Genomic DNA, 144,179 nt, shown 5'->3' on the forward strand with positions numbered 1-144,179 from the left:
CTCTAGTGATCCTTGTAAATACCTCCGTTAATTGTAAAGGTCAAAGGTCGTCCCCTTAGCGAGTCCATGTACAAGAACGTAGGCCACCATATACCCTTCTAAATAGTTATTTCGTATTCTATGTAGTTTAAGGCTCTGTTTCCCACTAGTTGACTCTGCATTGCACCAAATGACATAAGATAGATCCCTCCAACACCCCCATGGCCTCTTCAAAGTGCCAGTAACTTTGGGTGGGGTTATTGGCATCACCTTCACCCCAAGACTCCATTGAACACGAGGTCATCTTGGAGCAGAAGGTGGGACGAGTCAGCAAAGCGCCAGGAACAAGGCGTGGCTGTGCCAACGCCTCCTCAAGGGGCGGGATCGGTGAGCCCTCGCGACCAATCAAGGCCGAGGCGAGCTCACCGATGGGCGTTTCCAACAGGCCGGCGGCTTGATCGCGACGCGCCTCATAAAAGGGGGTGGGGAAGGACTGCGGAGTCAGATGCGTCAGATGCGTCAGATGCGGGAGATGCGGAAGATACGTCAGATGCGGGAGATGCGGGAGATGAACCACAGATAAGCGAGAGACCACCGCAGCTTTGACTACCGCAGCTTTGAGCCTTGACGGCAGTTTCGACCGTGGCCGCGAAGCAACGCCGCCGTGCGAACACGATCGAGGAGGGACGGCGGCTGCTCACCTCGAGCCGCGCCATCACACGAACCGGATCCGCATCCTTCCAGCTCTGTGGACCACCTGAACCTTCTTCCCCTTCCAGCCATTCATTCCTGCCTTCATTCCCCACTCATGTAAGTCTGATTGTCATCTGTTTGTCTTTGTTGTCCCTGGGAATAAGTAAGACTGTATAGGTAAGCTAGAAATTGCTCTGTGTCCTTCTGATCCTTCCATTTCCCTGTAAATTGCATTTCATTTCTTTTCTGCTTTGGTTGTGTGTAAATAATTAATAAATCCTGTTCTTCCTTACTCTGCCTTCTTTCCTTCACATCCGTTCGTCCTTGTCTTTTCCATCATTGAATACCTGTGGCACGATTTGGCCAACGTTTCAGGATCGGGTGTAGTATTGTTAATGGTTTGAGCCGTGGCTGCTAATCCGCTCGGCAAATAACATCTTGTCTGCGGTCTCGAACGAGGTTGCTCACCTGCCTCTCTGGAGGGAGCTGGGCAGCTTCAGGACTCACGTCAGTCAGTCGCAGACAAGGGGACTAATCCCCCCTTGGTAAGGGGAAAAGGGGCCGACGGTGAGATCCGCAACAATATATATATATATATATATATATATATATATATATAAAAATATATATATATATATATACATACTACTAGCTTGGCTCAGTTTGCTGCACTCGCCTCACCGAGCGTCGTTACTGAGGAACGGGCTTATTTTAGCTGAGGCTAATGACTACCTGAGTTGCTGTGTTGTCATGATTTACACCAATCATAATACAAACAATTATTTTGCACAAATGTATTTGTTGTGTTTGTGACTACATTTTTATAGGCAATTTAGGTTGAAGATTTAGGTTGAATGTTTTTTTTTCAAGAAAGAACCCCTCAGCACATACATAGGGGAGGGGTAGGTGCAGACTGGAAATTTGGGACGATTACACCTCACCACCAAGTAATTTAAAACACCTCACCACCAAGTAATTTAAAACACCTCACCACCAAGTAATTCAAAACACCTCACCCCCATGTAATTTAAAATACCTCACCCTAACATAATTTAAAACACCTCACGCCCACCTAATTTAAAACACCTCTCCACCAAGTAATTTAAAACACCTCACCACCAAGTAATTTAAAACACCTCACCACCAAGTAATTCAAAACACCTCACCACCAAGTAATTTAAAACACCTCACCACCAAGTAATTTAAAACACCTCACCCCCACCAAATTCAAAACACCTCACCACCACATATTCCAAAACACCTCATCCCCACGTAATTCAAAACACCTTACCATCATGTCATTCAAAACACCTCACCACCACGTAATTCAAAACACCTCACCACCACATAATTTAAAACACCTCACCACCACGTAATTCAAAACACCTCACCACCACGTAATTCAAAAGACCTCACCACCAACTAATTCAAAACACCTCACCACCAAGTAATTCAAAACACCTCACCACCACGTAATTCCAAACACCTCATCACGAACTAATTAAAAACACCTCACCACCACATAATTAAAAACACCTCACCACCACATAATTCAAAATACCTCACCACCACGTGATTCAAAACCACCACCACGTCATTAAAAACACTTCACAACCACGGAAACAAAAGTTTGAGGGAGTAGTTAAGTGACAACACAGACAATGCCCAGATGTGTAGATATATAGATAAATGACTGTACCCGAGCTGCCGTTTTGTCATGGTTTAAACCAATCATAATTCAAACAATTATTTTGCACAAATGTATTTGTAATATACGTGATATTACCTTTTATAAACAATTGAAGTTGGAAAAAAAAATATCCCAAAAAAATAAAAATAAAAAAATTGGAAAAATGGAATTTCTAAAACAAATACCCTTATGACATACCGACGGGAGAGATATGTGAATACCAGAAGTTTGGTACGATTTCACAGAAGTTTGAGGAAGTAGTTCAGTGACAAGACAAGACAAGACAACACAACACAACAAGACAACACACAACACCACACAGATATATATATATATATATGGATATATATGAATGATCGTTTGAAAGCCATTTTCCCCGCTAGAGCGGGGTACTTATTTTTTCCACATGCGAAATTTGCATTTATGTTTATTTAAATTATACAATGGATTACAAAATGTAAATGTTTCATGATATTTGTTATATTATATCACCTTTATCTATCAATATTGTTGAAATGAAGATCAAATAGCTGTGTGTTGAAATATGTTGAAAAAGTCAAAACTTTACATGGGGTTGAAGGAGCTGGGGCTCCCACGTCGATCGGAAGAATGGACGCGACAAAAAGCTAGAATTCATCCGAGTTGCTTTAATGAAATCAAACACTCAGGCACTCTGAAAACCCGTTTATCGGGCAGCAATATATATCGATTAACCCAGGGGTTTTGCCCAGGCCCGGCGCCAGGGGGCGTGGCCCAGCGTCCTGGCTGCGGCCTGGCAAGTTGAGCGCGGGCCTGCCCGGGCGTCCTGGACGAGCCCGGCATGGTGATCGCTCCGCGTCCTTGATAGGTGCAAGGCGATTGTGAAAACCCAGCGGCAGCCGCTACACACGTCCCCCCAGAATCGACTTGCACCGGCAGGGTCAATTTGAGGGGGGTCCTGATGACCCGGCCGAAGCGACCCCTGGCGGGTCGTGGGAGGGGGTCCGGTGAGGTGGTGGGCGGTCGAGTGGGGGGGCACCGTGGACGGGGGGCGGCCTCGCCGCGGCGGAAGGGCCACCCGTGGTGGGTGGTCGACGTCCACGTGCGCCGGCTTGAGGCGGTCCACTGCAATCCGGTCCGACCTGCCGCCGATGTCGATGACGAACGACTTGTCGTCCCGTCGCAGCACCCGGAAGGGCCCGTCGTACGGCGGCTGGAGTGGCCACCGATGTGCGTCGTGACGCACAAAAACATACTCCGCTGTGCGGAGTGCTGGGGGGACGTAGGACTGGGGGTCACCGTGGTGGGATGTTGGCATGGGGGCAAACCGTCGGGCGGCCTCCTGGAGGTCCGAGCGCTGGTGAGCTGCGGACCAGGGACTGGTAGCGTCGGGCACGAATTCGCCCGGGACGCGTAGCACCTGGCCATAGACAAGCTCGGCGGTGGATGCCTGGAGGTCCTCCTTGGGGGCCGTGCGAAGGCCCAAAAGGACCCACGGCAGCCGGTCGGCCCAACCGCCGTCTTGAAGGCCGGCCATGAGCGCGGCCTTCATGGAGCGGTGGAATCGCTCGCACAACCCGTTTGCTTGGGTGTGGTAGGCCGTAGTACGGTGGAGCTTGACCCCCAGGTTGCGGGCGACCGCGCCCCACAGCTCGGAGGTGAACTGTGGTCCGCGGTCTGACGAGATGTCCGCCGGTGCGCCGAAGCGGGCGACCCAGGTGGCGATGAAAGCCTGCGCCACGTCGGCGGTGGTGGTGGAGACGAGGGGAACGGCCTCCGGCCACCTGGTGGTCCTGTCCACCATGGTGAGCAGGTGTGTGAACCCCCGTGACGGGGGGAGGGGGCCCACCAGATCCACGTTGACGTGGTCGAAACGTCGTTCGGGCACGGTGAAAGGTGCCAGCGGGGCCTGGGTGTGTCGGTGGACCTTGGCCCGTTGGCAGGCCGTGCAGGTGCTGGTCCAATCGCGGACGTCCCGACGAAGGCCGTGCCAGACGAAACGCGCCGACACCAGCTTCTGGGAAGCTTTCCGGCCCGGGTGGGAAAGGCCGTGGAGGGAGGCGAAGATGCGGCGTTGCCAGGTGACGGGCACGATGGGGCGAGGCTGGCCTTGGGAGACGTCGCAGAGCAGGACAGTGTCTGCGCAGGGGATGTCGGCCAGGCGGAGGCCCGTGTCCGCCGCCCGGAGGGCTTGCACCGTGGTGTCGGTGGTTTGGTCCGCCGCCATAAGCGCAAAATCCACGCCCAGGTGGACCGCGTTCGCGCTGGCCCGGGAAAGACAGTCGGCCATGGCGTTGTTTTTGCCGGCGACGTGCCGGATGTCCGTGGTAAACTCCGACACGGCGGAGAGGTGGCGCTGTTGGCGGGCTGACCATGGCTCCGTGACCTTGGCCATGGCGTAAACCAACGGCTTGTGGTCGACGAACGCCGTGAAAGGTCGGCCCTCCAGGAGGTGGCGGAAATGGCGGACGGCCAGGTGTAGACCGAGGAGCTCCCGGTCAAACGTGCTGTATTTGAGCTCGTTCGGCCGGAGCTGCCGGCTGAAAAAAGCGAGTGGCTGCCAAACCCCGTTCACCCATTGCTCATGTACGGCGCCCACCGCGTAGTCGGAGGCATCCGTGGTGAGGGCGATGGGAGCGTTGAGCACCGGGTGAGCGAGCAGTGTTGCGTCGGCGAGGGCCCGCTTTGAGCGTTGGAAGGCCGCATCCATTGCTGCGGACCAGGCGATGTTGTGCTTGGCCGGCTTGCCCCGGAGGGCTTCGTAGAGGGGCCGCATGAGTTGAGCAGCGCGGGGCACGAAGCGGTGATAAAAATTCACCATTCCCAGGAATTCCTGCAGGGCCTTTATGGTGCGGGGACGCGGGAACGTGGTGATGGCCTCGACCTTGGTTGGCAGCGGCACGGCCCCGTTCTTGGTGATGTGGTGGCCCAAAAAATCAACGGCCGTCGTGCCGAAGTGGCATTTGGCCGGGTTGACGATGAGGCCGTGCTCGCTGAGGCGCCCGAACAGTGTTCGGAGGTGGAGGAGGTGCTCGGCCCGGGACGTGCTGGCGACGAGGATGTCGTCCAGGTAAACGAAAAGGAACGGCAGGTCACGCAGCACGCCGTCCATCAAGCGCTGGAACGCCTGAGCCGCGTTCTTGAGACCAAACGGCATCCGCAAGAATTCGAATAAGCCGAACGGCGTGATGACTGCCGTTTTAGGGACGTCGGCCGCCCTGACAGGTACCTGGTGATATCCCCGTATGAGATCAATTTTCGAAAAAATGACCCGTCCCGCCAGATGGGCGGAGAAGTCTTGGATATGCGGGATCGGGTACCTGTCGGGGGTGGTAGCGTCATTGAGACGGCGGTAGTCGCCACACGGGCGCCATCCAGCCCCCGGCTTTGGCACGATGTGCAGTGGCGAGGCCCACGCGCTATCGGAGCGCCGCACGATGCCGAGGTGCTCCAACGCGTCGAATTCGGCCTTCGCTACGGCGAGCTTGGCTGGGTCGAGGCGGCGGGCCCTGGCATAGACCGGCGGGCCCGTGGTTGGTATGTGGTGCTCGATCCCATGCCGTACTGCGACGGCCGAAAACGTCGGCCGCGTGAGGGCCGGGAACTCCGTGAGCAGGCGAGCAAACTCGTTCGCCGCCGGGACGGTGCATGCCAGCTCGGTCGGCGCGGAGCTGCTCAATGTGCATACCAGGGAGCTGAAGGTTTCAGCGTTGATTAAACGACGCCGTTGGACGTCCACCAGTAGTCCGTGTGCACAGAGGAAGTCGGCGCCTAGCAGAGCCATGGGCACGTTGGCGGTTACAAACGTCCAAGCAAAGCGTTGGCCGCCGAAGCAGAGGGTGACGTTGCGCGGGCCGAAGGTGCGGATAGTCGATCCGTTGGCCGCAACCAAGGAGGGGCCGCAAACCGCGGATTGCCTGTCCTGGTCAGAGGCGGGTATGACGCTCAGTTGGGCGCCGGTGTCGCACAGGAAGCGCCGTCCGGACGCTTTATCCGTGATGAACAGTAAGTTGCCCGTGTGGCCGGCGCTCATGGCTGGTAATGAACGCCGGCCCGGCCGTTTCCCGGCCTGCCGAAGGTGCACGGGGGTCGGCATGTCCGGGCCTTCTGTCCGAACCTGGCATGATAGTAACACCACGCTTGGTCAGGTGGAGGCCTCGGTCGTCGTGCTGGAGGTGGTCGGCTCGGTAGAGCGGCCGCCAATTGCGTCGGCAGTTCGGCCGTCGACCGTGCCGGGTGCTCGGGCGCCATGGGTGTTGCGTCGGACGGCGGTGGGTCCCATGTCGCCGCTGCGATGCGCTGTCCTGCGGCGGAGATCTTGTCGGCTTCTCTGGCAAGGGCCCGGGGATCTGTGATCGTCGTGCTTGCCAGGGCGAGGCGTACCGGGTTAGGCAGCTGACGGAGGAACAGCTCCCGGAACAGGAATGCCGGAGAGTGCTCGCCGAGCAGTGAAAGCATGTAATCCATTCGCTCGGAAGGGCGCGTGTCGCCGAGCTCAGGCAGTTCGAGCAGGCGCCGTGCGCGTTCCGCCGATGGGAGGGCGAAAGCATCGAGGAGCAGCTTCTTAATCGCGCCGTATTTGTCAGCGGCTGGCGGGCTTTCGAGGAGGCTCAGGGCGCGGGCCGCGGTAGCCGACCCGAGCGCAGCTACCACATGGTGGAAGCGGGTGTCGTCGGCCGTGACGCCTCGCAGGGCGAACAGGGACTCCGCCTGTGCGAACCAAACCGCCGCGTGAGCCTCCCAGAAGGTAGGCAGTTTAAGGGCGACTGCCGTGTCCATGTCGATAGGTCACCAATGAAGGAGCTGGGGCTCCCACGTCGATCGGAAGAATGGACGCGACAAAAAGCTAGAATTCATCCGAGTTGCTTTAATGAAATCAAACACTCAGGCACTCTGAAAACCCGTTTATCGGGCAGCAATATATATCGATTAACCCAGGGGGTTTGCCCAGGCCCGGCGCCAGGGGGCGTGGCCCAGCGTCCTGGCTGCGGCCTGGCAAGTTGAGGGCGAGCCTGCCCGGGCATGCCCGGGCGTCCCGACCGAGGCCTGGCAAGTTGAGCGCGGGCCTGCCCCGGGCGTCCTGGACGAGCCCGGCATGGTGATCGCTCCGCGTCCTTGATAGGTGCAAGGCGATTGTGAAAACCCAGCGGCAGCCGCTACAGGGTATACTTACTTTTTCACGTGACTGTATATATATATATATATATATATATATATATATATATATATATATATATATATATATATATATATATATATATATATTCTCGCGTGGTTTGACTCAGCTAACACCGAGCATCACCACCGATGAATCGAGCTTGACATTGCGTTTCCAATTTAATGGCGGATCGATACACGAGCCGGGGGATTGGGGGAAATGCCGCGGCTTACTTTTCCGGCCCCGACGATGTCTTCTCCCTGTGGAAATTAACTCAAAAGGGAACACGGGATTTTGAATAGAACAGAAAATAATAAAAGGGTTTCTTTAAAATAACTATCGGGACAGGGAAACGCGATGATAAAACTAAAAACTAGGTTGGGACGTCCCCGCACAGACTTCTGATACGAAACAATGGGAAAGGATGAATGAAATAAAATGTTGTGTTCGTTCGTGGGGACTTAGCTCTGTCTGTGGTGAGTCAGGACTCGTCGGCTTCGAGCGCCGTCGTCCGACGCGGCTCCGTGCTTGGCGGGAAGTAGTCCTCGATGCCCTTCACCCACTAGTCCAGCGCACGTTGCCCGGCAGGCCTCGCTCGCACGATCGTCGCTCGCTCCGCGAGGTCCCGTACACGGACAACAGGTCAGGATAATCGTCGGCGCTTCACCGACTCTCTGACGTCCTTCGTAATCGTCAACAATTTGTGGATCGAAGGGAAATGGTCCAAATGGGAGAGAAAGGCAAAGAGGTCTGCGCAGGAAGGAATCCAATATGAGAGAGAGAGAAAATGTCTGCCGCTCCAACTGTTTTGTCCGGCTGGCAAATTTGCGGTTCGCAAAGCCAAAAGGAAATGGTCCAAACGGGGCGAAAGGCAAGGGCCGAAGGAAGGTCTGGGAAAGGCAGAAACCAAAGCGAGACGAAAATCAAGACAGAGGTCCGGGCCGGTTGGATCCAGGAACGAGAAGGCCAAGGGAAGAGAGCTAAAGGGATGAGAGGAAAATGCCGGTGAGCGAGCGGTTTTGCTGGCGGTCTTCTGACGTCAGCTCGCTTCCCCTCTAACCAGTGTGTCGCTTCTAACCTTCCCGAATCTTCTGATCTCATCCGTCCCCTCCCATTGGCCGAGTACTTGGCGCCCTGCTCCCACGCCATGGGTCGGTGGCCAACCACAAGTCCTTCTTTACTCTCCAATCACGGGGAAGCTCTCTGCCCTTCCTTTGACCAATCGCACGTCCTCCCCTACTCTGCCAATCGGTGTGGTGTTTGTTGCTCGCCCCTCCACTGGCCAATCACTCGTTCTCCTGGGCGTGGCTCCCAGCCTGCCTGGTCAATGTGTGAAAGCCATGGTGTACCACTGCGTGCTTGTCTTTCCGGTCAGTACCTTATGGTCAGTCATTGTAAGGGGGTGGGGGGATTTAATTAATGTGGTGCATTAAGGCCCTATCTAAGTGTCTATAAGAGTGTGTTGCCATAAGGGACACCGAGATGTTCACAGAGGGAACGACACAATGGAGTTAGCATATTCCCTAATTCTAGTTACCAAGCCCGCCCCCTCGTGGCAGGGACACAGATATGGAGCTTACTCTGACATTCGGGCTACAGGTCCCTGTCTTACTGTACATCGAGATGGTTCTTCTGTCACGACAGCTGGACACCGACCTATGCAGATCTGCCTAAATGTAGATATTCCCCCTACCCCAAATTCATAACAATATATATATCTATCTATCTATCTATCTATCTATCTATCTATCTATATATATATATATATATATATATATATATATATATATATATATATATATATATATATATATACAGTGGAACCTTGACTTACGAGTTTAATTCGTTCTGTGACCGAGCTCGTAACTCAAATTGCTCGTTTCTCAAATCAAATTTCCCCATTAAAATGCATTGAAATGCTATTAATCCGTTCCAGCCCGCCAAAAACCACACCAATTTTTTTTTAAATATACAGTATATATAAAAATATCTCGCGCTTTATATTTCACCTGTATGCAGCATACAAGTTGGCAGGATGGCCTGGACTGGAGGTACGCACACTTGACTCTAAAGTCTAAACTGTCCAGCCTGGGTTTGAATCCAGACCCAGCTATAACCTGTCATGGGTGAATCACAGGCAGGGTGATTCATCAATGTGTGTACCGCTAAACTGGGCGCCCCGTTTGCGTCCCATTAGTTGTTGGATGTTAAGGATCTCACCGTGTTTTCCACAAAGAGAAGGCGAGCTATCGCCGGCACTCTGAACAAGTTGTGGCCTGGCATGCTCTTCTCCTCTGCCGTTATATACGTCCTCCTCGGCACCTCGCTCATGTTTTTCGACGATTGCGTGTTTTATATCCAAGCACAAGTTTTATATAAAACACGACGATTGCGTGTTTTATATCCACAAGTTGTGGCCTGGCATGCTCTTCTCCTCTGCCGTTATATACGTCCTCCTCGACACCTCGCTCATGTTTTTCGACGATTGCGTGTTTTATATCCAAGCACATCATCCTCTTCTTCTTCTCAGTACCGTGTTTTCCACAAAGAGAAGGCGAGCTATCGCCGGCACTCTGAACAAGTTGACGGCAGAGATACTGTACTTGCACGGCAAGATAACCACGTGACCAGAACCCACCTGGTGGCATAAACTCAAAATAACCAACATGCGAAAACAAAAATGCAGCGCTATACGGCAGAGATACTGTACTTGCACGGCAAGATAACCACGTGACCGGAACCCACCTGGTGGCGTAAACTCAAAATAACCAACATGCGAAAACAAAAATGCAGCGCTATACGGCAGAGATACTGTACTTGCACGGCAAGATAACCACGTGACCGGAACCCACCTGGTGGCGTAAACTCAAAATAACCAACATGCGAAAACAAAAATGCAGCGCTATACGACAGAGATACTGTACTTGCACGGCAAGATAACCACATGACCGGGTGGCTAAAGCTCGTAACTCAGATCTCGGCTCGCATCTCAAAGCAATAAACCGCCCGAGCGACGGCTCGTATCTCGAAAAACTCGTAAGTTGGGGCACTCGTAAGTCAAGGTTCCACTGTATATATATATATATATATATATATATATATATATATATATATATATATATATATATATATATATCTATCTATATATATATACGTGTATATATATATATATATATATATATATATATATATATCTATATATATCTATCTGTATATATATATATATATGACACAACCACACCGTGTGTAAATTAGCATTGTGGCATAAAAAAAAAAAATGCAAGGGCTGTCGCCGCGAGAGTGATGGAGGCCCTCGGTTCGAGTCCCGTGTTGAATCAGAGTTTTTTACACTTAGCCCCACGCAGGAATTTCATTCCTGTTCATAAAAAAATTGTGGATGAGTTAATCTCCAATGCACTTCTGCAAAAACTTGCATACACATACATATACTTATGCTCACATCTGGGGTCTGCCTAGCAGGCATGTAAGATATCGGCCATTATAAAGCCCGCAGTGTTAAGTGTGGAAAATTCTGAGGAGATTTCGGCTGGCTCAATAGCGCAGTGGGCTGTCGCCACGAACGTGATGGAGGCCCTTGGTTCGAGTCCCGTGTTGAGTCAGAGTTTATCACACTTAGCCCAATGCAGGAATTTAACTCCTGTTTATAAAAAAAGAAAAAAAAAAGAAAGTCATATAGATATATATATATGTATATGTGTATATATATATATGTATATATATATATATATATATATATATATATATATATATTTATATATATATATATATATATATATATATATATATATATATATATATATATATATATATATATGACACAACCACACTGTGTGTAAATTAGCATTGTGGCATGAAAGAAGAAAAAAAATGTTCAGTTCGAATCTGAAATGCTTTAAAAAAAATATATTCATTTGGAGAATTTTCTTGAATGACTTCCTCATTTCCTGCTGTGAGTTTTTCACAAATCTCAGATAAGACATTGAGACTGTGAATATTTGACAAAAATATCCAGACATTTCTTCAGTAGAAAACAAAAACTTCAGTAAAAAACGTCGGCTTGGGTAAGAGTCAACCTTCAAGTCGATCTCAAGCTGTATTCACAGCAGAAAATGTCGCTGGCCGAACTAACCCAGGGCTGTGTTTATTTGAGAAGATGAACTGGTCTGTATGTGCGGCAGTTGTTGTCAGCGATAATGACGCTGATTCACAAAGGAAGGAAGGACAGCATGGTTGGACAGAGGAATTTACGCAGGAGGTTTATCAAAACTCATTAATCGCAAAGTGAACTTCCACTTTAAGATTTCAACATGTGTGGAAAGACGTCTCAAGTGCTACTCTGTGCAGTGATTGCTTATTTGTGCAATGGTAACTTTTCTTTCTTCTTCGTCTGATTTCTAAGAAGTTCATCCTTGATGTATAATGTGAGGACATCGAGGATGTAATAAATGGTCCTAATTGAGTACATGTCTGCACTTAAGTCTTATTGTCATGTATTCTGATGTCAAGTTGAGTATACATTGAACATGACAATGGTCCTTTTCTCTTATAAAAATAATGACCCAGATGTTTCTTGTTTCCTAATCCACAGTATTTTGTTAAACAGGAAAAGGAAACAATTGAATAATTCCTGGGATATTTTATTTTTGTCTCTCTACCTCCTAAACAGCTCATGGAGACATCATTGAAGGCATCATTGGCAGAGCTGTTCTCTTGCCGTGCTACTCCACCGCTCCCTGCAACTGGACAAGAGCAGAAAAAGGGGAATTAATAGTTGGTATTCCTCATCGCAGGGCACAATGGGCCAGCAACAGCTCCAATGACAACTTCTCCATAGTCCTCCAAAGGATGAATTCAAACTTTTCTGCAGTGTATGTTTGCATCAATGAGATGGAGCAAGAGGTTTGCAAGATCTCCTTGAATGCCATAGAGCAACCAGGTAAGGGAGGATAGACTGGGGAAAGGGTTATTCTGTGGAGCGACAATTGCATTATTGAGTGATATAATATAATGTATTTTGCTCATATGTACATGGACTAGTCAAAATAATTGCAGATTCAACAGGAAATTGGTCGAGATGATGTTTGCTGCTTGAGAAGCAAGGAGAAACTGATGTTTTGAGCATTAAGTGCCGGCGATAGCATACCTCGATCAACGTCCTGTTGATTCCATCCATTGTTCTAAATTTTCACCAACACAGACCGACACTAGCCTTCAAGAAGCTAGTGTAATTTTCCATTCCACATTGTAAAATGTAGTTTTATTAAGGGCACGAATTAATTAATATTCATCTTTTTTTTGAAAAAAAAATCTAAATATTATTTCCAAATACAATACTACAGTGTCACTACAGTGAACAATTAATAGTAACTATTTGTACTTGTTTCTCTGTTCAGACCAGTCATATTTATGTTAGAGTCTGTACTTGATAGTTTGACATTACTTTCTGAATAACCCAAATGGAATTACATTGGAGTACAGGAGTGGAAAGTCAACCAAACTTTGGCGACATCATTACCCTGCGCTTGCGACGCGAGAAGTGGGGTTAAGCGATCATTGTGTGCGTGTATACGTACGTACATACGTACAGTGCATTCAGAAAGTATTCAGACCCCTTCGCTTTTTTCACATTTTGTTATGTTTCAGCCTTATGCTGAAATCGTTCAAATTCATTTTTTCCCTCATCAATCTACACTCAATACCCCATAATGACAAAGAGAAAACAGGATTTTAGATAGTTTTTGCAAATTTATTAAAAAGAAAAAACTGAAATATCACATTGACATAAGTATTCATACCCTTTGCGATGACACTTGAAATTTAGCTCAGGTGCCTCCCATTTATCTTGATCATCTTTGAGATGTTTCTACACCTTGATTGGAGTCCACCTGTGGTAAATTCAATTGATTGGACATGTTTTGGAAATGCACACACCTGTCTATATACAACAACAACAACAACAACATGCATTTTAAGGCCATTTTCCCTGCTAGAGCGGGGGTTAGCCTTGCGGTCCCCATGACAATCTTCTCCATTTTGCCCTATTTTGTGCATCTCTCCTTGTTAACCCCCTTGCCCGAATTTCTTCTTCCACCATCTTTGGCCAGGTCTTTCTCGGTCTTCCCCGTCCTCTACTTCCTTCAACATTCATTTCCATCACTCTTCTCAACCAGTCACTTTCATCCTTCCTCAACACATGACCAAACCATCTCAACCTGTTCCTCTTCACAACTTCAATCACAGGCTCCATTCCCATCATTTTTCGCAATTCATCATTTGTCTTCCTCTCTCTCAACGATACTCCACACATCCATCGAACCATTCGCATTTCCACCCTTTCCAACCTTCGTTGCTGCTCTATGTTCATTACCCATGTCTCGCTCCCATAAATCATAACACTTCTCACACATGCAGCATACACCTTTCCCTTCAGCTTCAACGACACTCCCCTCCTCATCAGCACGCCACTCAGTTCCCGAAGCTTCTTCCATGCACATCTTACTCTCGCAACTGTTGCCGAGTCTGATCCACCTTCTCCATTCAGCATGTCTCCGAGGTAGCAAAATGTTTTCACACCTTCCAGCTTCACGCCGTCTCCAAGATCCAACTCAACAACATAACATTTCCTCCATCTGCAGCTCCCTCTGTGCACACATTACATTTGAATGTAGCTGCCACACTGGTTAATGACCCTCTCAGACCACTACATTTTTGATGAACCCACTCAGCGCACATTGTACATTGAATGGAGTTCACTCCGACACCCTTTCTGCACACAGCGCAGGGCCACTTCCCAGTTCTTTCCACCTCACCTCATGCTTTACCACTTGCCATCACCTTCCTCTTTCCGATATTCACCTTCAGACCTTTTGTCTCCATATATTCCTTCCACTTGTTCATCTTTTCCTTCAGTCCATCCATACTTTCGGCAATCAACACCAGATCATCTGCATACAACAACTCCCACGGTAAACCCTCCTTTACGTTCTGAGCCAGCACCTCCATCACAGCTACAAATAGTAGTGGACTTAGTACCGACCACTGATGCACTCCCACCTTCACCTCAAACTCACCACTGTTCCCGTCCTTCGTCCTTACAGCTGTGCGTGCTCTTTTGTACATTGCCATCACTACTCTGATCAACCATTCCTCCACTCCTAACTTCCTCAATGCCCATGTCAATACTTTACGTGGAACCCTATCGAATGCTTTCTCCAGATCAACAAACCAAAGAAACAACTTCTTCCTCTTCTCCATGTACTTCTCCTGCAACTGCCTCACAATAAAAAGCGCGTCTGTCGTTCCTCTTCCTGGCATAAATCCAAACTGCATTTCGTCGATCTTCACTTTCTTCCTTATCCTCCTCTCCAACACCCTTTCCAATACCTTCATTCCATGCTCCAATAACTTTATCACTCGGTACGAGCCACACTCTAGAGGGTCACCTTTCCCCTTGTATAGAGGGACGAGGGTACTCAGTTCCCAATCCACTGGAATGCGGCCTTCTTTCTCCGCCAGATTACAGATCTCTGTCATTCTCTTCACACCCCAACTTCCTGCTGCCTTCAACATATCTCCCACAACTCCCGTCGGCCCTCCCGCTTTTCTACTCTTCATTGCTTTTATCGCTTCCTCAACTTCCTTCTCAGTTATCTTCTCTGCCGGTCCTAAAACTGGGTTACTCTCTATGTTGCCATCCCATTCATTCTCTGTATTCAACAGCATTTCCATATATCTTTTCCATCTTCCTTTAATTCCATCTGGGTCCACAACGATTTCTCCCACTTCATCCTTCAAGCAGCAACTCACCCCCATCACATCACACCTCTCTTTCGCTATCTGCTTTGCAATCCTGAATACTGCTCTCTGACCCTCTTCCGAATCCAACCGTTCTCCGAACATTTTCCTACATGCCTCCTGTGCCTTTGTTACCTCTTTCTTTGCAGCCTTCTTGGCTGCCTTATAACTTTCATGCTCTGCTGTTTCTGCTCCCGTACGCTTCGCCTTCTGCCACTCCTTGAACTTCTTCCCCTTCTCGTCAATCCTCTTTCCAACTTCATCATCCCACCACCATGTTTCCGAGTGCCTGGGTGGTCCTTTTGTCCATCCACATACCTCACCAACGGCTCCCAACAGACTAGCTTTCATTGACATCCAACCACTTTCAAGCTCAACCACATCATCCTCTACCCTACTCAGCCTCTCTTTTAATGCCTCCCTTACTGTCACCTCTTTCAACCTCCACACCTTCGTTCTCGGTTGGTACTTCACCCGCCAAGCTCTCCGCGCAACTTTCACCCTTATGTCGCAGACAACCAAGTGGTGCTGTGAAACAGCCTCCCTCCCCCGGGATCACCTTTGTGTCCCGGAGGTGCCCCCTATCTCGCCTACGCACCATCAGGTAGTCAACGGTTGTCGTCGACCCACCTGACGTGTATGTAACAAGCTTATTATCCTCTTTCTGGAACTGAGTATTACAAATCAACAAATCAGCTCCATCAGCAAACTCCAAAATCCTTTAACCTTCTCCATTTCTCACACCATATCCGTAACCCCCACGAACTCCCTCAAAACCATCCATACTCCTTCCCAAATGTCCATTTAGGTGTCCTCCTACCACAACAACTTCCTCATCTTTCACGTTTTCCATCAGCTTCTCTATCGCACACCAGAACTTGTCCTTCTCTTCATCGCTCCGACCAACCTGCGGAGCATGTCCGGAGATGACGTTCACCAAGAGCTTTCCAATCATTATTTTCACCATCATCAACCTATCACTCACTCTCGTCACACTCACCACACTGTCTACAAACTCCTCAGAAAACAGGACACCAACACCATTCACGCCCTCCAGGCAACCTTGCCACACAAACTTGTATTTCTGTCCCTGCCTCCCCTTCACCATTCTCACACCACTTCCCTTCCATCTCGTCTCTTGCACACAACATATGTCCACTCTTCTTCTGACCAATACTTCCACCACTTCTCCTGATCTCCCTGTCATTGTCCCTACATTCCATGTCCCAAACCTCAGAAACCGATCTCCACTTCGGGCTGTACCCTGCCCATATGTAGTTGTAATTGTCATGGTTCTCCTTTTGAGGCAATGTTTTTATGGCCGGATGCCCTTCCTGACGCCAACCCTCTTAGTCGTCTCTTACGACATGCAGGGATACGGCGTACCTATTCTAATCCAGGGTACACACTGGGAAACGTTTAAAACATGGAAATTCTGGGGGTGGGGGGGGGGGGGGCATCACGGCTGCGGGGGCCCCGTCAGCACCACACCACGTTTGCCCGGTCAGCACCACGGCGGCCCGGTCAGCACCACACCCTTGGAAAGGACTTCGATGCACGTCGGCCCGGTCGGCCCAGAGCCTGGCGCGAAGTCCAACAATATTCAATAGAAGCGATGGTTTTTATTATTTATGATGCAACTTTGATGATGGTCGCTTTGACAGGCAGCTGTACAGGCAAACGACACATCTTCAGGGGCTCCAGCAAGCCAATCACACCATCGTTATCCCGAAATGCACCCCAGATGTAAACCTTCCCAGAAGGCGTGAGTGCGGCAGTGTGGCTGTCCCCGGCTGACAGCAGCGCGATATTTTCCGAGATACCCACGATGCAGGGTCTCGCCTCCTCCTCCTCGTCGGTGGTAAGCCTGCCCAACGCACCCTCATCGTTGCAACCGAAAGTGTAAACCTTCACACTGACCCCCAGGCAGGCAGTGTGCATGCCTCCTGCTACGACCTGCACAGCCAACTCGGGCAAATTGACCAGGCCTGGTCTATGGCGCAGCAACACTGTGGACCCAAGGCCAAGCTGGCCCACATCTCCTTGACCCAAGGTCAGAACTGTGCCCGGCACATCGCCATGAAATGCATGTGAAGCTTTTATCCTTTTTGCCGTGGCATTCTTCAACGGCGTGTCATTCACCAAAAAACTTGTCCGCTTTGGTGGTCGTCCTCGCTTCCCTGGCATTTCTCTTATTCACTTTTCTCTGGTCCTGTCCTTATTTTTCTCTTTACCAAGTAAGAATTACTTTGGATTAGAACGGCAACTGCCAAGGTTTTGGACCACCAGTCTCACCCTTGCAGTGATAAAAACGTGGCTTCGCGTACGTTTCTGCCGGACTTCCCGCCACGACGTCCGAAGATCTGGCACATAACGCCTTCTATATAAGGTCTACATTTAAAAAAAAACATTTTCTTGGGAAGCGTTGGTCCGATTGACACGAAATTTTGCACCATAGTAGCGAGCGCTTCTTCCTGTTGTGCCACCACACCAGCATCTGTCGCTTAACCCACCAGTCATAGAATCAAGGCAAAATTATATGGCCGTCATCTTGATTTTCTGGTGGTCTTAAACATTAGTGGGCTTTGTTGTAAAGATGCAGACATGCAGAGAGCAACAAGCACCATCTTTATTCCAGGCAACAGCAACACAGGCCTCACTAGGCCCTGCCACAGCAGCCTCACTCGGCCGTACACGGCACTACACTCCTCCCCTCTCAAGTCACATAGTCTTTCAAATATGCTGGTTGCACAATGCATCCAGAAGAAACATGCGGGCATTGAGCCGTGGACACGACCAGCGACGGTGAGGCATTGGAAACAGATGACTGCTCCCCACCAGACACCAAACTAGGCTCCACCAAAACCGGAGGAACATCCACACTACTCTCACTGCCATGAATATCCGGCTCCACAGATGGATGATGGGCAGCTGGCCGAAACGTGGTCACTGGCACCTCAATGGATGAGGACACCTTGCCCGGCAGAACTGAATTGGTTGTATGTGAATGACCGGACCTGTGAGCCAACAACTCATTCACATGACGTTTCCAGATAAGCCCGGCGGAAGTATGAACAAGGTAGTTAGCCGAACTTAAAACTCGGACCACAACAGCCGGCACCCATTTCTGTCGGTGTGCATGGTCCTGTGCCAAAATTGGCTGGTCCACCGTGAATGATCGAATATTTGTCGCCGTAACGACTTCAGGTGCACCAGGCCGAAGCACAAATCCAGGCGTGACCGCAAATGTCGGCCATACATGCGGATTGCAGACGTTTCCTGTGTAGTAGAATGCACTGAATTACGATAGTCATGCAAAAACACATGAACCCTAGTCTGCACAGATCGAACTGCTTGGACTCCACGCAAGGCAGGTTTCAACGCTTTGACAAATGACTCAGCCTGGCCATTTGTAGCTGGGTGGTAAGGCACCGACCTCAGGTGTTTGATACAATTAGCACTCATGAACACAGCAAACACCTCAGATACAAACTGCGAACCATTATCCGAAACTAAAATCTTCGGAACCCCTTTGTTCACAAAAATACTCCAGAGATGCTCCACCATGTTCTCTGCCGAGGTGGACTACATTATAGCTACTTCTGGCCACTTTGAGTAAGCGTCGATCACCACCAGAAACATGCGGCCCATGACTGGTCCTGAAAAATCTACATGAATGCGCTGCCACGTTCTATCAGCGGCGGAGATAACAACACACGTGAGGGACTATCAGCACCAGTTTGACACTTATTACATGCTTTTACTGTCCGCTTGATGTCCGCATCAAGCCCGCACCACCACAACAAACTCCGGGCTAAACTCTTTGTTTTGGCCATACCCAAATGACCCTCATGCAACTCATTGAGACAGCGCTGACGTAAAGCAGCAGGAATGACCACACTCATGCCCCACATTACACAACCTTGAGCTAAAGACAGCTCAGATGCCCATGATACATACAGTGCATTCAGAAAGTATTCAGACCCCTTCACTTTTTTCACATTTTGTTATGTTGCAGCCTTATGCTGAAATCGTTTAAATTCATTTTTTCCCTCATCAATCTACACTCAATACCCCATAATGACAGAGAAAGCAGGATTTTAGAAAGTTTTGTAGATTTATTAAAAAGAAAAAACTGAAATATCACATTGACATAAGTATTCAGACCCTTAACGCAGTACTTAGTTGAAGCACCTTTGGCAGCGATTACAGCCTCGAGTCTTCTTGGGTATGACGCGCCAAGCTTTGCACACCTGGATTTGGGGATTTTCTGCCATTCTTCTCTGCAGATCCTCTCCAGCTCTGTCAGGTTGGATGGGAACCATCGGTGGACGGCCATTTTAAGGTCTCTCCAGAGATGTTCGACGGGGTTCAAGTCAGGGCTCTGGCTGGGCCACTCAAGGACCTTCACAGAGTTGTCCCAAAGCCACTCCTGCATTGTATTGGCTGTGTGCTTCAGGTCATTGTCCGGTTCGATGGTGAACCTTCGGCCCAGTCTGAGGTCCTGAGCGCTCTGTTTCAGGTTTTCGTTAAGGATATCTCTGTACTTTGCTCCGTTCATTGTTCCCTGACCAGTCCCCCCTTCCCTGCTGCTGAAAAACACCCCCACAGCATGATGCTGCCACCACCATGCTTCACCGTTGGGATGGTATTCGGCAGGTGATGAGCGGTGCCTGGTTTCCTCCAGACATGATGCTTAGAATTGAGGCCAAACAGTTCAATCCTGGTTTCATCAGACCACATAATCTTGTTTCTCACAGTCTGAGAGTCATTTAGGTGCTTTTTTGCAAACTCCAAGCAGGCTTTCATGTGTGTTTGCCTGAGGAGAGGCTTCTCTCTGGCCACTCTGCCATAAAGCCCAGATTGGTGGAGTGTTGCAGTGATGGTTGTCCTTCTGGAAGTTTCTCCCATCTCCACACAGGATCTCTGGAGCTCAGCCAGAGTGACCATCGGGTTCTTGGTCACCACTCTTACCAAGGCCCTTCTCCCTCGATTGCTCAGTTTGGCCGGGCGGCCAGCTCTAGGAAGAGTCCTGGTTGTTCCAAACTTCTTCCATTTATAAATGTTGGAGGCCAATCATGTGTGTTGACCATGTGTGAAGTTGGAGGCCACTCACAAGACCATGTGTGAAGGTCTTGGGAACCTTCAATGCAGCAGAAATTTTTTGTACGTTTTCCCAGATCTGTGCCTCGACACAATCCTGTCTCTGAGCTCGTTTTGGCTTGGTTTTGGCTCTGATATGCATTGTCGGCTGTGAGACCTTATACAGACTGGTGTGTGCCTTTCCAAATCATGTCCAATCAATTGAATTTACCACAGGTTGACTCCAATCAAGGTGTACAAACATCTCAAAGATGATCAAGAGAAATGGGAGGCACCTGAGCTAAATTTCAAGTGTCATAGCAAAGGGTCTGAATACGTATGTCAATGTGACATTTCAGTTTTTTCTTTTTAATAAATTTGCAAAACTTTCAAAACCCTGTTTTGTCTTTGTCATTATGGGGTATTGAGTGTAGATTGATGAGGGAAAAAATGAATTTCAACGATTTCAGCATAAGGCTGCAACATAACAAAATGTGAAGAAAGTGAAGGGGTCTGAATACTTTCTGAATGCACTGTATGGAGCATATTCTGACATTGAGGGCAACTCGCGCCAACAACCTGACAAAACAACGTGCACAACACAAGACAGCACAGGATCATGATGAATAGCAGCAGCCACTTCCTCAGCGATTACCAGACCAGATTCAATCTGTTCCAACATGAACACCTCGACCTCATCTGCAGGTTCGGCACCGGCCTTTGTAGACGGCAATCGAGACAGGCCATCACAGTTATCGTGACGTTCGGAAGCACGAAATTTGATTTCATAGTCGTACGCACTGAGGCCAAGACACCATCTCTGTAGTCGAGCAGCGGTAGTGACTGGAATGCGCTTCTGAGAATTAAACAAGAACTGAAGTGGCTGATGATCAGTTTGTCAGAGAAAAAGGCCGACCTATCAAGTACTGGCGAAATTTCAACATGCCCCATACCAAACTCAGTGCTTCACACTCAATCTGAGCGAAGTTCTGCTCTGCAGCTGTCGGAGAATGTGACGCAAAGCACACCGGATGCTCAGCTCCGTCACTCATTACCTGAGACAAGACGGCACCGATGCCGTACGACGAGCCGTCACACGCCAGAATGAGAGGACGTGAAGGTTCCTAATGTGCGAGTACCGTGTCTGCAGTAAGGCGAGCTTTGACTCGTTCAAATGCTACTTGTTCCACCAAACTCCACCTCCAACGAACATCTTGATGCAGCATGCGAGTCAGCGGAGCAAGATCAGTGCTTAGGTTGCTGACAAACCTCTGGTAATACTGAGCAAGCCCAATGAAGGGACGAAGCGGAACTTTGTCCCTCGGGCTGGGTATGTCGGCTCTTGCGTCGACTTTCTGAGGGGCTTTTGACAACCCCTCTGGGGTGATGACATGCCCCAGGTACTCCACTCACTGTGAATATATCTTGTCAATGGATGGCAGAGGATACTGCTTCACACAGTTTGGGGTTAACAGTCGCTTTAAAATCACCACACAGGTGAATACCTCCATCCGCTTAAGCACTGTGACCAAGGGTGTCTCCCACTCAGAGTGTTCCACCGGTTCAATGACCACAATCTTTTCCGAATCGATCGAGCTGAGTTTTGACCCGATTGCGAAGGGCATATGGCACCGGTCGAGGCTTACAGAGTCACGGACTGACACCCTCCTTCAGGTGCAGGTGACCTTGAGCACCTTTGAGCTTCCCAAGTTCAGGCCCGAATAGAACTTGGTGTTTTTCCAAGTTCCCCTCAAAGCGAGGAGATGGAAATGACGTATGGACACTGTAAATGTTTGCCCAATCCAGAGGAATGGTGTGCAACCAATCACGACCAGGTAGAGATGGTCCAGAACCATCAACCACATGCAGGGGCAACACCACTTGCTGGTCCCGATAACGAACCAACACATCCATCAAGCCTAATGGCTTTATCATCTCCTCTGTGCAAGTACGAAGGGTAGTGTGTATCGAGGCTAACACCGGACAACCCAACTGACACCAGATCCGTTTACTCCCGAGACTGACTGATGCCCCGGTATCCACTGCGAAGTTGACTGGCCTGCCATTCACACTGACAGCCACCATAAAGGGGTGATTCGCAACTGACGTCATCAGAAAAACGCCCTGTTGATCAAATTCACTGCCATCCCCAACAACATCAACCGACGACGGTGCCCGGCCCCGAAAGACCCTCCGCACATGGCCTGTCTTACCTCACCGGTAAACACCACATTCTGAAATGGACAGCTCCCATGAGAATGTGAACCACCACATTCCTGACAAGGTTGCTGTGGTAGTTGTTCCTGTAACGCGCTGCTTGCATGTACTCGGGAAGGAGAAGAAGAAGAAGAAGTTCCCCGATTCGCCGACCCAGTTGGAGAATTGCGAGCACGTGACCCTCCCGCAGAAGAATTGCAAACACGCGAACTTCCCGCAGAAGAATTGCAAACACGTGACCCTCCCGCAGCTATGGCATTAACCGCAGAGTCCTCCCCAACAATGGCGCGAACATCCTTTCTAGCTAATGTAATCTCTTCAAACGTTACCCGTAAAATTGACGTCACCATCTTCTCATCTAGCAACCCCACGATGAAACAATCCTTCAATCTTCGTGATCGTTCATCGTCACCAAAACGACAATCTCCCGCCGAGCCTGGCCACGAAATCAGGTACCGGTACCCTCTCATCGGGAAACCGAACCAGGTTGTCGAACTCGTATCGCGATAACTGTGGTGACTTGCCTGGTTTAATATGGTCGTGCAACGTCTTCACTCTGGACTCGAAGGTAACAGCATCATCCGACGTCCTCGCCGGCGAAATCAAGTCGCGCAGCAAACGGAAAACCTCCGCCGACAGGGCCGGAAGAAGATTCGCTTTCTGCTTCCCCACCTCGACGATGTCGTTAGCGATGAAATAAAAGCTCAGCTTCTGCGCAAAAAGTTCAAAGTTGTCTCCAGAATACTCCGGGACCTTTCCATACGACGAAGCCATGTTCCGAAAGAAAATCCTCGTCACCAATTGTAATGACTTTGTTATAAAGATGCGGACACGCAGAGAGGATCAAGCACCATCTTTATTCCAGGCAACGGCAACACAGGCCTCACTAGGCCGCACACGGCACAACAATTAGATCTGTAGGCCTCTGCTGATTATACACTGTCCAGCTTTGTTGCATCAGGTTTCCATTGCTTTGTTTGGATCAGTGTTAAATTATTAGTAAGGTTTAATCAATCCCGTACGCGCCTCCCTAAAAAAAACAGTGTTACATACTTTTTGAAAGGCCACAAATGCGCGACAACCGTGCGTTTCGCAACAGGCTCGTTACCAGATTTTAAAAACAAATTCACTCGTGCGAAATGGCAAAGTCAAGTACCTCGAATGAGCACGTACAGTTTTTGTTATGAACAAAAGGTTTATTACAACAGAAAGAGCAGGTGGCGAAAGAGACATACACACGACAAAACTGAGGAAACAGATATAAAATAAATTCCCTGTTCGGAATCACAATGACACTTATCTATCTAATGTTATTCATTCACATGGGAACATGGGACACACGTGGCTATAGCTAATCTTATTCATTCATATGAGAACATGGGAAACACATGGCTCTATCTAATGTTATGCATTCACATGGGAACATTGGACATACATGGCTCTATCTAATGCTATGCCTTCACATGGGAACATGGGAAACACATGGCTCTATCTAGTGTTATTCAGTCAAATGGGAGCATTGAACATACATGGCTCTATCTAATGTTATGCATTCACATGAGAACACGAGACACACACGGCTCTGTCTAATCTTATTCATTCAAATGGGAACACGAGACACACATGGCTCTATCTAGTGTTATTCAGTCAAATGGGAGCATTGAACATACATGGCTCTATCTAATGTTATGCATTCACATGAGAACATGGGACACACATGGCTCTATCTAATGTTATTCATTGAAATGGGAACATGGGACACACATGGCTCTATCTAGTGTTATTCAGTCAAATGGGAGCATTGAACATACATGGCTCTATCTAATGTTATTCATTGAAATGGGAACATGGGACACACATGGCTCTATCTAATCTTATTCATTCAAATGGGAACACGAGACACACATGGCTCTGTCTAATCTTATTCATTCACATGGGAACACGAGACACACATGGCTCAATCTAATCTTATTCATTCACATGGGAACACGAGACACACATGGCTCTATCTAATCTTATTCATTCACATGAGAACACGGGACACACATGGCTCTGTCTAATCTTATTCATTCAAATGGGAACACGAGACACACATGGCTCTATCTAATCTTATTCATTCACATGAGAACACGGGACACACATGGCTCTATCTAATCTTATTCATTCAAATGCGAACACGGGACACACATGGCTCTATCTAATCTTATTCATTCAAATGGGAACACGAGACACACATGGCTCAATCTAATCTTATTCATTCCCATGAGAACATGGGACACATATGGCTCTATCTAATGTTATTCAGTCAAATGGGAACATTGAACATACATAGCTCTATGTAATGTTATTCATTCACATGGCAACACGGGACAGATATGGCTCTGTCTAATCTTATTCATTCAAATGGGAACACGAGACACACATGGCTCTGTCTAATCTTATTCATTCAAATGGGAACACGAGACACACATGGCTCTGTCTAATCTTATTCATTCAAATGGGAACACGAGACACACATGGCTCTGTCTAACCTTATTCATTCAAATGGGAACACCAGACACACACGGCTCTGTCTAATCTTATTCATTCAAATGGGAACACGAGACACACATGGCTCTGTCTAATCTTATTCATTCAAATGGGAACACGAGACACACACGGCTCTGTCTAATCTTATTCATTCAAATGGGAACACGAGACACACATGGCTCTGTCTAATCTTATTCATTCAAATGGGAACACCAGACACACACGGCTCTGTCTAATCTTATTCATTCAAATGGGAACACGAGACACACACGGCTCTGTCTAATCTTATTCATTCAAATGGGAACACGAGACACACATGGCTCTGTCTAATCTTATTCATTCAAATGGGAACACGAGACACACATGGCTCTGTCTAATCTTATTCATTCAAATGGGAACACGAGACACACACGGCTCTGTCTAATCTTATTCATTCAAATGGGAACACGAGACACACATGGCTCGATCTAATCTTATTCATTCAAATGGGAACACGAGACACACATGGCTCTGTCTAATGTTATTCAGTCAAATGGGAACATTGAACATACATGGCTCTATGTAATGTTATTCATTCACATGGCAACACGAGACACACATGGCTCTGTCTAATCTTACTCATTCAAATGGGATCACGGGACACACACGACTCTATCTAATGTTATTCATTCAAATGGGAACACGAGACACACATGGCTCTGTCTAATCTTATTCATTCAAATGGGAACACGAGACACACACGGCTCTGTCTAATCTTACTCATTCAAATGGGATCACGGGACACACACGACTCTATCTAATGTTATTCATTCAAATGGGAACACGGGACACACACGGCTCTGTCTAATCTTATTCATTCAAATGGGAACACGAGACACACATGGCTCTGTCTAATCTTATTCATTCAAATGGGAACACGAGACACACATGGCTCTGTCTTATCTTATTCATTCAAATGGGAACACGAGACACATATGGCTCTGTCTAATCTTATTCATTCAAATGGGACCACGAGACACACATGGCTCTGTCGAATCTTATTCATTCAAATGGGAACACGAGACACACACGGCTCTGTCTAATCTTACTCATTCAAATGGGAACACGAGACACACACGGCTCTGTCTAATCTTATTTTATTTTTATTTATTATTATTATTATTATTTTTTTTTTTTTGTATACAAGATCGAGGCTCGTGAAAGAGCGAACATTAATCACACAGAAAGACAAACAGACACATAAAACAAATAACATCGGGAGCGGTAGACAAGATGGGGAGAGAGGGGGAAGGACACAAACACAACATTTGAGAGCAGGGACCGAGAGACATGGAGACATCGAGAGATCTGTGGGAGGGAGAGGGCTTTGGGGGGGAGGCATGTGAAGGGGGGGGGAGGCATGTGAAGGGGGGGAGGCATGTGAAGGGGGGGGGGGGGTGGGAGAGGTATAAACATATGGACACTGCCAGGATTTCCAGGAAATAAGTTGGAATTTCAAACAAGGTGGATCTGGGGTGAATTAGTGGGGGTAGAAAAGATCAAGGTTATGGATGGGGGAAGATAAGAGATGGTGGTGAACAGCTGTTTTAAAGACCTGGAGGGAGGAGAGGGATTGAAGGGAGTGTGGGAGTTTGTTCCACAGGCGGGAGAAAAGAGGAATGAAAGAGTGAAGGTGAGCAGAGAGCCGAGATTTCGGCAGTTTAACCATCAGAGGGTTGCTGGCAGATCTTGTGCGACCTGTAGGAATATTTGGGGGACAGAGCACAGAGAGAGCTGGGGGAGCAAGGCCGGAGAGGAGTCGGTAGAAGACAGAAAGACCACCTACCTGCCTGCGGTGAGTGAGTGAAAGGCCCTCAGAGATAGCTTCATCGCGGGAGATTCCAATGATTTTGAAAGCTTTGGATTCAACAGCGTGAAGCCGAGCCAGGTGTGAGGCAGGAGCACCAGCCCAAAGGGGAGAACAGTATTCCATTGAGCTGCGGATGAAAGCCTTGTAAGTGGTGAGGAGCTCAGGTGTGCCGAGGAAGGACTTCGCACGACGGAGGATGCCCAGTCGGCGACTGGCTTTGGAGGCCAGCTTGGAAATGTGGTTTTCCCAAGAAAGATCATGGCAGATAGTGAGACCCAACAGCTTGAGCGACAGAACTTCTTGGAGAGGATTGTTGAGAAAGTAGATGGGAGGGTTGTCCAGTCGATCTTTTCGGAGAGACATAGTAAGAGAGTGAGATTTGGCAGGATTGAAAGACATGTTCCACTTGTTTGACCAGTCTGTGATTTTGTCCAGGTCTTCAGAGAGTGAGGAGGCTGCAGACTGCCGATCTGAGGGATCAAATTTGAAATCAAATCTGAGGGATTATTCATTCAAATGGGAACACGAGACACACACGGCTCTGTCTAATCTTACTCATTCAAATGGGAACACGAGACACACATGGCTCTGTCTAATCTTATTCATTCAAATGGGAACACGGGACACACATGGCTCTGTCTAATCTTATTCATTCAAATGGGAACACGAGACACACATGGATCTATCTAATATTATTCAGTCAAATGGGAACATTGAACATACAAGGCTTTATCTAATGTTATGCATTCACATGGGAACATGGGAAACACATGGCTCTATCTAATCTTATTCATTCACATGGGAACACGAGACACACACGGCTAGGTTTAATCTTATTCATTCAAATGGGAATACGGGACACACACGGCTAGGTCTAATCTTACTCATTCAAATGGGAACACGAGACACACACGGCTCTGTCTAATGTTATTCATTCAAATGGGAACACGGGACACACATGGCTCTGTCTTATCTTACTCATTCAAATGGGAACACAAGACACACATGGCTCTGTCTAATCTTACTCATTCAAATGGGAACACGAGACACACATGGCTCTGTCTAATCTTATTTATTCAAATGGGAACACGGGACACACATGGCTCTGTCTAATCTTACTCATTCAAATGGGAACACGAGACACACACGGCTCTGTCTAATCTTACTCATTCAAATGGGAACACGAGACACACATGGCTCTGTCTAATCTTACTCATTCAAATGGGAACACGAGACACACATGGCTCTGTCTAATCTTATTCATTCAAATGGGAACACAGGACACACATGGCTCTGTCTAATCTTATTCATTCAAATGGGAACACGGGACACACACGACTCTGTCTAATCTTACTCATTCAAATGGAAACACGGGACACACACGGCTCTGTCTAATCTTATTCATTCAAATGGGAACACGAGACACACATGGCTCTGTCGAATCTTATTCATTCAAATGGGAACACGAGACACACATGGCTCTGTCTAATCTTACTCATTCAAATGGGAACACGGGACACACATGGCTCTGTCTAATCTTACTCATTCAAATGGGAACACGAGACACACATGGCTCTGTCTAATCTTATTCATTCAAATGGGAACACGAGACACACATGGCTCTGTCTAATCTTATTCATTCAAATGGGAACACGAGACACACACGGCTCTGTACAATCTTATTCATTCAAATGGGAACACGAGACACACATGGCTCTGTCTAATCTTATTCATTCAAATGGGAACACGAGACACACATGGCTCTGTCTAATCTTATTCATTCAAATGGGAACACGAGACACACATGGCTCTATCTAATCTTATTCATTCAAATGGGAACACGAGACACACATGACTCTATCTAATCTTATTCATTCACATGGGAACACGAGACACACACGGCTAGGTCTAATCTTATTCATTCAAATGGGAATACGGGACACACACGGCTAGGTCTAATCTTACTCATTCAAATGGGAACACGAGACACACACGGCTCTGTCTAATGTTATTCATTCAAATCGGAACACGGGACACACATGGCTCTGTCTAATGTTATTCATTCAAATGGGATCACGGGACACACACGGCTCTGTCTAATCTTACTCATTCAAATGGGAACACAGGACACACACGGCTCTGTCTAATCTTACTCATTCAAATGGGAACACGGGACACACACGGCTCTGTCTAATCTTATTCATTCAAATGGGAACACGGGACACACACGGCTCTGTCTAATCTTACTCATTCAAATGGGAACACGGGACACACATGGCTCTGTCTAATCTTATTCATTCAAATGGGAACACGAGACACACACGGCTCTGTCTAATCTTATTCATTCAAATGGGAACACGAGACACACATGGCTCTATCTAGTGTTATTCAGTCAAATGGGAGCATTGAACATACATGGCTCTATCTAATGTTATGCATTCACATGAGAACATGGGACACACATGGCTCTATCTAATGTTATTCATTGAAATGGGAACATGGGACACACATGGCTCTATCTAGTGTTATTCAGTCAAATGGGAGCATTGAACATACATGGCTCTATCTAATGTTATTCATTGAAATGGGAACATGGGACACACATGGCTCTATCTAATCTTATTCATTCAAATGGGAACACGAGACACACATGGCTCTGTCTAATCTTATTCATTCACATGGGAACACGAGACACACATGGCTCAATCTAATCTTATTCATTCACATGGGAACACGAGACACACATGGCTCTATCTAATCTTATTCATTCACATGAGAACACGGGACACACATGGCTCTGTCTAATCTTATTCATTCAAATGGGAACACGAGACACACATGGCTCTATCTAATCTTATTCATTCACATGAGAACACGGGACACACATGGCTCTATCTAATCTTATTCATTCAAATGCGAACACGGGACACACATGGCTCTATCTAATCTTATTCATTCAAATGGGAACACGAGACACACATGGCTCAATCTAATCTTATTCATTCCCATGAGAACATGGGACACATATGGCTCTATCTAATGTTATTCAGTCAAATGGGAACATTGAACATACATAGCTCTATGTAATGTTATTCATTCACATGGCAACACGGGACAGATATGGCTCTGTCTAATCTTATTCATTCAAATGGGAACACGAGACACACATGGCTCTGTCTAATCTTATTCATTCAAATGGGAACACGAGACACACATGGCTCTGTCTAATCTTATTCATTCAAATGGGAACACGAGACACACATGGCTCTGTCTAACCTTATTCATTCAAATGGGAACACCAGACACACACGGCTCTGTCTAATCTTATTCATTCAAATGGGAACACGAGACACACATGGCTCTGTCTAATCTTATTCATTCAAATGGGAACACGAGACACACACGGCTCTGTCTAATCTTATTCATTCAAATGGGAACACGAGACACACATGGCTCTGTCTAATCTTATTCATTCAAATGGGAACACCAGACACACACGGCTCTGTCTAATCTTATTCATTCAAATGGGAACACGAGACACACACGGCTCTGTCTAATCTTATTCATTCAAATGGGAACACGAGACACACATGGCTCTGTCTAATCTTATTCATTCAAATGGGAACACGAGACACACATGGCTCTGTCTAATCTTATTCATTCAAATGGGAACACGAGACACACACGGCTCTGTCTAATCTTATTCATTCAAATGGGAACACGAGACACACATGGCTCGATCTAATCTTATTCATTCAAATGGGAACACGAGACACACATGGCTCTGTCTAATGTTATTCAGTCAAATGGGAACATTGAACATACATGGCTCTATGTAATGTTATTCATTCACATGGCAACACGAGACACACATGGCTCTGTCTAATCTTACTCATTCAAATGGGATCACGGGACACACACGACTCTATCTAATGTTATTCATTCAAATGGGAACACGAGACACACATGGCTCTGTCTAATCTTATTCATTCAAATGGGAACACGAGACACACACGGCTCTGTCTAATCTTACTCATTCAAATGGGATCACGGGACACACACGACTCTATCTAATGTTATTCATTCAAATGGGAACACGGGACACACACGGCTCTGTCTAATCTTATTCATTCAAATGGGAACACGAGACACACATGGCTCTGTCTAATCTTATTCATTCAAATGGGAACACGAGACACACATGGCTCTGTCTTATCTTATTCATTCAAATGGGAACACGAGACACATATGGCTCTGTCTAATCTTATTCATTCAAATGGGACCACGAGACACACATGGCTCTGTCGAATCTTATTCATTCAAATGGGAACACGAGACACACACGGCTCTGTCTAATCTTACTCATTCAAATGGGAACACGAGACACACACGGCTCTGTCTAATCTTATTTTATTTTTATTTATTATTATTATTATTATTTTTTTTTTTTTGTATACAAGATCGAGGCTCGTGAAAGAGCGAACATTAATCACACAGAAAGACAAACAGACACATAAAACAAATAACATCGGGAGCGGTAGACAAGATGGGGAGAGAGGGGGAAGGACACAAACACAACATTTGAGAGCAGGGACCGAGAGACATGGAGACATCGAGAGATCTGTGGGAGGGAGAGGGCTTTGGGGGGGAGGCATGTGAAGGGGGGGGGAGGCATGTGAAGGGGGGGAGGCATGTGAAGGGGGGGGGGGGGTGGGAGAGGTATAAACATATGGACACTGCCAGGATTTCCAGGAAATAAGTTGGAATTTCAAACAAGGTGGATCTGGGGTGAATTAGTGGGGGTAGAAAAGATCAAGGTTATGGATGGGGGAAGATAAGAGATGGTGGTGAACAGCTGTTTTAAAGACCTGGAGGGAGGAGAGGGATTGAAGGGAGTGTGGGAGTTTGTTCCACAGGCGGGAGAAAAGAGGAATGAAAGAGTGAAGGTGAGCAGAGAGCCGAGATTTCGGCAGTTTAACCATCAGAGGGTTGCTGGCAGATCTTGTGCGACCTGTAGGAATATTTGGGGGACAGAGCACAGAGAGAGCTGGGGGAGCAAGGCCGGAGAGGAGTCGGTAGAAGACAGAAAGACCACCTACCTGCCTGCGGTGAGTGAGTGAAAGGCCCTCAGAGATAGCTTCATCGCGGGAGATTCCAATGATTTTGAAAGCTTTGGATTCAACAGCGTGAAGCCGAGCCAGGTGTGAGGCAGGAGCACCAGCCCAAAGGGGAGAACAGTATTCCATTGAGCTGCGGATGAAAGCCTTGTAAGTGGTGAGGAGCTCAGGTGTGCCGAGGAAGGACTTCGCACGACGGAGGATGCCCAGTCGGCGACTGGCTTTGGAGGCCAGCTTGGAAATGTGGTTTTCCCAAGAAAGATCATGGCAGATAGTGAGACCCAACAGCTTGAGCGACAGAACTTCTTGGAGAGGATTGTTGAGAAAGTAGATGGGAGGGTTGTCCAGTCGATCTTTTCGGAGAGACATAGTAAGAGAGTGAGATTTGGCAGGATTGAAAGACATGTTCCACTTGTTTGACCAGTCTGTGATTTTGTCCAGGTCTTCAGAGAGTGAGGAGGCTGCAGACTGCCGATCTGAGGGATCAAATTTGAAATCAAATCTGAGGGATTATTCATTCAAATGGGAACACGAGACACACACGGCTCTGTCTAATCTTACTCATTCAAATGGGAACACGAGACACACATGGCTCTGTCTAATCTTATTCATTCAAATGGGAACACGGGACACACATGGCTCTGTCTAATCTTATTCATTCAAATGGGAACACGAGACACACATGGATCTATCTAATATTATTCAGTCAAATGGGAACATTGAACATACAAGGCTTTATCTAATGTTATGCATTCACATGGGAACATGGGAAACACATGGCTCTATCTAATCTTATTCATTCACATGGGAACACGAGACACACACGGCTAGGTTTAATCTTATTCATTCAAATGGGAATACGGGACACACACGGCTAGGTCTAATCTTACTCATTCAAATGGGAACACGAGACACACACGGCTCTGTCTAATGTTATTCATTCAAATGGGAACACGGGACACACATGGCTCTGTCTTATCTTACTCATTCAAATGGGAACACAAGACACACATGGCTCTGTCTAATCTTACTCATTCAAATGGGAACACGAGACACACATGGCTCTGTCTAATCTTATTTATTCAAATGGGAACACGGGACACACATGGCTCTGTCTAATCTTACTCATTCAAATGGGAACACGAGACACACACGGCTCTGTCTAATCTTACTCATTCAAATGGGAACACGAGACACACATGGCTCTGTCTAATCTTACTCATTCAAATGGGAACACGAGACACACATGGCTCTGTCTAATCTTATTCATTCAAATGGGAACACAGGACACACATGGCTCTGTCTAATCTTATTCATTCAAATGGGAACACGGGACACACACGACTCTGTCTAATCTTACTCATTCAAATGGAAACACGGGACACACACGGCTCTGTCTAATCTTATTCATTCAAATGGGAACACGAGACACACATGGCTCTGTCGAATCTTATTCATTCAAATGGGAACACGAGACACACATGGCTCTGTCTAATCTTACTCATTCAAATGGGAACACGGGACACACATGGCTCTGTCTAATCTTACTCATTCAAATGGGAACACGAGACACACATGGCTCTGTCTAATCTTATTCATTCAAATGGGAACACGAGACACACATGGCTCTGTCTAATCTTATTCATTCAAATGGGAACACGAGACACACACGGCTCTGTACAATCTTATTCATTCAAATGGGAACACGAGACACACATGGCTCTGTCTAATCTTATTCATTCAAATGGGAACACGAGACACACATGGCTCTGTCTAATCTTATTCATTCAAATGGGAACACGAGACACACATGGCTCTATCTAATCTTATTCATTCAAATGGGAACACGAGACACACATGACTCTATCTAATCTTATTCATTCACATGGGAACACGAGACACACACGGCTAGGTCTAATCTTATTCATTCAAATGGGAATACGGGACACACACGGCTAGGTCTAATCTTACTCATTCAAATGGGAACACGAGACACACACGGCTCTGTCTAATGTTATTCATTCAAATCGGAACACGGGACACACATGGCTCTGTCTAATGTTATTCATTCAAATGGGATCACGGGACACACACGGCTCTGTCTAATCTTACTCATTCAAATGGGAACACAGGACACACACGGCTCTGTCTAATCTTACTCATTCAAATGGGAACACGGGACACACACGGCTCTGTCTAATCTTATTCATTCAAATGGGAACACGGGACACACACGGCTCTGTCTAATCTTACTCATTCAAATGGGAACACGGGACACACATGGCTCTGTCTAATCTTATTCATTCAAATGGGAACACGAGACACACATGGCTCTATCTAATCTTATTCATTCACATGGGAACACGAGACACACACGGCTAGGTCTAATCATATTCATTCAAATGGGAATACGGGACACACACGGCTAGGTCTAATCTTACTCATTCAAATGGGAACACGAGACACACACGGCTCTGTCTCATCTTATTCATTCAAATGGGAACACGGGACACACATGGCTCTGTCTAATGTTATTCATTCAAATGGGAACACAGGACACACATGGCTCTGTCTTATGTTATTCATTCAAATGGGAACACGGTACACACACGGCTCTGTCTAATCTTATTCATTCAAATGGGAACACGGGACACACATGGCTCTGTCTAATCTTACTCATTCAAATGGGAACACGAGACACACATGGCTCTGTCTAATCTTATTCATTCAAATGGGAACACGGGACACACATGGCTCTGTCTAATCTTACTCATTCAAATGGGAACACGAGACACACATGGCTCTGTCTAATCTTACTCATTCAAATGGGAACACGAGACACACATGGCTCTGTCTAATCTTACTCATTCAAATGGGAACACGAGACACACATGGCTCTGTCTAATCTTACTCATTCAAATGGGAACACGAGACACACATGGCTCTGTCTAATCTTACTCATTCAAATGGGAACACGAAACACACATGGCTCTGTCTAATCTTATTCATTCAAATGGGAACACGAGACACAGATGGCTCTGTCTAATCTTATTCATTCAAATGGGAACACGAGACACACATGGCTCTTTCTAATCTTATTCATTCAAATGGGAACACGGGACACACATGGCTCTGTCTAATCTTATTCATTCAAATGGGAACACGGGTCACACATGGCTCTGTCTAATCTTATTCATTCAAATGGGAACACGGGACACACACGACTCTGTCTAATCTTACTCATTCAAATGGGAACACGGGACACACACGGCTCTGTCTAATGTTATTCATTCAAATGGGAACACGAGACACACATGGCTCTGTCTAATCTTACTCATTCAAATGGGAACACGGGACACACATGGCTCTGTCTAATCTTACTCATTCAAATGGGAACACGAGACCCACATGGCTCTGTCTAATCTTATTCATTCAAATGGGAACACGAGACACACATGGCTCTGTCTAATCTTATTCATTCAAATGGGAACACGAGACACACACGGCTCTGTCCAATCTTACTCATTCAAATGGGAACACGGGACACACATGGCTCTGTCTAATCTTATTCATTCAAATGGGAACACGAGACACACATGGCTCTGTCTAATCTTATTCATTCAAATGGGAACACGAGACACACACGGCTCTGTCCAATCTTATTCATTCAAATGGGAACACGGGACAAACATGGCTCTGTCTAATCTTACTCATTCAAATGGGAACACGAGACACACATGGCTCTGTCTAATCTTATTCATTCAAATGGGAACACGAGACACACATGGCTCTGTCTAATCTTATTCATTCAAATGGGAACACGAGACACACATGGCTCTGTCTAATCTTACACATTCAAATGGGAACACGAGACACACACGACTCTGTCTAATCTTATTCATTCAAATGGGAACACGGAACACACATGGCTCTGTCTAATCTTACTCATTAAAATGGGAACACGAGACACACACGGCTCTGTCTAATCTTATACCTTCAAATGGGAACACGAGACACACATGGCTCGATCTAAACTTATTCATTCAAATGGGACCACGAGACACACATGGCTCTGTCTAATCTTACTCATTCAAATGGGAACACGAGACACACATGGCTCTGTCTAATCTTATTCATTCAAATGGGAACACGAGACACACATGGCTCTGTCCAATCTTATTCATTCAAATGGGAACACGGGACACACATGGCTCTGTCTAATCTTACTCATTCAAATGGGAACACGAGACACACACGGCTCTGTCTAATCTTACTCATTCAAATGGGAACACGAGACACACACGGCTCTGTCTAATCTTACTCATTCAAATGGGATCACGGGACACACACGGCTCTATCTAATCTTACTCATTCAAATGGGAACACGAGACACACACGGCTCTGTCTAATCTTATTCATTCAAATGGGAACACGAGACACACATGGCTCTGTATAATCTTACTCATTCAAATGGGAACACGAGACACACATGGCTCTGTCTAATCTTACTCATTCAAATGGGAACACGAGACACACATGGCTCTGTCTAATCTTACTCATTCAAATGGGAACACGAGACACACATGGCTCTGTCTAATCTTACTCATTCAAATGGGAACACGAGACACACACGGCTCTGTCTAATCTTATTCATTCAAATGGGAACACGGAACACACATGGCTCTGTCTAATCTTACTCATTCAAATGGGAACACGAGACACACACGGCTCTATCTAATGTTATTCATTCAAATGGGAACACGAGACACACATGGCTCTGTATTATCTTATTCATTCAAATGGGAACACCAGACACACATGGCTCTATCTAATGTTATTCATTCAAATGGGAACACGAGACACACATGGCTCTGTCTAATCTTACTCATTCAAATGGGAACACGGGACACACATGGCTCTGTCTAATCTTATTCATTCAAATGGGAAACGAGACACACATGGCTCTATCTAATGTTATTCATTCAAATGGGAACATTGAACATACATGGCTTTATCTAATGTTATGCATTCACATGGGAACACGAGACACACATGGCTCTGTTTAATCTTACTCATTCAAATGGGAACACGAGACACACATGGCTCTGTCTAATCTTACTCATTCAAATGGGAACACGAGACACACATGGCTCTGTCTAATCTTATTCATTCAAATGGGAACACGAGACGCACATGGGTCTATCTAATATTATTCAGTCAAATGGGAGCATTGAACGTACATGGCTTTATCTAATGTGATGCATTCATATGGGAACATGGGAAACACATGGCTCTATCTAATCTTATTCATTCACATGTGAACACGGGACACACATGGCTCTATCTAATGTTATTCAGTCAAATGGGAACATTGAACATACATAGCTCTATGTAATGTTATTCATTCACATGGGAACACGGGACAGATATGGTTCTGTCTAATCTTATTCATTCAAATGGGATCACGGGACACACACGACTCTATCTAATGTTATTCATTCAAATGGGAACACGAGACACACACGGCTCTGTCTAATGTTATTCATTCAAATGGGAACACGAGACACACATGGCTCTGTCTAATCTTATTCATTCAAATGGGAACACGAGACACACACGGCTCTATCTAATGTTATTCATTCAAATGGGAACACGAGACACACACAGCTCTATCTAATGTTATTCATTCAAATGGGAACACGAGACACACATGGCTCTGTCTTATCTTATTCATTCAAATGGGAACACGAGACACACATGGCTCTGTCTAATCTTATTCATTCAAATGGGAACACGAGACACACACGGCTCTATCTAATGTTATTCATTCAAATGGGAACACGGGACACACATGGCTCTGTCTAATGTTATTCATTCAAATGGGAACACGGGACACACATGGCTCTATCTAATATTATTCAGTCAAATGGGAACATTGAAGATACATGGCTTTATCTAATGTTATGCATTCACATGGGAACATGGGAAACACATGGCTCTATCTAATATTATTCAGTCAAATGGGAACATTGAAGATACATGGCTTTATCTAATGTTATGCATTCACATGGGAACACGAGACGCACATGGCTCTATCTTATATTATTCAGTCAAATGGGAACATTGAAGATACATGGCTTTATCTAATGTTATGCATTCACATGGGAACATGGGAAACACATGGCTCTATCTAATCTTATTCATTCACATGAGAACACGGGACACACATGGCTCTATCGAATGTTATTCAGTCAAATGCGAACATTGAACATACATAGCTCTATGTAATGTTATTCATTCACATGGGAACACGGGACAGATATGGTTCTGTCTCATCTTATTCATTCAAATGGGATCACGGGACACACACGACTCTATCTAATGTTATTCATTCAAAAGGGAACACGGGACACACACGGCTCTGTCTAATCTTATTCATTCAAATGGGAACACGGGACACACACGGCTCTGTCTAATCTTACTCATTCAAATGGGAACACGAGACACATGGCTCTGTCTAATTTTATTCATTCAAATGGGAACACGGGACACACACGACTCTGTCTAATCTTACTCATTCAAATGGGAACACGGGACACACACGGCTCTGTCTAATCTTATTCATTCAAATGGGAACACGGGACACACACGGCTCTGTCTAATCTTACTCATTCAAATGGGAACACGGGACACACATGGCTCTGTCTAATCTTATTCATTCAAATGGGAACACGAGACACACATGGCTCTATCTAATCTTATTCATTCAAATGGGAACACGGGACACACACGGCTCTGTCTAATCTTACTCATTCAAATGGGAACAAGGGACACACATGGCTCTGTCTAATCTTATTCATTCAAATGGGAACACGGGACACACATGGCTCTGTCTAATCTTATTCATTCAAATGGGAACACGAGACACACACGCTAGGTCTAATCTTATTCATTCAAATGGGAATACGGGATACACACGGCTAGGTCTAATCTTACTCATTCAAATGGGAACACGAGACACACACGGCTCTGTCTAATCTTATTCATTCAAATGGGAACACGGGACACACATGGCTCTGTCTAATGTTATTCATTCAAATGGGAACACGGGACACACATGGCTCTGTCTAATGTTTTTCATTCAAATGGGATCACGGGACACACACGGCTCTGTCTAATCTTACTCATTCAAATGGGAACACGGGACACACAAGGCTCTGTCTAATCTTACTCATTCACATGGGAACACGGGACACACACGGCTCTGTCTAATCTTATTCATTCAAATGGGAACACGGGACACACACGGCTCTGTCTAATCTTACTCATTCAAATGGGAACACGGGACACACATGGCTCTGTCTAATCTTATTCATTCAAATGGGAACACGAGACACACATGGCTCTATCTAATCTTATTCATTCACATGGGAACACGAGACACACACGGCTAGGTCTAATCTTATTCATTCAAATGGGAATACGGGACACACACGGCTAGGTCTAATCTTACTCATTCAAATGGGAACACGAGACACACACGGCTCTGTCTAATGTTATTCATTCAAATCGGAACACGGGACACACATGGCTCTGTCTAATGTTATTCATTCAAATGGGATCACGGGACACACACGGCTCTGTCTAATCTTACTCATTCAAATGGGAACACAGGACACACACGGCTCTGTCTAATCTTACTCATTCAAATGGGAACACGGGACACACACGGCTCTGTCTAATCTTATTCATTCAAATGGGAACACGGGACACACACGGCTCTGTCTAATCTTACTCATTCAAATGGGAACACGGGACACACATGGCTCTGTCCAATCTTATTCATTCAAATGGGAACACGGGACAAACATGGCTCTGTCTAATCTTACTCATTCAAATGGGAACACGAGACACACATGGCTCTGTCTAATCTTACTCATTCAAATGGGAACACGAGACACACACGGCTCTGTCTAATCTTATTCATTCAAATGGGAACACGGAACACACATGGCTCTGTCTAATCTTACTCATTCAAATGGGAACACGAGACACACACGGCTCTATCTAATGTTATTCATTCAAATGGGAACACGAGACACACATGGCTCTGTATTATCTTATTCATTCAAATGGGAACACCAGACACACATGGCTCTATCTAATGTTATTCATTCAAATGGGAACACGAGACACACATGGCTCTGTCTAATCTTACTCATTCAAATGGGAACACGGGACACACATGGCTCTGTCTAATCTTATTCATTCAAATGGGAAACGAGACACACATGGCTCTATCTAATGTTATTCATTCAAATGGGAACATTGAACATACATGGCTTTATCTAATGTTATGCATTCACATGGGAACACGAGACACACATGGCTCTGTTTAATCTTACTCATTCAAATGGGAACACGAGACACACATGGCTCTGTCTAATCTTACTCATTCAAATGGGAACACGAGACACACATGGCTCTGTCTAATCTTATTCATTCAAATGGGAACACGAGACGCACATGGGTCTATCTAATATTATTCAGTCAAATGGGAGCATTGAACGTACATGGCTTTATCTAATGTGATGCATTCATATGGGAACATGGGAAACACATGGCTCTATCTAATCTTATTCATTCACATGTGAACACGGGACACACATGGCTCTATCTAATGTTATTCAGTCAAATGGGAACATTGAACATACATAGCTCTATGTAATGTTATTCATTCACATGGGAACACGGGACAGATATGGTTCTGTCTAATCTTATTCATTCAAATGGGATCACGGGACACACACGACTCTATCTAATGTTATTCATTCAAATGGGAACACGAGACACACACGGCTCTGTCTAATGTTATTCATTCAAATGGGAACACGAGACACACATGGCTCTGTCTAATCTTATTCATTCAAATGGGAACACGAGACACACACGGCTCTATCTAATGTTATTCATTCAAATGGGAACACGAGACACACACAGCTCTATCTAATGTTATTCATTCAAATGGGAACACGAGACACACATGGCTCTGTCTTATCTTATTCATTCAAATGGGAACACGAGACACACATGGCTCTGTCTAATCTTATTCATTCAAATGGGAACACGAGACACACACGGCTCTATCTAATGTTATTCATTCAAATGGGAACACGGGACACACATGGCTCTGTCTAATGTTATTCATTCAAATGGGAACACGGGACACACATGGCTCTATCTAATATTATTCAGTCAAATGGGAACATTGAAGATACATGGCTTTATCTAATGTTATGCATTCACATGGGAACATGGGAAACACATGGCTCTATCTAATATTATTCAGTCAAATGGGAACATTGAAGATACATGGCTTTATCTAATGTTATGCATTCACATGGGAACACGAGACGCACATGGCTCTATCTTATATTATTCAGTCAAATGGGAACATTGAAGATACATTGCTTTATCTAATGTTATGCATTCACATGGGAACATGGGAAACACATGGCTCTATCTAATCTTATTCATTCACATGAGAACACGGGACACACATGGCTCTATCGAATGTTATTCAGTCAAATGCGAACATTGAACATACATAGCTCTATGTAATGTTATTCATTCACATGGGAACACGGGACAGATATGGTTCTGTCTCATCTTATTCATTCAAATGGGATCACGGGACACACACGACTCTATCTAATGTTATTCATTCAAAAGGGAACACGGGACACACACGGCTCTGTCTAATCTTATTCATTCAAATGGGAACACGGGACACACACGGCTCTGTCTAATCTTACTCATTCAAATGGGAACACGAGACACATGGCTCTGTCTAATTTTATTCATTCAAATGGGAACACGGGACACACACGACTCTGTCTAATCTTACTCATTCAAATGGGAACACGGGACACACACGGCTCTGTCTAATCTTATTCATTCAAATGGGAACACGGGACACACACGGCTCTGTCTAATCTTACTCATTCAAATGGGAACACGGGACACACATGGCTCTGTCTAATCTTATTCATTCAAATGGGAACACGAGACACACATGGCTCTATCTAATCTTATTCATTCAAATGGGAACACGGGACACACACGGCTCTGTCTAATCTTACTCATTCAAATGGGAACAAGGGACACACATGGCTCTGTCTAATCTTATTCATTCAAATGGGAACACGGGACACACATGGCTCTGTCTAATCTTATTCATTCAAATGGGAACACGAGACACACACGCTAGGTCTAATCTTATTCATTCAAATGGGAATACGGGATACACACGGCTAGGTCTAATCTTACTCATTCAAATGGGAACACGAGACACACACGGCTCTGTCTAATCTTATTCATTCAAATGGGAACACGGGACACACATGGCTCTGTCTAATGTTATTCATTCAAATGGGAACACGGGACACACATGGCTCTGTCTAATGTTTTTCATTCAAATGGGATCACGGGACACACACGGCTCTGTCTAATCTTACTCATTCAAATGGGAACACGGGACACACAAGGCTCTGTCTAATCTTACTCATTCACATGGGAACACGGGACACACACGGCTCTGTCTAATCTTATTCATTCAAATGGGAACACGGGACACACACGGCTCTGTCTAATCTTACTCATTCAAATGGGAACACGGGACACACATGGCTCTGTCTAATCTTATTCATTCAAATGGGAACACGAGACACACATGGCTCTATCTAATCTTATTCATTCACATGGGAACACGAGACACACACGGCTAGGTCTAATCTTATTCATTCAAATGGGAATACGGGACACACACGGCTAGGTCTAATCTTACTCATTCAAATGGGAACACGAGACACACACGGCTCTGTCTAATGTTATTCATTCAAATCGGAACACGGGACACACATGGCTCTGTCTAATGTTATTCATTCAAATGGGATCACGGGACACACACGGCTCTGTCTAATCTTACTCATTCAAATGGGAACACAGGACACACACGGCTCTGTCTAATCTTACTCATTCAAATGGGAACACGGGACACACACGGCTCTGTCTAATCTTATTCATTCAAATGGGAACACGGGACACACACGGCTCTGTCTAATCTTACTCATTCAAATGGGAACACGGGACACACATGGCTCTGTCTAATCTTATTCATTCAAATGGGAACACGAGACACACATGGCTCTATCTAATCTTATTCATTCACATGGGAACACGAGACACACACGGCTAGGTCTAATCATATTCATTCAAATGGGAATACGGGACACACACGGCTAGGTCTAATCTTACTCATTCAAATGGGAACACGAGACACACACGGCTCTGTCTCATCTTATTCATTCAAATGGGAACACGGGACACACATGGCTCTGTCTAATGTTATTCATTCAAATGGGAACACGGGACACACATGGCTCTGTCTTATGTTATTCATTCAAATGGGAACACGGTACACACACGGCTCTGTCTAATCTTATTCATTCAAATGGGAACACGGGACACACATGGCTCTGTCTAATCTTACTCATTCAAATGGGAACACGAGACACACATGGCTCTGTCTAATCTTATTCATTCAAATGGGAACACGGGACACACATGGCTCTGTCTAATCTTACTCATTCAAATGGGAACACGAGACACACATGGCTCTGTCTAATCTTACTCATTCAAATGGGAACACGAGACACACATGGCTCTGTCTAATCTTACTCATTCAAATGGGAACACGAGACACACATGGCTCTGTCTAATCTTACTCATTCAAATGGGAACACGAGACACACATGGCTCTGTCTAATCTTACTCATTCAAATGGGAACACGAGACACACATGGCTCTGTCTAATCTTATTCATTCAAATGGGAACACGGGACACACATGGCTCTGTCTAATCTTACTCATTCAAATGGGAACACGAGACACATACGGCTCTGTCTAATCTTACTCATTCAAATGGGAACACGGGACACACACGGCTCTGTCTAATGTTATTCATTCAAATGGGAACACGAGACACACATGGCTCTGTCTTATCTTACTCATTCAAATGCGAACACGGGACACACATGGCTCTGTCTAATCTTACTCATTCAAATGGGAACACGAAACACACATGGCTCTGTCTAATCTTATTCATTCAAATGGGAACACGAGACACAGATGGCTCTGTCTAATCTTATTCATTCAAATGGGAACACGAGACACACATGGCTCTTTCTAATCTTATTCATTCAAATGGGAACACGGGACACACATGGCTCTGTCTAATCTTATTCATTCAAATGGGAACACGGGTCACACATGGCTCTGTCTAATCTTATTCATTCAAATGGGAACACGGGACACACACGACTCTGTCTAATCTTACTCATTCAAATGGGAACACGGGACACACACGGCTCTGTCTAATGTTATTCATTCAAATGGGAACACGAGACACACATGGCTCTGTCTAATCTTATTCATTCAAATGGGAACACGAGACACACATGGCTCTGTCTAATCTTATTCATTCAAATGGGAACACGAGACACACACGGCTCTGTCCAATCTTACTCATTCAAATGGGAACACGGGACACACATGGCTCTGTCTAATCTTATTCATTCAAATGGGAACACGAGACACACATGGCTCTGTCTAATCTTATTCATTCAAATGGGAACACGAGACACACACGGCTCTGTCCAATCTTATTCATTCAAATGGGAACACGGGACAAACATGGCTCTGTCTAATCTTACTCATTCAAATGGGAACACGAGACACACATGGCTCTGTCTAATCTTATTCATTCAAATGGGAACACGAGACACACATGGCTCTGTCTAATCTTATTCATTCAAATGGGAACACGAGACACACATGGCTCTGTCTAATCTTACACATTCAAATGGGAACACGAGACACACACGACTCTGTCTAATCTTATTCATTCAAATGGGAACACGGAACACACATGGCTCTGTCTAATCTTACTCATTAAAATGGGAACACGAGACACACACGGCTCTGTCTAATCTTATACCTTCAAATGGGAACACGAGACACACATGGCTCGATCTAAACTTATTCATTCAAATGGGACCACGAGACACACATGGCTCTGTCTAATCTTACTCATTCAAATGGGAACACGAGACACACATGGCTCTGTCTAATCTTATTCATTCAAATGGGAACACGAGACACACATGGCTCTGTCCAATCTTATTCATTCAAATGGGAACACGGGACACACATGGCTCTGTCTAATCTTACTCATTCAAATGGGAACACGAGACACACACGGCTCTGTCTAATCTTACTCATTCAAATGGGATCACGGGACACACACGGCTCTATCTAATCTTACTCATTCAAATGGGAACACGAGACACACACGGCTCTGTCTAATCTTATTCATTCAAATGGGAACACGAGACACACATGGCTCTGTATAATCTTACTCATTCAAATGGGAACACGAGACACACATGGCTCTTTCTAATCTTATTCATTCAAATGGGAACACGGGACACACATGGCTCTGTCTAATCTTATTCATTCAAATGGGAACACGGGTCACACATGGCTCTGTCTAATCTTATTCATTCAAATGGGAACACGGGACACACACGACTCTGTCTAATCTTACTCATTCAAATGGGAACACGGGACACACACGGCTCTGTCTAATGTTATTCATTCAAATGGGAACACGAGACACACATGGCTCTGTCTAATCTTATTCATTCAAATGGGAACACGAGACACACATGGCTCTGTCTAATCTTATTCATTCAAATGGGAACACGAGACACACACGGCTCTGTCCAATCTTACTCATTCAAATGGGAACACGGGACACACATGGCTCTGTCTAATCTTATTCATTCAAATGGGAACACGAGACACACATGGCTCTGTCTAATCTTATTCATTCAAATGGGAACACGAGACACACACGGCTCTGTCCAATCTTATTCATTCAAATGGGAACACGGGACAAACATGGCTCTGTCTAATCTTACTCATTCAAATGGGAACACGAGACACACATGGCTCTGTCTAATCTTATTCATTCAAATGGGAACACGAGACACACATGGCTCTGTCTAATCTTATTCATTCAAATGGGAACACGAGACACACATGGCTCTGTCTAATCTTACACATTCAAATGGGAACACGAGACACACACGACTCTGTCTAATCTTATTCATTCAAATGGGAACACGGAACACACATGGCTCTGTCTAATCTTACTCATTAAAATGGGAACACGAGACACACACGGCTCTGTCTAATCTTATACCTTCAAATGGGAACACGAGACACACATGGCTCGATCTAAACTTATTCATTCAAATGGGACCACGAGACACACATGGCTCTGTCTAATCTTACTCATTCAAATGGGAACACGAGACACACATGGCTCTGTCTAATCTTATTCATTCAAATGGGAACACGAGACACACATGGCTCTGTCCAATCTTATTCATTCAAATGGGAACACGGGACACACATGGCTCTGTCTAATCTTACTCATTCAAATGGGAACACGAGACACACACGGCTCTGTCTAATCTTACTCATTCAAATGGGAACACGAGACACACACGGCTCTGTCTAATCTTACTCATTCAAATGGGATCACGGGACACACACGGCTCTATCTAATCTTACTCATTCAAATGGGAACACGAGACACACACGGCTCTGTCTAATCTTATTCATTCAAATGGGAACACGAGACACACATGGCTCTGTATAATCTTACTCATTCAAATGGGAACACGAGACACACATGGCTCTGTCTAATCTTATTCATTCAAATGGGAACACGAGACACACATGGCTCTGTCGAATCTTATTCATTCAAATGGGAACACGGGACACACATGGCTCTGTCTAATCTTATTCATTCAAATGGGAACACGGGACACACACGACTCTGTCTAATCTTACTCATTCAAATGGGAACACGGGACACACACGGCTCTGTCTAATGTTATTCATTCAAATGGGAACACGAGACACACATGGCTCTGTCTAATCTTACTCATTCAAATGGGAACACGGGACACACATGGCTCTGTCTAATCTTACTCATTCAAATGGGAACACGAGACACACATGGCTCTGTCTAATCTTATTCATTCAAATGGGAACACGAGACACACATGGCTCTGTCTAATCTTATTCATTCAAATGGGAACACGAGACACACACGGCTCTGTCCAATCTTATTCATTCAAATGGGAACATGAGACACACATGGCTCTGTCTAATCTTATTCATTCAAATGGGAACACGAGACACACATGGCTCTGTCTAATCTTATTCATTCAAATGGGAACACGAGACACACATGGCTCTATCTAATCTTATTCATTCAAATGGGAACACGAGACACACATGACTCTATCTAATCTTATTCATTCACATGGGAACACGAGACACACACGGCTAGGTCTAATCTTATTCATTCAAATGGGAATACGGGACACACACGGCTAGGTCTAATCTTACTCATTCAAATGGGAACACGAGACACACACGGCTCTGTCTAATGTTATTCATTCAAATCGGAACACGGGACACACATGGCTCTGTCTAATGTTATTCATTCAAATGGGATCACGGGACACACACGGCTCTGTCTAATCTTACTCATTCAAATGGGAACACAGGACACACACGGCTCTGTCTAATCTTACTCATTCAAATGGGAACACGGGACACACACGGCTCTGTCTAATCTTATTCATTCAAATGGGAACACGGGACACACACGGCTCTGTCTAATCTTACTCATTCAAATGGGAACACGGGACACACATGGCTCTGTCTAATCTTATTCATTCAAATGGGAACACGAGACACACATGGCTCTATCTAATCTTATTCATTCACATGGGAACACGAGACACACACGGCTAGGTCTAATCATATTCATTCAAATGGGAATACGGGACACACACGGCTAGGTCTAATCTTACTCATTCAAATGGGAACACGAGACACACACGGCTCTGTCTCATCTTATTCATTCAAATGGGAACACGGGACACACATGGCTCTGTCTAATGTTATTCATTCAAATGGGAACACGGGACACACATGGCTCTGTCTTATGTTATTCATTCAAATGGGAACACGGTACACACACGGCTCTGTCTAATCTTATTCATTCAAATGGGAACACGGGACACACATGGCTCTGTCTAATCTTACTCATTCAAATGGGAACACGAGACACACATGGCTCTGTCTAATCTTATTCATTCAAATGGGAACACGGGACACACATGGCTCTGTCTAATCTTACTCATTCAAATGGGAACACGAGACACACATGGCTCTGTCTAATCTTACTCATTCAAATGGGAACACGAGACACACATGGCTCTGTCTAATCTTACTCATTCAAATGGGAACACGAGACACACATGGCTCTGTCTAATCTTACTCATTCAAATGGGAACACGAGACACACATGGCTCTGTCTAATCTTACTCATTCAAATGGGAACACGAGACACACATGGCTCTGTCTAATCTTATTCATTCAAATGGGAACACGGGACACACATGGCTCTGTCTAATCTTACTCATTCAAATGGGAACACGAGACACATACGGCTCTGTCTAATCTTACTCATTCAAATGGGAACACGGGACACACACGGCTCTGTCTAATGTTATTCATTCAAATGGGAACACGAGACACACATGGCTCTGTCTAATCTTACTCATTCAAATGCGAACACGGGACACACATGGCTCTGTCTAATCTTACTCATTCAAATGGGAACACGAAACACACATGGCTCTGTCTAATCTTATTCATTCAAATGGGAACACGAGACACAGATGGCTCTGTCTAATCTTATTCATTCAAATGGGAACACGAGACACACATGGCTCTTTCTAATCTTATTCATTCAAATGGGAACACGGGACACACATGGCTCTGTCTAATCTTATTCATTCAAATGGGAACACGGGTCACACATGGCTCTGTCTAATCTTATTCATTCAAATGGGAACACGGGACACACACGACTCTGTCTAATCTTACTCATTCAAATGGGAACACGGGACACACACGGCTCTGTCTAATGTTATTCATTCAAATGGGAACACGAGACACACATGGCTCTGTCTAATCTTACTCATTCAAATGGGAACACGGGACACACATGGCTCTGTCTAATCTTACTCATTCAAATGGGAACACGAGACCCACATGGCTCTGTCTAATCTTATTCATTCAAATGGGAACACGAGACACACATGGCTCTGTCTAATCTTATTCATTCAAATGGGAACACGAGACACACACGGCTCTGTCCAATCTTACTCATTCAAATGGGAACACGGGACACACATGGCTCTGTCTAATCTTATTCATTCAAATGGGAACACGAGACACACATGGCTCTGTCTAATCTTATTCATTCAAATGGGAACACGAGACACACACGGCTCTGTCCAATCTTATTCATTCAAATGGGAACACGGGACAAACATGGCTCTGTCTAATCTTACTCATTCAAATGGGAACACGAGACACACATGGCTCTGTCTAATCTTATTCATTCAAATGGGAACACGAGACACACATGGCTCTGTCTAATCTTATTCATTCAAATGGGAACACGAGACACACATGGCTCTGTCTAATCTTACACATTCAAATGGGAACACGAGACACACACGACTCTGTCTAATCTTATTCATTCAAATGGGAACACGGAACACACATGGCTCTGTCTAATCTTACTCATTAAAATGGGAACACGAGACACACACGGCTCTGTCTAATCTTATACCTTCAAATGGGAACACGAGACACACATGGCTCGATCTAAACTTATTCATTCAAATGGGACCACGAGACACACATGGCTCTGTCTAATCTTACTCATTCAAATGGGAACACGAGACACACATGGCTCTGTCTAATCTTATTCATTCAAATGGGAACACGAGACACACATGGCTCTGTCCAATCTTATTCATTCAAATGGGAACACGGGACACACATGGCTCTGTCTAATCTTACTCATTCAAATGGGAACACGAGACACACACGGCTCTGTCTAATCTTACTCATTCAAATGGGAACACGAGACACACACGGCTCTGTCTAATCTTACTCATTCAAATGGGATCACGGGACACACACGGCTCTATCTAATCTTACTCATTCAAATGGGAACACGAGACACACACGGCTCTGTCTAATCTTATTCATTCAAATGGGAACACGAGACACACATGGCTCTGTATAATCTTACTCATTCAAATGGGAACACGAGACACACATGGCTCTGTCTAATCTTACTCATTCAAATGGGAACACGAGACACACATGGCTCTGTCTAATCTTACTCATTCAAATGGGAACACGAGACACACATGGCTCTGTCTAATCTTACTCATTCAAATGGGAACACGAGACACACACGGCTCTGTCTAATCTTATTCATTCAAATGGGAACACGGAACACACATGGCTCTGTCTAATCTTACTCATTCAAATGGGAACACGAGACACACACGGCTCTATCTAATGTTATTCATTCAAATGGGAACACGAGACACACATGGCTCTGTATTATCTTATTCATTCAAATGGGAACACCAGACACACATGGCTCTATCTAATGTTATTCATTCAAATGGGAACACGAGACACACATGGCTCTGTCTAATCTTACTCATTCAAATGGGAACACGGGACACACATGGCTCTGTCTAATCTTATTCATTCAAATGGGAAACGAGACACACATGGCTCTATCTAATGTTATTCATTCAAATGGGAACATTGAACATACATGGCTTTATCTAATGTTATGCATTCACATGGGAACACGAGACACACATGGCTCTGTTTAATCTTACTCATTCAAATGGGAACACGAGACACACATGGCTCTGTCTAATCTTACTCATTCAAATGGGAACACGAGACACACATGGCTCTGTCTAATCTTATTCATTCAAATGGGAACACGAGACGCACATGGGTCTATCTAATATTATTCAGTCAAATGGGAGCATTGAACGTACATGGCTTTATCTAATGTGATGCATTCATATGGGAACATGGGAAACACATGGCTCTATCTAATCTTATTCATTCACATGTGAACACGGGACACACATGGCTCTATCTAATGTTATTCAGTCAAATGGGAACATTGAACATACATAGCTCTATGTAATGTTATTCATTCACATGGGAACACGGGACAGATATGGTTCTGTCTAATCTTATTCATTCAAATGGGATCACGGGACACACACGACTCTATCTAATGTTATTCATTCAAATGGGAACACGAGACACACACGGCTCTATCTAATGTTATTCATTCAAATGGGAACACGAGACACACATGGCTCTGTCTAATCTTATTCATTCAAATGGGAACACGAGACACACACGGCTCTATCTAATGTTATTCATTCAAATGGGAACACGAGACACACACAGCTCTATCTAATGTTATTCATTCAAATGGGAACACGAGACACACATGGCTCTGTCTTATCTTATTCATTCAAATGGGAACACGAGACACACATGGCTCTGTCTAATCTTATTCATTCAAATGGGAACACGAGACACACACGGCTCTATCTAATGTTATTCATTCAAATGGGAACACGGGACACACATGGCTCTGTCTAATGTTATTCATTCAAATGGGAACACGGGACACACATGGCTCTATCTAATATTATTCAGTCAAATGGGAACATTGAAGATACATGGCTTTATCTAATGTTATGCATTCACATGGGAACATGGGAAACACATGGCTCTATCTAATATTATTCAGTCAAATGGGAACATTGAAGATACATGGCTTTATCTAATGTTATGCATTCACATGGGAACACGAGACGCACATGGCTCTATCTTATATTATTCAGTCAAATGGGAACATTGAAGATACATGGCTTTATCTAATGTTATGCATTCACATGGGAACATGGGAAACACATGGCTCTATCTAATCTTATTCATTCACATGAGAACACGGGACACACATGGCTCTATCGAATGTTATTCAGTCAAATGCGAACATTGAACATACATAGCTCTATGTAATGTTATTCATTCACATGGGAACACGGGACAGATATGGTTCTGTCTCATCTTATTCATTCAAATGGGATCACGGGACACACACGACTCTATCTAATGTTATTCATTCAAAAGGGAACACGGGACACACACGGCTCTGTCTAATCTTATTCATTCAAATGGGAACACGGGACACACACGGCTCTGTCTAATCTTACTCATTCAAATGGGAACACGAGACACATGGCTCTGTCTAATTTTATTCATTCAAATGGGAACACGGGACACACACGACTCTGTCTAATCTTACTCATTCAAATGGGAACACGGGACACACACGGCTCTGTCTAATCTTATTCATTCAAATGGGAACACGGGACACACACGGCTCTGTCTAATCTTACTCATTCAAATGGGAACACGGGACACACATGGCTCTGTCTAATCTTATTCATTCAAATGGGAACACGAGACACACATGGCTCTATCTAATCTTATTCATTCAAATGGGAACACGGGACACACACGGCTCTGTCTAATCTTACTCATTCAAATGGGAACACGGGACACACATGGCTCTGTCTAATCTTATTCATTCAAATGGGAACACGGGACACACATGGCTCTGTCTAATCTTATTCATTCAAATGGGAACACGAGACACACACGCTAGGTCTAATCTTATTCATTCAAATGGGAATACGGGATACACACGGCTAGGTCTAATCTTACTCATTCAAATGGGAACACGAGACACACACGGCTCTGTCTAATCTTATTCATTCAAATGGGAACACGGGACACACATGGCTCTGTCTAATGTTATTCATTCAAATGGGAACACGGGACACACATGGCTCTGTCTAATGTTTTTCATTCAAATGGGATCACGGGACACACACGGCTCTGTCTAATCTTACTCATTCAAATGGGAACACGGGACACACAAGGCTCTGTCTAATCTTACTCATTCACATGGGAACACGGGACACACACGGCTCTGTCTAATCTTATTCATTCAAATGGGAACACGGGACACACACGGCTCTGTCTAATCTTACTCATTCAAATGGGAACACGGGACACACATGGCTCTGTCTAATCTTATTCATTCAAATGGGAACACGAGACACACATGGCTCTATCTAATCTTATTCATTCACATGGGAACACGAGACACACACGGCTAGGTCTAATCTTATTCATTCAAATGGGAATACGGGACACACACGGCTAGGTCTAATCTTACTCATTCAAATGGGAACACGAGACACACACGGCTCTGTCTAATGTTATTCATTCAAATCGGAACACGGGACACACATGGCTCTGTCTAATGTTATTCATTCAAATGGGATCACGGGACACACACGGCTCTGTCTAATCTTACTCATTCAAATGGGAACACAGGACACACACGGCTCTGTCTAATCTTACTCATTCAAATGGGAACACGGGACACACACGGCTCTGTCTAATCTTATTCATTCAAATGGGAACACGGGACACACACGGCTCTGTCTAATCTTACTCATTCAAATGGGAACACGGGACACACATGGCTCTGTCTAATCTTATTCATTCAAATGGGAACACGAGACACACATGGCTCTATCTAATCTTATTCATTCACATGGGAACACGAGACACACACGGCTAGGTCTAATCATATTCATTCAAATGGGAATACGGGACACACACGGCTAGGTCTAATCTTACTCATTCAAATGGGAACACGAGACACACACGGCTCTGTCTCATCTTATTCATTCAAATGGGAACACGGGACACACATGGCTCTGTCTAATGTTATTCATTCAAATGGGAACACGGGACACACATGGCTCTGTCTTATGTTATTCATTCAAATGGGAACACGGTACACACACGGCTCTGTCTAATCTTATTCATTCAAATGGGAACACGGGACACACATGGCTCTGTCTAATCTTACTCATTCAAATGGGAACACGAGACACACATGGCTCTGTCTAATCTTATTCATTCAAATGGGAACACGGGACACACATGGCTCTGTCTAATCTTACTCATTCAAATGGGAACACGAGACACACATGGCTCTGTCTAATCTTACTCATTCAAATGGGAACACGAGACACACATGGCTCTGTCTAATCTTACTCATTCAAATGGGAACACGAGACACACATGGCTCTGTCTAATCTTACTCATTCAAATGGGAACACGAGACACACATGGCTCTGTCTAATCTTACTCATTCAAATGGGAACACGAAACACACATGGCTCTGTCTAATCTTATTCATTCAAATGGGAACACGAGACACAGATGGCTCTGTCTAATCTTATTCATTCAAATGGGAACACGAGACACACATGGCTCTTTCTAATCTTATTCATTCAAATGGGAACACGGGACACACATGGCTCTGTCTAATCTTATTCATTCAAATGGGAACACGGGTCACACATGGCTCTGTCTAATCTTATTCATTCAAATGGGAACACGGGACACACACGACTCTGTCTAATCTTACTCATTCAAATGGGAACACGGGACACACACGGCTCTGTCTAATGTTATTCATTCAAATGGGAACACGAGACACACATGGCTCTGTCTAATCTTACTCATTCAAATGGGAACACGGGACACACATGGCTCTGTCTAATCTTACTCATTCAAATGGGAACACGAGACCCACATGGCTCTGTCTAATCTTATTCATTCAAATGGGAACACGAGACACACATGGCTCTGTCTAATCTTATTCATTCAAATGGGAACACGAGACACACACGGCTCTGTCCAATCTTACTCATTCAAATGGGAACACGGGACACACATGGCTCTGTCTAATCTTATTCATTCAAATGGGAACACGAGACACACATGGCTCTGTCTAATCTTATTCATTCAAATGGGAACACGAGACACACACGGCTCTGTCCAATCTTATTCATTCAAATGGGAACACGGGACAAACATGGCTCTGTCTAATCTTACTCATTCAAATGGGAACACGAGACACACATGGCTCTGTCTAATCTTATTCATTCAAATGGGAACACGAGACACACATGGCTCTGTCTAATCTTATTCATTCAAATGGGAACACGAGACACACATGGCTCTGTCTAATCTTACACATTCAAATGGGAACACGAGACACACACGACTCTGTCTAATCTTATTCATTCAAATGGGAACACGGAACACACATGGCTCTGTCTAATCTTACTCATTAAAATGGGAACACGAGACACACACGGCTCTGTCTAATCTTATACCTTCAAATGGGAACACGAGACACACATGGCTCGATCTAAACTTATTCATTCAAATGGGACCACGAGACACACATGGCTCTGTCTAATCTTACTCATTCAAATGGGAACACGAGACACACATGGCTCTGTCTAATCTTATTCATTCAAATGGGAACACGAGACACACATGGCTCTGTCCAATCTTATTCATTCAAATGGGAACACGGGACACACATGGCTCTGTCTAATCTTACTCATTCAAATGGGAACACGAGACACACACGGCTCTGTCTAATCTTACTCATTCAAATGGGAACACGAGACACACACGGCTCTGTCTAATCTTACTCATTCAAATGGGATCACGGGACACACACGGCTCTATCTAATCTTACTCATTCAAATGGGAACACGAGACACACACGGCTCTGTCTAATCTTATTCATTCAAATGGGAACACGAGACACACATGGCTCTGTATAATCTTACTCATTCAAATGGGAACACGAGACACACATGGCTCTGTCTAATCTTACTCATTCAAATGGGAACACGAGACACACATGGCTCTGTCTAATCTTACTCATTCAAATGGGAACACGAGACACACATGGCTCTGTCTAATCTTACTCATTCAAATGGGAACACGAGACACACACGGCTCTGTCTAATCTTATTCATTCAAATGGGAACACGGAACACACATGGCTCTGTCTAATCTTACTCATTCAAATGGGAACACGAGACACACACGGCTCTATCTAATGTTATTCATTCAAATGGGAACACGAGACACACATGGCTCTGTATTATCTTATTCATTCAAATGGGAACACCAGACACACATGGCTCTATCTAATGTTATTCATTCAAATGGGAACACGAGACACACATGGCTCTGTCTAATCTTACTCATTCAAATGGGAACACGGGACACACATGGCTCTGTCTAATCTTATTCATTCAAATGGGAAACGAGACACACATGGCTCTATCTAATGTTATTCATTCAAATGGGAACATTGAACATACATGGCTTTATCTAATGTTATGCATTCACATGGGAACACGAGACACACATGGCTCTGTTTAATCTTACTCATTCAAATGGGAACACGAGACACACATGGCTCTGTCTAATCTTACTCATTCAAATGGGAACACGAGACACACATGGCTCTGTCTAATCTTATTCATTCAAATGGGAACACGAGACGCACATGGGTCTATCTAATATTATTCAGTCAAATGGGAGCATTGAACGTACATGGCTTTATCTAATGTGATGCATTCATATGGGAACATGGGAAACACATGGCTCTATCTAATCTTATTCATTCACATGTGAACACGGGACACACATGGCTCTATCTAATGTTATTCAGTCAAATGGGAACATTGAACATACATAGCTCTATGTAATGTTATTCATTCACATGGGAACACGGGACAGATATGGTTCTGTCTAATCTTATTCATTCAAATGGGATCACGGGACACACACGACTCTATCTAATGTTATTCATTCAAATGGGAACACGAGACACACACGGCTCTATCTAATGTTATTCATTCAAATGGGAACACGAGACACACATGGCTCTGTCTAATCTTATTCATTCAAATGGGAACACGAGACACACACGGCTCTATCTAATGTTATTCATTCAAATGGGAACACGAGACACACACAGCTCTATCTAATGTTATTCATTCAAATGGGAACACGAGACACACATGGCTCTGTCTTATCTTATTCATTCAAATGGGAACACGAGACACACATGGCTCTGTCTAATCTTATTCATTCAAATGGGAACACGAGACACACACGGCTCTATCTAATGTTATTCATTCAAATGGGAACACGGGACACACATGGCTCTGTCTAATGTTATTCATTCAAATGGGAACACGGGACACACATGGCTCTATCTAATATTATTCAGTCAAATGGGAACATTGAAGATACATGGCTTTATCTAATGTTATGCATTCACATGGGAACATGGGAAACACATGGCTCTATCTAATATTATTCAGTCAAATGGGAACATTGAAGATACATGGCTTTATCTAATGTTATGCATTCACATGGGAACACGAGACGCACATGGCTCTATCTTATATTATTCAGTCAAATGGGAACATTGAAGATACATGGCTTTATCTAATGTTATGCATTCACATGGGAACATGGGAAACACATGGCTCTATCTAATCTTATTCATTCACATGAGAACACGGGACACACATGGCTCTATCGAATGTTATTCAGTCAAATGCGAACATTGAACATACATAGCTCTATGTAATGTTATTCATTCACATGGGAACACGGGACAGATATGGTTCTGTCTCATCTTATTCATTCAAATGGGATCACGGGACACACACGACTCTATCTAATGTTATTCATTCAAAAGGGAACACGGGACACACACGGCTCTGTCTAATCTTATTCATTCAAATGGGAACACGGGACACACACGGCTCTGTCTAATCTTACTCATTCAAATGGGAACACTAGACACATGGCTCTGTCTAATTTTATTCATTCAAATGGGAACACGGGACACACACGACTCTGTCTAATCTTACTCATTCAAATGGGAACACGGGACACACACGGCTCTGTCTAATCTTATTCATTCAAATGGGAACACGGGACACACACGGCTCTGTCTAATCTTACTCATTCAAATGGGAACACGGGACACACATGGCTCTGTCTAATCTTATTCATTCAAATGGGAACACGAGACACACATGGCTCTATCTAATCTTATTCATTCAAATGGGAACACGGGACACACACGGCTCTGTCTAATCTTACTCATTCAAATGGGAACACGGGACACACATGGCTCTGTCTAATCTTATTCATTCAAATGGGAACACGGGACACACATGGCTCTGTCTAATCTTATTCATTCAAATGGGAACACGAGACACACACGCTAGGTCTAATCTTATTCATTCAAATGGGAATACGGGATACACACGGCTAGGTCTAATCTTACTCATTCAAATGGGAACACGAGACACACACGGCTCTGTCTAATCTTATTCATTCAAATGGGAACACGGGACACACATGGCTCTGTCTAATGTTATTCATTCAAATGGGAACACGGGACACACATGGCTCTGTCTAATGTTTTTCATTCAAATGAGATCACGGGACACACACGGCTCTGTCTAATCTTACTCATTCAAATGGGAACACGGGACACACAAGGCTCTGTCTAATCTTACTCATTCACATGGGAACACGGGACACACACGGCTCTGTCTAATCTTATTCATTCAAATGGGAACACGGGACACACACGGCTCTGTCTAATCTTACTCATTCAAATGGGAACACGGGACACACATGGCTCTGTCTAATCTTATTCATTCAAATGGGAACACGAGACACACATGGCTCTATCTAATCTTATTCATTCACATGGGAACACGAGACACACACGGCTAGGTCTAATCTTATTCATTCAAATGGGAATACGGGACACACACGGCTAGGTCTAATCTTACTCATTCAAATGGGAACACGAGACACACACGGCTCTGTCTAATGTTATTCATTCAAATCGGAACACGGGACACACATGGCTCTGTCTAATGTTATTCATTCAAATGGGATCACGGGACACACACGGCTCTGTCTAATCTTACTCATTCAAATGGGAACACAGGACACACACGGCTCTGTCTAATCTTACTCATTCAAATGGGAACACGGGACACACACGGCTCTGTCTAATCTTATTCATTCAAATGGGAACACGGGTCACACACGGCTCTGTCTAATCTTACTCATTCAAATGGGAACACGGGACACACATGGCTCTGTCTAATCTTATTCATTCAAATGGGAACACGAGACACACATGGCTCTATCTAATCTCATTCATTCACATGGGAACACGAGACACACACGGCTAGGTCTAATCATATTCATTCAAATGGGAATACGGGACACACACGGCTAGGTCTAATCTTACTCATTCAAATGGGAACACGAGACACACACGGCTCTGTCTCATCTTATTCATTCAAATGGGAACACGGGACACACATGGCTCTGTCTAATGTTATTCATTCAAATGGGAACACGGGACACACATGGCTCTGTCTTATGTTATTCATTCAAATGGGAACACGGTACACACACGGCTCTGTCTAATCTTATTCATTCAAATGGGAACACGGGACACACATGGCTCTGTCTAATCTTACTCATTCAAATGGGAACACGAGACACACATGGCTCTGTCTAATCTTATTCATTCAAATGGGAACACGGGACACACATGGCTCTGTCTAATCTTACTCATTCAAATGGGAACACGAGACACACATGGCTCTGTCTAATCTTACTCATTCAAATGGGAACACGAGACACACATGGCTCTGTCTAATCTTACTCATTCAAATGGGAACACGAGACACACATGGCTCTGTCTAATCTTACTCATTCAAATGGGAACACGAGACACACATGGCTCTGTCTAATCTTACTCATTCAAATGGGAACACGAGACACACATGGCTCTGTCTAATCTTATTCATTCAAATGGGAACACGGGACACACATGGCTCTGTCTAATCTTACTCATTCAAATGGGAACACGAGACACATACGGCTCTGTCTAATCTTACTCATTCAAATGGGAACACGGGACACACACGGCTCTGTCTAATGTTATTCATTCAAATGGGAACACGAGACACACATGGCTCTGTCTAATCTTACTCATTCAAATGCGAACACGGGACACACATGGCTCTGTCTAATCTTACTCATTCAAATGGGAACACGAAACACACATGGCTCTGTCTAATCTTATTCATTCAAATGGGAACACGAGACACAGATGGCTCTGTCTAATCTTATTCATTCAAATGGGAACACGAGACACACATGGCTCTTTCTAATCTTATTCATTCAAATGGGAACACGGGACACACATGGCTCTGTCTAATCTTATTCATTCAAATGGGAACACGGGTCACACATGGCTCTGTCTAATCTTATTCATTCAAATGGGAACACGGGACACACACGACTCTGTCTAATCTTACTCATTCAAATGGGAACACGGGACACACACGGCTCTGTCTAATGTTATTCATTCAAATGGGAACACGAGACACACATGGCTCTGTCTAATCTTAATCATTCAAATGGGAACACGGGACACACATGGCTCTGTCTAATCTTACTCATTCAAATGGGAACACGAGACCCACATGGCTCTGTCTAATCTTATTCATTCAAATGGGAACACGAGACACACATGGCTCTGTCTAATCTTATTCATTCAAATGGGAACACGAGACACACACGGCTCTGTCCAATCTTACTCATTCAAATGGGAACACGGGACACACATGGCTCTGTCTAATCTTATTCATTCAAATGGGAACACGAGACACACATGGCTCTGTCTAATCTTATTCATTCAAATGGGAACACGAGACACACACGGCTCTGTCCAATCTTATTCATTCAAATGGGAACACGGGACAAACATGGCTCTGTCTAATCTTACTCATTCAAATGGGAACACGAGACACACATGGCTCTGTCTAATCTTATTCATTCAAATGGGAACACGAGACACACATGGCTCTGTCTAATCTTATTCATTCAAATGGGAACACGAGACACACATGGCTCTGTCTAATCTTACACATTCAAATGGGAACACGAGACACACACGACTCTGTCTAATCTTATTCATTCAAATGGGAACACGGAACACACATGGCTCTGTCTAATCTTACTCATTAAAATGGGAACACGAGACACACACGGCTCTGTCTAATCTTATACCTTCAAATGGGAACACGAGACACACATGGCTCGATCTAAACTTATTCATTCAAATGGGACCACGAGACACACATGGCTCTGTCTAATCTTACTCATTCAAATGGGAACACGAGACACACATGGCTCTGTCTAATCTTATTCATTCAAATGGGAACACGAGACACACATGGCTCTGTCCAATCTTATTCATTCAAATGGGAACACGGGACACACATGGCTCTGTCTAATCTTACTCATTCAAATGGGAACACGAGACACACACGGCTCTGTCTAATCTTACTCATTCAAATGGGAACACGAGACACACACGGCTCTGTCTAATCTTACTCATTCAAATGGGATCACGGGACACACACGGCTCTATCTAATCTTACTCATTCAAATGGGAACACGAGACACACACGGCTCTGTCTAATCTTATTCATTCAAATGGGAACACGAGACACACATGGCTCTGTATAATCTTACTCATTCAAATGGGAACACGAGACACACATGGCTCTGTCTAATCTTATTCATTCAAATGGGAACACGAGACACACATGGCTCTGTCGAATCTTATTCATTCAAATGGGAACACGGGACACACATGGCTCTGTCTAATCTTATTCATTCAAATGGGAACACGGGACACACACGACTCTGTCTAATCTTACTCATTCAAATGGGAACACGGGACACACATGGCTCTGTCTAATCTTACTCATTCAAATGGGAACACGAGACACACATGGCTCTGTCTAATCTTATTCATTCAAATGGGAACACGAGACACACATGGCTCTGTCTAATCTTATTCATTCAAATGGGAACACGAGACACACACGGCTCTGTCCAATCTTATTCATTCAAATGGGAACATGAGACACACATGGCTCTGTCTAATCTTATTCATTCAAATGGGAACACGAGACACACATGGCTCTGTCTAATCTTATTCATTCAAATGGGAACACGAGACACACATGGCTCTATCTAATCTTATTCATTCAAATGGGAACACGAGACACACATGACTCTATCTAATCTTATTCATTCACATGGGAACACGAGACACACACGGCTAGGTCTAATCTTATTCATTCAAATGGGAATACGGGACACACACGGCTAGGTCTAATCTTACTCATTCAAATGGGAACACGAGACACACACGGCTCTGTCTAATGTTATTCATTCAAATCGGAACACGGGACACACATGGCTCTGTCTAATGTTATTCATTCAAATGGGATCACGGGACACACACGGCTCTGTCTAATCTTACTCATTCAAATGGGAACACAGGACACACACGGCTCTGTCTAATCTTACTCATTCAAATGGGAACACGGGACACACACGGCTCTGTCTAATCTTATTCATTCAAATGGGAACACGGGACACACACGGCTCTGTCTAATCTTACTCATTCAAATGGGAACACGGGACACACATGGCTCTGTCTAATCTTATTCATTCAAATGGGAACACGAGACACACATGGCTCTATCTAATCTTATTCATTCACATGGGAACACGAGACACACACGGCTAGGTCTAATCATATTCATTCAAATGGGAATACGGGACACACACGGCTAGGTCTAATCTTACTCATTCAAATGGGAACACGAGACACACACGGCTCTGTCTCATCTTATTCATTCAAATGGGAACACGGGACACACATGGCTCTGTCTAATGTTATTCATTCAAATGGGAACACGGGACACACATGGCTCTGTCTTATGTTATTCATTCAAATGGGAACACGGTACACACACGGCTCTGTCTAATCTTATTCATTCAAATGGGAACACGGGACACACATGGCTCTGTCTAATCTTACTCATTCAAATGGGAACACGAGACACACATGGCTCTGTCTAATCTTATTCATTCAAATGGGAACACGGGACACACACGGCTCTGTCTAATCTTACTCATTCAAATGGGAACACGGGACACACATGGCTCTGTCTAATCTTATTCATTCAAATGGGAACACGAGACACACATGGCTCTATCTAATCTTATTCATTCACATGGGAACACGAGACACACACGGCTAGGTCTAATCATATTCATTCAAATGGGAATACGGGACACACACGGCTAGGTCTAATCTTACTCATTCAAATGGGAACACGAGACACACACGGCTCTGTCTCATCTTATTCATTCAAATGGGAACACGGGACACACATGGCTCTGTCTAATGTTATTCATTCAAATGGGAACACGGGACACACATGGCTCTGTCTTATGTTATTCATTCAAATGGGAACACGGTACACACACGGCTCTGTCTCATCTTATTCATTCAAATGGGAACACGGGACACACATGGCTCTGTCTAATCTTACTCATTCAAATGGGAACACGAGACACACATGGCTCTGTCTAATCTTATTCATTCAAATGGGAACACGGGACACACATGGCTCTGTCTAATCTTACTCATTCAAATGGGAACACGAGACACACATGGCTCTGTCTAATCTTACTCATTCAAATGGGAACACGAGACACACATGGCTCTGTCTAATCTTACTCATTCAAATGGGAACACGAGACACACATGGCTCTGTCTAATCTTACTCATTCAAATGGGAACACGAGACACACATGGCTCTGTCTAATCTTACTCATTCAAATGGGAACACGAAACACACATGGCTCTGTCTAATCTTATTCATTCAAATGGGAACACGAGACACAGATGGCTCTGTCTAATCTTATTCATTCAAATGGGAACACGAGACACACATGGCTCTTTCTAATCTTATTCATTCAAATGGGAACACGGGACACACATGGCTCTGTCTAATCTTATTCATTCAAATGGGAACACGGGTCACACATGGCTCTGTCTAATCTTATTCATTCAAATGGGAACACGGGACACACACGACTCTGTCTAATCTTACTCATTCAAATGGGAACACGGGACACACACGGCTCTGTCTAATGTTATTCATTCAAATGGGAACACGAGACACACATGGCTCTGTCTAATCTTACTCATTCAAATGGGAACACGGGACACACATGGCTCTGTCTAATCTTACTCATTCAAATGGGAACACGAGACCCACATGGCTCTGTCTAATCTTATTCATTCAAATGGGAACACGAGACACACATGGCTCTGTCTAATCTTATTCATTCAAATGGGAACACGAGACACACACGGCTCTGTCCAATCTTACTCATTCAAATGGGAACACGGGACACACATGGCTCTGTCTAATCTTATTCATTCAAATGGGAACACGAGACACACATGGCTCTGTCTAATCTTATTCATTCAAATGGGAACACGAGACACACACGGCTCTGTCCAATCTTATTCATTCAAATGGGAACACGGGACAAACATGGCTCTGTCTAATCTTACTCATTCAAATGGGAACACGAGACACACATGGCTCTGTCTAATCTTATTCATTCAAATGGGAACACGAGACACACATGGCTCTGTCTAATCTTATTCATTCAAATGGGAACACGAGACACACATGGCTCTGTCTAATCTTACACATTCAAATGGGAACACGAGACACACACGACTCTGTCTAATCTTATTCATTCAAATGGGAACACGGAACACACATGGCTCTGTCTAATCTTACTCATTAAAATGGGAACACGAGACACACACGGCTCTGTCTAATCTTATACCTTCAAATGGGAACACGAGACACACATGGCTCGATCTAAACTTATTCATTCAAATGGGACCACGAGACACACATGGCTCTGTCTAATCTTACTCATTCAAATGGGAACACGAGACACACATGGCTCTGTCTAATCTTATTCATTCAAATGGGAACACGAGACACACATGGCTCTGTCCAATCTTATTCATTCAAATGGGAACACGGGACACACATGGCTCTGTCTAATCTTACTCATTCAAATGGGAACACGAGACACACACGGCTCTGTCTAATCTTACTCATTCAAATGGGAACACGAGACACACACGGCTCTGTCTAATCTTACTCATTCAAATGGGATCACGGGACACACACGGCTCTATCTAATCTTACTCATTCAAATGGGAACACGAGACACACACGGCTCTGTCTAATCTTATTCATTCAAATGGGAACACGAGACACACATGGCTCTGTATAATCTTACTCATTCAAATGGGAACACGAGACACACATGGCTCTGTCTAATCTTATTCATTCAAATGGGAACACGAGACACACATGGCTCTGTCGAATCTTATTCATTCAAATGGGAACACGGGACACACATGGCTCTGTCTAATCTTATTCATTCAAATGGGAACACGGGACACACACGACTCTGTCTAATCTTACTCATTCAAATGGGAACACGGGACACACATGGCTCTGTCTAATCTTACTCATTCAAATGGGAACACGAGACACACATGGCTCTGTCTAATCTTATTCATTCAAATGGGAACACGAGACACACATGGCTCTGTCTAATCTTATTCATTCAAATGGGAACACGAGACACACACGGCTCTGTCCAATCTTATTCATTCAAATGGGAACATGAGACACACATGGCTCTGTCTAATCTTATTCATTCAAATGGGAACACGAGACACACATGGCTCTGTCTAATCTTATTCATTCAAATGGGAACACGAGACACACATGGCTCTATCTAATCTTATTCATTCAAATGGGAACACGAGACACACATGACTCTATCTAATCTTATTCATTCACATGGGAACACGAGACACACACGGCTAGGTCTAATCTTATTCATTCAAATGGGAAAACGGGACACACACGGCTAGGTCTAATCTTACTCATTCAAATGGGAACACGAGACACACACGGCTCTGTCTAATGTTATTCATTCAAATCGGAACACGGGACACACATGGCTCTGTCTAATGTTATTCATTCAAATGGGATCACGGGACACACACGGCTCTGTCTAATCTTACTCATTCAAATGGGAACACAGGACACACACGGCTCTGTCTAATCTTACTCATTCAAATGGGAACACGGGACACACACGGCTCTGTCTAATCTTATTCATTCAAATGGGAACACGGGACACACACGGCTCTGTCTAATCTTACTCATTCAAATGGGAACACGGGACACACATGGCTCTGTCTAATCTTATTCATTCAAATGGGAACACGAGACACACATGGCTCTATCTAATCTTATTCATTCACATGGGAACACGAGACACACACGGCTAGGTCTAATCATATTCATTCAAATGGGAATACGGGACACACACGGCTAGGTCTAATCTTACTCATTCAAATGGGAACACGAGACACACACGGCTCTGTCTCATCTTATTCATTCAAATGGGAACACGGGACACACATGGCTCTGTCTAATGTTATTCATTCAAATGGGAACACGGGACACACATGGCTCTGTCTTATGTTATTCATTCAAATGGGAACACGGTACACACACGGCTCTGTCTAATCTTATTCATTCAAATGGGAACACGGGACACACATGGCTCTGTCTAATCTTACTCATTCAAATGGGAACACGAGACACACATGGCTCTGTCTAATCTTATTCATTCAAATGGGAACACGGGACACACACGGCTCTGTCTAATCTTACTCATTCAAATGGGAACACGGGACACACATGGCTCTGTCTAATCTTATTCATTCAAATGGGAACACGAGACACACATGGCTCTATCTAATCTTATTCATTCACATGGGAACACGAGACACACACGGCTAGGTCTAATCATATTCATTCAAATGGGAATACGGGACACACACGGCTAGGTCTAATCTTACTCATTCAAATGGGAACACGAGACACACACGGCTCTGTCTCATCTTATTCATTCAAATGGGAACACGGGACACACATGGCTCTGTCTAATGTTATTCATTCAAATGGGAACACGGGACACACATGGCTCTGTCTTATGTTATTCATTCAAATGGGAACACGGTACACACACGGCTCTGTCTCATCTTATTCATTCAAATGGGAACACGGGACACACATGGCTCTGTCTAATCTTACTCATTCAAATGGGAACACGAGACACACATGGCTCTGTCTAATCTTATTCATTCAAATGGGAACACGGGACACACATGGCTCTGTCTAATCTTACTCATTCAAATGGGAACACGAGACACACATGGCTCTGTCTAATCTTACTCATTCAAATGGGAACACGAGACACACATGGCTCTGTCTAATCTTACTCATTCAAATGGGAACACGAGACACACATGGCTCTGTCTAATCTTACTCATTCAAATGGGAACACGAGACACACATGGCTCTGTCTAATCTTACTCATTCAAATGGGAACACGAAACACACATGGCTCTGTCTAATCTTATTCATTCAAATGGGAACACGAGACACAGATGGCTCTGTCTAATCTTATTCATTCAAATGGGAACACGAGACACACATGGCTCTTTCTAATCTTATTCATTCAAATGGGAACACGGGACACACATGGCTCTGTCTAATCTTATTCATTCAAATGGGAACACGGGTCACACATGGCTCTGTCTAATCTTATTCATTCAAATGGGAACACGGGACACACACGACTCTGTCTAATCTTACTCATTCAAATGGGAACACGGGACACACACGGCTCTGTCTAATGTTATTCATTCAAATGGGAACACGAGACACACATGGCTCTGTCTAATCTTACTCATTCAAATGGGAACACGGGACACACATGGCTCTGTCTAATCTTACTCATTCAAATGGGAACACGAGACCCACATGGCTCTGTCTAATCTTATTCATTCAAATGGGAACACGAGACACACATGGCTCTGTCTAATCTTATTCATTCAAATGGGAACACGAGACACACACGGCTCTGTCCAATCTTACTCATTCAAATGGGAACACGGGACACACATGGCTCTGTCTAATCTTATTCATTCAAATGGGAACACGAGACACACATGGCTCTGTCTAATCTTATTCATTCAAATGGGAACACGAGACACACACGGCTCTGTCCAATCTTATTCATTCAAATGGGAACACGGGACAAACATGGCTCTGTCTAATCTTACTCATTCAAATGGGAACACGAGACACACATGGCTCTGTCTAATCTTATTCATTCAAATGGGAACACGAGACACACATGGCTCTGTCTAATCTTATTCATTCAAATGGGAACACGAGACACACATGGCTCTGTCTAATCTTACACATTCAAATGGGAACACGAGACACACACGACTCTGTCTAATCTTATTCATTCAAATGGGAACACGGAACACACATGGCTCTGTCTAATCTTACTCATTAAAATGGGAACACGAGACACACACGGCTCTGTCTAATCTTATACCTTCAAATGGGAACACGAGACACACATGGCTCGATCTAAACTTATTCATTCAAATGGGACCACGAGACACACATGGCTCTGTCTAATCTTACTCATTCAAATGGGAACACGAGACACACATGGCTCTGTCTAATCTTATTCATTCAAATGGGAACACGAGACACACATGGCTCTGTCCAATCTTATTCATTCAAATGGGAACACGGGACACACATGGCTCTGTCTAATCTTACTCATTCAAATGGGAACACGAGACACACACGGCTCTGTCTAATCTTACTCATTCAAATGGGAACACGAGACACACACGGCTCTGTCTAATCTTACTCATTCAAATGGGATCACGGGACACACACGGCTCTATCTAATCTTACTCATTCAAATGGGAACACGAGACACACACGGCTCTGTCTAATCTTATTCATTCAAATGGGAACACGAGACACACATGGCTCTGTATAATCTTACTCATTCAAATGGGAACACGAGACACACATGGCTCTGTCTAATCTTACTCATTCAAATGGGAACACGAGACACACATGGCTCTGTCTAATCTTACTCATTCAAATGGGAACACGAGACACACATGGCTCTGTCTAATCTTACTCATTCAAATGGGAACACGAGACACACACGGCTCTGTCTAATCTTATTCATTCAAATGGGAACACGGAACACACATGGCTCTGTCTAATCTTACTCATTCAAATGGGAACACGAGACACACACGGCTCTATCTAATGTTATTCATTCAAATGGGAACACGAGACACACATGGCTCTGTATTATCTTATTCATTCAAATGGGAACACCAGACACACATGGCTCTATCTAATGTTATTCATTCAAATGGGAACACGAGACACACATGGCTCTGTCTAATCTTACTCATTCAAATGGGAACACGGGACACACATGGCTCTGTCTAATCTTATTCATTCAAATGGGAAACGAGACACACATGGCTCTATCTAATGTTATTCATTCAAATGGGAACATTGAACATACATGGCTTTATCTAATGTTATGCATTCACATGGGAACACGAGACACACATGGCTCTGTTTAATCTTACTCATTCAAATGGGAACACGAGACACACATGGCTCTGTCTAATCTTACTCATTCAAATGGGAACACGAGACACACATGGCTCTGTCTAATCTTATTCATTCAAATGGGAACACGAGACGCACATGGGTCTATCTAATATTATTCAGTCAAATGGGAGCATTGAACGTACATGGCTTTATCTAATGTGATGCATTCATATGGGAACATGGGAAACACATGGCTCTATCTAATCTTATTCATTCACATGTGAACACGGGACACACATGGCTCTATCTAATGTTATTCAGTCAAATGGGAACATTGAACATACATAGCTCTATGTAATGTTATTCATTCACATGGGAACACGGGACAGATATGGTTCTGTCTAATCTTATTCATTCAAATGGGATCACGGGACACACACGACTCTATCTAATGTTATTCATTCAAATGGGAACACGAGACACACACGGCTCTATCTAATGTTATTCATTCAAATGGGAACACGAGACACACATGGCTCTGTCTAATCTTATTCATTCAAATGGGAACACGAGACACACACGGCTCTATCTAATGTTATTCATTCAAATGGGAACACGAGACACACACAGCTCTATCTAATGTTATTCATTCAAATGGGAACACGAGACACACATGGCTCTGTCTTATCTTATTCATTCAAATGGGAACACGAGACACACATGGCTCTGTCTAATCTTATTCATTCAAATGGGAACACGAGACACACACGGCTCTATCTAATGTTATTCATTCAAATGGGAACACGGGACACACATGGCTCTGTCTAATGTTATTCATTCAAATGGGAACACGGGACACACATGGCTCTATCTAATATTATTCAGTCAAATGGGAACATTGAAGATACATGGCTTTATCTAATGTTATGCATTCACATGGGAACATGGGAAACACATGGCTCTATCTAATATTATTCAGTCAAATGGGAACATTGAAGATACATGGCTTTATCTAATGTTATGCATTCACATGGGAACACGAGACGCACATGGCTCTATCTTATATTATTCAGTCAAATGGGAACATTGAAGATACATGGCTTTATCTAATGTTATGCATTCACATGGGAACATGGGAAACACATGGCTCTATCTAATCTTATTCATTCACATGAGAACACGGGACACACATGGCTCTATCGAATGTTATTCAGTCAAATGCGAACATTGAACATACATAGCTCTATGTAATGTTATTCATTCACATGGGAACACGGGACAGATATGGTTCTGTCTCATCTTATTCATTCAAATGGGATCACGGGACACACACGACTCTATCTAATGTTATTCATTCAAAAGGGAACACGGGACACACACGGCTCTGTCTAATCTTATTCATTCAAATGGGAACACGGGACACACACGGCTCTGTCTAATCTTACTCATTCAAATGGGAACACTAGACACATGGCTCTGTCTAATTTTATTCATTCAAATGGGAACACGGGACACACACGACTCTGTCTAATCTTACTCATTCAAATGGGAACACGGGACACACACGGCTCTGTCTAATCTTACTCATTCAAATGGGAACACGAGACACACACGGCTCTGTCTAATCTTATTCATTCAAATGGGAACACGGAACACACATGGCTCTGTCTAATCTTATTCATTCAAATGGGAACACGGGACACACACGGCTCTGTCTAATCTTACTCATTCAAATGGGAACACGGGACACACATGGCTCTGTCTAATCTTATTCATTCAAATGGGAACACGAGACACACATGGCTCTATCTAATCTTATTCATTCAAATGGGAACACGGGACACACACGGCTCTGTCTAATCTTACTCATTCAAATGGGAACACGGGACACACATGGCTCTGTCTAATCTTATTCATTCAAATGGGAACACGGGACACACATGGCTCTGTCTAATCTTATTCATTCAAATGGGAACACGAGACACACACGCTAGGTCTAATCTTATTCATTCAAATGGGAATACGGGATACACACGGCTAGGTCTAATCTTACTCATTCAAATGGGAACACGAGACACACACGGCTCTGTCTAATCTTATTCATTCAAATGGGAACACGGGACACACATGGCTCTGTCTAATGTTATTCATTCAAATGGGAACACGGGACACACATGGCTCTGTCTAATGTTTTTCATTCAAATGGGATCACGGGACACACACGGCTCTGTCTAATCTTACTCATTCAAATGGGAACACGGGACACACAAGGCTCTGTCTAATCTTACTCATTCACATGGGAACACGGGACACACACGGCTCTGTCTAATCTTATTCATTCAAATGGGAACACGGGACACACACGGCTCTGTCTAATCTTACTCATTCAAATGGGAACACGGGACACACATGGCTCTGTCTAATCTTATTCATTCAAATGGGAACACGAGACACACATGGCTCTATCTAATCTTATTCATTCACATGGGAACACGAGACACACACGGCTAGGTCTAATCTTATTCATTCAAATGGGAATACGGGACACACACGGCTAGGTCTAATCTTACTCATTCAAATGGGAACACGAGACACACACGGCTCTGTCTAATGTTATTCATTCAAATCGGAACACGGGACACACATGGCTCTGTCTAATGTTATTCATTCAAATGGGATCACGGGACACACACGGCTCTGTCTAATCTTACTCATTCAAATGGGAACACAGGACACACACGGCTCTGTCTAATCTTACTCATTCAAATGGGAACACGGGACACACACGGCTCTGTCTAATCTTATTCATTCAAATGGGAACACGGGTCACACACGGCTCTGTCTAATCTTACTCATTCAAATGGGAACACGGGACACACATGGCTCTGTCTAATCTTATTCATTCAAATGGGAACACGAGACACACATGGCTCTATCTAATCTTATTCATTCACATGGGAACACGAGACACACACGGCTAGGTCTAATCATATTCATTCAAATGGGAATACGGGACACACACGGCTAGGTCTAATCTTACTCATTCAAATGGGAACACGAGACACACACGGCTCTGTCTCATCTTATTCATTCAAATGGGAACACGGGACACACATGGCTCTGTCTAATGTTATTCATTCAAATGGGAACACGGGACACACATGGCTCTGTCTTATGTTATTCATTCAAATGGGAACACGGTACACACACGGCTCTGTCTAATCTTATTCATTCAAATGGGAACACGGGACACACATGGCTCTGTCTAATCTTACTCATTCAAATGGGAACACGAGACACACATGGCTCTGTCTAATCTTATTCATTCAAATGGGAACACGGGACACACATGGCTCTGTCTAATCTTACTCATTCAAATGGGAACACGAGACACACATGGCTCTGTCTAATCTTACTCATTCAAATGGGAACACGAGACACACATGGCTCTGTCTAATCTTACTCATTCAAATGGGAACACGAGACACACATGGCTCTGTCTAATCTTACTCATTCAAATGGGAACACGAGACACACATGGCTCTGTCTAATCTTACTCATTCAAATGGGAACACGAGACACACATGGCTCTGTCTAATCTTATTCATTCAAATGGGAACACGGGACACACATGGCTCTGTCTAATCTTACTCATTCAAATGGGAACACGAGACACATACGGCTCTGTCTAATCTTACTCATTCAAATGGGAACACGGGACACACACGGCTCTGTCTAATGTTATTCATTCAAATGGGAACACGAGACACACATGGCTCTGTCTTATCTTACTCATTCAAATGCGAACACGGGACACACATGGCTCTGTCTAATCTTACTCATTCAAATGGGAACACGAAACACACATGGCTCTGTCTAATCTTATTCATTCAAATGGGAACACGAGACACAGATGGCTCTGTCTAATCTTATTCATTCAAATGGGAACACGAGACACACATGGCTCTTTCTAATCTTATTCATTCAAATGGGAACACGGGACACACATGGCTCTGTCTAATCTTATTCATTCAAATGGGAACACGGGTCACACATGGCTCTGTCTAATCTTATTCATTCAAATGGGAACACGGGACACACACGACTCTGTCTAATCTTACTCATTCAAATGGGAACACGGGACACACACGGCTCTGTCTAATGTTATTCATTCAAATGGGAACACGAGACACACATGGCTCTGTCTAATCTTACTCATTCAAATGGGAACACGGGACACACATGGCTCTGTCTAATCTTACTCATTCAAATGGGAACACGAGACCCACATGGCTCTGTCTAATCTTATTCATTCAAATGGGAACACGAGACACACATGGCTCTGTCTAATCTTATTCATTCAAATGGGAACACGAGACACACACGGCTCTGTCCAATCTTACTCATTCAAATGGGAACACGGGACACACATGGCTCTGTCTAATCTTATTCATTCAAATGGGAACACGAGACACACATGGCTCTGTCTAATCTTATTCATTCAAATGGGAACACGAGACACACACGGCTCTGTCCAATCTTATTCATTCAAATGGGAACACGGGACAAACATGGCTCTGTCTAATCTTACTCATTCAAATGGGAACACGAGACACACATGGCTCTGTCTAATCTTATTCATTCAAATGGGAACACGAGACACACATGGCTCTGTCTAATCTTATTCATTCAAATGGGAACACGAGACACACATGGCTCTGTCTAATCTTACACATTCAAATGGGAACACGAGACACACACGACTCTGTCTAATCTTATTCATTCAAATGGGAACACGGAACACACATGGCTCTGTCTAATCTTACTCATTAAAATGGGAACACGAGACACACACGGCTCTGTCTAATCTTATACCTTCAAATGGGAACACGAGACACACATGGCTCGATCTAAACTTATTCATTCAAATGGGACCACGAGACACACATGGCTCTGTCTAATCTTACTCATTCAAATGGGAACACGAGACACACATGGCTCTGTCTAATCTTATTCATTCAAATGGGAACACGAGACACACATGGCCCTGTCCAATCTTATTCATTCAAATGGGAACACGGGACACACATGGCTCTGTCTAATCTTACTCATTCAAATGGGAACACGAGACACACACGGCTCTGTCTAATCTTACTCATTCAAATGGGAACACGAGACACACACGGCTCTGTCTAATCTTACTCATTCAAATGGGATCACGGGACACACACGGCTCTATCTAATCTTACTCATTCAAATGGGAACACGAGACACACACGGCTCTGTCTAATCTTATTCATTCAAATGGGAACACGAGACACACATGGCTCTGTATAATCTTACTCATTCAAATGGGAACACGAGACACACATGGCTCTGTCTAATCTTATTCATTCAAATGGGAACACGAGACACACATGGCTCTGTCGAATCTTATTCATTCAAATGGGAACACGGGACACACATGGCTCTGTCTAATCTTATTCATTCAAATGGGAACACGGGACACACACGACTCTGTCTAATCTTACTCATTCAAATGGGAACACGGGACACACACGGCTCTGTCTAATGTTATTCATTCAAATGGGAACACGAGACACACATGGCTCTGTCTAATCTTACTCATTCAAATGGGAACACGGGACACACATGGCTCTGTCTAATCTTACTCATTCAAATGGGAACACGAGACACACATGGCTCTGTCTAATCTTATTCATTCAAATGGGAACACGAGACACACATGGCTCTGTCTAATCTTATTCATTCAAATGGGAACACGAGACACACACGGCTCTGTCCAATCTTATTCATTCAAATGGGAACATGAGACACACATGGCTCTGTCTAATCTTATTCATTCAAATGGGAACACGAGACACACATGGCTCTGTCTAATCTTATTCATTCAAATGGGAACACGAGACACACATGGCTCTATCTAATCTTATTCATTCAAATGGGAACACGAGACACACATGACTCTATCTAATCTTATTCATTCACATGGGAACACGAGACACACACGGCTAGGTCTAATCTTATTCATTCAAATGGGAATACGGGACACACACGGCTAGGTCTAATCTTACTCATTCAAATGGGAACACGAGACACACACGGCTCTGTCTAATGTTATTCATTCAAATCGGAACACGGGACACACATGGCTCTGTCTAATGTTATTCATTCAAATGGGATCACGGGACACACACGGCTCTGTCTAATCTTACTCATTCAAATGGGAACACAGGACACACACGGCTCTGTCTAATCTTACTCATTCAAATGGGAACACGGGACACACACGGCTCTGTCTAATCTTATTCATTCAAATGGGAACACGGGACACACACGGCTCTGTCTAATCTTACTCATTCAAATGGGAACACGGGACACACATGGCTCTGTCTAATCTTATTCATTCAAATGGGAACACGAGACACACATGGCTCTATCTAATCTTATTCATTCACATGGGAACACGAGACACACACGGCTAGGTCTAATCATATTCATTCAAATGGGAATACGGGACACACACGGCTAGGTCTAATCTTACTCATTCAAATGGGAACACGAGACACACACGGCTCTGTCTCATCTTATTCATTCAAATGGGAACACGGGACACACATGGCTCTGTCTAATGTTATTCATTCAAATGGGAACACGGGACACACATGGCTCTGTCTTATGTTATTCATTCAAATGGGAACACGGTACACACACGGCTCTGTCTAATCTTATTCATTCAAATGGGAACACGGGACACACATGGCTCTGTCTAATCTTACTCATTCAAATGGGAACACGAGACACACATGGCTCTGTCTAATCTTATTCATTCAAATGGGAACACGGGACACACATGGCTCTGTCTAATCTTACTCATTCAAATGGGAACACGAGACACACATGGCTCTGTCTAATCTTACTCATTCAAATGGGAACACGAGACACACATGGCTCTGTCTAATCTTACTCATTCAAATGGGAACACGAGACACACATGGCTCTGTCTAATCTTACTCATTCAAATGGGAACACGAGACACACATGGCTCTGTCTAATCTTACTCATTCAAATGGGAACACGAGACACACATGGCTCTGTCTAATCTTATTCATTCAAATGGGAACACGGGACACACATGGCTCTGTCTAATCTTACTCATTCAAATGGGAACACGAGACACATACGGCTCTGTCTAATCTTACTCATTCAAATGGGAACACGGGACACACACGGCTCTGTCTAATGTTATTCATTCAAATGGGAACACGAGACACACATGGCTCTGTCTAATCTTACTCATTCAAATGCGAACACGGGACACACATGGCTCTGTCTAATCTTACTCATTCAAATGGGAACACGAAACACACATGGCTCTGTCTAATCTTATTCATTCAAATGGGAACACGAGACACAGATGGCTCTGTCTAATCTTATTCATTCAAATGGGAACACGAGACACACATGGCTCTTTCTAATCTTATTCATTCAAATGGGAACACGGGACACACATGGCTCTGTCTAATCTTATTCATTCAAATGGGAACACGGGTCACACATGGCTCTGTCTAATCTTATTCATTCAAATGGGAACACGGGACACACACGACTCTGTCTAATCTTACTCATTCAAATGGGAACACGGGACACACACGGCTCTGTCTAATGTTATTCATTCAAATGGGAACACGAGACACACATGGCTCTGTCTAATCTTACTCATTCAAATGGGAACACGGGACACACATGGCTCTGTCTAATCTTACTCATTCAAATGGGAACACGAGACCCACATGGCTCTGTCTAATCTTATTCATTCAAATGGGAACACGAGACACACATGGCTCTGTCTAATCTTATTCATTCAAATGGGAACACGAGACACACACGGCTCTGTCCAATCTTACTCATTCAAATGGGAACACGGGACACACATGGCTCTGTCTAATCTTATTCATTCAAATGGGAACACGAGACACACATGGCTCTGTCTAATCTTATTCATTCAAATGGGAACACGAGACACACACGGCTCTGTCCAATCTTATTCATTCAAATGGGAACACGGGACAAACATGGCTCTGTCTAATCTTACTCATTCAAATGGGAACACGAGACACACATGGCTCTGTCTAATCTTATTCATTCAAATGGGAACACGAGACACACATGGCTCTGTCTAATCTTATTCATTCAAATGGGAACACGAGACACACATGGCTCTGTCTAATCTTACACATTCAAATGGGAACACGAGACACACACGACTCTGTCTAATCTTATTCATTCAAATGGGAACACGGAACACACATGGCTCTGTCTAATCTTACTCATTAAAATGGGAACACGAGACACACACGGCTCTGTCTAATCTTATACCTTCAAATGGGAACACGAGACACACATGGCTCGATCTAAACTTATTCATTCAAATGGGACCACGAGACACACATGGCTCTGTCTAATCTTACTCATTCAAATGGGAACACGAGACACACATGGCTCTGTCTAATCTTATTCATTCAAATGGGAACACGAGACACACATGGCTCTGTCCAATCTTATTCATTCAAATGGGAACACGGGACACACATGGCTCTGTCTAATCTTACTCATTCAAATGGGAACACGAGACACACACGGCTCTGTCTAATCTTACTCATTCAAATGGGAACACGAGACACACACGGCTCTGTCTAATCTTACTCATTCAAATGGGATCACGGGACACACACGGCTCTATCTAATCTTACTCATTCAAATGGGAACACGAGACACACACGGCTCTGTCTAATCTTATTCATTCAAATGGGAACACGAGACACACATGGCTCTGTATAATCTTACTCATTCAAATGGGAACACGAGACACACATGGCTCTGTCTAATCTTACTCATTCAAATGGGAACACGAGACACACATGGCTTTGTCTAATCTTACTCATTCAAATGGGAACACGAGACACACATGGCTCTGTCTAATCTTACTCATTCAAATGGGAACACGAGACACACACGGCTCTGTCTAATCTTATTCATTCAAATGGGAACACGGAACACACATGGCTCTGTCTAATCTTACTCATTCAAATGGGAACACGAGACACACACGGCTCTATCTAATGTTATTCATTCAAATGGGAACACGAGACACACATGGCTCTGTATTATCTTATTCATTCAAATGGGAACACCAGACACACATGGCTCTATCTAATGTTATTCATTCAAATGGGAACACGAGACACACATGGCTCTGTCTAATCTTACTCATTCAAATGGGAACACGGGACACACATGGCTCTGTCTAATCTTATTCATTCAAATGGGAAACGAGACACACATGGCTCTATCTAATGTTATTCATTCAAATGGGAACATTGAACATACATGGCTTTATCTAATGTTATGCATTCACATGGGAACACGAGACACACATGGCTCTGTTTAATCTTACTCATTCAAATGGGAACACGAGACACACATGGCTCTGTCTAATCTTACTCATTCAAATGGGAACACGAGACACACATGGCTCTGTCTAATCTTATTCATTCAAATGGGAACACGAGACGCACATGGGTCTATCTAATATTATTCAGTCAAATGGGAGCATTGAACGTACATGGCTTTATCTAATGTGATGCATTCATATGGGAACATGGGAAACACATGGCTCTATCTAATCTTATTCATTCACATGTGAACACGGGACACACATGGCTCTATCTAATGTTATTCAGTCAAATGGGAACATTGAACATACATAGCTCTATGTAATGTTATTCATTCACATGGGAACACGGGACAGATATGGTTCTGTCTAATCTTATTCATTCAAATGGGATCACGGGACACACACGACTCTATCTAATGTTATTCATTCAAATGGGAACACGAGACACACACGGCTCTATCTAATGTTATTCATTCAAATGGGAACACGAGACACACATGGCTCTGTCTAATCTTATTCATTCAAATGGGAACACGAGACACACACGGCTCTATCTAATGTTATTCATTCAAATGGGAACACGAGACACACACAGCTCTATCTAATGTTATTCATTCAAATGGGAACACGAGACACACATGGCTCTGTCTTATCTTATTCATTCAAATGGGAACACGAGACACACATGGCTCTGTCTAATCTTATTCATTCAAATGGGAACACGAGACACACACGGCTCTATCTAATGTTATTCATTCAAATGGGAACACGGGACACACATGGCTCTGTCTAATGTTATTCATTCAAATGGGAACACGGGACACACATGGCTCTATCTAATATTATTCAGTCAAATGGGAACATTGAAGATACATGGCTTTATCTAATGTTATGCATTCACATGGGAACATGGGAAACACATGGCTCTATCTAATATTATTCAGTCAAATGGGAACATTGAAGATACATGGCTTTATCTAATGTTATGCATTCACATGGGAACACGAGACGCACATGGCTCTATCTTATATTATTCAGTCAAATGGGAACATTGAAGATACATGGCTTTATCTAATGTTATGCATTCACATGGGAACATGGGAAACACATGGCTCTATCTAATCTTATTCATTCACATGAGAACACGGGACACACATGGCTCTATCGAATGTTATTCAGTCAAATGCGAACATTGAACATACATAGCTCTATGTAATGTTATTCATTCACATGGGAACACGGGACAGATATGGTTCTGTCTCATCTTATTCATTCAAATGGGATCACGGGACACACACGACTCTATCTAATGTTATTCATTCAAAAGGGAACACGGGACACACACGGCTCTGTCTAATCTTATTCATTCAAATGGGAACACGGGACACACACGGCTCTGTCTAATCTTACTCATTCAAATGGGAACACGAGACACATGGCTCTGTCTAATTTTATTCATTCAAATGGGAACACGGGACACACACGACTCTGTCTAATCTTACTCATTCAAATGGGAACACGGGACACACACGGCTCTGTCTAATCTTATTCATTCAAATGGGAACACGGGACACACACGGCTCTGTCTAATCTTACTCATTCAAATGGGAACACGGGACACACATGGCTCTGTCTAATCTTATTCATTCAAATGGGAACACGAGACACACATGGCTCTATCTAATCTTATTCATTCAAATGGGAACACGGGACACACACGGCTCTGTCTAATCTTACTCATTCAAATGGGAACACGGGACACACATGGCTCTGTCTAATCTTATTCATTCAAATGGGAACACGGGACACACATGGCTCTGTCTAATCTTATTCATTCAAATGGGAACACGAGACACACATGGCTCTGTCTAATCTTACTCATTCAAATGCGAACACGGGACACACATGGCTCTGTCTAATCTTACTCATTCAAATGGGAACACGAAACACACATGGCTCTGTCTAATCTTATTCATTCAAATGGGAACACGAGACACAGATGGCTCTGTCTAATCTTATTCATTCAAATGGGAACACGAGACACACATGGCTCTTTCTAATCTTATTCATTCAAATGGGAACACGGGACACACATGGCTCTGTCTAATCTTATTCATTCAAATGGGAACACGGGTCACACATGGCTCTGTCTAATCTTATTCATTCAAATGGGAACACGGGACACACACGACTCTGTCTAATCTTATTCATTCAAATGGGAACACGGGACACACATGGCTCTGTCTAATCTTATTCATTCAAATGGGAACACGAGACACACATGGCTCTGTCTAATCTTACTCATTCAAATGCGAACACGGGACACACATGGCTCTGTCTAATCTTACTCATTCAAATGGGAACACGAAACACACATGGCTCTGTCTAATCTTATTCATTCAAATGGGAACACGAGACACAGATGGCTCTGTCTAATCTTATTCATTCAAATGGGAACACGAGACACACATGGCTCTTTCTAATCTTATTCATTCAAATGGGAACACGGGACACACATGGCTCTGTCTAATCTTATTCATTCAAATGGGAACACGGGTCACACATGGCTCTGTCTAATCTTATTCATTCAAATGGGAACACGGGACACACACGACTCTGTCTAATCTTACTCATTCAAATGGGAACACGGGACACACACGGCTCTGTCTAATGTTATTCATTCAAATGGGAACACGAGACACACATGGCTCTGTCTAATCTTACTCATTCAAATGGGAACACGGGACACACATGGCTCTGTCTAATCTTACTCATTCAAATGGGAACACGAGACCCACATGGCTCTGTCTAATCTTATTCATTCAAATGGGAACACGAGACACACATGGCTCTGTCTAATCTTATTCATTCAAATGGGAACACGAGACACACACGGCTCTGTCCAATCTTACTCATTCAAATGGGAACACGGGACACACATGGCTCTGTCTAATCTTATTCATTCAAATGGGAACACGAGACACACATGGCTCTGTCTAATCTTATTCATTCAAATGGGAACACGAGACACACACGGCTCTGTCCAATCTTATTCATTCAAATGGGAACACGGGACAAACATGGCTCTGTCTAATCTTACTCATTCAAATGGGAACACGAGACACACATGGCTCTGTCTAATCTTATTCATTCAAATGGGAACACGAGACACACATGGCTCTGTCTAATCTTATTCATTCAAATGGGAACACGAGACACACATGGCTCTGTCTAATCTTACACATTCAAATGGGAACACGAGACACACACGACTCTGTCTAATCTTATTCATTCAAATGGGAACACGGAACACACATGGCTCTGTCTAATCTTACTCATTAAAATGGGAACACGAGACACACACGGCTCTGTCTAATCTTATACCTTCAAATGGGAACACGAGACACACATGGCTCGATCTAAACTTATTCATTCAAATGGGACCACGAGACACACATGGCTCTGTCTAATCTTACTCATTCAAATGGGAACACGAGACACACATGGCTCTGTCTAATCTTATTCATTCAAATGGGAACACGAGACACACATGGCTCTGTCCAATCTTATTCATTCAAATGGGAACACGGGACACACATGGCTCTGTCTAATCTTACTCATTCAAATGGGAACACGAGACACACACGGCTCTGTCTAATCTTACTCATTCAAATGGGAACACGAGACACACACGGCTCTGTCTAATCTTACTCATTCAAATGGGATCACGGGACACACACGGCTCTATCTAATCTTACTCATTCAAATGGGAACACGAGACACACACGGCTCTGTCTAATCTTATTCATTCAAATGGGAACACGAGACACACATGGCTCTGTATAATCTTACTCATTCAAATGGGAACACGAGACACACATGGCTCTGTCTAATCTTACTCATTCAAATGGGAACACGAGACACACATGGCTTTGTCTAATCTTACTCATTCAAATGGGAACACGAGACACACATGGCTCTGTCTAATCTTACTCATTCAAATGGGAACACGAGACACACACGGCTCTGTCTAATCTTATTCATTCAAATGGGAACACGGAACACACATGGCTCTGTCTAATCTTACTCATTCAAATGGGAACACGAGACACACACGGCTCTATCTAATGTTATTCATTCAAATGGGAACACGAGACACACATGGCTCTGTATTATCTTATTCATTCAAATGGGAACACCAGACACACATGGCTCTATCTAATGTTATTCATTCAAATGGGAACACGAGACACACATGGCTCTGTCTAATCTTACTCATTCAAATGGGAACACGGGACACACATGGCTCTGTCTAATCTTATTCATTCAAATGGGAAACGAGACACACATGGCTCTATCTAATGTTATTCATTCAAATGGGAACATTGAACATACATGGCTTTATCTAATGTTATGCATTCACATGGGAACACGAGACACACATGGCTCTGTTTAATCTTACTCATTCAAATGGGAACACGAGACACACATGGCTCTGTCTAATCTTACTCATTCAAATGGGAACACGAGACACACATGGCTCTGTCTAATCTTATTCATTCAAATGGGAACACGAGACGCACATGGGTCTATCTAATATTATTCAGTCAAATGGGAGCATTGAACGTACATGGCTTTATCTAATGTGATGCATTCATATGGGAACATGGGAAACACATGGCTCTATCTAATCTTATTCATTCACATGTGAACACGGGACACACATGGCTCTATCTAATGTTATTCAGTCAAATGGGAACATTGAACATACATAGCTCTATGTAATGTTATTCATTCACATGGGAACACGGGACAGATATGGTTCTGTCTAATCTTATTCATTCAAATGGGATCACGGGACACACACGACTCTATCTAATGTTATTCATTCAAATGGGAACACGAGACACACACGGCTCTATCTAATGTTATTCATTCAAATGGGAACACGAGACACACATGGCTCTGTCTAATCTTATTCATTCAAATGGGAACACGAGACACACACGGCTCTATCTAATGTTATTCATTCAAATGGGAACACGAGACACACACAGCTCTATCTAATGTTATTCATTCAAATGGGAACACGAGACACCCATGGCTCTGTCTTATCTTATTCATTCAAATGGGAACACGAGACACACATGGCTCTGTCTAATCTTATTCATTCAAATGGGAACACGAGACACACACGGCTCTATCTAATGTTATTCATTCAAATGGGAACACGGGACACACATGGCTCTGTCTAATGTTATTCATTCAAATGGGAACACGGGACACACATGGCTCTATCTAATATTATTCAGTCAAATGGGAACATTGAAGATACATGGCTTTATCTAATGTTATGCATTCACATGGGAACATGGGAAACACATGGCTCTATCTAATATTATTCAGTCAAATGGGAACATTGAAGATACATGGCTTTATCTAATGTTATGCATTCACATGGGAACACGAGACGCACATGGCTCTATCTTATATTATTCAGTCAAATGGGAACATTGAAGATACATGGCTTTATCTAATGTTATGCATTCACATGGGAACATGGGAAACACATGGCTCTATCTAATCTTATTCATTCACATGAGAACACGGGACACACATGGCTCTATCGAATGTTATTCAGTCAAATGCGAACATTGAACATACATAGCTCTATGTAATGTTATTCATTCACATGGGAACACGGGACAGATATGGTTCTGTCTCATCTTATTCATTCAAATGGGATCACGGGACACACACGACTCTATCTAATGTTATTCATTCAAAAGGGAACACGGGACACACACGGCTCTGTCTAATCTTATTCATTCAAATGGGAACACGGGACACACACGGCTCTGTCTAATCTTACTCATTCAAATGGGAACACGAGACACATGGCTCTGTCTAATTTTATTCATTCAAATGGGAACACGGGACACACACGACTCTGTCTAATCTTACTCATTCAAATGGGAACACGGGACACACACGGCTCTGTCTAATCTTATTCATTCAAATGGGAACACGGGACACACACGGCTCTGTCTAATCTTACTCATTCAAATGGGAACACGGGACACACATGGCTCTGTCTAATCTTATTCATTCAAATGGGAACACGAGACACACATGGCTCTATCTAATCTTATTCATTCAAATGGGAACACGGGACACACACGGCTCTGTCTAATCTTACTCATTCAAATGGGAACACGGGACACACATGGCTCTGTCTAATCTTATTCATTCAAATGGGAACACGAGACACACACGCTAGGTCTAATCTTATTCATTCAAATGGGAATACGGGATACACACGGCTAGGTCTAATCTTACTCATTCAAATGGGAACACGAGACACACACGGCTCTGTCTAATCTTATTCATTCAAATGGGAACACGGGACACACATGGCTCTGTCTAATGTTATTCATTCAAATGGGAACACGGGACACACATGGCTCTGTCTAATGTTTTTCATTCAAATGGGATCACGGGACACACACGGCTCTGTCTAATCTTACTCATTCAAATGGGAACACGGGACACACAAGGCTCTGTCTAATCTTACTCATTCACATGGGAACACGGGACACACACGGCTCTGTCTAATCTTATTCATTCAAATGGGAACACGGGACACACACGGCTCTGTCTAATCTTACTCATTCAAATGGGAACACGGGACACACATGGCTCTGTCTAATCTTATTCATTCAAATGGGAACACGAGACACACATGGCTCTATCTAATCTTATTCATTCACATGGGAACACGAGACACACACGGCTAGGTCTAATCTTATTCATTCAAATGGGAATACGGGACACACACGGCTAGGTCTAATCTTACTCATTCAAATGGGAACACGAGACACACACTGCTCTGTCTAATGTTATTCATTCAAATCGGAACACGGGACACACATGGCTCTGTCTAATGTTATTCATTCAAATGGGATCACGGGACACACACGGCTCTGTCTAATCTTACTCATTCAAATGGGAACACAGGACACACACGGCTCTGTCTAATCTTACTCATTCAAATGGGAACACGGGACACACACGGCTCTGTCTAATCTTATTCATTCAAATGGGAACACGGGACACACACGGCTCTGTCTAATCTTACTCATTCAAATGGGAACACGGGACACACATGGCTCTGTCTAATCTTATTCATTCAAATGGGAACACGAGACACACATGGCTCTATCTAATCTTATTCATTCACATGGGAACACGAGACACACACGGCTAGGTCTAATCATATTCATTCAAATGGGAATACGGGACACACACGGCTAGGTCTAATCTTACTCATTCAAATGGGAACACGAGACACACACGGCTCTGTCTCATCTTATTCATTCAAATGGGAACACGGGACACACATGGCTCTGTCTAATGTTATTCATTCAAATGGGAACACGGGACACACATGGCTCTGTCTTATGTTATTCATTCAAATGGGAACACGGTACACACACGGCTCTGTCTAATCTTATTCATTCAAATGGGAACACGGGACACACATGGCTCTGTCTAATCTTACTCATTCAAATGGGAACACGAGACACACATGGCTCTGTCTAATCTTATTCATTCAAATGGGAACACGGGACACACATGGCTCTGTCTAATCTTACTCATTCAAATGGGAACACGAGACACACATGGCTCTGTCTAATCTTACTCATTCAAATGGGAACACGAGACACACATGGCTCTGTCTAATCTTACTCATTCAAATGGGAACACGAGACACACATGGCTCTGTCTAATCTTACTCATTCAAATGGGAACACGAGACACACATGGCTCTGTCTAATCTTACTCATTCAAATGGGAACACGAGACACACATGGCTCTGTCTAATCTTATTCATTCAAATGGGAACACGGGACACACATGGCTCTGTCTAATCTTACTCATTCAAATGGGAACACGAGACACATACGGCTCTGTCTAATCTTACTCATTCAAATGGGAACACGGGACACACACGGCTCTGTCTAATGTTATTCATTCAAATGGGAACACGAGACACACATGGCTCTGTCTAATCTTACTCATTCAAATGCGAACACGGGACACACATGGCTCTGTCTAATCTTACTCATTCAAATGGGATCACGAAACACACATGGCTCTGTCTAATCTTATTCATTCAAATGGGAACACGAGACACAGATGGCTCTGTCTAATCTTATTCATTCAAATGGGAACACGAGACACACATGGCTCTTTCTAATCTTATTCATTCAAATGGGAACACGGGACACACATGGCTCTGTCTAATCTTATTCATTCAAATGGGAACACGGGTCACACATGGCTCTGTCTAATCTTATTCATTCAAATGGGAACACGGGACACACACGACTCTGTCTAATCTTACTCATTCAAATGGGAACACGGGACACACACGGCTCTGTCTAATGTTATTCATTCAAATGGGAACACGAGACACACATGGCTCTGTCTAATCTTACTCATTCAAATGGGAACACGGGACACACATGGCTCTGTCTAATCTTACTCATTCAAATGGGAACACGAGACCCACATGGCTCTGTCTAATCTTATTCATTCAAATGGGAACACGAGACACACACGGCTCTGTCCAATCTTACTCATTCAAATGGGAACACGGGACACACATGGCTCTGTCTAATCTTATTCATTCAAATGGGAACACGAGACACACATGGCTCTGTCTAATCTTATTCATTCAAATGGGAACACGAGACACACACGGCTCTGTCCAATCTTATTCATTCAAATGGGAACACGGGACAAACATGGCTCTGTCTAATCTTACTCATTCAAATGGGAACACGAGACACACATGGCTCTGTCTAATCTTATTCATTCAAATGGGAACACGAGACACACATGGCTCTGTCTAATCTTATTCATTCAAATGGGAACACGAGACACACATGGCTCTGTCTAATCTTACACATTCAAATGGGAACACGAGACACACACGACTCTGTCTAATCTTATTCATTCAAATGGGAACACGGAACACACATGGCTCTGTCTAATCTTACTCATTAAAATGGGAACACGAGACACACACGGCTCTGTCTAATCTTATACCTTCAAATGGGAACACGAGACACACATGGCTCGATCTAAACTTATTCATTCAAATGGGACCACGAGACACACATGGCTCTGTCTAATCTTACTCATTCAAATGGGAACACGAGACACACATGGCTCTGTCTAATCTTATTCATTCAAATGGGAACACGAGACACACATGGCTCTGTCCAATCTTATTCATTCAAATGGGAACACGGGACACACATGGCTCTGTCTAATCTTACTCATTCAAATGGGAACACGAGACACACACGGCTCTGTCTAATCTTACTCATTCAAATGGGAACACGAGACACACCCGGCTCTGTCTAATCTTACTCATTCAAATGGGATCACGGGACACACACGGCTCTATCTAATCTTACTCATTCAAATGGGAACACGAGACACACACGGCTCTGTCTAATCTTATTCATTCAAATGGGAACACGAGACACACATGGCTCTGTATAATCTTACTCATTCAAATGGGAACACGAGACACACATGGCTCTGTCTAATCTTACTCATTCAAATGGGAACACGAGACACACATGGCTCTGTCTAATCTTACTCATTCAAATGGGAACACGAGACACACATGGCTCTGTCTAATCTTACTCATTCAAATGGGAACACGAGACACACACGGCTCTGTCTAATCTTATTCATTCAAATGGGAACACGGAACACACATGGCTCTGTCTAATCTTACTCATTCAAATGGGAACACGAGACACACACGGCTCTATCTAATGTTATTCATTCAAATGGGAACACGAGACACACATGGCTCTGTATTATCTTATTCATTCAAATGGGAACACCAGACACACATGGCTCTATCTAATGTTATTCATTCAAATGGGAACACGAGACACACATGGCTCTGTCTAATCTTACTCATTCAAATGGGAACACGGGACACACATGGCTCTGTCTAATCTTATTCATTCAAATGGGAAACGAGACACACATGGCTCTATCTAATGTTATTCATTCAAATGGGAACATTGAACATACATGGCTTTATCTAATGTTATGCATTCACATGGGAACACGAGACACACATGGCTCTGTTTAATCTTACTCATTCAAATGGGAACACGAGACACACATGGCTCTGTCTAATCTTACTCATTCAAATGGGAACACGAGACACACATGGCTCTGTCTAATCTTATTCATTCAAATGGGAACACGAGACGCACATGGGTCTATCTAATATTATTCAGTCAAATGGGAGCGTTGAACGTACATGGCTTTATCTAATGTGATGCATTCATATGGGAACATGGGAAACACATGGCTCTATCTAATCTTATTCATTCACATGTGAACACGGGACACACATGGCTCTATCTAATGTTATTCAGTCAAATGGGAACATTGAACATACATAGCTCTATGTAATGTTATTCATTCACATGGGAACACGGGACAGATATGGTTCTGTCTAATCTTATTCATTCAAATGGGATCACGGGACACACACGACTCTATCTAATGTTATTCATTCAAATGGGAACACGAGACACACACGGCTCTATCTAATGTTATTCATTCAAATGGGAACACGAGACACACATGGCTCTGTCTAATCTTATTCATTCAAATGGGAACACGAGACACACACGGCTCTATCTAATGTTATTCATTCAAATGGGAACACGAGACACACACAGCTCTATCTAATGTTATTCATTCAAATGGGAACACGAGACACACATGGCTCTGTCTTATCTTATTCATTCAAATGGGAACACGAGACACACATGGCTCTGTCTAATCTTATTCATTCAAATGGGAACACGAGACACACACGGCTCTATCTAATGTTATTCATTCAAATGGGAACACGGGACACACATGGCTCTGTCTAATGTTATTCATTCAAATGGGAACACGGGACACACATGGCTCTATCTAATATTATTCAGTCAAATGGGAACATTGAAGATACATGGCTTTATCTAATGTTATGCATTCACATGGGAACATGGGAAACACATGGCTCTATCTAATATTATTCAGTCAAATGGGAACATTGAAGATACATGGCTTTATCTAATGTTATGCATTCACATGGGAACACGAGACGCACATGGCTCTATTTTATATTATTCAGTCAAATGGGAACATTGAAGATACATGGCTTTATCTAATGTTATGCATTCACATGGGAACATGGGAAACACATCGCTCTGTCTAATCTTATTCATTCACATGAGAACACGGGACACACATGGCTCTATCGAATGTTATTCAGTCAAATGCGAACATTGAACATACATAGCTCTATGTAATGTTATTCATTCACATGGGAACACGGGACAGATATGGTTCTGTCTCATCTTATTCATTCAAATGGGATCACGGGACACACACGACTCTATCTAATGTTATTCATTCAAAAGGGAACACGGGACACACACGGCTCTGTCTAATCTTATTCATTCAAATGGGAACACGGGACACACACGGCTCTGTCTAATCTTACTCATTCAAATGGGAACACGAGACACATGGCTCTGTCTAATTTTATTCATTCAAATGGGAACACGGGACACACACGACTCTGTCTAATCTTACTCATTCAAATGGGAACACGGGACACACACGGCTCTGTCTAATCTTATTCATTCAAATGGGAACACGGGACACACACGGCTCTGTCTAATCTTACTCATTCAAATGGGAACACGGGACACACATGGCTCTGTCTAATCTTATTCATTCAAATGGGAACACGAGACACACATGGCTCTATCTAATCTTATTCATTCAAATGGGAACACGGGACACACACGGCTCTGTCTAATCTTACTCATTCAAATGGGAACACGGGACACACATGGCTCTGTCTAATCTTATTCATTCAAATGGGAACACGGGACACACATGGCTCTGTCTAATCTTATTCATTCAAATGGGAACACGAGACACACACGCTAGGTCTAATCTTATTCATTCAAATGGGAATACGGGATACACACGGCTAGGTCTAATCTTACTCATTCAAATGGGAACACGAGACACACACGGCTCTGTCTAATCTTATTCATTCAAATGGGAACACGGGACACACATGGCTCTGTCTAATGTTATTCATTCAAATGGGAACACGGGACACACATGGCTCTGTCTAATGTTTTTCATTCAAATGGGATCACGGGACACACACGGCTCTGTCTAATCTTACTCATTCAAATGGGAACACGGGACACACAAGGCTCTGTCTAATCTTACTCATTCACATGGGAACACGGGACACACACGGCTCTGTCTAATCTTATTCATTCAAATGGGAACACGGGACACACACGGCTCTGTCTAATCTTACTCATTCAAATGGGAACACGGGACACACATGGCTCTGTCTAATCTTATTCATTCAAATGGGAACACGAGACACACATGGCTCTATCTAATCTTATTCATTCACATGGGAACACGAGACACACACGGCTAGGCCTAATCTTATTCATTCAAATGGGAATACGGGACACACACGGCTAGGTCTAATCTTACTCATTCAAATGGGAACACGAGACACACACGGCTCTGTCTCATCTTATTCATTCAAATGGGAACACGGGACACACACGACTCTGTCTAATCTTACTCATTCAAATGGGAACACGGGACACACACGGCTCTGTCTAATGTTATTCATTCAAATGGGAACACGAGACACACATGGCTCTGTCTAATCTTACTCATTCAAATGGGAACACGGGACACACATGGCTCTGTCTAATCTTACTCATTCAAATGGGAACACGAGACCCACATGGCTCTGTCTAATCTTATTCATTCAAATGGGAACACGAGACACACATGGCTCTGTCTAATCTTATTCATTCAAATGGGAACACGAGACACACACGGCTCTGTCCAATCTTACTCATTCAAATGGGAACACGGGACACACATGGCTCTGTCTAATCTTATTCATTCAAATGGGAACACGAGACACACATGGCTCTGTCTAATCTTATTCATTCAAATGGGAACACGAGACACACACGGCTCTGTCCAATCTTATTCATTCAAATGGGAACACGAGACACACACGGCTCTGTCCAATCTTATTCATTCAAATGGGAACACGGGACAAACATGGCTCTGTCTAATGTTACTCATTCAAATGGGAACACGAGACACAAACGGCTCTGTCTAATCTTATACATTCAAATGGGAACACGAGACACACATGGCTCGATCTAATCTTATTCATTCAAATGGGACCACGAGACACACATGGCTCTGTCTAATCTTACTCATTCAAATGGGAACACGAGACACACATGGCTCTGTCTAATCTTATTCATTCAAATGGGAGCACGAGACACACATGGCTCTGTCTAATCTTATTCATTCAAATGGGAACACGGGACACACATGGCTCTGTCTAATCTTACTCATTCAAATGGGAACACGAGACACAAACGGCTCTGTCTAATCTTACTCATTCAAATGGGAACACGAGACACACATGGCTCTGTCTAATCTTACTCATTCAAATGGGAACACGAGACACACACGGCTCTGTCTAATCTTATTCATTCAAATGGGAACACGAGACACACATGGCTCTGTCTAATCTTACTCATTCAAATGGGAACACGAGACACACATGGCTCTGTCTAATCTTACTCATTCAAATGGGAACACGAGACACACATGGCTCTGTCTAATCTTACTCATTCAAATGGGAACACGAGACACACATGGCTCTGTCTAATCTTACTCATTCAAATGGGAACACGAGACACACACGGCTCTGTCTAATCTTATTCATTCAAATGGGAACACGGGACACACATGGCTCTGTCTAATCTTACTCATTCAAATGGGAACACGAGACACACACGGCTCTATCTAATGTTATTCATTCAAATGGGAACACGAGACACACATGGCTCTGTCTTATCTTATTCATTCAAATGGGAACACGAGACACACATGGCTCTGTCTTATCTTATTCATTCAAATGGGAACACGAGACACACATGGCTCTATCCAATGTTATTCATTCAAATGGGAACACGAGACACACATGGCTCTATCCAATGTTATTCATTCAAATGGGAACACGAGACACACATGGCTCTGTCTAATCTTACTCATTCAAATGGGAACACGGGACACACATGGCTCTGTCTAATCTTATTCATTCAAATGAGAACACCAGACACACATGGCTCTATCCAATGTTATTCATTCAAATGGGAACACGAGACACACATGGCTCTGTCTAATCTTACTCATTCAAATGGGAACACGGGACACACATGGCTCTGTCTAATCTTATTCATTCAAATGGGAACACGAGACACACATGGCTCTGTCTAATGTTATTCATTCAAATGGGAACATTGAACATACATGGCTTTATCTAATGTTATGCATTCACATGGGAACACGAGACACACATGGCTCTGTCTAATCTTACTCATTCAAATGGGAACACGAGACACACATGGCTCTGTCTAATCTTACTCATTCAAATGGGAACACGAGACACACATGGCTCTGTCTAATCTTATTCATTCAAATGGGAACACGAGACGCACATGGGTCTATCTAATATTATTCAGTCAAATGGGAACACGAGACACACATGGCTCTGTCTAATCTTATTCATTCAAATGGGAACACGAGGCACACACGGCTCTATCTAATGTTATTCATTCAAATGGGAACACGAGACACACATGGCTCTGTCTTATCTTATTCATTCAAATGGGAACACCAGACACACATGGCTCTATCTAATGTTATTCATTCAAATGGGAACACGAGACACACATGGCTCTGTCTAATCTTACTCATTCAAATGGGAACACGGGACACACATGGCTCTGTCTAATCTTATTCATTCAAATGGGAACACGAGACACACATGGCTCTATCTAATGTTATTCATTCAAATGGGAACATTGAACATACATGGCTTTATCTAATGTTATGCATTCACATGGGAACACGAGACACACATGGCTCTGTCTAATCTTACTCATTCAAATGGGAACACGAGACACACATGGCTCTGTCTAATCTTACTCATTCAAATGGGAACACGAGACACACATGGCTCTGTCTAATCTTATTCATTCAAATGGGAACACGAGACACACATGGCTCTATCTAATGTTATTCATTCAAATGGGAACACGAGACACACATGGCTCTGTCTTATCTTATTCATTCAAATGGGAACACCAGACACACATGGCTCTATCTAATGTTATTCATTCAAATGGGAACACGAGACACACATGGCTCTGTCTAATCTTACTCATTCAAATGGGAACACGGGACACACATGGCTCTGTCTAATCTTATTCATTCAAATGGGAACACGAGACACACATGGCTCTATCTAATGTTATTCATTCAAATGGGAACATTGAACATACATGGCTTTATCTAATGTTATGCATTGACATGGGAACACGAGACACACATGGCTCTGTCTAATCTTACTCATTCAAATGGGAACACGAGACACACATGGCTCTGTCTAATCTTACTCATTCAAATGGGAACACGAGACACACATGGCTCTGTCTAATCTTATTCATTCAAATGGGAACACGAGACGCACATGGGTCTATCTAATATTATTCAGTCAAATGGGAGCATTGAACATACATGGCTTTATCTAATGTTATGCATTCACATGGGAACATGGGAAACACATGGCTCTATCTAATCTTATTCATTCACATGTGAACACGGGACACACATGGCTCTATCTAATGTTATTCAGTCAAATGGGAACATTGAACATACATAGCTCTATCTAATGTTATTCATTCACATGGGAACACGAGACACACATGGCTCTGTCTAATCTTATTCATTCAAATGGGAACACGAGACACACATGGCTCTGTCTAATCTTATTCATTCAAATGGGAACACGAGACACACACGGCTCTGTCCAATCTTACTCATTCAAATGGGAACACGAGACACACATGGCTCTGTCTAATCTTATTCATTCAAATGGGAACACGAGACACACATGGCTCTGTCCAATCTTACTCATTCAAATGGGAACACGGGACACACATGGCTCTGTCTAATCTTATTCATTCAAATGGGAACACGAGACACACATGGCTCTGTCTAATCTTATTCATTCAAATGGGAACACGAGACCCACATGGCTCTGTCTAATCTTACTCATTCAAATGGGAACACGGGACACACACGGCTCTGTCTAATCATATTCATTCAAATGGGAACACGAGACACACATGGCTCTGTCTAATCTTATTCATTCAAATGGGAACACGAGACACACACGGCTCTGTCCAATCTTATTCATTCAAATGGGAACACGGGACAAACATGGCTCTGTCTAATGTTACTCATTCAAATGGGAACACGAGACACAAACGGCTCTGTCTAATCTTATACATTCAAATGGGAACACGAGACACACATGGCTCGATCTAATCTTATTCATTCAAATGGGACCACGAGACACACATGGCTCTGTCTAATCTTACTCATTCAAATGGGAACACGAGACACACATGGCTCTGTCTAATCTTATTCATTCAAATGGGAGCACGAGACACACATGGCTCTGTCTAATCTTATTCATTCAAATGGGAACACGGGACACACATGGCTCTGTCTAATCTTACTCATTCAAATGGGAACACGAGACACACACGGCTCTGTCTAATCTTACTCATTCAAATGGGAACACGAGACACACATGGCTCTGTCTAATCTTACTCATTCAAATGGGAACACGAGACACACACGGCTCTGTCTAATCTTATTCATTCAAATGGGAACACGAGACACACATGGCTCTGTCCAATCTTACTCATTCAAATGGGAACACGAGACACACATGGCTCTGCCTAATCTTACTCATTCAAATGGGAACACGAGACACACATGGCTCTGTCTAATCTTACTCATTCAAATGGGAACACGAGACACACATGGCTCTGTCTAATCTTACTCATTCAAATGGGAACACGAGACACACACGGCTCTGTCTAATCTTATTCATTCAAATGGGAACACGGGACACACATGGCTCTGTCTAATCTTACTCATTCAAATGGGAACACGAGACACACACGGCTCTATCTAATGTTATTCATTCAAATGGGAACACGAGACCCACATGGCTCTGTCTTATCTTATTCATTCAAATGGGAACACGAGACACACATGGCTCTGTCTTATCTTATTCATTCAAATGGGAACACGAGACACACATGGCTCTATCCAATGTTATTCATTCAAATGGGAACACGAGACACACATGGCTCTATCCAATGTTATTCATTCAAATGGGAACACGAGACACACATGGCTCTGTCTAATCTTACTCATTCAAATGGGAACACGGGACACACATGGCTCTGTCTAATCTTATTCATTCAAATGGGAACACCAGACACACATGGCTCTATCCAATGTTATTCATTCAAATGGGAACACGAGACACACATGGCTCTGTCTAATCTTACTCATTCAAATGGGAACACGGGACACACATGGCTCTGTCTAATCTTATTCATTCAAATGGGAACACGAGACACACATGGCTCTATCTAATGTTATTCATTCAAATGGGAACATTGAACATACATGGCTTTATCTAATGTTATGCATTCACATGGGAACACGAGACACACATGGCTCTGTCTAATCTTACTCATTCAAATGGGAACACGAGACACACATGGCTCTGTCTAATCTTACTCATTCAAATGGGAACACGAGACACACATGGCTCTGTCTAATCTTATTCATTCAAATGGGAACACGAGACGCACATGGGTCTATCTAATATTATTCAGTCAAATGGGAACACGAGACACACATGGCTCTGTCTAATCTTATTCATTCAAATGGGAACACGAGGCACACACGGCTCTATCTAATGTTATTCATTCAATTGGGAACACGAGACACACATGGCTCTGTCTTATCTTATTCATTCAAATGGGAACACCAGACACACATGGCTCTATCTAATGTTATTCATTCAAATGGGAACACGAGACACACATGGCTCTGTCTAATCTTACTCATTCAAATGGGAACACGGGACACACATGGCTCTGTCTAATCTTATTCATTCAAATGGGAACACGAGACACACATGGCTCTATCTAATGTTATTCATTCAAATGGGAACATTGAACATACATGGCTTTATCTAATGTTATGCATTCACATGGGAACACGAGACACACATGGCTCTGTCTAATCTTACTCATTCAAATGGGAAAACGAGACACACATGGCTCTGTCTAATCTTACTCATTCAAATGGGAACACGAGACACACATGGCTCTGTCTAATCTTATTCATTCAAATGGCAACACCAGACACACATGGCTCTATCTAATGTTATTCATTCAAATGGGAACACGAGACACACATGGCTCTGTCTTATCTTATTCATTCAAATGGGAACACCAGACACACATGGCTCTATCTAATGTTATTCATTCAAATGGGAACACGAGACACACATGGCTCTGTCTAATCTTACTCATTCAAATGGGAACACGGGACACACATGGCTCTGTCTAATCTTATTCATTCAAATGGGAACACGAGACACACATGGCTCTATCTAATGTTATTCATTCAAATGGGAACATTGAACATACATGGCTTTATCTAATGTTATGCATTCACATGGGAACACGAGACACACATGGCTCTGTCTAATCTTACTCATTCAAATGGGAACACGAGACACACATGGCTCTGTCTAATCTTACTCATTCAAATGGGAACACGAGACACACATGGCTCTGTCTAATCTTATTCATTCAAATGGGAACACGAGACGCACATGGGTCTATCTAATATTATTCAGTCAAATGGGAGCATTGAACATACATGGCTTTATCTAATGTTATGCATTCACATGGGAACATGGGAAACACATGGCTCTATCTAATCTTATTCATTCACATGTGAACACGGGACACACATGGCTCTATCTAATGTTATTCAGTCAAATGGGAACATTGAACATACATAGCTCTATCTAATGTTATTCATTCACATGGGAACACGGGACAGATATGGCTCTGTCTAATCTTATTCATTCAAATGGGATCACGGGACACACAGGGCTCTGTCTAATCTTATTCATTCAAATGGGAACACGAGACACACATGGCTCTGTCTAATCTTATTCATTCAAATGGGAACACGAGACACACACGGCTCTGTCTAATCTTATTCATTCACATGGGGACACGGGACACACACGGCTCTGTCTAATCTTATTCATTCAAATGGGAACACGAGACACACATGGCTCTGTCTAATGTTAGTCATTCAAATGGGAACACGGGACACACATGGCTCTGTCTAATGTTATTCATTCAAATGGGAACACGAGACACACATGGCTCTGTCTAATGTTATTCATTCAAATGGGAACACGGGACACACACGGCTCTGTCTAATCTTATTCATTCAAATGGGAACACGAGACACACATGGCTCTGTCTGATGTTATTCATTCAAATGGGAACACGGGACACACATGGCTCTGTCTAATGTTATTCATTCCAATGGGAACACGGGACACACATGGCTCTGTCTAATCTTATTCATTCAAATGGGAACACGAGACACACATGGCTCTGTCTAATGTTATTCATTCACATGGGGACACGGGACACACACGGCTCTGTCTAATCTTATTCATTCAAATGGGAACACGAGACACACACGGCTCTGTCTAATCTTATTCATTCAAATGGGATCATGGGACACACACGACTCTATCTAATGTTATTCATTCAAATGGGAACACGGGACACACACGGCTCTGTCTAATCTTATTCATTCAAATGGGAACACGAGACACACATGGCTCTGTCTAATCTTATTCATTCAAATGGGAACACGAGACACACACGGCTCTGTCTAATCTTATTCATTCACATGGGGACACGGGACACACACGGCTCTCTAATCTTATTCATTCGCATTTTGACACGGGACAGACACGGCTCAAGGTTAATGAGACAGATTGGAGAATGTAAGCTGAGGCTGCAGGTGATGTTTTTTTTTTTCATTGCCTGAAATAACACTAACCTGAAAGGGAACAAACCTGGGGAGTATGTTCAGTTACATAAGCAGCTATCTCGTGCTTGCCAAGCCGGTCGTTCCTTATCAACTGTTTTGAATGAAGTGCTTGCTCTCATGCTTCGGCCACCACTTGGCAAGCGATCGACAATAACCTTGGTAACTGAATACAACCCTGACTTTCTTGAGGCCCGATCCTAGATCTACTATAATCTATATTCCCCAGAGAGGATAACATGACCCTGCCGTTTCTGTATGGGGTGGGTGTATTCGTTGCTTGAAACCAGACCCAACCGTCCATCAGATTCGTTATCGATATTGAACCAAATCGTGAAGACCATCGGAGATGAATTGTTTGACACCTTCCACAGTAAGGACGAGGGAGTTGAGTGGACATATGAGCCAAGAAATATTTTGTCTGTGTCCCAGGTTGTGACAACAGTGCGTTCAATCTTGTTCCCATTACCTCCATGTGGGAATTTACTCTCGTATATTGAATTTCAAAGACATAACCAATTGAACAATAGTACTGAGCACGACTCTACTTATTCTGAAAAAAACAGGAAAGACCAGACTTCACTTCAGAATGAGGTTCTATGCCCTTCCTGATTTTTTGCTCTTATCTACAGTATTTTGTATATACAATGGATATCCCACTTCCCACCCACCTTAACTGAATGTCATATATCCAGTATATATATATATATATAAATTTTTATTTATTTATTATAAATAATATATATATATATATAGGCTAACTCCCGCTCTAGCAAGGAAAATGGCCTTAAAACGATCATTCATTCATATATATATATATATAAACCTTGATGAATATTACTTGCACAATCGTGGATTAAGTTTCTTGTGGTGGAAGGAAACTTGGAGCCTGATTCTTGCCAATTTCACGAATTTGTCACAACACATTGAACTACATTTTCATATTGTGGTGGCAATCTGGCGAATTACAAAAAAATTTTCTTCATTGTCGCTGATCTACCTCAGGTCATTGCATGTAATTAAAAGGCCACTGTCTTGGAAAGTTACTTCCCCAAATTTTTATGATAAACTGAAAGTGTATGCCTTTCTGATATTGTTGCTGATAAAATTCTGAAAACGAACCCAGGCATATTGCTTCAAACTGACCCAGACTACACTCTTCTCTTATTTCTGGAGCAGAATCCAGTCTGCTATGTTGTGACGTATGAGATGGATCGGTATGCACTACAATGACAATGGCGACTGTGAATGCGGACAGTGATAGGGACAGGAACTTATCGCATGATTTGTTTGCGAATTATTCAAGTTTTCACAAAAGAAAATGAACTAAATGAGACAGAAAGCGACGAACACGGCCAAATTCTTTTTATAACAATATTTCTAAAGTCATCAAGTCAAGTATGACGTAACATGACGAAACAGGAATTTCTACCCAAGACACACCGTTAGACGTGGAAAGGAAAGGGGCATCACGGACCTCCGTTTCATCACTGGTGGATCTTTTTTGCAAAAACCGACGTCCAAAAAAGCATCCAATCATAATAATCGGAAAACCCAAAACACCAAGCATCAAAAACCCCATTTCACTGAAACCAAACGCAATTGATTGTAAGGGAAGTGGAGCAGAGGGAGCTATCAGCTACCAAATATAGACGACATCCTCTTCATTCACGATATCAAATGAAAACGGAAATGGAAGGAAACTCGTGATAATAATGCCATGGGGTCAGGCAAAGAACTTTTTTACCACTAGATCAACAAGGAATTTTGTCTTATTATATTATATTATTATTATTATTATTATATTATTATTATTATTATATTATATTATTATTATTATTATATTATATTATTATTATTATTATATTATTATTATTATTATATTATATTATTATTATTATTATATTATTATTATTATTATATTATATTATTATTATTATTATATTATTATTATTATTATATTATATTATTATTATTATTATATTATTATTATTATTATATTATATTATTATTATTATTATATTATTATTAGGCTTCCAGGGCCAAGTGGCCTGGAAATCTATTGTTATTGTTAAGTTTATTATTATTCTAGTTCTGTGAATTTTTTGAGCCGGGAGTTTCTCAAAAACGGCAATCCCGATGAAATTGAAACTTTGGGAGCTGTTCGAGGCTTACGTGACTTTGCGCATATCATTTTTGTGACATCATTGGTCACGTGATTTGGCTGCGATCTTGGGTTTATCAAAACCCTTCAACAACTTCATCTCCGAAACTGCCGAATAGATGATTTGACGTTATTCACCGATAAATATTTATCAATGCAATATTCACTTTTCATCCCTTTTTCCCTGATGTTTGTTTGCAGTTTCAAATCCAACAATCAAAGCTTTGGAATGGGACTCCAATGGAATTGTACTGAATGTGTCGTGTGAATCCGCACAAGGTTCCCTACCAATAACGTACTCTTTGTTCAAAAACTCGACTTTTATAAAGAGGTCTCACCAAGATCTGCCTGCACCTGTGGTTTTTCAAATCGAAGAAAGAGGAATGGACGATGTGCTGAAATGCAAAGCGATTAATTCCATGGACATTCCCAAGTATTCTTCTTGTAAGCCATTGGCAAACTTGTCATTTTGATGTCTTAAATGAGATTTGGCTTTCACTATTTTTTCAAATACTGTATAATCATGTTGTGCGTGATCTGAAATGTATTGTCTGCGCACTTTTTCAGTTCTTCAAATCAGGAATGCTTCAAAAATTCAAAAAGAAGAGAAAAGTGATGAGAAATCACCTTTTGGTGAGAATTCCTTAAAACTTTATTTTGGGGGCAAAGGGTTTGGATGCGGTAGGGTGCCATGGCAGAGACATAAAAAATAAAGTGAAAGCTGGATCTAGGACAGAAAGATGAGTTGGGGAGCAAAATAAAATTGGGAGGAGAAAGATGCAAATGGCATTATGGTTAAGGCATCCACCGAGTCTGGGATGTCGGCGGGTCAATTCTGACCCTGGCCAAGTCACGCCAAATACTTACAAAAAGTACATGCTGCCTTCTCGCTTGATGCTCAGCATTTAGAGAACAAGGAAAACCCCCTGGGTTAGCATCCCATGAGGACGGTCGATTTCTCCTGAATTGCCTCGATGACTTGCTGAGATAAATTTGGCTTCACAATATGGTGTTGCCAGCATAAAGAGTGTTCTGTGAAGTTCCGTCACTTAACCCCAAGATGACTGGTTGCGTTTGTCTGCTATCAAAAAAGTCAAGTCCAGTGTTGTCTCCTGTCTCTCTGTCTGCACGTGTGTGCATGATTGTGTGACGGCTTGTCCGTTAGTCATATATCTCGTGCAAAATAAATAAGAATGAGGGAGAGAAGGGTCATTTACATGAGAGGGGTAGTTTCCTTCTCCTTCATGGTTTGCACATTTACATTATAAAATGCAGTCAGCTTCAGGTCTGGTTGAGAGACCATCAAATTTAAAATGGAAAATACTTTCAGGTCTTAATCAATCTCTTAAATGGGAAACTCCCAATAGAGATTCACCATTTATACGATCCTCATGGGGCTGCTGGGGCAGTGACGGAACAACAACAAAAAATGTGATGGTTCTCATCAGGCAATGTGGTCAACAGGTCCACCCAGAAGTGGGAACTTGATGAGGATGGTGACACAATATCTTTATTAGTGTCTTTAATGCCATATTTAATTGCATTGTAATACCAGGGTATGCACTCTGGACACATACATATATGATATATATATATATATATATATATATATACATAAATACAGGGTGTTTCAAAAAGATTGATACAAATTTGACTTCCTGCCATTTCTTTGTTTTTTGACCTGTTATGTAACGTTTTCCTTTATTTAAAAAAAATTTTTTTTTTTTTTTTAGTATACAGAATCGAGGCTCATGAAAGAGCTAACATTTATCACACAAACAAATCAACCAGACAAACAAAATATATAAAAAGAGGGAGCGGTAGACAAGATGGGGAGAGAAGGGGAACCACACAAACACAACATTTGAGAGCAGGGACATCGGGAGATGTGTGGGAGGGAGAGGGCTTGAGGGGAGGAGGCGTGGGAAGGGGGGGGGGGGGGGGGGTTGGAGAAGTATAAAACACAAGGACGCCAAGGACTTCCAGGAAAGAAGTTGGTATTTCAAAAAAGTGGATTTGGGGTGAAATTAGTGGGGGTAGAAAAGATCAAGGTTTTGGATGGGGGAAGATAAGAGATGGTGGTGAACAGCTGTTTTAAAGACCTGGAGGGAGGAGTGGGATTGAAGGGAGTGAGGGAGTTTGTTCCAGAGGCGGGAGAAAAGAGGAATGAAAGAGTGAAGGTGAGCAGAGAGTCTTGATTTTGGCAGTTTAACCATAAGAGGGTTGCAGGCAGATCTTGTGCGACCTGTAGGAATATTTGGGGGACAGAGCCCAGAGAGAGCTGAAGGAGCAAGGCCGTAGACGGGTCGGTAGAAGACGGAAAGACCACCAACCTGCCTGCGGTGAGTGAGTGAAAGGCCCTTGGAGTTAGCTTCATCGCGGGAGATTCCAATGATTCTGAAATCCTTTTCAGGGTTTGGTGGTGTTATCGTGTTATTTGTTCCCTGGGATTTCTAGCTCTGGAGCTCATCTATGCCATTGACAGTGGAGCAGAAGACAAAAGTCGTGGCTCTGTGGTATGAGACTAAATAATATGTAGACACCCGCCGGAGGTTCTACCGGGAATACGACCTCAGAACACGTAATGGACCCACAAATTGTGCCATTCAACGTATTGTGAAACATTTTGAGCACCAGGGTATAGTGCACAACCAGAGCAAGGGCAACAGTGGCAGGCCGGCATCAGTAACCAAGAGTCAAGCCAACATCGAATTGCAGTCCCAAGAAGTCCCACCGCCAGCGCTCCCAGGAGCTGGGCATTAAACCAACATCAGTTTGGCATCAACAATAAGGAACTGAAGCTTCTCCCATACATCATCTCTATTAGTCATAAACTGACTCAAGATGACATGAAAAGGAGACTTGATATGTGCAATTGGCTCAGTGACAGGATGGAGTGGTACGCAAACTGGATCAACCTGATGTGGTTCAGTGATGAAGCCCATTTCCACTTGAATGGTGCCACCAACAACCACAACAACATTTTCGGGGGCAGAACCACATGACACCTACAGGAAAGTTGGACAGAACTTTGGAGTCAGGATCAATGCCTGTCTAAACCGCGGAGGGGCACACATCAAAAACTTCAATTACAAGGATTTTGCGTAAATACCTATTTCAGACCTTGGGCTCTCACTAACTCTAGCAGTGACTTACTGCATTAGCAATCAGTGATAGAAAATACCATGTCTTACGCTTTCAAGAAATGTTTGGTACACTTTCCTGAGGTTTCTGTTTCTTTGTAAATCAACGTTTAAAGTTGTATCGCTCTTTTTGAAACACCCTGTGTGTATATATATACATATATATATATATATATATATGTATATATATATATATATATATATATATATATATATATATATATATATATATATATATATGTATATATATATATATATATATATATATATGTATATATATATATATATATATATTGTAACGGTTTTGAGAAGTGTAACGAATTTGAGAAGTGTAACGGTTTTTGAGAAGTGTAACAATTTTGGAGGAAGTGTAACGAATGTAAAAAGTATGGTTTTGTTATGTGTAACACCCTCATAATGTAAATAATGGTCGCAGCCGTCCTCCTAGTTAATTCCATGAAACTTACACGCAGGCCACGATATATCTTTTTAAATAGTGTATTTCCTTATTCTATGTAGGCTAAATATGTGTTTCCCACTAGATTGACTTTGCATTGTATCAAACGAAATAAGCGTAGGCCCTTTCAATTTCCCCAAACATCTCCGCTCTCCAAAGTTCCTTTCAAAAGGGGTGCGAGTGGTGTTCAATCCCGCAAACCGCCATTGCCCATGTGCTAATCTCGGAGAAGAAAGGCGTGTCTCCACCTCGTCATAGAGGGGAGGAGTGAGCCAACCCCACTTGGCCAACCAGCACCGCGGTTAGCGACCCGGTAGGCGTGCCCTCGCAGCCGGCGGCTTGATTCCGCCCGGAGTAATAAAAGGGACTGGAAGGGACTGCTTCACCAGATGACCTGGCAGATGAGAGATGAGCGAAGAGGTGACATACGAAAGGAGCTGTGAGCTGAGCTGTGAGCGGTGAGATGCGAGACGCTCCAAGCCAAAGAGGAGAGGAAACCAGCTTTGGAGAGACGCGCTGAGAGGAGGGAGACGGCTCCACCAGAAGGAGAGGAGCATGTGTGACCGAGCCAGCGCGTGACGTCTACAGCATCGGCAGCGGATACGCGACGGAGGGTTTTCCCACCAAAACCGCGAGGAATTGAGAGCTGCTGCCTCCGACCCTGCCTCCCTCTCCAGCATTCCACCTCAAGCCCTACCTGCCTGCAATATCCCCCGTGTAAGTGTGAACGTCGTCTGTCCTACTCGTTGTCTTGGGGTTAAGTAAAATGAATAGTATAAGCTAACGATGCACTGTGTGACTGCTTCTTCCATCCATTGCTGTAAATAATTTTGGTCGCTCTTTCTTTTTGCTTGTGTGTGTATAATAAATCTGTTCTTCCTCCGTACTCTGTCTTCTTCTCTTTTCCTTCTCTTTCGGTCGCTTTAGAGGTTTCCCGATTGAATATCTGCGGTGCGATCTGGTCAACGTCGGGTGGAATCGGGTTCTAATCGGGGAGTAACTGTTCGGACGCGGTAATACCAACCGCTCGGTAAAATAACATCTTTAACCGCGTCCGCAACAATTGGTGTCAGGAGTGGGATCAGACCCGAAGCGCGCTTAACGCGCTCAAAATTACAAGCTGCCGAAATTTATTTTGTTTTATAAAACCCGAATTTTGGAGATCGCGCCATGGACAATCAAGGCGATCGGATGTCGGTGGGGGAGATAGACGGGTTAGGGGTAACCCAGGACTTAGGGGAAGAAAGGGAGATGAGAGATGAGCGAAGAGGTGACATACGAAAGGAGCTGTGAGCTGAGCTGTGAGCGGTGAGATGCGAGACGCTCCAAGCCAAAGAGGAGAGGAAACCAGCTTTGGAGAGACGCGCTGAGAGGAGGGAGATGGCTCCACCAGAAGGAGAGGAGCAGGTGTGACCGAGCCAGCGCGTGACGTCTACAGCATCGGCAGCGGATACGCGACGGAGGGTTTTCCCGCCAAAACCGCGAGGAATTGAGAGCTGCTGCCTCCGACCCTGCATCCCTCTCCAGCAATCCACCTCAAGCCCTACCTGCCTGCAATATCCCCCGTGTAAGTGTGAACGTCGTCTGTCCTACTCGTTGTCTTGGGGTTAAGTAAAATGAATAGTTTAAGCTAACGATGCACTGTGTGACTGCTTCTTCCATCCATTGCTGTAAATAATTTTGGTCGCTCTTTCTTTTTGCTTGTGTGTGTATAATAAATCTGTTCTTCCTCCGTACTCTGTCTTCTTCTCTTTTCCTTCTCTTTCGGTCGCTTTAGAGGTTTCCCGATTGAATATCTGCGGTGCGATCTGGTCAACGTCGGGTGGAATCGGGTTCTAATCGGGGAGTAACTGTTCGGACGCGGTAATACCAACCGCTCGGTAAAATAACATCTTTAACCGCGTCCGCAACAATTGGTGTCAGGAGTGAGATTCGGGGCCCGAACCAAATTTTTAAAACATCAAAAAAAAAAAATTTGGTCAAAATTTGTAGCGGACGAAATTTGTTTTGTTTTAAAGCAAAACCCGAATTTTGAGATCGCGCCATGGACAATCAAGGCGATCGGATGTCGGTGGGGAGATAGACGGGTTAGGGGTAACCCAGGACTTAGGGGAAGAAAGGGAGGAGGAGAGCAATGAGGTGGTTGAGGGTGTATCAGACGCACAAAATGGCGTCCTCGCGCACGAGGTTGCGGGCGCGCAAAATGGCGCCTCGCACATGGCTACGGCGGCCGCACCCGCTGCACAAGTAGGAGGGATGGCCCAAATGCAGGCCCTCATGGAGCAATTTATGGTACAAATGCAGGCGTCCCTCAACCTGCAGAGTGAGCAAATGAGGGCTCAGAGTGAGCAAATGGGGGTAATGGGGAACCGGATGGATGCTCAGAGTGAGCGATTGGGAAACCAAATTGAAGCAATAACCAACAGAATGGGTGACCGCATGCAAAAATGTGGGGAGACCATGGATCGCATGGTGGGCGAGGGGGTCCCAGGGGTGCACGAGGAGGTAACGCGGATCGAGAAGCACTGGTTGAACGAAGCGGAGAAAAGCACAGGTACAATGACCGGGGTAGAAATCGCGACCCGGGGTTTGGAAAAGCCGGCGACCGATGAGGTAGAGGGAATTTTATTAAAGCCAACGGTCGTCGAGGTGCACAAAGAAATTATGGGTATAGTTGAAATTGGAGAGACCGGGGACTTAAAGTTAAAAGAGCAACAATCGGAGGAAGGAATGGAAATTGCTCAAAGTCTAAATGCACATCCTGATGCTGTACTCGCTAATCCAAATGGAAGTTTGCAGGTTTTGGTGCAGGGAGGAAGAAGAACCCCGAAGGTGAGACGTGCTGTGTATTGTGCGGGGAGATTTTGTAAAAGGATGTTTGGCGACAAAAGAATTTTCGCGCGCTTGGGATCGAGGAAGCATCCGGGCGTTGGTGAAGGGTCCCGTGTGAGTGGAAATGGCACGCGTGGGAGGAAAAAGTGTGCGTCGGCGAGTGGGTGTGTTATAAAGTGTGGGAGTGAAACCGAGTGCGAGCGAGAATGCACGTCGGGGTGTACGGAGTGTACGTGCGAGGGTGAGAGTGACACGAGGAGTGAGTTGGTGGTGGAGCGGGTGCGAGAATGCACGCTTGGAATGGTAGAGGGTGTGCGAGGAAGCACACCTGGGTTGGTGGTAGCGCGGGTGTGGGAGAGCCCAGGTGAGCGCGTTAGTGGGTGGATGCAAGAGTGCACGCCCATGGTGAGTGTAACGGAGGACGTAACGGAGGAGAGGTGTGGACCAAAGTGTGCGCAAGAGTGTGCGCGAGAGGTGTGGTGTGTAACAGGGAGAGCGTTGGTGGAATGTACGGACGGCGTTGGAACGCCGGGTTTTGTGAGGGTGAAAGGGGTAGCGTATGCGTGTGAGCATGCAAGTAAAGCATCGACGGTAACCGGGTTAGTGGTTAGGGCGACGGATAGCCGATGCGAGCACTCGGGGTGCGGTGTGCTTTGTTGGGTGCGAGGCCCGGCGCGGATCGATGCTGCGTCGCTTCTCTTCGAAGCGTCATTGCCGATTCGGGCTTGGCCCCGCCCCGCACGGTCGAGTCCGGGCCTTGGCGGGCGAGGCGACCGGTCCGGTTCAAGGGCGAGTGGGAGGAAGCGGTACAGTGCCCCCTCGTGGGGATGGGGTTCCGACCGGGGGAGATTGAGCCATCGGGCCCGGGACCGCAAGGTGCCGCGCCGAGATGGTGCGTGGAACCTCGGTCCAACCAAACCACCTCCCTTGAACCGAAAGCCGGACGGATTCAACCTGCAGGCGACCAAACCACCCGAATTCATTGCTCGGCTTTACGAACCGAGTTTAATGATGTCACGACGCACCGAGGCTAGGATATAGTGGACTGTGATGATGATGGTAGTGATTTGATACGAAATTTATAATAGTGGGTAGAATTGGCAGTAAATGGAAAATTTTTGAATTGGTTGGAATTTGGATGAGCAAAATTGGTAGTGGGAGATGCCCGATGTGGTGGGATGGGCAATCCACCATCCTTCCCATGGGGGGGCAAAGGAGCACTAGATTATGGGGTGTATGGCAGTGGAAACTAGCCCGGGTGGGTTAGGTTATATTGTGTGTAGGGATCTAGCGAAGATGACATTAGGTAACGTTAAGGTTAGTTAGTGACTGATACCTGTAGTGGGGACGCAGGTAGTTTAGTGTGGATGATAATGACGTGGGAGCGCAATAGTTTAAAGGGACGACTGGGAAGCGCAAGTTTCAGAGGGGAGTAGTTAGCTGAGATGATGCCGTGTGTTTGAGGATTGAACAGGTGTGATTGAACAGGTGTGATTGCACAGGTGTGCAACTGAACAGGTGTGTGGAGCAGTGTATGAGTGAGTGAAGGTGATTGTGTATTGTGCTGACCAAATGGTCTAGGAAGAGGAGGAGGGTGCAGGTGGCACCAGGTATGATTGCACAGGTGTGCAACGACAGGTGAATGAAGGACAGGAGTATGGAATAAATGGTATGGAGTATTGGAATGGATGGTCGTGGAGTGAGTATGGTGGAAATTGTGGAGTGGAGTGGATGGTGCGAAGGTGTGAATGGGGGAAGAGTGGACCCCCATCACGGATACCCGGGGCGGGTAGTGTAAGTGTTAGGTAGAGGGTACAGGTAAATTGTGGTTGGATATTGGCATCTGTGGTGCGGGTGAAAGATTGGTATTGTGGATGGGTGCATTAGTGTTGTGGAAATGGCTGGGCGTGTAGCCTGTTAGTGTGTGTAGTTGGTTTGGGCACTCCACCACTGTGAGGATGTCGGCCAGGTGAGGCCGCAGGTGGGCTCTGGGAGCCGGTAGTTGTTGTGGATGGGGCCCGAGGATCCGGAGGACGGACCCGGGTAGCCCAGTGCCAGAGGGCACCAAGGGGTGACAGAGCCAGGAGGGGTCTTCCCCAGTTAGTTAGGTTAGGGTGAGGAGCTAGGTAAGCTCGGGTGGCAACTACAGTGGTGGAGGTGTGCAGGTGGGTAGACCTGCTGGGAGAGCTACACGTCGCAGCCCAGAAATTGTGCGAGGGCACCGGGAGATGAATCGGGGGAGTGAGACCCCAAATTGAGAAGCACCACAGTTTGGTCAATGGGAATTGGTTTTTAGAACCCATAGTGTAAGTGGCCAATGGATTGGCAGGGAAAGACCCCGGGTAGTGTAAAGTGTGTTAAAATCATTTAGAGGATAGTTAGGAAGAAGGATCTCCTCGCACCATCTGCATCCACTCACCTGAGGTGACAGGTACTCCGCACCATGCCATGTTTAATTATTTTTGATGCAAATGTTTTGGATTGTGAGACGCATCATGACGTGGGTGTGACATTGTGCGTAATTCCATCTCTCCCCCCTTATGAGGATTGATGATGAATTGGTGATGGCAAATTTTGAAGTAGAGGGATTGGAGACGAATTTGGTGTAGAAGGGAAAGATGGGGAAGACAAGACGTAGTGACGAATTTGTAAAGGTGTAAATTCTTGTAAATATGGGGTAAGGGTAAGGGCAAGGGTAGTGTAGGTGACAGGGGGGGGTGACGTATGGTAGGGACGAGTTTTTCTCACTTCGCTCTCGGTACGCACTTCACCCTGCATTGCCTTTATTGATGTGTACCCTTGTGACCTTACCCCTCGCTCAATTGTCTTCCCCCCTTTTGTCTCCCACTTGAGGACCTGTGCGCCATTGGGTGCCGAGGGGAGCGTGCGTGAGGTGGCCATTGTGCGCACGAGATTCCCAGAACCAGCATGCATTGCGTTGATGTACCACTTTATGGACCGCTGTTCTGCGGCCAAGTACCACTTGATGGACCCCAGGTTCTGGGGCAGGGCACCTCTGTTGGAGACCGGCCATAGTGGCCAGGGAATCTTGCTTGCGGACCTCGGTAAGGTGGCACCTATGCCAAACAGGTGGACCACCCTTAGTTGGCCCCTGAGGCCCTAAATAAAAAACGAACACAAGTGGTGCTTTTTATATTTCCAAGTAGGCCACATGAAGCCAGAAGACGTCGGGAAGAACATCGGCCCAGCAGAGAAAGAGAAGACCACCACCAGTTGTTTTGTTGTGTTTATTATGAACCATGGTGACTGTGCACCGAGTGGTGCTTTTGGTGCGTTGTGGTGCTTTTGGTGCTTTGTGGTGCTTTTGGTGCTTTGTGGTGCTTTTGGTGCTTTGTGGTGCTTTTGGGTGCTTTGGTGGTATTGGTACTGGTGCATCGATGCAATGCGTGCTGTCTCCTCCCTCCCAACAGGGATTTCTTTTTCTTGTTCCCTAAAAAGAAAACAAAAACAAAAACACAGGTCCTGGGTTGCGTTGTAAATAAGAAATAACGTCATTGTAAATAATGCTCCCCACCGTAAATGTATAGTTTGAGAATAATTCCGTAATTCGGTTAGCTGTGGGCTTGAGTCTGTTAGACAGGGTGCAATGCAATAGGGGGACATACTTATTTGTGTTTTAAGATTGTCACACTCAGGGTCAGGTTAATTGTAGAGGGAATTACACCTACGTGTCACACTAAGTTAAAGTTTTGTAGGCCCGAGAGCGGGCCTGAAGAAAGGAGGGTGCAGTGTAACGGTTTTGAGAAGTGTAACGAATTTGAGAAGTGTAACGGTTTTTGAGAAGTGTAACAATTTTGGAGGAAGTGTAACGAATGTAAAAAGTATGGTTTTGTTATGTGTAACACCCTCGTAATGTAAATAATGGTCGCAGCCGTCCTCCTAGTTAATTCCATGAAACTTACACGCAGGCCACGATATATCTTTTTAAATAGTGTATTTCCTTATTCTATGTAGGCTAAATATGTGTTTCCCACTAGATTGACTTTGCATTGTATCAAACGAAATAAGCGTCGGCCCTTTCAATTTCCCCAAACATCTCCGCTCTCCAAAGTTCCTTTCAAAAGGGGTGCGAGTGGTGTTCAATCCTGCAAACTGCCATTGCCCATGTGCTAATCTCGGAGAAGAAAGGCGTGTCTCCAACTCGTCATAGAGGGGAGGAGTGAGCCAACCCCACTTGGCCAACCAGCACCGCGGTTAGCGACCCGGTAGGCGTGCCCTCGCAGCCGGCAGCTTGATTCCGCCCGGAGTAATAAAAGGGACTGGAAGGGACTGCTTCACCAGATGACCTGGGAGATGAGAGATGAGCAAAGAGGTGACATACGAAAGGAGCTGTGAGCTGAGCTGTGAGCGGTGAGATGCGAGACGCTCCAAGCCAAAGAGGAGAGGAAACCAGCTTTGGAGAGACGCGCTGAGAGGAGGGAGACGGCTCCACCAGAAGGAGAGGAGCAGGTGTGACCGAGCCAGCGCGTGACGTCTACAGCATCGGCAGCGGATACGCGACGGAGGGTTTTCCCGCCAAAACCGCGAGGAATTGAGAGCTGCTGCCTCCGACCCTGCCTCCCTCTCCAGCAATCCACCTCAAGCCCTACCTGCCTGCAATATCCCCCGTGTAAGTGTGAACGTCGTCTGTCCTACTCGTTGTCTTGGGGTTAAATAAAATGAATAGTATAAGCTAACGATGCACTGTGTGACTGCTTCTTCCATCCATTGCTGTAAATAATTTTGGTCGCTCTTTCTTTTTGCTTGTGTGTGTATAATAAATCTGTTCTTCCTCCGTACTCTGTCTTCTTCTCTTTTCCTTCTCTTTCGGTCGCTTTAGAGGTTTCCCGATTGAATATCTGCGGTGCGATCTGGTCAACGTCGGGTGGAATCGGGTTCTAATCGGGGAGTAACTGTTCGGACGCGGTAATACCAACCGCTCGGTAAAATAACATCTTTAACCGCGTCCGCAACAATATATATATATATATATATATATATATATATATATATATATATATATATATATATATATATATATATATACATAATCGGTCATTATGCAAGGTTTTTCAGAGTCACAAGTGTATGGAAGGCTCATTGCGTTGCCCTGATGAAGCCCCAACAAGGGCGAAACCAGGTCGGTAACTGTGAGTTTTGCATGCACTTTTGACAGTATCGGAATTTAACATCCATAATGACGCACTGCTAGATGGCTCCTCCAGAGCTTGGCAGGCAATGTGGACAGACTTGGCGATGACGTCATGACGTTCGCTCATTAGGTTGGAGCACCAAATTACAGATACTAATATATGTATATATATATATATATATATTTCACCCCTGTATATATATATATATATATATATATATATATATATATATATATATATATATATATATATATACATATATACATATACACACACAGTCACGTGAAAAAGTAAGTACACCCCATGTAAAGTTTTGACTTTTTCAACATATTTCAACATACAGCTATTTGATCTTCATTTCAACAATATTGGGAGATAAAGGTGATATAATATAACAAATATCATGATTCATGAAACATTTACATTTTGTAGTCCATTGTATCTATCTATAATTCCAGTAATCTCTGTACGTTTGTACGTTTGTACGTTTGTTTGTCTGTGACCGCTGTTTCTCGACAACCACGGGTCCGATATACTTTAAACTTGCCAGGTATATTGCTGGGGACCCGAGGATGTGCCTTTTCAAGGTTTGAAATTAATCGGACAAGTACTTACCGAGCTATGGCGATTTAGCCGTTCGCCGTTCGCTTTGGCGTTGCGAATGGACCAAACCATTGCATGTAAATAGAGGGGGGGGTTCTGTGGTCGTTGCGAATGGACCAAACCATTCATGTAAATAGAGGGGGGGGGTTCTGTGGTCGTTACTGCCACGTGGTTTCAAAGTTTTTTTTTGCTGTTGTTGTTTGCACGCATGTTTTTTTGCACCCACGTACGGGCACGCCCTAGGATGTTTACACACACACACACCCCTACACAAATTTTTTTTTTTTTTTTTTTTTGGCAAGGAACGGGCACCCACGTAAAAACGATTCAACCAATCAGAGAGCAGCGAACGATCGCGTGTGCCGAACGTGGAGGACACACTCTGCCTCGGATGGCACATTTGAGAGCGTATTCATTTATTTCACGTTTGCAAACTATGTTGGCGTTAAACTATGTTTTAAAACTAATAAAACCGAATTTGCGATTCATTCGCTTTCCTGCGCGTTTGTGCACGCGATGGCGATTTCTTTACCAAACTCCGGAAGCCGTTCGCTTTGGACCAAACCATTGCATGTAAATAGAGGGGGGGGATTGTCACCGTACTCGCAAGCCGTTCGCTTTGGACCAAACCATTTCATGTAAATAGAGGGGGGGGGGGGATATAATTTTAGATATAGATATAGTACGGGCAATGCCCTAGTAATTTAAATAAACATAAATGCAAATTTCGCATGTGGAAAAATTAAGTACACCCCATGAAGTGTGTTTTTTAAAATCTTTTTAACATATGTGGACATATCAATATTTGATCCTCATTTAAACAGTATCTTTTGATAAAGGTGATCTAATTGAACAAAAAACAATGAAAAATTGACTTTGCAAGAATTTATTCAACAAACAATTGTTGCACAGCATGCACAATTGCATGCACAGCTCGTTTCAAATCCCCCACAACATCTCGATGGGATTTAGATCCGGGCTTTGACTTGGTCATTCCAGAACCCTCCATTTCTTTCTTTTCAGCCATTCCTTGGTGGATTTACAGGTATGTTTAGGGTCATTGTCATGTTGCAAGGTCCACCATCGGTTGGCAAACTTTATTCTTGCCCTGATGTTCTTTCTGGACAGCAAAGGTTTCCTCCTGGTACACCTCCCATGTTGATCAAATTTGTGCAGCCTCTTTCTAATGGTAGACTCGTGCACTTTGACATCAACAGTGGCAAGAGCTACCTGTAGGTCCCGTGATGACATTCTGGGGTTCTTAGAGACTTCTTTCAGCATCTTGCGGTCTGCTCTCGGGTTGAACTTGCTGGGGCGGCCTGGCCTGAACAAGTTGGCAGTTGTTTGGAATCTTCCCCACTTGTAGGTGATCTTCCGGACAGTCGAATGATCGATTTCAAATTGTTTGGAGATCTTTTTAAATCCCATCCCAGACTCGTAGGCATCTACAACCTTCTTTCTTAAGGCTTCAGAGAGCTCTTTTAATCTAGGCATGGTGACGCCGCACACTTCAACAACAAAGAGCAAACCAACCTAAATGTCTGAGGTTTAAATAAGACAGGTTCCTCCAAGATCCTCTCTAACGATGTTCTAATCATTTGCACCTGAGCTGGTGCACCTGATTCTAATTTTAGGTATTTGAAGTAGTGATAAATGTAAGGGTGTACTTACTTTTTCCACATGCGAAATTTGCATTTATGTTTATTTAAATTATACAATGGACTACAAAATGTAAATGTTTCATGATATTTGTTATATTATATCACCTTTATCTATCAATATTGTTGAAATGAAGATCAAATAGCTGTATGTTGAAATATGTTGAAAAAGTCAAAACTTTACATGGGGTGTACTTACTTTTTCACGTGACTGTATATATATATACTGTGAAGGGCTCTTTACGAACTGGTTCTGCATCAAATGACAATTTTTGTTTGATCAAATGATTGATGATGTTGAGCAAAAGACAATGGAGCTGGAAACCCAATGATGATGTTGATGACGGTAATATTGGTGTTAATTTGTGTTTCAGGTGTAAAGAAATTTCCACTGATTGGTTGCATCTTAACTGTTCTGTTCATTATCATCATTGTTGGCATAATAGCTTGCTATGCTTCCTGCAAATACTGCAAATGTAAGCATTGTCATCCTCGTGTTTTATGCCATATTTTTGTTAATGTTTCAAATAGACTAATCGCATTATATAGACAAAACATTCTTCTGTAAAAGTAATTTTTTTGTATCTTTCTAGGCTCATGTGATTTAAAAGTGTTTTACATACGATATCAAAGCATATGGATGGGTCTTGTGACAGGTAAAAAGGCAACAAACTGACAGTGGAGTGGTGGGGCAACAGTTGGGCACAACACACAAGGAAAATAACAAATAGGAAAATAAGACAGAATTGAGGACAGAACGAACACAGTAATGAAAGGGAGAGGGAATATATCGTTTGGGTTCATAGGGTTGGAAAAGATTCCATGTACGGGATGGGGGAAGGACATGGGATGTTAGCCATGTTGGACTTGGACCCATGGGGAATTCTATTCACGACTAACTGGCATGGGGGAACCTTAAAAACCATCCAGCTTGTTGCCGAACAAAATAAATGTATGAATGATCGTTTTAAGGCCATTTCCCCCGCTAGAGCGGGGGTTAGCCTTGCGGGCCCCATGAACCATGCACCTTGCGTTGCCGAACCATGGAAAAAATTAATTCCTTGCCAAGCTGCTCCAAAGAACTTTGGTATGTGCATTTAATAACGAACATTGGGGAAATTCCATTCATCGGTCAGCCTGAGACAAAAAATTTATCAAAGAAAGGAACTGGAAATGAAATCAGCTAAATTTTTTAAAGTATAATGTAACCTTTATAAAGGCAAGCAGTTGCCAACTCTGGTATCTTCTGTTTAAAAGGCAATGAGTGACACAAGATCTTGTACTTGGCAGACTGCAAGACCTTGGCAATCATCTAAAACGAACCACTTCTTTCATCGTGAGTCTTGTTCCCTTGCGCCCTCTCCTGGACATTCAATTTTCACTGCAACAGCATTTTTCTTGAAGGGGTTTTCAGCTTTGGACAAAGGCAGTGTGGATGTATAGATATAGGCCATTTAGATAGCTTATCGCCGCAATATTGAAGGTCGCACCTACCAGAAGTAAAAATTATTATGACTTCAAACAATTCAGTAAATTCCATCCAATGTGTGATTATCTCTTTAAACAGTCGCTACTGTTGTTTAACAGTAGACTGAAATAAATTTGGAGGAAACCCGACGTCCTTGAGGCATTCTATGCTTACTGCATCCGCTACAGACTAACAGACCAGAGCCACCTTGAGTAGGCATCTCTGCCTATGAGTAGGCATCTCTGTCTATGAGTAGGCATCTCTGTCTATGAGTAGGCATCTAATCTCCGTGTGAGTAGACATCTCTGTCGGTCACAATGATCTTTACCGAATAAAGGTGCTTAAATGAGTCTTCACGCATGCATGATTTATCCCATTGCCTGTCCGATTTTTCTTGCCATCAGATTGTATGTGGACTGCATAACTTATATCTTAATGCCACATATGTGATTTCTCCTGGGCGTGGCTTCAGGAGTGTCATGCCATATTGCCTCTGACACCATTACAGAATGGTGTTTGGGGCAATATCACTTGGCCAAATCTTTCGCGACCTTTTCATGGGAGGATTTGTGCCAAGTTTTCACAGCTATAGCTGGGTCGCAAAAGATTTGGCCAAAACTCCCCCCCCCCCCCCCCCCCCAGAGTTGTTCACACAAGAAAGTAGGAATAATTAGGATCATTAAAGAGTAGTAGGGGGTTACCATGAGGGGGTTTCGCTTCGCAGATCTTCACCCTGACCTCTGGACCTGAGGCCACCAGTCACGGATAGATAACACCATGGCCCGTCGGGTTGCTAGTCAACCATGGACGCCGATCAAAACCACCAAACTGAGCATGGTTCTCACAGCTTGATTAATGACGATCCCATTTGGGGACTGTACCCTCAACGGCCACCCATCTATTTATTATGTACAGTCGAGCGAGCCATGGATGGCAATTGGCTAATTACAGAGCCAATTAGTGGGGAAAGCACTTCCTGTCTAACTATGCTTATGCACCAAGTCAGACCAATGAAGGAAAAGATGAACGTAAGCAGGTTGGAAATGTTTAACAGTTCAAAAGCAGGTACATTTATTTAGAAAGCACAACAAGGCATATATACATATACAGGGTGTTTCAAAAACAGTAAGGCAACTTTAAACGTTTATTTACAAAGAAACAGAAACCTCAGGAACGTGAACAAAACATTTCTTGAAAGCTTATGACATGGTATTTTCTATCACTGATTGCTATTGCAGTAAGTCACTGCTGGAGTTAGTGAGAGCCCAAGGTCTGAAATTGGTATTTACGCAAAATCTTTGTAATTGACGTTCTCGATGTGTGCCCCTCCACGGTTCAGACAAGCATTGATCCTGACTCCAAAGTTCTGTCCAACTTTCCTGTAGGTCTCAGGTGGTTCTGCCCCCAGAAAATGTTGTTGTGGTTGTTGATGGCACCATTCAAGTGGAAATGAACCACATCAGATTGATCCAGTTTGGGTACCGCTCCATCCTGTCACTGAGCCAATTGCACATATCCAGTCTCCTAATCTGTCATCTTGACTCAGTTTATGCCTAATAGAGATGATGTGTGGGAAAAGCTTCAGTTCCTTAGTGAGGATATGCCAGCCTGATGTTGGTTTGATGCTCAGCTACTGGGAGCGCCGGCGGTGGGACTTCTTGGGACTCTCCACTGCAGAATCCCGCATGGCGTGGATGTTGGCTTGACTCTTGGTTAATGATGCTGGCCTGCCACTGTTGCCCTTGCTCTGGTTGTGCACTATATCCTTGTGCTCAAAATGTTTCACAATACGTTGAATGGCACAATTTGTGGGTCCATCACGTGTTCTGAGGTCGTATTCCCGGCAGAACCTCCGGTGGGTGTCTACATATGATTTAAGTCACATTCCACAGAGCCACCACTTTTGTCTTCTGCTCCATTGTCAATGGCATCATTGAGCTACGGAGCTATAAATACCAGAGAACAAACACCACGATAACACCACCAAACACTGAAAAGGGAAAACGGTGTAGGTCAAAAAACAAATAAATAGCAGGAAGTCAAAGTTGTATCAATCTTTTTCACCAGGTACCAGGTGCCATATTGAGCCTATCTGCTAATTTCAATAATCCATTTTTAATGGAGCAAGTTTTTGTATGTATGTATGTATGTATGTATGTATGTATGTGTGTATGTATGTATTGTTATGAATTTTGGTAGAGGAATATCTAGAGCCAGATAGATCTGTATAGGTAGGTATCCGACTGTCGTGATCGGGAATCTACCTGTAATAAGTTCTATGATTGTTTAGTCCGGTTTGTCGGTATAAGCTGTATTGGTGTCCCCGCCGCGAGGGAGGGGGGGGGGGGTGGCGTTTGCTAAATGGGGCAGGGATTATGGATAAAGTTCCCTCGTTCGTCGTTTCCCCCCTGTCGCCAAACCTTTGTCCCTTATGGCGACGCATTCTGATACAGTCACGTGAAAAAGTAAGTACACCCCATGTAAAGTTTTGACTTTTTCAACATATTTCAACCTACAGCTATTTAATCTTCATTTCAATAATATTGATAGATAAAGGTGATATTGAAGGAACTGCGCTCCAACGCGAGTCGAAAGAATTGACGCGACCAAAGACGGAATTCGTCCGAGTTGCTTTATTGAAACAAAACAGCTCAGGTATTCTGACAAGCCCGTTTATCGGGCAGCAATATATATACACATTTATGTCGGGAAGTTTGCCCGGCAAAAGCTATACCGGGCATGCCCGGGTGTCAAGGGCGAGCCTTGGAAAGGCGAGTCTGGACCTGCCCGGGCGTGTTTGGCTGCGGCCTGGCAAGTCGAGGCTGGGCGTGCCCGGGCGCTCTGGGCGAGCCCTGGAAAGGCGATAGCGGGCATGCCCGGACGCTCTGGGCGAGCCCTGGAAAGGCGATAGCGGGCATGCCCGGACGCTCTGGGCGAGCCCTGGAAAGGCGATAGCGGGCATGCCCGGACGCTCTGGGCGAGCCCTGAAAAGGCGATAGCGGGCATGCCCGGATGCTCTGGGCGAGCCCTGGAAAGGCGAGAGCGGGCATGCCCGGGAAAGACGAGACCGGGCGTGCCCGGGAGGTTCGGGCGTGCCCGGGAACAGTGAGTCCGGGCATGCCCGGGAGAGGCGCGTCTGGCCGTGTTCTGGCCGGTGCAAGGCGATTGTGTGCATCCAGCGGTAACCGCTACAATATAACATAACAAATATCATGAAACATTTACATTTTGTTGTCCATTGTATATTTTAAATAAACATAAATGCAAATTTCGCACATGGAAAAAGTAAGTACACCCTTGGCTCTAATAGGTGGTATTGCCCCCTTTGGCAGAAACAACCTCAAGTAGGCGTTTCTTATAACTGTCTACCAGTCTCTGACATCGACTGGGAGAAATTTTTGCCCACACCTCCATGCAGAATTCTTTCAGCTTTGCGATGTTTGAGGGGTTTCTTGTATGCAGAGGTCGTTTCAAATCCCCCCACAACATCTCGATGGGATTTAGATACGGGCTTTGATTTGGCCATTCCAGAACCCTCCATTTCTTTCTTTTCAGCCATTCCTTGGTGGATTTACTGGTATGTTTAAGGTCATTGTCATGTTGCAAGGTCCACCTTCGGTTGAGCTTCAACTTTCTGACAGATGGCCTCACATTATCCTCAAGCACCCTCTGGTACAATGAAGAATTCATAGTGGATTATATGATGGTGAGCTGTCCAGGCCCTGATGCAGCAAAGCTGCCAAAACCATAATATTTCCAACACCATGCTTTACAGTGGTATTAGGTTCTTGTGGTCAAATGCTGTCTTTGGTTTTGGTCAAACATGTCTTCTGGTACTGCAGCCAAATAGTTCTACCTTTGACTCATCTGTCCAGAGCACATTGTTCCAGAAGTGCTGGTCTTTGCCTAGGTGTTCATTGGCAAACTTTAGTCTTGCCCTGATGTTCTTTCTGGACAGCAAAGGTTTCCTTCTGGCACACCTCCCATGTAGATCAAATTTGTGCAGCCTCTTTCTAATGGTCGACTCGTGCACTTTGACATCAACAGTGGCAAGAGCTACCTGTAGGTCCCGTGATGATATTCTGGGGTTCTTACAGACTTCTTTCAGCATCTTGCGGTTTGCTCTCGGGCTGAACTTGTTGGGGCGGCCTGGCCTGAACAAGTTGGCAGTTGTTTGGAATCTTCTCCACTTGTAGATGATCTTCCGGACAGTCGAATGGTTGATTTCAAAATGTTTGGAGATCTTTTTAAATCCCTTCCCAGACTCGTAGGCATATATAACCTTCTTTCTGAAGGCCTCAGAGAGCTCTTTTGATCTCGGCATGGTGACGCCGCACACTTCAACAACAAAGAGCAAACCAAACTAAATGTCTGAGGTTTAAATAAGACAGGTTCTCACGCGATGTTGACCCGACCAGGTCCGCAACCGGACGGTACCAGGTGGTACCTGGTGCCATATTGAGCCTATCTGCTAATTTCAAAAATCCATTTTTAATGGAGCAAGTTTTTGTATGTATGTATGTATGTATGTATGTATGTATGTATGTATGTATTGTTATGAATTTTGTTAGAGGAATGTCTAGAGCCAGGTAGATCTGTATAGGTAACATGCTTCGACTGTCGCGATAGGGAATCTACCTTGTAATAAGTTCTGTGTTTTTTAGGCGGTTTGTCGGTGTAAATGTATACCTGTGAACAAACAAGGATGTTCGTGTGTTAAATTGTTGTAGGGATTAAGATGAGACCCCTGTGTGTCAGACCTGGTAATCATTCCTTTGTCCCTTATGGCAATGCATACCCATATAAACACTTAGATAGTCCCTTAGTGCAACATTAAATAATTCCCCTTCCCTTACAATGACCTTGGAAGAAGACCGGCAGGGAGCCAGATCGGGGCACCGCCGCATGGTCACCGCCAGCCGCACCACCAGCTGGCCTAGCAACATCGCGTGAGACAAGCTGTAACCATGCCCAGGAGGACTGTGATTGGTTGGCGCGGAAGGCGCGAACCTGGAGCGAATCAGAGCGGAAGGTGTGAGGAGGTTCGGCAAACGGCGGGAAGCTACGAGGCTCTGCTTGGTAGCGCGCCAGGACTGATGTCACAGGCCAGGTTACAAAAGGACGTGCTGCATGACATTTTGTCTCTCTCTCTCTTAGCTCTTCTTTGCGCTGGACCCCTTCATATTGGAGATCTCTCTCTCTCTCTCTCTCTGTGCTTGAAGCTCTTGGTTTCTTCTGGTCTCTGCGATTCTCTTCTTTGTGCTGGAAGCTTCACTCTTGGTATTGAGTTGTGCTGGCCCTTCGCTTGTCGTTGTTCGTCCTTGGCTCTTGGCTCTTCGTCTTGAGAGGTCCTGGTGGTCGTGGATTCGCCATCTTCGTGGTGCTTGGAGTGGTGCTGGGGCCTCATGTGTGATCGACTCGGAGCCTGGAGCGGTGTGGGCCGCGCGGGGCCTGGCGAAGCGTGCGAGCGAGCGGACGGAGGGTTCCCTCATGCCGGAGATTGGAGCCGGATGGGGCCCCGTTGGACGATGGACAGATAAGCTCACACCACATTACACAAATCCACGACGAACGTGTTCTTTTGTTAATTCATTTTCCCCTGTCTCGTATTTGGAAGTCGGTGTGTGGGATCCCAATTTAGGATCATTATTACATCTATCATCGCGTTTCCCTGTCCCAACCTTTATTTAAAATAAACCCTTGCATTATTTTCCATTCCTTGTTAAACCCGTGTTCGTTTGAGTTAATCCCCTGCAGGATCGGAGCTGCCGTCGGTTCGCTCTCGGTAAGCGCTTGCCACCTCTTCTCCTTCATTCTTTCTCCCGTACTTTTATAGCTGATCTGACATATGGCATCAGAAATCCCCAGTGTCTTATTGCATACCTCAAACGGAACTCAAGGTTGGCTTTTTTGAGTCATGGCTTCCTTCCTGCCACCCTTCCATACAGGCTAGATTTGTGGAGTGTTTGGGATATGGTTGTCACATGCACACAGTGACCAGGCTTTGCCATAAAGACCTGTAGGTCCTTCAAATATGCCATTGGACTCTTGATGGCCTCTCTGATCAGTCTCCTCCTTGCTTCGTCATCCAGTTTGGAGTGATGGCCTCATCTAGGCAGGGTATTGGTGGTACAACACACCATCCACTTCATAATGATTGTCTTGACTGTGCTCCAAGGGATATTCAAGGCCTTTGAAATATTTTATACCCATCCCCTGATCTGTGCCTTTCCACAACTTTAGCCCAGAGGTCTTTTGAAAACTCCTTGGTGCTCATGGTTGAGTCTTTGGTGTGAAATGCACTACCCAGCAGAGGAAACATACAGGAACAGCTGATTTTATTCTGACAGAATCAGCATCACTATAATTAAACACAGGTGGAGGCCAATTAACTTGGTGTGTGTTTTTGAAGGGGATTGGTTACACCTGAGCTAATTCACAATATTGCTAGTATAAGGGTGGTGGACACTTATCTAAGCAAGATATTGTAGTTTTACATTCTTAATTAATTTTCTGGAATTTGTAGAATTTGTTTTTCACTTGGAAGTTGCGATGTGTAAATAAAGGTGGAGAAAGTCTGATATAATGCATTTTAATTCCAGGCTATGAGGCACCAAAAGGTGAAAAATTTGAAAAGGAGTGTAGACTTTCAATAGGCACTGTACGTCGTCGTCTTCTTTAACGACCACAATTATTCCCCTATTCTTGTGGGATTGGCCGGGGGAAGCTTGGCCCAAGTCTTTCAGGAACCGCCTGGCCAGGCCTGACGTTTGACTAAGGCTAGGGTAGGAATTTGTAATTTATTCAGGGTGGGATCATGACGAAGGACGTTGTGGGATCTGTATCGTCCACCAACTAATACCAGTTGAAAGGAAGCCTGCTTACCATCCGTCCCACGGCACACATTGATAAACCACCCCACTTGTGAACAATTATACTGCTACCTCAATATGTTTACTGAATTATGTTTAAGATGTCCACGTTCATGTAAATGATGAACTTTGGCAGTTTTCACGAGATCAAATGGAATGTTTCTTGATGCTCAGGTACAAATGGAATGTTCCTTGACTGTCAGCAGGTGAAAATGGAATGTTCCTTGGCTGTCAGCAGGTGAAAATGGAATGTTCCTTGGCTGTTTGGTAGGATAATGTATGGCAGTCACACCCACAAAATACTCTTAAAACCTCATTGAAGTCCTCACTACACGAGGCATTGTTCTTACAAATACAAACTACAGTGGAATTCCATCACCAATATGGCTCCCACTGGTTCCATCATTTCTGGGAGCACTACCACTGATGCAGAGACGCACATTAGGACCTCTGGACAGTTATGCTCTGAAATAGGTTTAGTAGGTCCTACTCTTTTTAATGTATAGATTCACACTGAATACCCTTTTTAAGGGCACCATGGGGCCTTTGACGTCCACCAGCAAATGCCAGTGTACAGGACTCTCAGATGAATGTTCCTCTCAAGGTTGATTGTTGATGCAACGCCCTGCCTGCAAAGCACCATGATGGCTATTTAATAGTCAGGTTGGGAATTGAACCCAGACTAGAGCGCTCAAAGGTAAGTCCATTACCTTTGAACTATACTTTCAGGCCACAGATCTTGATGATTACTGATTCAAGAGGATCAGAGGGCTGTGGACTTAGAAACAAAATCAGGATATTTGTGCCAAACTGGCTGTATAATTTTTTATCCAAAGAGAAACTTTGGAAATATGGCTGGAAGGGTCAATCTGGAATGTAGCTGGGGAAAGTGGTAGGGGGTAGGTGGTTAATTCCCACTTTGTCGCTGCCAAGAATGTCTGGGTATGTGTGACTGCGCAACTGCAGGCAATTTCCTCAAAATGCACTCACTGCTCTCTCCCTTAACTTGGGCTACTTTGATTATAAAAGTTATTGTTCATTTTATTCACATTATTAAACTTACTTGTGCTAGCAGGATGACCTAGAAGTAGGCACATTCACCTCTAAGCTCTCTTGCTATAACTTGTTAACCCATGTTTCACAGGGCAGTTTGATTCATCATTGTGTGCCGTCCTTTGGATTGATGCTAAACTGGGTGGGTGTCCTGCTGCTGGCATTAGTTCCTGGACTAAAGAAAAAAATTCCAAGTTCCTGCCCAAACTTCCTGAGTTGGAGTGGCGATCCGACCAGGAATGTAACCTCGTAACTGCTTTGGCAGCACCAACTCTCTGCATAGGGCATGTTAGGTAGGGTAGGGTCCACATGGTACACGATGATAATGAATCTCACTTGTTTTTGCTGTTTTAAATTTGTTTTGCTCATTTTGTAAGTTTCCAAATTGTAATTGCCAAAATATTTTCATAACACCAGGATTACTGGAGGCAATGCACATGCTATTAGTGTTTGTTGTCATATTTGCTTTGTTTGTTTTTATTCCCCATGTTAGGTGGTCCTCACCAAAAGTTTAGTTTACCTCACCTCACCAAAAGAAAATAAACAAGTGTTACAAAACTATTTTGTTCATCAGAACCAGTGATAATAATGTTGAGATTGGCTTTAAAAAATTATTTTCTATGTTTTAGGTCAATAGGAAGTAAACGGCTCTTCGCTTGGCTTGAGTTCCATTTGGAATCTCGACATCAGGAAGTGTAATTAATTGCTCCTCTCTCATCTTGGATCAGAAAGCAAGTTCTGTGGCAGCAAACGACTTTGCCACAGAGCCTCCACTCCAGTTTATAAAAAGCCTGCAGCAAATTGAAGGAGGATGTGAAACAGGTGGTTGTGGAATCATGAAAATTAATGGCAGATGGCAGGCTGGCCAGTTGTCATCAGAGAATGGCCTACAGAACAACCCTTGCCAGAGTCTTTAAAGGCCTTGGGAGTGGAATTGAGCAAAAATGTAATCATATATAAAACAGAGTACTGTAAAGGCATGAGTTGTGCAATTTGGTAACTTCAGTGGTTTCAAAGTGGCATTTGAATTGGTCAAAAAAAGCATGAAACTTGATATTCTAGAAGTATTTTAAACATCCTGTTTGGTGCTCCAGTTTGAGCGTTTGCCTTACAAAACCGTGTAATCTTAGGTGCAAACCCAATATCCTGTGTTGATTTGTTGATTTTCTCCTGTTTCTCCATGTAATAACATGCACATGCTTCTTGAGTCTTGACGATGCTTAAACGCAGCTGAGAATAATTTGAGCAGAATATGGAGGGAAGTGATAAAGATCGTTTGCAAATGTGGCGGCATTCATGTCTACATCTTGCTCGCAATGCCGTGGTTAAAAACGATGGCTCGTAGAATGATTTTCAAAAATGATATTGGATTTGTTACCAGTTTGGATTGTTATTTGAACCTTGACCTTTGTAACCAGTACCACGTTGTCCCAAGGTTGCATTCGCAGTCCTTCAGATCTCAACTCCGCAATGTCTGCCTTTGTCCTCGCCCTCCCACCTCTCTGGTTGAACTTTCCCTCATATAAGCCAAGTATTTCTCCGAAAGACAAATAAAGACCTTTTGAACATTGCCTTTTCTCTTTCCTCTCTATGCGCAACGTATTTTCCCGAGGATGCAAAAGGCCTCAAAGAAAAGGCACGGCCTGGCTGAGTGACCAGTGTTGGCCGGAAGCCGCTCCTATTGGTTTGGCAAATCTCTTTGGCATATTGTACTCAAGGCCTCAGCTAGCACGTGAGAATTTCGACCTGAGACAGACTTCCATTGAAAATGAGTTTGTCTCGTTTTTTTTTCTAAAAGAAAATCTTATAAAACAAAAAATAGTCAGTGATTCCTTGTTTTGCATCTCAGAGATTGTTAACAACCCCTAAATGAAGGTTCCGATGGCTTCTTTGGGAAAAAGAAGCTCACCATATTTAGAAAAGCCGAAGAAGCTGAAAAGACACAGTTATTTTTTCTCAGCGATAGTAAGAAAAAAAATGTTATGATCTTGGATTTCACAGAAGATGTAGGTTTGAAGGAGCTCGGCTTTAAAGGAGACTCTTCTTTGCAAAGACGTTTACATAACAGGCGTGCACACTGCTGTAGGGGCAGCACATAACGTTCTGGAACAGCAAACTTAAAGGATAAAATGTAGGAGATTAAACCTCAACGAAGTAATAAAACTTTCAAAAGAATCTGTAAACATTTTAATCACAGTTGCACCATGAACATTCAACCCTTGTGCCTGAGAAAGGAATTGTTGTTGTTGTCATTGAAATAAAATAAATCCCAGCCAGCAGGTGAAAGAGTCAATCTGAGTAGCTTGATGTTATGTCAAGACAATTTTATCACTGCGTATTCCTCAAGCTGCGCTCAAGGTATCCATGTCATGGTTGGACATTGTAAGGTATTTCACAAACAAAAAAAAATCACTTTAGTGACCATCTGCAGTGACCAGTGCTTTTTAATCACCATCTGCAGTGCTGCTATTCGCAAATGTATGAAGATGTCCTCCAAATCGAGTCTGGCTTGCTTGAGAGTCTGGCTTGCTTGAGAGTCTGGCTGCCAATGCTGAACCACTCGGTAAATTTTTATTGGAAGCAACGGAGAAAGTTGCAGCATTACGCACAACCACAAATGGCATCTGATGTTGTCATCTATATAATAATAGCGTAAGGACTCGACTTTGTTATCCCTTTTACGCCGCACCCAGTTACCCGATGCCCACGGCACTAATGGATTTACGATCTACGAACTGCGCTCTTTGTTTATCACGTACAGCCATACTCGTAAAATTTGAATTAGCCGTCGTTGGGGCCCAAAAGCATCCGATTAACTGCCGATACGACGCCATCGTATTGGCGTCTGCTGGGCGAAGGCGAAGCAAGCCGTCCACTGATTGGGCAGGCGAAGGCGAAAGCAAGCCGTCCACTGAGTGGACAATCCAGAGCATGCATTTGTGCCAGTGTCAGCGATCGTTGTTCATATATGCACTCTTCATTCTCATCTTTCTTCCTAACTCTTACTCGGACAAGCAAATCCCCTATGCCATCCATAATGGTACACTCTATCCATACACCACATCCTCCCTTCCGTGGATGTTCCACGGGTTTCAGCTAGTCTTACTATAATTCACCAAATGTCTGTCTGTCCATCTGTTCCCAGGTACCGCAAAAACGGCTGAACCGATCGCAACGAAATTTTGGGTGGTTAATCCTGGGACCCCCTGGAGTAAAATAGGCTATATTGTTTTTCCAATTTTTCCATTTCCAATTTTTCAATTTTCCAGTTTTTCCAAACATGATGGAATAATATTTACCGTTATGAACAGTGATGTGGCTTTTATTGAAATTCTACAAATACTGTTTAAATTTTGATGATTTGCATGTGATATGATTTAACAGATGTTTATATAAATCGTTTAAAATAAAAAAGCCTTCAATATCTGACATTTTGCCTTTTCATTTGGGCCTCCCAATTGAAGCCCCGCCCATAGGGCAGGTACCGTTGCTACTAATAATATTGGAACTTTTGAGTTATTATCAAAGACTTTTTCCTTCGTAATAGGAGTAGAGACAAGACTGCACATTCCTCGGGTGCTTGCACTAAAAACTGTAGGAGAACAGAAAATCCAATCGAAATATCTTTTGAAAATATCGAAAAAAAATACCGAAATATCTTTTGTAAATATCGAAAATATTGAAAAAAATATATCGAAATATCTTCATAATATCGAAATATCCCTAATATAACTTATCCTGATAAAAACGGATGGATTAACCATTAACGATGTCAACACGTTCACATGCATCATCCACATGAGCAGATAACAAGAGGCTCAGCATGATTATTTTATGATCATTGTATGAAGGGTGATGCGGACATTTTATTGTAGAACTTGTAAAAGTAACAGTTAATCGCGGATAATTAGTGCAATTATATTGTCTACTCTGGGCAAGTAATACCGAAAGGCACATTGGCACTGCTCAAAGCATTCTGGGTAAAATCAAGATTGGCACGTCGCTTGTGCTGTCGAGATGCATCATTACGAAAGCAGAGATGCATCATTCAGTTCCTTGTGGAGAACATTAAAACAACTAAAATTCACGAAAGACATCCGAACATTTGGGTTATGCTTGTCTTTCTCTTATCTGTGTTTGAATAATTCTGCAGAAACTTCAACATTGGTTGAGAATTGGTGAGAGATCTTAAGAAGTCTTACGGCAAACAAACTGCTGTCGCTCATGCAAACATTTAATGTGTTGAACAGCTATTTTTTAGAATCGTGGTATGACTATATTTGAGGTTGAAAAAGATTGTCAATGTTGCAAGTGTAGAAACAATCATCCATTTTCACTTGAAATTCCGAATGGGCATGGCAAGGTGGGTACCAAAGGATCTCATGTTTGATGAATAGGCAACCCGTGTAGTCATTGCAAACATTGCTCCTGGAATGCTACCAGAGGGGAGGGAGATTATTTCTTGAGAAAGATTGTGACATGTGATTAGACTTTGGTCTGTCATTTCGTGCCAGAATTAAACCAAGCCAGCATGAAGTGGAGACATTGCTCCTCATCACCAAAAAACTTTGAGGTTCAACCATCAGCCAGAAAGTTTATGGTAATAATGTTTTGTTATGTGAACTGTTTAATTTACATGGAATTTATTTAATGTGGGGAAACCCTCGATGCATAGTGCAATTAAAGAGTCGAGTTACACAATGAAGTGAGAAAATAATTCCACATAGGCACTCACCAGGTATGTTGTCTCTGGGCTGTATATGATGACTCTGCTTCCATGACATGGAAAACGTGACCACTGCTATTCCCCATACCGTCCAGACTTATAACCTTGTGATTTTCATCTCTTCATTTGGACTACTCAACGATCATGTTTAGTAATGATCATGACATCATGGCACTTGTCCCGCAATGGCTGTGTACGTATCCCAAATATTTCAATCGACATGCCATCAAGGAGGTGCCACAGCATTGATGGAACAGGTGTGCACATGAGGCAGGGGAGGCAATACGTTGAGAAATAGGTGAGGTTTCATGAACAACCCAGTCCGTTTTGTTTTTCTAGAATAAAAGGTCCATATTGAAAGTTGAACTGCTCTCGTGTGTTTAAATATTATTTTTCTTTCTCTGATTTTCGTTCTAATTTATATACATCAGCAAACATATAGGATGCCACATATTCATGCATTTAACAGTGCTGGCAAAATCTTCCTTATTTTAAAATCCATGTTTTAAAATCTTATTGTTCTTTAATTGGCCTTTAATCAATTACTGTATTTATTTACTTATTTCGTTACTTACAAGGAAACCGCATGCAATAACATGTGGGTAAGGGAAGATAGTGGTGATGTGGGGGTGTGATTTTGGTTACATGCACCATAGTTATAATATAATTACTAGAAAGCATCTGAAAATGTGAAACCCGTCCGCGTCAGTTTGTATTCAGATGTCTTCTTCTTCTTCTTCTTCCGTATGCTCAAAATAACGAAAACAGTTTTAAAAATACAAAATGAAAATTGATGATTTTATGCAGCCTTGACCTTTGAGCTTTAGATCTAAAAAATTTAATCACCTTTTAGCCTTTGATTGGTGAACCAATTTTGTGACCCAATATGCAAATTATTAAAATTTCAGGTCAATTGGGTGAAAATTGGCAATTTTATACAACCTTGACCTTTGACCTGGTGGTCTTAAAAAAACAATTGGCTTCTAGCTTTTGATTGGTGAACCAATTTCGTGGCCCAAAAAGCAAATTCTTTAAATATCATGTCAATTGGGTGAAAATTGACGATTTTATGTGATGCTGACCTTTGACCTTTTGACCAAATTATGAATGTGCCTTCTCAGTATTATCATAATAAAGCTTTGGTGAAAATATGACAAAAATGAAATGGTAAAAAAGTTAGGGCCCGGACAGACACACAAACACACACACACACACAAACACACACACACCGATAAACACACAAACACACACACACACACACACACACAAACACACAAACACACACACACACACACAAACACACACACAAAAAACACACACACAAAAAACACACATACACACACAAACACACAAACACACACACACACACACACACAAACACACAAACACACACACACACACACACACACACAAACACACACACAAAAAACACACATACACACACAAACACACACAAACACACACACACACACACACAAACACACACAAACACACAAAAACAAACAAACGCACAAACACACACACACACAAACACACACACACACACACACACACACACACACAAACACGTACACACACACACACACACACACACACACAAAGGCACACACACACACACACACACAAAGGCACACACATACACACACACACACACACACACACACACACACACACACACAAAGGCACACACATACACACGTACACAAAAACACACAATGACACACACATACGCACGCACACACACACACACACACACACACACACACACACACACACACACACACACACACACGCAAGTGATTACAAAATCGCAGGGCACGGGCTAATAAAAATAATTCAATTCATGTTCCATTATAAGGAATCTGAACCCAAGATGAAGGGCTGGCAGGATGGTGTTGAAGTACACACTCCCGCCCAGGCTTTATAGCCTGGGTTTGAATCCCGACCCAGCTAAACACTGCCATCCTGGTGCTTCACAGGCAAGGTGAATCATCAATGTGTGTGCCATCGCTCGGATGTATGTTAAACGGGCGGGCCGTGTGTTGGCATTCGTTGGTTGACGTTGAAGATCCCATGGTGTCCTTTCCGAAGAGTAAGCAAGCCACCGGCGGCATCATTACTTCATTCCAAATTCCTGCCCCACCCAGCAGAGGGCATCAGCAGCACAGCCACACCCTCGGCCAATGATGCTACCCCGCAGCCCTGTGTTGCACATTGAGGAAGAAGAACACCGGAGATATTAGCCATGAGGTCCAAATGATTGCCAACTTATGGTTGCTTGTCCGTGCGCTATAGTTTTAAATGTAGAGTCAAGCAAGTAAGTATCATGGAATGTTGTTTTTAAGTCATTTGTATGACTCCAAAATCCTTAATAAGGATAAAGAGTCAGACTGCTCTAACTCCCAGAGTCGGATCGATGCTCTAACTCTTATGCCTAAATCTAAATGTGATTTCCTTTCGCAGTTCTTTTCGTTTACGCAGAAATTACGCAGTCCGTGCTCTATAGTAAATGTGGTTTACTTTACGCAGAATAAGTGTGGCATAGTTCTCAGAACAAAGATAATGCATCACGACAAAGTAGAAAAACAGCAGAAATCGACATAAGCATCAAACCACAAAATGTTTGCACAACTACTTGTCCTGCTATTGGCTGAATTGACTATCTCACTCGATTCATGTTCTCGTCCATGTGAGCACGTCCAATGATCCACTATCGATCGTGTACCCCCCTCTTGCGCAAGTGGTTGCCTTGGTAGATATATGAGAGTTGCAGTTGTTCCTGCAAAGGAGTGATAATACTGTCCGCAGTGCGACCCAGGCCGACACATCGTGATGTAATGAAGGTAAGTAATCAATGGTTCCCTGACTTGAGAAATTCCCAGAAATTCAGGCATGGATCGGCTGTTTGGCCTATCATACCTCTGCCAACAAACTTACAATGGTATTTTTTTAAATTTTTTTTGCATACTGAATCGAGGCTCGTGAAAGAGCTGACATTTATTTCACAAACAAATGAACCAGACAAACAAAATATATAAAAAGAGGGAGCGGAAGACAAGAGAAGGCGAAGCACACAAACACTTGAGGGCACACAACTTTTAAGAGCAGGGAGATGTGTGGGAGGGAGACGGCTTGGGGGGAGGGGGGTGGCAGAAGTATCAAACACAAGGACACCAAGGACTTCCAGGACAGAAGTTGGTATTTCAAAAAAGTAGAATTGGGGTGAAATTAGCGGGGATAGAAAAGATCAATGTTTTGGATGGGGGAAGATAAGAGATGGTGGTGAACAGCTGTTTTAAAGACCTGGAGGGTGGAGTGGGATTGAAGAGAGTGAGGGAGTTTGTTCCAGAGGCGGGAGAAAAGAGGAATGAAGGAGTGAAGGTGAGCAGAGAGTCTTGATTTTGGCAGTTTAACCATAAGAGGATTGCAGGCAGATCTTGTGCGACCTGTAGGAATATTTGCTGAACAGAGCCCAGAGAGAGCTGGGGGGGGGGGGGGGGGGGGCAAGGCCAGAGAGGAGTCGGTAGAAGACGGAAAGACCACCAAACTGCCTGCGGTGAGTGAGTGAAAGGCCCTTGGAGTTAGCTTCATCGCGGGAGATTCCAATGATTCTGAATGCTTTGGTTTCAACAGCATGAAGACGAGCTAGGTGTGAGGCAGGTGCACCAGCCCAGAGGGGAGAGCAGTATTCCATTGAGCTGCGGATGAAAGCCTTGTATGTGGTGAGGAGCTCAGGTGTGCCGAGGAAGGACTTCGCACGACGGAGGATGCCCAGTCGGCGACTGGCTTTGGAGGCCAGATTTGAAATGTGGTTTTCCCAGGAAAGATCATGGCAGATAGTAAGACCCAAAAGCTTGAGTGACAGAACTTCTTGGAGAGGATTATTCAGAAAGTGGATGGGAGGGTTGTCCAGTCGGTCTTTTCGGAGAGACATCGTAAGAGTGTGAGATATATTTGATATTGTATAGAATTGCATTATATATTAATTTATAATATTGTATATTGCCCATGAGTGTGTGTGTGTGACCCACTCCCCCCCACCCCCCCCATGTATGTGTGAGACCCACCCCCCCCATGTGTGTATGACCCCCCCTTCCCGTGTGTGTGACCCACTCCCCCCCCCCCCCGTCTGTGTGTGTGTGTGTGTGTGTGTGTGTGTGTGTGTGACTTACTCTCCCATGTGTGTGTCTGTGTGAATGAGAGAGACACAGAATTGTGAGGGACAGAAATGAAAAAACGAGATGTGTGTGACCCACTCCTGGGTGTGTTTGTGTGCATGACCGACTTCCCCCTCCCCCCATTTGTGTGTGTGACCCACTCCTCTCCCCCCCCCCCCCCCCGTGTGTGTGTGTGTGTGTGTGTGTGTGTGACCCACTCCCCCAGGTGTGTGTGTGTGACCCACTCCCCCGTGTGTGTGTGTGACCAAGTCCCCCCCATGTGTGTGTGTGTGTGTGAGACCCCCCCCCCCCATGTGTGTATGACCCCCCCCTTCCCGTGTGTGTGTGACCCACTCCCCCCCCCCCCGTCTGTGTGTGTGTGTGTGTGTGTGTGTGTGTGTGACTTACTCTCCCGTGTGTGTGTCTGTGTGAATGAGAGAGACACAGAATTGTGAGGGACAGAAATGAAAAAACGAGATGTGTGTGACCCACTCCTGGGTGTGTTTGTGTGCGTGACCCACTTCCCCCTCCCCCCATTTGTGTGTGTGACCCATTCCTCTCCCCCCCCCGTGTATATGTGTGTGTGTGTGACCCACTCCCCCAGGTGTGTGTGTGTGACCCACTCCCCCGTGTGTGTGTGTGACCAAGTCCCCCCCATGTGTGTGTGTGTGTGTGTGTGTGACCCACTCCCCCCCAACTCCCATGTGTGTGTGTGTGTGTGTGTGTGACCCACTCCCCTGTGTGTGTGTGCGACTCACTCTCCCATGTGTGTGTGACCCACACCCCCAGGTGTGTGTGTGTGACCCACTCCCCCGTGTGTGTGTGACCAACTCCCGTGTGTGTGCATGTGTGTGTGTGTGTGTGTGTGTGTGTGTGACCCACTCCCCCCCCCATCCCGTGTGTGTGTGTGTGTGTGTGTGTGTGTGTGACCCACTCCCCCAGGTGTATGTGTGACCCACTACCCCAGGTGTGTGTGACCCACTCCTCCAGGTGTGTGTGTGTGTGACCCACTCCTCCAGGTGTGTGTGTGTGTGTGACCCACTCCACCGTGTGTGTGTAACCCACTCCCCCAGGTGCGTGTGTGACCCACTCCCCCAGGTGTGTGTGTGACCCACTCCTCCAGGTGTGTGTGTGTGACCCACTCCTCCAGGTGTGTGTGTGTGTGACCCACTCCCCTGTGTGTGTGTGTGACCCACGCCCCCGTGTGTGTGTGTAACCCACTCCCCTGTGTGTGATCCACACCCTGGTGCAGTGTGCGTGATGTGGGAGGGGTGGGGGCAGGGAGGGAGAGGATTTGAGCTCTTGAAGTCACATTTTACATGGGATGTTATGACACATTTCAAACTGTATTTCCCATGTGCATACACATACATTCACATGTTATCAGAAGTAAATACATTGTGTAGATTACATCATTTGTGGATCTGATAAATTGGCAGTAACCATTTTGTAAAACTGAATGTGCAGCATCTAAATGAAGCCGTCCATGCCCGTGGGATTCCCACGGGCGACCCCACTGGTATTGTAATAATCCATTTACAGAAATTCCATAATGACCACCAACGACAAAAGAAAAGCCACGAGACCTAGATAAACCAGAACAAACAAGCATTCTGAGTATTGCGCTGCAATACATGTCCCCTACCAAAGTTCAAAGTGCCATAACTTTGTCAAAAATGATCGAATATGCAAATTTATGCACGGTTGATGCTGGTTTTCAAACTTGATCTGAGGTATGCTGAGACACGTGTGTGTCACGCCTCGCCTCGTTGATAAGCCCGCAAGGTCGCTCCGTTGAGCGGCCTGCACGTATTGCACTGTGTGAATTATATAAATTATTACCAACTCATGGTCTGAGGTACTAGCGATTCAAGAGATATCCATTAAAAAAAATATTTTCGTTTAATTAACGATATCTGCCAAACCACGTGCCCTATCGCAAATTCCAAAAGGACATTTTAGTAGACTGACATGCTGAACAGATTTGTGAAGTTTCCCCTCGATTGGATAAAAAATGAGGGAGGAGCTCGGTTTCAAAGGTTCATGCTTAAAAACGTCATAACTCTGAAACCATGTGTAATTTATTATATTTTCAGGTTCACGATCAATGATCGATGTGTATATATATGTTGCTCGGCTTGGCTCCACCCCTCCTGAAAGCGCGCGCTGTGTCGCGCTGTTGACGTTCGCGAGACGAGGCTGAGGACGCACAGTGCGGCTTGAGGAGAACTCCAGAATAAACAAGAGATATCCATTTAAAAAAAATATTTTCGTTTAATTAACGATATCTGCCAAACCACGTGCTCTATCGCAAATTCCAAAAGGACATTTTAGTGCTGAACAGATCTGTGAAGTTTCCCCTCAATTGGAGCAAAAATGAGGGAGGAACTCAGTTTTAAAGGTTCATGCTTAAAAACGTCATAACTCTGAAACCATGTGACGCATGACGTCATGCTCGCTGACTTTTTTGTACGTCATGGGTATGCGATTCTGCCTGCAAAGTTTGGCCTCGATCTGTTCAGCTGTTGCAGAGAAAAAGGGGCTTTCGTGTTTTCACGAAAAACAAAATGACGGCCGAACCACGTGACCTGTGACGTGATAATTACCATTGAAATATTCTACAGACCGAGTCCATCATATGGTGAAAATGTTATCTCAATCGGTCCTATTATTGCAGAGAAATTGGTTTTTAAAGGAAATTAAAACTTAAAATGGCACTGAGTTAAGGATCATCAGAATTATCAGAATACCCAAAGTTCAAAGTGCCATAACTTTGTCAAAAATGATCGAAACGTCGTGAAGTTCGAACTTGATCTGTAACCTGTCATGAGGAAACCATGTGCCGAGTTTGAAATCATTAGCATTAAGCGTTTAGAAAAAAAGTCCGGAAAACTGTTCTTTGTGTGACGGACTGACAGACTGACAGACTGACGGACTGACGGACGGAGGGAGGGAGGGAGGGAGGGACGGAGTGCAAACCTATAGTCCCCTCCGGTGTACACCGGTAGGGGACGAATGAGGAGTACCATACATTGTTGAACAGTCGGGTACCTTCCGAGTGTAAATAATTTTAGTTTTATTTTGGCCCTGCTACATATTGTGAACATACCGATGGAATGTTTATATGGATACAACAGTTTTACCCGAACATGTACAAACTCTGGAGAAATTTAAAAAAAAGCTTCTCTAGGAATTAAGGGATTATAATTCATGCTTAGGTTACCTCCTTAAGGGTACCTCACACCAAAAAATGGTTTTTACGGACGTCCACGGATGTTCTTTCTACGGCAGCGTTGCGATTTTTTGAGCAAAATCGTGAACACTCGGGAGAGGATTTTGCTTGACCGTGACCGATTCACAGCGGTTTATTACGGTTTAGTACGGACTGCTACGGCTTCGTTGCGGATACATGGCGGAGATACGGTGCCTCTACATTTGCTTGCGATTCCTTACGGTTCCCGGCCCAGAATATAAAAACGCCCCCCCCCCCCCCGCTCTCCCCTCATTCTGCTGCTGACTTCCAAGGGGGCAAGACCTATCCAGGAGAGCCATGGACGGAGCACCCGCTGCTCAGAGAGTCCAAGGAGAGGGAGAATCCTTGCGGATGGTTAAGATGGCCTTACGGAGTCTTACGGTGGTGTTACGGCAGTTGCGGAAGCGTGAGGAGGCGTTGAGGAAGCGTTGCGGTCTAGATTTCCATAGCACTGCTGCAATTCTTACGAGAGTTTTGGTCTGGACCAAAACTCTCGTAAGAAATTACGACCCCTCCCGGACGCTTAAGGATCCATACGAATGCTCCAGGAAGCGTTGAGGATGTCCCAGGTGCCACAAGGAATGCTCCCGGTTGTGCACGATTTTTTCGCCGCAACGCCGCCGTAAACGTCGTAACGACCCCGTAAGGCCGGTGTGAGGGGGGTTTTACAAAGGACAACCAAGCTATCCTAATGTCCTTGACACTGTTTAAGCTTTGTGTCCATTTTAAGGAAGTAAAATAAAAAGCCCGTACTGAGACCTACCTTCATCTGTATATGGTGTTTCAAAACAACTCAGAGAACTTTGGTTGTAAATCTATTTAGAAGCACAAATGGTACAATGATACCATTTGGTTTATATGATACAGACTCTTTGTCACGTTTGTCATGCGCAGGACATCAAGGCGGTACATGAGTTCTTGCCATGTTCGGCCCAGTATGTTTGCGTCCACAAGTGCGCATTCAGCTGTGATTCGAGAGCGAAGATCCTCCAGGTTTTCCACATTTGTGTTGTGGACAACATCTTTGACAAATCCCCACAGAAAAAAAAATCAAGGAGGCGGGGGGAGGGTGGGGAGGGGTCTATCATACTCTTTTCACTGGGAGTCATGATGGCATATTATGTCTAGCGCTAGGCTAGGCCTCTATAAACGCGCACTTCATCCCAGCATCCAGCATTCAACCCATCCCGTCGCTTCGCTGATGGCAGTTGAACATCATAACCCATATATCTGACTATTTGATGTCCGTAGGCGACGGTCTGAATGCCAGACACTAGGCTTCGGGATGAAGGATTTAGTAAGACGGCGGTGTAGTAAGATGGCCTTACGTCTGGGACGTCATTAAGGCATAACGTCTAGCGCTTGACTAGGCCTCTATAGTGCTGTATTGTGTATGACTCAATACGATTTGCGTTTTGCAACTTGAAAAAGAAAACGACGTAAAGTCTGATCCCTGGGAACATAAAACAAATTCGTAATATTGTTTTTTGTCGAATAAGTGTGCGTATTACTAAAATGAACTCTAGGTTCGTAGCGATAAACAAAATGTTTCTGGAATATTTTTTTTTTGCAAATATTGAATATCAATAAACGGTATTGCTGTATTGTAACATACTAGCGAACTCGGCGTGCTCCACGCGCCTAACCACACGTCGTTTCAGAGGGATAGGCCATTTTGGTGTCTTTTGGGTCTTCATGTTGTTTTGGGTCTTCAGGGTCTTTTGGATCATCTGGGCCTTTTAGTGTATTTTGGGCCTTTGGGGTGCTTTGGGTCTTTGGGGTGTTTTGGGTCTTCGGGGTGTTTGGGGTGTTTTGGGTCTTCGGTGTTTTCAGGGGCTTTTGGTTCCTAAGGGTCTTTTGTTACTCCCGCCAGGGAGTAATGCATTTGATCGTGTCCCTGTGTGCGTGTGTGTGTGCGTGTGTGTGTTCGTGTGTTTGTGAACTGGAAGATATCTGGAAAAGTTCTGAACGGATTTGGATGAAAGTTGGTGGGATGATTGCCCTTGGGATAAGGAAGAATTGATTAGTTTTTGGTGAAGCTCAGGAAATTATTCCGGATCCAGGAAGTTTTTTTGGGAATTTTTTGGGGAATTTTTTTTTCTGTTTTCCTTTAAAAACCATTTTCTCTGCAATAATTGGAGCGATTGGGAGCAAATTTTTACCATAGGAGGGACTCGGTCTGCAGAATATTTTAATGGTAATTATGACGTCCCAGGTCACGTGGTTCAGCCGCCATATTGTTTTGAGTGAAAAACACTAAAATCCAATTTTCTCCAAAACGCCTGAACAGATCGAGGCCAAACTTTGCAGGCGGAATTGCATACCCATGACGAACAAAAAAGTCATCGAGCATGACGTCATGCATCACATGGTTTCAGAGTTATGACGTTTTTAAACACAAACATTTAAAACCTAGCTCCTCCGTCATTTGTGATCCAATCGAGGGAAACTTCACAAATCTGTTCAGCATATCAGTCTACTAAAATGTCCTTTTGGAATTTGCGATAGGTCACGTGGTTTGGCAGATATCGTTAATTAAACGCAAATAATAAAAACATTTATATCTCTTGGACCACTTCATTGGTCGACGTGAAACTTCATACTGTAGTAGACGTCATCAAGAGTAACAAGTGTGCAAAATTTGAAGATGTTTGGATGTACGATCTGGAAGCTGGAAGTTGTTATTGAGTGAAGAAGAAGAGTCTTCGACCCTGGATGATTAATTATTACTAGCTGAAACCCGTGGAACATCCACGGAAGGGAGGATGTGGTGTATGGGTAGAGTGTACCATTATGGATGGCATAGGGGATTTGCTTGTCCGAGTAAGAGTTAGGAAGAAAGATGAGAATGAAGAGTGCGTATATGAACAACGATCGCCGACACCGTCACAAATGCATGCTCTGGATTGTCCACTCAGTGGACGGCTTGCTTTCGCCTTCGCCTGTCCAATCAGCGGATGGCTTGCTTCGCCTTCGCCCAGCAGACGCCAATACGATGGCGTCGTAAGATGGCGTCGTATCGGCAGTTAATCGGATGCTTTTGGGCCCCAACGTCAGCTAATTCAGATTTTTCGAGTATGGCTGTACGTGAGAAACAAAGAGCGTGGTTCGTAGATCGTAAATCCATTAGTGCCGTGGGCATCGGGTCACTGGGTGCGGCGTAAAAGGGATAACAAAGTCGAGTGCTTACGCTATTATTATATAGATTTATCACAATCACAGACTTGCAGGCATCGTTTGACACAATCTCCTGGGTTAATTTGAACTACAAATAAAATTATAGCTGGCGAAGCTGGTGTTGTCAATAAACGAGTACGTATTATGTTGAAAACCTGATTATGCCTTGGCTCGAGAATCCGAAGTGCAGTGGAGGCAGCCATCTTGCGGAGGCGGAAGTATGCATAACAAATTAAAAACGTTCATTAGGAGTTTCTTTCACCTGTCGTCGTTTGATTCACAATCTTATGCACCTCCGATGTATTAATAAAATAATTTAAGACCAACATCGGCCCGCACGGGCCTGGTTATCTTCAACAAAACGCGTCACCAAACACCGGACCCAATGAGAGTCGAGCATTTGCAAAAATATTTCTAAAATGAAAGTGCTCAATGGTGGGCGCCATCGACCGGATGCGGAAGTTTGCATAAAACAATTGTGAAAAAGTTCAATAGGAGTTTGTTTCACCCGTCGTTCTTTGATTCACAATCTAATGAAACCTCTCATTAGTAATTAAAATACGTTAAGACCAACCTCATTATCTTCAACGAAAATCGTCATCAAACACCAGAACCAATGAGATTCGAGCATTTGAAAAAATATTATTACGCGTTTCGGACGGTGAAAACGGCGTCAAATATTCTAACATTGACGAAGAATTATTTTTTAGAAATCTCGTGGCCGTATGGGATAGTTTTTCACGGCCAGAAATATGGTATAAGCGGTTTACATATTTAGTTTAGAAATACGGATAGTTTTTCACGGCCGGAAATATCCAAAGTTGAGACGGAATTCACCGAATTAATCACTGCAAGCCAACGTCTTCTGGTGGACGTGGACGAAGCTGCAGTGCCCGGAGAGAACCAGTCCTGCCAGCGACTGAAGTTAGAAGACTACACACATACTGTGAAAACGTATGTTAAGCCCAGTTAAAATTTCTTAAAATAGGCCTTAAGCTAGCACATCGTATCGTTACTTCCTTAAGCTTCTTGTGACATTTATTGTATGCAGGTATTGGGGAGGACTGTCTGCTCTTTTCTTTTACCAAGTCTTACCAGGTACGGTACCTACTACACCTACCTACTACGAACTACCTACCTACCTACTACCAACTACCTAACCTACTGATGCCATGGTGATGGGTAAAATAGTGGCAAGAGGTATGCAGGTATTGGGGAGGACTGTCTGCTCTTCTCTTTTACCAAGTCTTACCAGGTACGGTACCTACTACACCTACCTACTACCAACTACCTAACCTACTGATACCATAGTGATGGGTAAAATAGTGGCAAGAGGCTTTGGCTTCGCCGACTCATTGCGGCTTTGCAGTCGGTACTAGTAATTCCAGATTTGTCAATGGCTGAGGTATATTAACAAACGAATAAAACAGATTTGGCAAAATTCTAACTTAAAAAAAAAAGATCGCATATTCACCCAGGGTTGTGAGAGACTGAAGAAGAAGAAACCTCGCATGGGCTTCCCAGACCACAAAATAATTCTGGCTCTGCGATTTTCAGGTTTATTTATCTATATATCTACATATCTGGGCAGTGTGTGTTGTCACTGAACTACTCCCTGAAACTTTTGTTTCCATGGTTGTGAAGTGTTTTTAATAACGTGGTGTGGTTTTGAATCACGTGGTGGTGAGGTATTTTGAATTATGTGGTGGTGATGTGTAAAATGACATGGTGGTGAGGTGTTTTTAAATCACGTCGCTGTGAGGTGTTTTTAATTAACATTGTAATATGAAAATAGTTTTCATATTTGTTGTAAATGTAGTTTAAACTCGTGGTTATGCGTTAGAGCGGTGTATTTTTTTTAGCAGCGTCGTCTACAATGTTCATTTTTTTCCTTCTCATAAAGACATATTCTGTCATTTTAAAACCACCAAAGTGTGTATTAGGTTTCCCCGTTTCATAAAATGTATCGTTTGATACGTATAATGCTTTAAAACTGTTTTTTTTTTGGTTTTTTTTTTTTTTTTTTTACCTCAGAAGAGATATCAACATTTACCTCAGCGAATGTCAATTGCGGTGTCAGTATTTGATGAACTTATAAAGACTTAGGTGACTTATAAGTGTGACAAGCATGTGCACGGGATTCTTCCCAGAAGAATGAGTGGTCACATTAGCTTGTAAATCTTAAAATGAGCGAGTGTTGTTTTGACGTTTGGGCCAGTTTTACATGTTGTATCCCTAAGGAATGAAAGGAACGTTTTTGCCTGGCTTACAATTTTATTTGAAGTCACACATGCCTCAAAATACACTCATCTTGTTATGTATTGCATGGGATTAAACCGGAAGGCGGATATAAAGGAGGCGGGGCATACGGCTTGGCAGAGGAAGCTGGGTGCTTGTGGTTTTTCCGGCTGCGCAATAAACGACCGATGGTGCACTCAAACTGTCTTCCCAGCCTGATACATTACATGGCGATGAGGATCGGATTCTGGTGAGCGCATGCAAAGCAAGCTGAGCTATTGCAGTTAGCTATTGGCCTACCAACTCGTTATTTCACGGCATACGCTACTTGAGCACCATGTCCTATGGCCGGATTGACGAGTTCAACCCGCGCAAAGGAAGCTGGGAGGCGTACATTGAGCGTCTACAGTATTACTACCAAGCTAACGGCATTGAGGATGATGCCAGGAAGAAAGCAATCCTGATGTCGGTATGCGGCAGCGAGACGTTTACTATTCTGAAGAATCTCGCCATGCCCAGGACCACGATGGATTTAACACACGCTGAGCTTGTGGCAGCTATGAAGGAGCACTGCGAACCTACACCTTCAGTTATTATGAGTCGATTCAATTTTTACATGTGTCGCCAAACCTCAACGCAGTCCATTTCGGCATTCATAGCTCACCTGAAACACCTTGCCCAGCATTGCCAGTTTGGTGCTACATTCGACGACATACTAAGGGACTTGCTCGTAGTGGGAGTGGAGCAAGATCGAATTCGCTGGCGCCTACTTGCTGAACGGACTCTGACATTTTCCAGTGCAAAGGACACTGCTATCGCAATGGAGTGTGCAGACAAAAATGCTGCAGATATTGCACGCTCCATCACTTACCAGCCTCGTGCTGACCTGTCATCTGTCAACCGGGTGGGACAACATCCAACCCGAAAATCCGACGCCAAAACACCTGGAAACTGCTTAGCAACTGTTGCTGGAAAATGTTTCCCCTGCAATGGGGAGTATTCTCCCACTACGTGCCGTTTGAAGAATGCTGCTTGCTACTACTGGCACAAGGTGGGTCATATCGCCTCTGCGTGCTGGTCTCGAAAACGGAGGGCAAGGAGAGAGGAATGCAAAACCCACCTCCTTGACTCAGAGCCTAACCAAGAAGATGTGACTGATGGAGACAGCCCTAGCCACAGAGTTCAGTCGTATGACCTTCTCCACACAAAGTCTGGCAGACAGTCTACTCCAATACTGGTTATAGTAGATATAGACGGACGGAATGTAGAAATGGAGATAGATACGGGTGCTGCCGTCTCACTCATGAGCGAAGCAGCTTACCGTAACCTGTGGGGGAATTGTGAACAACCCAGCCTCCATTGGTCCCCGATCCAACTCACCACGTATACTGCTGAGTCAATACAAGCCCGCGGGTCGTGTGATATCACAGTAACCTACGGAAACAACACTCACCAATTACAACTCTTGGTCGTCCCTGGGGATGGACCCACACTTCTCGGGGGAAACTGGCTCGATGTTGTCAAACTCAATTGGGAACACATCCACCAACTACAGGCTTCCAAGCCAGCAACTGTACTGCAGCACCTCCTCGGGAGATACCCGGACATCTTCAAGGATGAACTCGGGACATTGAAGGGCTTCACTGCCAAGCTCAACGTTGAGAAAGATGTGAAGCCAATTTTCTGCAAAGCACGCCCCGTCCCTCTCGCATTGCAAGAAAAGGTTAGCACAGAATTAGCCAGACTGGAAAAGTTAGGTATCATTGAGTCCGTTCAGTACTCAAATTGGGCTGCTCCAGTTGTTCCTGTTGTGAAGGCAGACAGGTCGATATGCCTTTG

At 44.0% G+C, this 144,179-nt stretch overlaps 1 protein-coding gene and 1 pseudogene across 1 annotated transcript; one reads left to right on the forward strand and one right to left on the reverse strand.

Annotated features, from left to right (window-relative positions):
• Positions 1-11,811: 11,811 nt before the first annotated feature.
• LOC144893988 (uncharacterized) lies at positions 11,812-117,214 on the forward strand. Its single transcript, XM_078785356.1, has 6 exons — positions 11,812-11,885; positions 12,187-12,456; positions 101,752-101,994; positions 102,118-102,183; positions 115,771-115,872; positions 116,687-117,214. Exons 1-6 carry the CDS (start codon positions 11,828-11,830, stop codon positions 116,710-116,712), a joined length of 765 nt encoding a protein of 254 aa, XP_078641482.1. The 5' UTR covers positions 11,812-11,827; the 3' UTR covers positions 116,713-117,214.
• Positions 16,944-17,686, reverse strand: LOC137419373 (regulator of chromosome condensation pseudogene; annotated as a pseudogene).
• Positions 117,215-144,179: the final 26,965 nt, after the last annotated feature.

This window comes from Myxine glutinosa, chromosome 1 (genome assembly GCF_964187855.1).
Source record: "Myxine glutinosa chromosome 1, kmMyxGlut1.1, whole genome shotgun sequence".
NCBI lineage: Eukaryota > Metazoa > Chordata > Myxini > Myxiniformes > Myxinidae > Myxine > Myxine glutinosa.

Excerpts from the sequence above, each read along its gene's own strand:
- LOC144893988 (XM_078785356.1), top strand. The coding sequence starts at position 11,828 with ATGTGTGGAAAGACGTCTCAAGTGCTACTCTGTGCAGTGATTGCTTAT. Across the intron at positions 11,886-12,186 it reads GATTGCTTATTTGTGCAATG|CTCATGGAGACATCATTGAA; the intron begins GTAACTTTTCTT and ends CCTCCTAAACAG. Across the intron at positions 101,995-102,117 it reads CATTCCCAAGTATTCTTCTT|TTCTTCAAATCAGGAATGCT; the intron begins GTAAGCCATTGG and ends GCACTTTTTCAG.